The sequence below is a fragment of the Mastacembelus armatus genome, chromosome 6 (genome assembly GCF_900324485.2).
Source record: "Mastacembelus armatus chromosome 6, fMasArm1.2, whole genome shotgun sequence".
NCBI classification, from domain to species: Eukaryota; Metazoa; Chordata; class Actinopteri; order Synbranchiformes; family Mastacembelidae; genus Mastacembelus; species Mastacembelus armatus.
The window spans coordinates 18,950,079-19,072,742 of NC_046638.1; the positions used below are offsets into that span (position 1 = coordinate 18,950,079).

At 39.7% G+C, this 122,664-nt stretch overlaps 1 protein-coding gene across 2 annotated transcripts; it reads right to left on the reverse strand.

Annotated features, from left to right (window-relative positions):
* Nucleotides 1-3,053: 3,053 nt before the first annotated feature.
* On the reverse strand, nt 3,054-86,829 carry tmtc2b (transmembrane O-mannosyltransferase targeting cadherins 2b). 2 transcript variants are annotated; one of them, XM_026311576.1, is made up of 12 exons: nt 86,354-86,829; nt 50,286-50,862; nt 30,484-31,333; nt 28,574-28,688; nt 28,075-28,160; nt 26,200-26,384; nt 25,162-25,240; nt 22,514-22,635; nt 16,315-16,396; nt 14,696-14,810; nt 10,852-10,915; nt 3,054-5,398 (listed from the first exon to the last, which is right to left on the reverse strand). In XM_026311576.1, the coding sequence occupies exons 1-12, from the start codon at nt 86,434-86,436 to the stop codon at nt 5,219-5,221; spliced, it is 2,538 nt and encodes an 845-aa protein (XP_026167361.1). In that variant the 5' UTR covers nt 86,437-86,829; the 3' UTR covers nt 3,054-5,218. The 2 variants fall into 2 exon arrangements, with proteins under 2 accessions (XP_026167361.1, XP_026167362.1); XM_026311577.1 differs by lacking the exons at nt 3,054-5,398; nt 10,852-10,915; nt 14,696-14,810 and adding an exon at nt 14,865-16,123.
* Nucleotides 86,830-122,664: the final 35,835 nt, after the last annotated feature.

Below are 122,664 nucleotides of genomic sequence, written 5' to 3' on the forward strand. Positions count from 1 at the left end.
ACACACACACACACACACACACACACACACACACACACACCATGTATACACGCAACCTTTAGATAGATTAAAGAATCCATACTGCACTGGTGAGAATAACATAATGGGAACAAGCGTCACTGAAGCCTTGTGGACTTTAAAAACTCCCCCATGTCCTTCAGATTGGGACTGTTTTTCATTCCTCACTTTCATTTCTGTATCATAGCCACTACTTGCCTTACCCTAATTCTATTCTTAACCCTGGTTCTAATCTTATCCTTACCCTTGTACTAGTTGTCACCCCCTAAAATTCAACTATTTACATGATGGGGATATGGATTTGGCCCCCTCATGTAAGGCCAATGTTGCATCTGTGTAAACAGTCACTGATCACACTCATTAATACTGTGAGCAATATCAGACACATGCTCACTCAAACACATACAAATTTATTTCAGTGACAAGATCAAACATTGATTCCAGTGAGGTGCTATTACGGTGCATATTTATGGTACAGGAAGCCTATATGTAATCCTGAAAACTAAGAATTGGACATTACCATTGTGATAAATGTGTTGTGAATTTACTGGACTAAACTTGTTGTGGTGAGGATTCATCAGAAATGAGTGTTTGGACTGTATGCGTTCATTCTGACTCTTTTAATGATTAGTAATAGAACACACAGAGAGGGTACAGATTGAATTTATAAGTACAGAATGTCAGGACAGTATTTTTTAAATCAAGATGCATTTTTCTCTGTAGTTCTGAATGTGACAAAGATGGATGGAAGTTTTAGGTTATTTATACCAAACTTGAAAAATTAAATGAAACCTCTGCTAATATGGTACTCATTTGTCCTCATTGTGAGCGGATGTCCCATATTTGCCAACACCTTTTTCTCTGTAAGTTCAAAACTCTGTGAAACTGTTGTAGACCCTAAATCCCATGTTATGAACTATGTCATGTTCTAAGGAGCAGGTTGTATTTTGAAGCAGGAGCTTTTATTTTGCTAGACTGCAGAAGCACATTCTGTATACTGTAGTAACATAACTCTAAAGAGAGATCATTTCCTTTCTGGACATCAAAACACTGCAATATTATGAAGCAGCCTTAGCATCTCATGCAGGAGCTTCATCTTAATGCTTCTTCTATCAAGTAATAACAGAAGCCAAGAAGGGAGGGCTTCTCAGCACCACACACAGATGTCCACTGTCATGAAACTGGTCAGATTCTGTGAGCGCATGGCTCATCCACCTCAAGTGATTGTTCATCAGGGCAGAGCAAAACATTACTAAACTAACAACTGGCAGATTTGCTGTCATATAAAGGAATGAAATACACTAAGACATTTTTGATTTACGGGGTTCTGGACAAACAGAATCCATGAGAGAGCTGTGACTATTTTGATATAAGAACAGAAAATCAAGTTACATAAGACTTTTCTCTGGGGAAAGAAAGTATTTTTATCTCTCATTTTCTGACATCTATTTTTAAAGAAAATACTTTGCACAATGAAAAAATATTAATGATGTCACTTTTCACCAAACTGCAATTACTCAGATGATTTATTTTACAGGCTTTGTGTTGCAAATAATGATAGTGAAGAATCATTGACTAGATTTATCATTACCACTCTAATTCAAGCTGTGCAGTATTAATAACAAGTAATAAATTATATGTTTCCATAAACAGTCAAGTGTTGAGTAGTCTGAAGATAAATTAGGAGTGAAGAGCCAGTTTTCTAAAGGCCACTGACAAGCTCAACATGTGTCTGCTTAGTTAATGTTAGGGCCACCAACAAGGGTTTTGAAAATTAGAATCGTATGTAAGTAATGAAGCTTCATAGCTAAAAATTTTGGTCCATTCACTGTAATCTACAAATCCTTTAGGTAAAGGCCAAGATCATGTCTGTGAAACTGCTTCAACTTTCAGCAAAGGTCTAAAGCCATTCTAGCAGCTCTGTGAGACTTTACTGAGGCACAGCAGTGCTGAGGCTAAAAGCTCATGCCGGTATGTTAAACTCCTGAAAATGGCAATGTTAACACAGCCTAGGGAATTATGTTTACTATTTTAAGCATGTTAGTTTAGCCTGAGAGCAAACTAACATATTATAATTACACTAACCACTGAGGCTGATGTAAATGTCATTAGTTTTTGAGTTTGATCGCAAATGAAAAGACTGGACAAATTGAAAATTTGACCACATGGTTGTTAAAGATGAAAAGTTATGGCATCACCAAAGTGATTGCAATTCTTCCAAAGGGGGACATGAATGTCTGTTCCAGATTTCCTGGCAATCCATAAGCAGTAACTTCTGCTACTGCTGCAACTACTGTACCATGTGCATTGCAATATAATTTCAAAGTCAAGGTTATATTTAACATCACAAGAGAAGAACCTTGAATGCCTACTGAGGCCTAAAGCATAAAATGAAAGCACCTTTTTTTTTTTGTTGCGTGACTTTGCAGCTCAACAAACCAGCAAGCTTCACTATTTTATTATTTGTTGAGAAAATAGAGGCACACCTGTGTTATGAGAAGATTCAAACTCGACTAGACAGTGCAAGCCATGTCTGTGCATTCCAGTTCAATAAAGAAAGCTGGGTATCATGGTGAGCTCTGATCTTGGGAGTTGACCTCTCATGTAGACATGTGAGAAATATCACAAGACAGACTGCTTCGTTCTCAGGGAAGGGCCTTTTGCTTGTCAGCGGGGTTTAAATAGTGTAGGCGGTTGGAATCGAAGCACACCAGCCACATGTACACACTGTGCTACGCTTTCCATATGGGAATATTTACGTGTCTGCTTTGTTGTTCAAAGATCAAAGCGAAGGAGATCCATTTGAGTTGATTTTATGACGCCTTTTATCAAATTTGCAGGGGGGAACTTAAAATGCCCAGTAAAACCTGTTCCACAGCAGGAGAGGCCACCCCATTAAGTCTGATATCCCACATGAGTACAGAAGAAAGCTGACATAGAAATGCAGAAGGGAATGTGTGTTTCTGAATGGTGATGTTAAAATATCCATATATTAAGAAAATGTACATCAACAAATGGCGGCACAGGAGCCAAAACAAAAGCAGAACACCATAAATTTATTGTGGAAAAAAAAGCAACATTAGGGAAAAACAGGTCTATTCTGACACACTGTTCATCTTTATGTTACAAAAGGAGAAAAAGGCTACAAATCTTGATAATTTATACAAATACAACAACTTTCAAAAATAAATCTTTAATTTAGTAAATGCTCTGTGAACAAGTTTATGCAATGACCCACCTCTTGAGATCCCTGAGGACAGACACAGAGTGAAACGCATTTTTTTTTTCCATCTTCACTCAAGCAATAACAATTATCAGTGTTTGTTCAGAAACACTTTATGTACACAGGAGAAATTAGCACATGGGGTTTGTGAAATGCAGGGTTGAAATGAATGACTATAACAGTACAGTGTTGGCACTGATACTGTACAACAATGACAGATATACTGAATCTTTTAGCCTGCACTGTTGGTGTTACCTTGTATTTTCCAATAATGGGCCACTCAGCTGAATTTAGAGATTTTTCTCGGTAATGACCCCCATGTGTACATCATATCTGGTAACCTCATTCATTTTTACATGTAAAAACACAGTGCCAGCTGGTTCTGTTGCAAAGGTAACACAAAGAAATAACTTACAACGTAATAAACCAAGGACACAGATAGTCTGGGGGTTTATGGGCAATAACAAACAAATGATCAGAAATACTGTACATATTCTTAATTTTGGGAAGGTGCCGTTTCACTTATCATATGCTGACAACAACATACAAACAAACAGATGTTTAATTACACAGAATATATACAAAATGAGATCTTAAGACTGAGAACAGAGCGTCAACAATAACGGAAATCTTTCAGTGAACCAAACCTGCCCAGTTTACCGAGCAACACTTTATAAGTCTGGCTACTTTTTTGCTGCATGATTTCCTGTTTACTACAAACAGTGCAGGTATATATTAGGCTTCATTTACACAAACAAGGAAAACAGTTTTTATTCCAAGACAAATATAGGCATGAAAACATTTCCCTCAGACATGTTATGTCTGTGCATTGTTCTGTGATGAGATGGTGTGCATCAGCATAGTTTTTGTATTTGGTTAGAAGGACTCCTTCATCTGTTTCAGCTTCACACACTCCTTTATAAAAGCTTCAAGTGTGTGGAGAGAACATGTACAGGACTTGCCTCCTTTTCGTCTGTTACCTTAATGTTTCCATTTATAGCTTTTCACTGTTAACACATTGTCATGATGACTTGTCCACCAGTAAAAACAAGAAGCAATAGTGGTAAAAATTCCATGTAAATGCTACTATTCTCAGCTCAAAGGGATTCCTACCTTTTATTATAAGGCATGACAATGTGTCCCACTCACTTTGCTTTTTGAGTTAACTCTTCGTGGAGCTTTTAGAGGCTGTTGTTGTGCTGTAATGGCTGACAAACAATTCCCTTTTTCAAGTTTTCACCAAATGTTAGGACATCTGCTACAAATAGTTTACAATAATGGCACTATTTTGTGTGTAATCTCATGAGTAAAAAAAGTTACTCATGAAAAAAGTACACAGACTAGAGCTTTAAATGATATAAACGTCATTCACGTGATTCATTTAGAGATTTTGGACAGAGGCAAGCTTTTCATATCTTTTCTTCTTCATAATCAAAATTTAACATCTGCTCAAACCAAGAACTTTACTAAATGAAATGGAGCATATACTTAATGCAGAGCAGAGATAGTTCTCTTTGTGATATTTTATCTTACACTGCTTGGAGACAAATTTCACCCTTTTGAACTACTGCACAATTGCTGATACACAACAAAAAAGAAACTAATCAATCAGAAATGCTGAAGGATGTACCTATGGTCTCACTTCAAGTTTAAGTGCTCTAGTTATAAAAGGGAAGAAACATGGTTCCTGTGAGAGCACTAATTTTGAAGAACGTCCTAAAGAGTCCAAATACCACTATGTCCTGTAGCGCCGGCCAAACTGTGAGAAACGCTTCTGAGCAAAGCTGCTGCACTGAGGTTTATGCGGAGCTCAGGAATCATTAGGAGGACTTCATTGCAAAGTCATGACCCCCCTGAGCAAACAACCTCCCTGATTCTCTTCCATCTATCCTGGATGAAAAGAGCAAAGCAGGAATGTTTGGGCTGTCCTTTCCCCTGGTCTGGCGTATAGCTGGCAGATAGGCGGGCAGGGTGAGCTCAGTGGCTCGTGGTCCTGAGGCCCTGTTTCTCCATGATATTCCACAGCTTGCGCAAGTTGGACTGGGTGATGGTATCATCAGGTTTCAGTTGAAGTGCTCTGAGATAATTGGCTTCAGCCTCTTGCAGTTTCCCGTTGAGGTGGAGGATCGCCCCCAGGTTCATCAAAGCTGCAGGATACTGAAAGCAATGAAAAAAGTGTCATTTTGAAGCAAGATCAGTTTCACTTCAGGCTTATTTAAAGTTTTTTTTTCCAAAGATACACTGCCTGTTCCATTCAAGAATAGCAACACAGGAGTCATACCCTGTTATGCAGAAGTACGGTAAAGCAAGTATAAACATAGTGATTCAGCTCCCCGAGAAAGAGTGAGCTGACATTCTCAAAATAACATAGTAACAATTACTTAACCACAACTACAAGCCTGTGTACACTAAATAATTAGTTTAGTGCATCAGACAGCATCAGAAGCTAATGAATGAAATTAATAATACAGATCAATGTAGTCGGACTTTGTGACTGAACATAATTTAACAAGGATTTTAGATGCATGAATGCTCTCGCCAAGCCGGCAAACATCTCATTTAAGTTAGAGTTTAAAAACCTTTAATATAAAAACAAGGAAAATATAACACAACATAAATGAATACATAAAATAATAGAATAAAATTAGGTTGCCTTTTAAATAAAACAGGCCTGCAACTGAACTCTTGTTCTGTGTGGCTATTCAGCAGATCCTAACATGCTGGTTCCTGTTTGTCACGTCACCCAGACTGTACTGCAGTGTTTGGAGCTTGGTAACCATGCAGCTTTGTGTGCTCCTGTGTCTTGTCTGTGGCCATGCATGTCAGATGGAGCAACCACTATACTCTGAAGTGGGTTGATATTATATTCGTGCTGGTGCCAAGGGGCAAAAGCATCATCCCTGTGATGGGCTCGTTAGTCATGAGGACACAAGTACAGGAAAACTGTTTTGGATGCAGTCACAACCATGAAGTATCCATACCAAGGTAGGAGCCACATCTGATCTCTATTTTAGTTTTAAGTGTAGTAAATAAGGTGAGCCTGTCAAGAAGCTACTGTTTTTACTGCTTTGGACTAGTGTAGTTTCTCTAATTGTTATTCCTGGGAATGTTCATATAAAAAAGGTAATCACTGCTTGTTACTGCAGTGATGGTGACTTTTTCCTACAATTATCCCTCTATACTGTACATCATTGGCAAATGCAATGGCAAATTATTATGACATTGTAACATTTACTGATGCACTGTGGCACAATCCTTAACTTTTTTTCTCATGGCCTATTAACTAATCAAGAGCAATTCTCAGAGTAGCACTGTTTGCATGGGAAAAGTTTTCTATAAAGTCTTCTATAAATGTGGCCAAGAAAAGTCTGTGGAATGCTGTGAAAATGTGAACCATTCACCACGATAGAAGTGGATGCAGAAAAACGGTAAGAGCTTCCTAAAAAGTACATCAAAAAGCCTGTGTAAGCATACCCCCAAAGCAAGCAAAGTCCCCTTTAGTAACTTTAAAGCATTTAATTTATAAAATAATCAATCCTGTTAATTAAACCTAAACAACAGGTCTGAAGCTTAGACTTTGCATATCAAAAATTTAGTTATCCACACATTAAGCATACTGTCCAATGTCTGACACGTTCACAGGAATGTTCAGATTGTACGGCCATTTATCTCTCAACAGATCTCTGTTTTTCCATAGTCAAGGTTAGATGAGTGATGTGTCATGCATGAGAATTTCAATGGGAACAACATGTTGAATAGCAATGTTTTTCTCATAGGGAGAATTATTATATTGATTAATAAATCAAAGAGACTGGAATAATCCTATTGTCCCTTTGAGAGGGGCCACTTCTTCTCTCAACACATATAAAACATGCCACAGATGCCTTGGCCAAAGTAAAGGCTGGCATGATCAACATTCGCTCCATGCTCCAAACGTGCTGCATTAAATCACAACCATAGATAGGACTTGCTATTGTGCAGTTTCATTAATGCCCTCTAAAAAATAGCACTTTCCCTCAGTGTTTCAATTATCATTCACATGAGCAGCCAAAGTTCTTGACTTTAATGGCCTGGGTAATTCTGAGGCTGTTGTACTTTAAATTACCTTCCGTTTCACCCCACCATTTCAGGGTCAAACCGCAAAATAACGGTGAGGGATCAATTTGCAAGTTAGGGATTTTCACTAGTCTGAGAAATGCTAACCCAAGTATTACATATGGACACAGTTCAGGTGAGAGTGAAAGGGCCAGACATGAACAGTGCGGCCGCAGCATAGAGGTGAAAAGTAGGTGTGTATTGTAAAATTAGTATTAATGCCATTTTGTGGGGTTGGTGAGGAATCTGTGTTAAGTGTAATTGTCCTTAAGACTCTGTGATTCTAAGAGGTCAGTGAGTATATAATTTAACATGACTTACAATAAATGGAGTTTCTGCAATCAAAGTAAGAGGATAAAGCAGGTCAAAAAGCATCTTGATCTGGACAATGTCCTCAGGAATGTTTAAATGACAATTCAAGCTTCTCGTGTCATTCTCTTTAGCCGATGGCAATGAAAAGAACAGATTTTAAAGATTTTGGCAGTGCTGTAGCAAAGGTTAAATGAAAGTAAGGTTTTCATATGATCTTCCCAGTGTCCAAGTGATTGCAAAGCTAATCTAAACAAATAAAAATCAATGTACTTTTTCTGAAAGCTTTCTGAAATCCTCAACATATGACAGTGATGAGTGGCACAAAAAAAAGCTCCTGGGTAGAAAAATCAACCGACGCTGGATTTTCATCCCAACTGCAACAAAGTTTCAACAGATCTTTCTCTTCACCCATGCAGAAAAGACCAATTTCTGAGTTTAGTTTCCTTCCTCCAGTCTCCCCTGTAGGCCCACATCTTTTGTTACTCAAGCCTTTCTCATCCTGCTTCACATACAGTACAGTGGTGTGAAAAAGTGTTGGCCAGCAAAACACACCAGCAAGTCCACCTCTGAATGGCTGAAGAAAAACAAAATGAAGACTTCAGAGTGGCCTAGTCAAAGTCCTGACCTGAATCCGTTTGGGATGCTGTGGCATGACCTTAAAAAGGAGGTTCATGCTCGAAAACCCTCCAATGTGGCTGAATTACAACAATTCTGCAAAGATGAGTGGGCCAAAATTCCTCCACAGCGCTGTAACAGACTCATTGAATGTTATTGCAAACGCTTGATTGCAGTTGTTGCTGCTAAGGGTGGCCCAACCAGTTATTAGGTTTAGGGGGCAAACACTTTTTCACACAGGGCCATGTAGTTTTGGGTTTTATTTTCCCTTAATAATAAAAAAAACTGCATGATGTGTTTACTTGTGTTATCTTTGACTAATATTTAAATTTGAAACAAAGTGTGACAAACATGCAAAAAAATAAGAAACCAGGAAGGGGGCCAACACTTTTTCACACCACTGTAGCTAAGACTTGTATGATTGCAACACTCTGCAGAATGTTACCTTGACAGAAACTTTCATTTTTTTTCCTCATTTCAAGCTGCTCTGCAACCTCTTTGCATCCCTACCCTTCCCAAAACTGGCATGTAGAGCAGAGGCATGGGCAGATGTGGAGCATATTAGCCTGGATCTAAAGGCAACATATGCTAAAATGACTGTGAAAGTCCAATGTGAAGCTAGGCTGGGGAATGACCTCAGTATAATGACTTCAGATAGGCATTGAGGTTACATGAGGCTACAAGAAATGGGAAAATTTCAAAGGACAGATGTTACAGGGTGCAGAGAGGAACCGAAGTAAACCAAGCATCCCATAGGACTTAACTTAGATAGTGGGAGTTGCAGGACTAAGGGGCTAAATCCCTTGAGTAGAGGGAATTGTCCTGTCTCACTCAAAGCGAGTAGACATATGTGCTTAATATAAAACACCAGTGTCTTTGGAGAGTGAAGAGTCAAGCTGCAGTAAAGCATAAAATGACAAATGAAGATGGACAGGGAACATGGCTTAAGTCAAGTCACATTGCAAACAACAAAGGATAATGGTAAAGAAGATGGATGAAGATGCTAAATTATAATTGTGCCTCAGCTGTGAGCAATAGAAATGACACAAGGTATCCACGCAAATGTGACCAAGTACGGGCAAAAAAGCGTTTTTTGTATTTCGATGTGAACATCAAAAGCATGTTTGTACCATTACAGATGCCAAGAAACAATCATGAAAATTACACTGATTTGATCTTGAATTACAGCTATGGGGAAAACAAACATCTTCAGCATATATTTTAAGCAACTATATTTCCACCACGGGTTGGCATGACAATGGTCTCTGTAAATGAAACTCTCTCTGCACTCTAACAAAATGACTTGTTAACACCACGTGGGTTTGCATCTCTGGTGTATTGATGCCACATCATATCCAGCTCTTTTAAGACAAATGTGGTTTGAATAAGTTTATCTGGCTGTGTTAGTGAGCATTCAGACCATTAAAGAAACAGCTCTGCATTAAAGCAACACTTCATCGATGAGGCGGTGTTCCCTCAGGTATTGGTGAGAACTGAAATACAAACCCAGCAAGCTAGTTAGAGCAACAGACCATGAATTCCAAAACATTGCACAACAGTTTACAATCCTCTTGAAAGGTATCAGAGTGATGACAGACATACACTGTTATGGTCTCTGTTAGTTAGCCCAGACTTACGACTGCTGCAGAGTGTACCCTGCCTCTAGTGCATGCGAGTAAAGCTGAATGAAAAGATAACCATTACAAAAACCATCCAGTAGGTTTAGGCAACATATAAGCATCTTAAAGTTCTACAAAGAGAAAGAAATCTGCAGCACCCAGTGACACCAAGGCATGAATAAGAGAATGCACTACTAATCGCTGTCAATGCTGAAGCATTCCTACACTTATATAATGCAGAAGAACAGTAAAGCATACATTTTTTACATTAAGTATGCATTTATCCTAGAACAATGACAAACAGTTTTTATACCTTCCATCAGGGTTTAATTCGATCTTAAAAACGAATACAAAACTATGAGAACAACAACAGGGACAGTAGCTCAATTCCATGGCTTCTGTGGAAATGAAAAAATGTGCTGTACCTTTAAGATTACTTTCTCTTTTTGTTTGTTATTGTTTGTATATATCCTATCAGAATTTATGTGCTGGCAGAACCAAACTTTTGGTCTGTTTAACATAGTCCAGCTATACTTTGATGATTAATCCTTAACTGATTTCTTCTTGTCAAGACACAGGAACAGACAGGGTGACCACATGGCAAACATATTTTGCTCCCTCTGCGGCCCTCACTTAAATAACTCGACCCCTTCTGTCAAAGCTCTCAAAGACCGGAGCCCATTCATTTTTAAGATGTCAAATCCCCTGACCGAGTGTTGTTATCATTATTCTTTTCAATCTACTTGCCCTGGTTGCTCCTTTGAAGTTGGTGATGGATGCTGAACAAACAAACCTCTGAGTTTGTCAAAAAGTAGCCCTCGTTTTTTAGAAATGAAGACTGAACGAAGGCTGTAGTGAGACAGGAGACTGGGCAGCAATAATAATGTAAAGTCACACAAATTGTGATTGCACAGCATCCATCAAAGTAAATAGTCATGAAGGTGATTAACTTGTCATGGTTGTACTCACACTGGGTCTCAGGCTCGCTGCTTGCCTGTAATACTTTTCAGCTGCCTCATTTAGGCTGGCTTGTCTGCAAAGAGAAAACAGAGAGAGGCAATCATTACTCATCTTTATTGCTTCTGGCTTCGGATGAGGCCTTGAACCCAGCATGTTTACTGGCGCTCAAGGGTCACTGAGAAAATAACAGGGGTGTACAGCAAAAGGGATGACAAAAAACGATCCAATCGCCTGTAGGTTTCTCAGTCGATAGCATCTTTCACTTGATAACATCTGTGCTGTGAAACTTGATGTCAGGAAATTTGGCTTATTAGGACCTTAAAGAAAACTAATTAGCAAACCAAGGCTGATCAGACATATTCATTCAGACATGCTGAATGAATAATGAGTGAAAATGTGAAAATGTGCAAACAGTATGGAAGCACACTATGATTTAATGATACACTCATAACAAACAGGACAGCAGAATGGATGGCATACATGCATATGCAACACCAAAGGATTTGGGGGCAGATGGCATGTCGGCATGAGTCCCTGGAACCAGAAATACTTCGTTCCTGTGGATATGGAACCTGCAGTCAAGACAGGAAAGTTCTATATTATGCTTTGTACTATGTCTTCCATTATAATCCACACAAACCTGTGTCACCTAAATGACACTTCCTATTGTTCATACTCTGGTATCTCAAGAAGCACCTTTGTGATCCACAAATACATGCTTTTCACTAACGGTAACAATTCTCTCATTTCAAACAATTTAACTTTGAAAAAGCCAAGGCCAGAGTCGTTGCCAGCTGGATGTGGAGCCCCTCAGGTCGTACCGATCAAAGGAAACAAGGTTGTTGGAAACACAGCTTCATTTAGGTTGTCACAGTCTATTGAAGGGACCATCATCCAGATGGCTCCAGATAAAAGACAGCATTTTATTTTAGGATTACAAGTAAACATGTACTGTAATATTTATATTTGGTTTGAAACCTCTCACTTATGAGTACAAATGTCAACATGGTGTTGCTAAGGGGAAAACATCAGTGGCTCACCAAAGGCATTAGTATCCCTTCTCTAGGAAATTTCAGATAGTTGTGACCAAAGTTGCTGCACATTTGCCACTGCCATCTCTAAAGTCAGGCTACTGATACTCTTATATATCCAAACTTCCACCTATTTACAGAAGAACATGCCACTGTCACTGTTGCCACTTTTTTTCTGCTCAGGTCAGAAGAAATTACACTCCCAAAGCGATCCAGACACCAACTGGAGTTGCTGTATTTGTCCTGAGATTATAAATGTGGATTTCACGTCCAACCACAACCATAAAGTATGTTTGTTTGCCAGCATAATATTTAGAAAGCACAATCTTCTGAAGAAAAAAATGCACAAATCTAATTCTATAATGTCATTATCACATTTATAAACACATAATAGAAGAACTGGAGAGCTGCCACACCATAACCAAAGGAGCAGCAGGACCTCCTAGGGCTGTCTTGTGGGTTGTGAGAGCAGAGAAGACATTTTAAGGCCAAGTATGTAAACCAGGAAGAGTCAGCCTGACCGTACTAAAGCAAAGGAAGAAGGGAGAGAAAGTGATGGGAAAATGAGAAATGGGATCTCTGCAGCAAAAAAAAAAAAAAATTCATTGTATTTCAAATTAGCAATTTTAACCACTGATCTTTTTACCCTGGCATCTTGTTGTCAAGAGATATTTTAACACCAGACATGCACAGACCACAACACTGACAGTACCCTCTAGTGTGATGTTGCTGGATACTAATGACTGAATGAACAAACTGCATTTTAAACAACAGCCAGATATTTGTGCTTTAACCGTAGCCTTCCCATCTGTTTCAAGCACAGTTACATTTTTTTCCACATTACAATCCGTCCTGTAAGAATGGCACATTGAACACAGACATCCCCTCAAGGTTAATACTGTATGTACCGTACACCTAGTGGAACCAGATACCAATGTTTCTTTTTATAAGGATTAATCCTTACAGATTTAAACAAATTCATACATCATTTAGATATGGAGACAGTCAAATATGCACCAATTGGCCTACCTAATGTCATGACATGCTTGTATTACATATAATAATCTTTCTGATATGGTATATTATTTTATTATATACTACATGTGGTTTGAATGGGATTCTATAAGGTAAATTTTGATTTCCCTTGGCTTGTCTCATCTTGTCTTTGAACAGCTACATATTTTGTCATATGTGTAATTTTTCACTTTCACTAAGGTTTAACACGTCAAATGGAAAGTACAAGCACATCCCAACAAGCCCTACCATTAAGTGGCTTTTCCTATTCCACATCAACAATCTAAACTCTAAAGAGTTAGTTCAAAAAGTATCAAATCTGCTTGTAGGAGAAAGCAGGAAATTATTAGTTTGAAAGCAAAATGGTCAAAAGCCAAGAACCCAGTAGGGCAGTAAAATGCATTTGCACATAGAGCTTCTGCCCCTCCTTTCAATTTCTTCCCTTCCTTCTTGCAGATTAACTTGTGTCCCCACTAACTGAGGGCCTTTCCATGTTACCTGACCAAGACAAACACATAAAGAACATGAGCTGTGGAGGAGTTGGACCTCATGTCAAGCAGGCGAAGGAAAGTTCAGCCCGAGCCCTGCTTGCTCTCAGTACAGCAGTTGGGTAAAAATATTATATACTGTAAAAGTGTGTTACAGTGTAGATATTAACAAGATATTAAGCAAACAAATCTCAACTGATATAACAAATTATACCATTGGTAAATATGAATTGAAATTTAGGGACTAATTTTAAAAGTCTGTCAAAATCCTGACTAAAACTGAAACCAACAAAGTGGCCTGTAGCAGTCAATGTAAGTCAGTTTCCACTGCTGAGTATTTGCACAGTTGTTACGGTGAAAAGGAGAAGAAAAGTCTTCTGTCATTCCACAGTAAAAATCTGTGAGCCATGCTGACAACATAATTATGGGATAGCAGAGAGATTTGATTATCAATCTGTTCAATTAAATTCAATTTATTTTATTTGTGTAGTGCCCAATCACAATACAATCATCTCAAGGAACTTTACAAAAAACAAAACCCAACAAATCCCTTATGAGCAAGCACTTGTATATGTGGATCTACAGTAACCAGGTTATTTAGGCACACATCGACACTAAACAGGAACTACGGACATTAACTATCAAACCTAATCTATGGACTCTCTGTGCCTTCCCCATCTGTCCTCACTTATCTTCAGCAGGTCAGCCCACCTCACTGGTGGTAGTGTATTTAAACAATGATAATCTCTACAATCAGTAATTTTGTAGCTTTATTCAGTCAGTGGGGTAGTATAATGTAAGTTGGCACATGGCTGTATTTACACATTTCCACTCATGGCTTGTGCTCAGAAACATAACAGCTTGTGGGCTGCTAAAGCTTTGCTGCACAAGCTCATCAGCTGAACCTTGCACTGATTTGGAAGCAGGTTTTCAATTCGGAGCCAGTGACAGCAGAGGAAGAGTGAGACAGAGTGGGTAAGAAGCACAGAGCGAGTGAGAGAGTGCAGATGAAGACACATAGCTGCACAGCACGCTAAGACAAACCAGCAGCTCTTGGGCTGGCACTGCAGCAACAGAAGAGGATTACAAAATACAGCCAAGTAAATCACACTGGCTGACGAGAAGAGTAAACCCCTGGATAAACCATGCAGATAGTAGACCTCCCTCTCTCTTTCTCAGGCTCCACTCTAGTCAGCTTTGGAAAACTGTGCGCACCCAGCTCATTTACACAGAATAAAATTCATACAGTGTCTCTTTCCATGTTCTTAGGCTATTAAAATAATCAAATGTGAAAAAGAACCATTCCGTTCAAACACTCACCTGAGCATATGGGCTGCACTGAAGACCACATCAAACTCCCTGCTGTCCAAGCGTGCAGCTTTCTCTGCCATGTCTGCTGCTTCCAGCAGCCGCAACTCTTCCAACAAAAACTGACCTGCAGGGCAGGAGAGAACAGCACCACTGTTAAAACACCAAGGGATTCCCACAGAGGCACTGAGGGATACACAGTCTAAAATGTTGCCTTTGGCCCAGGTGGAGGGCCAGTCTGGTCTGCCCCTGAAATAATATGCTGAAACACTAGCTATGAGTGCAGCATACCATCACTCTTTGGCCATCTCTCAGACCCATTTGTTCAGATTAGCTGACCAAGATGGATCTGTTTTTTTTTTTTTTTTTTTTAAGATGATAATGTTTCTCACAGGAGGTTTGTGTCTTATTATGGGTGCGGCAACTTTTTCCATGAACCTCTGTGGACCTGCCTGATGAGCCGGAATTACAGAAGCTTGAAAAGGCCATGAACCATGTGTGAACCTCTTGGTAAGGGCCTGATTTAGAGGGGAATTAATACCTTGTTGACTTTGGTTAGTCCCACTACTGTACTAGGATGTTAAACCACCAAGTGAAAGTAAGCATATTTTCCTTAATAACTGGATGAAACTGAAGCCTTAAATACAGACTGGAGGCAAGACACACTCAAAGTCAGACTTCAGACCATGGCAAAATAGTTACGGAAGGTTTATCATATCAAAGCAAATCTGGAATAATAAGGAGTCCCTGCGTCATTAAATGCCAGAGCCCTGGAGAGCACTACCGCATTAAAAAGAAGAAAGAAATTTCACCAAGGTGATCTGTGTACAAGGAATAAGACATCATATGATGCCACTACTTTTAGAGGAACACTGGAAGTTCTACCTCTGGACACAGAACTTTAGGGTTCCTGCACAGCTCATCAAATTAAATTTAAAAAATTTAAATAAATCTTGAGCATTTAAATAACGTTTTAATATCAAACAGAATGAAATTTCATATTGGTCTCACAATTGTACTGGAAATCCAGTGGAGACAATATGGCCTCGAATTCTTGCAAAGCACTTTTCATAACAACAGTTCCTAACTGATGAATTAAATTAATGTAACCTGGATCGAGATATGTGGCAGAAAACAGGTGGATGGATCGGTACAACACACAACAGAAATTCAGTCTTTGGTGTTGTGCTTAACTGAATATATGGATCTGTAAGCAATACCACAGTCCTAATCTGAATAAGACACTGAAAAGTGCACAGATACATGTTTGAATCTGAGCCATAAGAGACTTTTCTCTGTAACACGTCATCTGGTAGTTACAAAAATAATCTGACAAGAGAGACATGACTTCAACACGTTCCATGTAAGCTTCAGATCAACCAGAACAATTGGAGGAAATCATCCCTTCTTCCACTGATCACGTACACACCAACAATATCACTGAAGAAAAGAAGAAATGGCAAAGGTCAGCCAACACTGTTGTCCGAACAGCCTGCCAAGTTATGGGAGTTCCTGCTTTTGTGCACACAGGCAACGCACACAACTGCCAAATTGAACATTTGTATGTAAGATACAGTTTGTCAGATTGAAAGTAAGGATGAATAAATAAATAAATAAAAATCTATGCTTACCATAATGCATGTAACAGTTTCCTTTTGTGGGATCCAGCTGAATGGCTTTCAGAAAGTACCTCTCTGCTTCTGTTTTCTGCCCCTGAAAGAGATGATTAAACACTGTTATTGTTACAACCGCTCCTCAAAGCTTTTATTATAAAAACATCACACTATGCTCAAAAGCCAAAATACCTTTGTGTATATCTAAAGTACCTGTCCAAACCACAGACTTCAACAGTAAATCTTAATAAATGGACATGAAAACACACGGGCCACGAGTGTTATTCTTTCATGCTCATGTATCGTCCTGTAGAAGTAGACACTGACACGCTTGGTGCAGCTGACCAGACAGGGCAAAGGCTCATTCATTACACACTTTTATCTGGGCAAATAACACTTCCAGAACTTAACCACACATTGTCAGTGTGTGTGGCCCGACCAAGGTGAAACAAGACAGAGAGAGGCGAATGGAAATGGAGCAGGAAGATGGAATGTAAAGCAGAGGAAAGAGACAGAAAGGCTCGTGTGTCTATAGGGATCTTTAGGTTCATATGAACTCACACAGGTGCATTGCACGCTCTCTCACAATTACACACACACAGATGTTGTTCCAGCCGTTACAGAGATTAAAGAATCCATAATACAAAGGTGAGTGTAGCATGATCAGGGCAAGGATCATGTGAAGCCCTGCAGATCCCAAGGGCTCCCTTAGCTCCTTCAGACTATGACATGTAACCAATCACAGCTATCTCAAACTGAACAGAGCAGCTGTCCAGTAGAAGTGCCAGCTGGGGCTTTGACACATCCCTGCACTCAGTTGGGCACCAGATGCCATCTGATCAACAATTAACAATGTGCAGTCATCTATAAAAGCTGATGTTTTTGCATTAACATTGTAACGATTAGGGACTATTTCGCTCTAAAAGACAATGCCTTTGTACAACTCTAATAATAAATATGCATTATCGTTGCAAAGTTAATAAAAACTGGAGACTAAAAGGAAAAGACTAAGTAATACATAAGAACTGCTGTGTTAAATACAACAAATTACTTCAGTTTCTTCAAATAGAAAAATGGGCTCAAAACCAAAGAGTACAGCACACCACTGATGACGGCATACTTCTTAAAATGTATACATTTCAGTGAGCTGTACCTTCAGAAACTACATAATTTTCTAATGTAAACATGAATGTGGTTTTCCTTGAAACTGAGGAAAATCAAGTGTGTGTGTGAGTATATGTTTAATAAAGCTGATGGCATCACAGTCATGAAAAGTATCATGTCTCTGGATTTGTAGACTCTTATCCAAAGGTGGGTTAATGCATATGTTCAACGACCACCTGGTTTTATTATAAAAGAGCCTGTTAAATTTCAGAATTAAGCTTTCACCCACTGGAATATGTTATATGCATGAGGGGACAGAAAATGTTGATGATGAAACTCACTCAGTCAAAACTATGGCAGTCCTTCCAGCAAAGTATGACTTTACTACTCCACTACTTTTCATCTAAGGTACTAAGATAGACTGCTTAGGACAGGGAAAGAGATGATCATGTTTGTCTTTAATAAACACTTTTTGTTCAGGGAACGTTTGTGCTAAAGTTTTGCAACCCAACCTTTGTTTTGTATTTGACATTTCATTGTCTCTCAGACTTTGCCAATCTTCTGCATCCAGATGCGCTGCCCAGTGGGAAGAAAGAAAAAAAATAGCCAATGTGTTGCGCATGACTGACAAGCAAACAGTCTTAGATTTGGCAGTAGCCACTAATTTCAGTCAGGTCAGGTCTTGAAAGCACAAGTTTGGTTCTCAGTTATTGATCTGTGCAGAACTCTAGTATGTGCAAATAAAACTAGGGGCTCTGTTTACTGGAAACATGGTGCAGTTGCAAACTGAATTCTGAACTTCTGGTGAAAGCCCATATGAGTATGCCCAACTAGTTTTTTTGGCCAGTGCAAACAGGTGCAGTGTGGAAGAAGGGCTGAATACATTGTTAGCAGGAGGAATGATAAGCTAGAGTTCATGTGGACCTCAATAATGGCCCGTCAAATCAGTCCCTCTTATCTCCTTGGAAAGCAGCAACACAGTAAACAGGCTGAGAGACAAAAACACATCTTGCTACAAATAGGCTATCAGCAGTAGAATTAAAAGGGTAGCTAATGCATACTGGTGCAGTTTGCAAACCATTAGGTTCCAATCAAATTACTTTAACCTCAGCAGCTATTCTTCCATGCATTTTTGAAATTACTCATTTAAAATACAATAAACTGTGTCTATTTAGCAGTCCTCATATTTTGAAATAAAAATACTAAATTGGGTTTGCTAATACTAACAAATTTGGATTTGTTAGTATTTAGGAATATAAACATGGTCAGTTAACATTAAGTGTCTCAACAAAAGATTTAAATCATCACCAAATGTTTCCACACTGTGCCAGCAAGGGGTAAAGGTGATTTTGTAGAGGTGTGTGTGCACGCCTATGCCATGTTTTTATCACTTATCACTTGTCATTGAGCACCTGACAGTATTCTGATCTCCACACTTTTGCTTCCACTGTCCTTCAACAGGTTTCAGCCTGTGCTTTAAATTATCGGGTTGAATCAGGTCTGGAACTGATTTAGAGATACTGTAACTGCAGGTAACAGACTCAAGTGGAGTGCCAGACTTGCATGTGAGCTTGAAATTTTTTTTTTTTTTCTAACACGTTTTATTTGTTTGCAGCATATAAAATGATAACTTTGTGGTATTACTGATCATATGGATATGCTTTTATGAGTACAAGACAATTGCTAATATTTCAAAACATGATTGGATGTGTTGTAATAATCACTTTCATGTGTGAAAAATATTTGAATTCAGAGTTTGGGTTTTTGCTTTTAATAAAAATATTATGAAAGATTTAATAGTCAGGACTCACCCTCAGCTATTTCACTGGTTCACTTTGAATCTGTCAGCAAAAGCTTTTTAGTCTGATATTCAGAAAACCAGAGCATTCAAAAAAATAAATACACAGTGTATTTTGATGCATGTAACAATCGGCAGTAGATAAAAAATGGATGGCATAGAGCAAATGAAAGGTTTGATTTAGCAGAGGTCTGTGTGTGTGTCTGCACCTCTGCCAAGTAACACCATGGATAATACAGTATGTCTGTGAGTTGGTTTTAACACAAAATGCAATTTTCGGTCCAAATGAGCACCACATAATCATCATAAAAACAGTCTGAGCTGTCTATTCTTCCACACTGGCATTTGATGCCAGACAAACTGCCAAATAGTCAAAGACAGAGACACAGAACGGAGCTGAGGAAAACTGTAAAAACACTCTATTAGCACTAATTCTTGGATCTTTCCTGAAGGGACTTAGAGCCCTAAGAGCCTACAGCTATGCTCAGCACTGGTTTGAGTTAAATGCTCAGTGTGTCAACATGCTACATTTCCAATGAAAATGCCTGTATTAACATGTAAATCTGCAGTATTTGCAATGTTTGTTACCTATCATAGTATTAGTAGTTCGCATGGTAAGTCTGGCTGATTAGCACTAATACTCCGGTGAGGCTGGAGTTTTGTCAGGCAAAAAATAAGGACAGGGCAGTGGTAGGATCTCAGGTCAGTAGATAGTGAGGAGGATTAGGTTGCCATCACACCATTTCTGCGGTTTGTGAGATGATAATGATGCCTCTTTGTTGAACTGCAGGCACATTGAGGCTGCTACGGTGGAGGAGGGGTGGAAAGCACAAAAATGATAGAGAAAATAAAAAATTCTAACTTTCTACTTTCCTTTAACTATATCTACTTCTCATTCTAGTCAGTGTGTGGATGCAGTGTCCTCCCTTTGTCACACACTGGCTGAGCTTATTGGTGCATGCCTCACACCTCAAATTGAATGATAAAAACAGATAAACTGCAGATGTAGCTGTGGCTCTGTGGGCGCTGAAGTGATTATGAATGAAGCCTGCATCCTATTAGCTGAGGAAATGATGACTGAATCCAATATTGGAAGAATCAGAGCAGCCATGTCCATCTTTGACCTGCGGTGTGTACACAGTCTGAAACACATCATGCTCCCCGGTGGTGTCAGCAGAGGTTTGTAAGGGCCTGCACAGCAGGATAGCGGTACTGATCTGTGTGATCAACCCTCCATTCATCACCTCATCCACAAATCACAGCAACTCTTTGCCCTCAGCTAACAGCTCACCTTTCCCAGCCTCCTCTTACTCCTGCTGCCAAGCCTTATCTCTCCACCTCTCCTGCAGGGATCTGCAACCCTGGAAACCCCTGACAATGTCTGAAGCGTCTTCATCACTCAAGTCATGTCACAGTGAGAGTGGGGATTAAGGGAAATGGGGGATGATGGGCAGGTCTCGTTGGTTTTATTCAAGTGTAATTGTTGTCATCAGACAGTGGCCAAAGCTACAACTGGCAAATTTTCACATTAAATTAAAACACTTTTTCTTTTTTTTCTCTCTCTTTCATTTTTTGGGTAAAGAGCCTCTAATCTTATCCAAACAAGCAAGTTCTCTTCTCTGAAGATATTTTTTGCACTAAGAGGATCATGGGGGCTTGAAATCTCTCTATCATAGTCTGAGATCTACAGAGATGAATCCCTTTTGGTTTGAACTCTACTTTTCTCCAAAATCAATAACACTTTCTTAAATAAAATGAGTTTCTCCGCACAGCCAAGTGAGTCTAGTTCAGGCCAAAACACTCTGCTCTAAGGAATTACGTCGTTCCTCTAGACACTCCTCGCTGACACTGTCTGGTTTCAAATCATTTTTGATGTCCAATGGCTTTTGTTCAGTGAAGAATTGATGTCAGCTTAACAAGTGACTTCTATCTGTTATGTCAGCTGAACTGTTCTTTAAGCTGACCATCAGTCTGAACATTGATGGGAAAATCAATCTAGTAGGGTGCTGAGCGCAATTCAGTCCAGACACACCAAAATCCACTTCACCGAGGATAGGCTACACTTGATAATTGTATCATTGAGGTACAAATATATGACACAACTGAGGAAGAAATGAGTACTGCATTTGGGCAAATGTTTTCATTTCTTGCCCAGAGTTAGGTGAGAAGATTGATCACTCTAATGCCTGTAGGGCAAAAACTGGCTAACATGCTTGAAAAATAAAGGTTTTCCTGTAGGTAAAAGATGGGCCAGTAGAATTTAACATACTATATATCAGTTTGGATACACATAAAGTTTGGAAAGACTGCAGTATACATAAAAATGAGTTGAAAAACACCCTTTTAACAGGAAATGAAAAGGAAATCCAGATACTACCACTCCAGGCTTTTGAACACATTTACATCCTTTCACCTTCCCAGACTGTAGGAGACAGGGGTACCAGCTGAGGAGAAAAGCCTCAACCCTTTTTTGACCTTCTGTGCAACTCTTCCCATAATTTGTTTATTTCTGTTCTAACACTCCTTTTCACCTCTAACTGCTCCTCTCCATCACCTCTATTCCAAATCAGCCTATCTAGCTGCAATCTGCAACAGATGATGGCATGACCTCCCTGTAAACTCTGGAAACTGCTTTTGTCCTGGAAACCACACAGACTGCCCGTTCTTTGGTTATTGAAACACAGGTCAGCTGGGTGTTCCTAAACGGATATTATCTCTAAAGATCCACAGAATGCACGGCAGATGTAGACTTGTTTCTCTGCAGTGTGAGTTCACCAGTTGTGAGTTCAGCTTTTTGAGCTACCTTTTAAGACCAACTCTAGTAAAGAGCTACATGGACCAAAAAAAACATAGCCATGACAAGATTTTTAATCAGAAACTATTATTTGCATGACAGACAGGAGAAATATAAAAAAAGCAATGTGATTACTTCATTTTTCATTCTCTCATGCTCGCTGTCTTCCCATCTCTCTTTATCATTCATCCACGTATTGATTAACTGTAGAGTCTTCTGGAGGACATAACTAGCCATAAGGAGTTGGAGAGAACCAACAAAAAGCCCAGGGAGACGAGAGAGCGTAATAACAGGAAAGTGAATAGAACAGAGAGAAGACAGATGGAGAATGAGAAGTAGTTCAGACAAGCATGAAGTCACATGAAGAAATCAGAAAAGCAGGCTTCAGACCAGTGTCAGACAGTGGCCTGGCAGACATAAGCTTTAATGGGGTGTGATTAACAATCATTAACATTCATAAGCTGCATATGCAGAGCTGCTCCTTATGGTTAAACAAGGGGGGTAAAAAAACCAAGCCTTACTGTCATAGCTAGGAGTTTGCCATAGGTGAGGTGTGCAGGGATGTGGTCGGGCTTGGCCCGCAGGGACTCTGTGTACCAGTGTTCAGCTTCAGCCAGCTTGTTCAGCCTCATGTAGGCCTCTCCTGTGACAGAAAAGTGAGGGTCGAGTCAGGGGTCAAACTGTCAGAGGTTAAGACATCACACATCGTTTTCCAGAGGGTTTGAACGAAAAAGTAGTGAAGCCAGACTTCAGTCCAAAGTTACAGTCCAGCACAATTCTCATGTTTTTATTAGTCAGTCAGATTTTTTCATATGTTTTAATATGGAAATGGGACTAAGAGGGTGAAATGATCCAGTTTTGCTAAAATACCTGTATGCGTATTTTTTCTTATTAAAGCAAACCTTAAACCACATTCAGTAATGAAAGTGTTTGATTTCTTAAACTTGTGTAAAATAATTGAACTGAGTTCTTAAAGTACAATTAAGCTTAGCTGAGTTGGTATTTCAAAGAACCAATGAAGTCTAAAACATCCACCCTCACACTCCATGGTCTGTCAGACATCATCTGATACCTCCCCCACTGACAAATCTGACCCTCTGCTTGCTAACACCTGAAATAACAATGACCTCTCTTTCATAGCCATCCAATAACACTTGTATTATTGCAAGACTTTGACAACATCGACTGGTAAGTGGACATAACACAGTTAAAATCAACATTATAACATATTTAGGGAATGAAAGTGAATGTATCACAGGTGTTAAAATTTGACTAGCTTGGTAACATGGTTGTTTAGATTAGAGTGGACTGAAACAGTAATTGTTTGGGGATTAGGGCTAATCACTCCCCTGACTGGAAACTGCGATAAACAACCCGTGACCTAATTACTAATCAGGGACCTTTTTAATGATCTGAAAACACACATTGTCTAACTTTAACTGATGACAACCAAGTATATCGATACCTCTTCTTATATTTCTACCACTGGCTTGTCACGTTTTTCAATTTAAAGTATTTGGTAAGTGTAAGATTTAGAATTTTTTTTTTAAGAATTCAGAGTATAGTTTAATAAATCATCCATTTGCTTTTAGATAGGGTTATCTGAATATTTTAAAATGCATAAACAGGTCTGTTTTGACATGACCTCTTCATTTGTTGGGTTTAAGAGCAGCCAAAAAACGTGTCTCGCCTTACTGGCAGCAGACCTCTGTATGAGATTAGCACAAACATCTACATGCAATTAGAAGTGACATCAAATCCAAGGAGCTGAAAACCAGCTTCTCCAAGTGGAACATTCCTCAACCCGCCAGAGAGTGTTGGAGCGTGACCAGAAGGGTGCAGATTACCACCCAGGTCTGCCTCTGATGAAAGCTTCTGCTTCTTGGCGTCTCACAAACAGCATGAGAGCAGCACAGTGAGTGAAACTGGAAGGACACAGATGCAGGCAGGTGTGCCAAATGTGCAAATCAGTTATGCAAGGAAACAACGCTAAGCTGCAGCAATCACAGCTCTCTGGCTCAGTGGCTCGGCTACACACGCAGTGCTGTTCCTTAACGCTGACTGGAGCTTTCATCAACATTTTGACAAAATCATAGTAGCTCCATCAAACTGCATTTTGCCAACTTAGAAGTGAAGCTGTGAAACTAAGAGGCTTGGATTATAGATATCGCAGGTTTTGACGTGTATGTGTCTGTAACAGGGAGACAGAGATAAAAATAAAGAAATGAAGAGGAAAGAGGTAGGAAGTGAACAACTACAGTATAAGGATCCTGCAACAACTGCTCCAAAGCTGCAATCCAACCAGCTGGGCACTACTTGTAACAAAAAGCAAATTAACTCTGTTTAATATGATACTACACTTACTACTGTCTGAACTCAAGTGAATACTCTCTGAACTCTTCTCAAAAAAGATTTCATTGATAGAAATTATTGTTTGCTTGATCACTAAATTTTCTATTTATTTATTTTTACAAATGTACTTTCTTCCAGTATTTCCTCAAAGCATCAACAGCTTGTCTCCGACATACCTCAATTTAAACACTAGGTTAACAGAGCTGGAGTGATGTTGTGCTAGCATTAATCTTCACATTTTTATTGCAGGGGGGTGTAGTCCACTAAGCCACAGGGTAGGATTCAAAACTGGAGGTCTGATGCAGGATTAACAACCTTTAGAAGAATGACAGCACTACAGCTGTAACAGTCCTCCTGTTTTCTACATACTGAACATACTGAATCATTAATGGAAAAAGAAATCCAAAATCACAAACAACTGTTCTGTTCTGGTTGTTGAAATCCAACTTTTAAAAGTGATTTCAATTAGCATTTCTAGGGTAAATATAAAAAATGACTGGGATATTCCTGTTCCACAGCGTGCATTAGTGAGCTCAGAAATATCTGACATTCAAAGTTGCAAATGACCCATTAGGGCTGTAAACTGTGGTCACACATAAATTAGTAATCTCTAATGTTAACTGAAGATTAACTGAAGATGCTTGACCTTGTACAGAAAAACATAAAGTAAAATATATTTGATATATAGCATACGATGACTCCAAAATACTCAAACAATAACCCTTTAACCTCAGTTCCGCTGCTTGTTTTTCTTCCACCCTAAGAACTAAAATAACAGCTTTTATTCTTATAGTCTTGAAACAAGAGCAGCTCTTACCCATCATGTTGAAGAGGCTCTGTGGTGCAAATTGTCTTGGCATTTTCTGTATTGCTTCTTTAAACACAGAGAGGGCCTCCTGTGAATGAGACAAATAAAAAGAAGAAGGTGGGGGATGTTTGTATTACAGAGCGGCGAGACACCGCCAGAGAAACTGGCGCTAGGGTAACTAGTCATTCCTCCCCTGCAGCCGGGCCCTTGACACTGTGAATGCACAGCGTGGAATTGGGGGTCGCTGGGAGGTTGGTTCAAACAGAGCTGAAGAGAAAGGGTCTATCCTCAGTGTCACGGCTGTTGAGACGACAACAGCGGTGTCACATATTTAGTCTGGTATGTATAGATTGTAGGTTCAGCAATTCACCTCTAGAGTACCACAGAGTTTTAATGGTAAAAAAAAAAATGAAACTAGTTTATTTCTGAAGCAAATATTGAGGTTAGAGATCAGAGGAAGTAGAACTGCTCTCTTTGTCCAACATGCCAAGTATTTATAAAGGCTTGTATAGAATCTGCAGCTCAACTGCTTCATTCTTGATTGAATCAATAGTATGAGTGATTCCATACAATATAAATGTGCGGCACTGAAAAACCAGGTACAATAACTAGCACTGTGGGTCTTTGCATGGAAAAAAATGAATTTGTTAGAAACAGCCTGAGGATTTTTTGACAAAAAAAAAAAAAAAATTGGAACATGTCCATATAAAACTGAGCATTTTCTTAGTGTCCCCCAAAGGCTCCTTGGGCAACTGCCTGCATTTTATCTCACTTCACAATGGTTGTACATTTTCCAGCATAGACTATGTTATGTGTAAAGGAGCACTTGAACACATGTGGGAGTAATTTCTCATAATGCATAAATATGATCTAAAATACATATGTGTATGTAAAATAACATTTTTTTATTCTGAATTGTTGCATACTATAGGTACAGTATATAAATGACACATATATTGACTTTCTTCTAATGCTTACGCCCAGCATATTAAAATATTTTGACGCATACTTGCATGCCTACTGATTTTCTGCAGTGTGGGTTGTTACCTCTTGGTGTCCCTGCTCGTGGAGCAGCTTGCCCAGGTTGTACAAGCAACTGGTGACTGAGCTCTTGTGGGCGTGGGGGTCCTTCAGATTCTCATCTGGGATATCAGCACAGGTCAGGAAGGTACGCTTTGCCTCATCTAGGCGACCCTGATTCATCAGAATGATGCCTGTGTTCAAGTAAGCCGCTGTTGGGGAAACAAAACAGAGTATGGAGAAGAGCATTAGCTGATGCAGAGCACTGGTGTTGGGCTTGCATTATAGCTGATCAGCATTGCGTGTTTCAATTATGCTTCACAATCAGACTCATTCACCGCTGAGTAATTATGTCACACTATGTTTATGCAGGTGTAGAGTGTGGCGACTACACTCTGACACTTCTCACTGATATGCTTACACTGCTGAATCCTACACCTCCACTCCAGCCTCCCCCGAGATGTGCTAAGCTTTTGGTATTTTGATTTAATGTTGATGAATGTTTTTGCAAAGGAAGGATTAGTTCTCTCTCCTGAATCCTTGTTGCTAATTGGTTCTTTGGATCCTGAAACCTTTTCCTCCAAAGCTGAGTATAACCAAATGAGAAACAAAATGGTCAGTGCCTTGACATACTGTAAATATCTCTCACTGACCCAAAGCAACAGAATTCAACGGTGCTGAGGATGTGAGTAATGACCATCACTTAATGAAATACACATTTGTGGTAGAACAATTAACCACTGTTTGTTGTTTTTCCGCTTTACTCTACTGTGTTTTGACCTTTCCATACATCCTTTGGGATACTTGAAGCTTGGAAGCTTGTTAAACATCTTCCTGAGCGATCAAAGACAACATCTAATGGTCAATATGCAGCTGGAGAGTAATTAGTCTCTGTAGACCTGCCTTTCTAAACAACTTCTGGCTGTTGGAATAAATTAACTTGATACAGCAGATCAATCTTGAAGGCTGTTCTATGGTCTGTTGACATATAATCAAGTTAAAGTGGAAGAGTTGTTGGTTGAGAATCAAACACTCTTTTGCACCTCATGCATGGATCTGCACTAGAAGGAGAACAGACAGGAAAAACCAGACAGAATGTTTTTCAAATTTCATCTTAGCCTTCTAAAGGTGTGTGTATGGAATAAATGTGACAGAGATTCCTAGCACTTTACTACAATTTAAATAAAAATTCTACAGTTTGCACTAGCGGGTTCCCAATTAGGCAGTGAGTAATGGTGTAACCTTGAAAAAAACACTTTAACTGTCACATTCCCATTCTGCCATCAACTTGTCTGCTGCTTAGGGTAATTAATTAACCTTGTTATCGGCTATAACAGATTGGATAATTGCACAGTGAATGGAAATTGTGTAGTCTAGCCGTGATCTTGATTAGGGCTATAATTAATCCATGAAAAAAAAGGAAGAGACGTTTAAGATTCTCTGTTTATCTGACATTGAGTGATGCCTGGAACAGCGGGGAGCTTACCCTCATGATCAGGTAAGATTGTAGGTGATTTTTACTAATCAGTGTGACGCTGTCACAAAAAAATTTTGTTCTGAAAAAAGTAGAAAAATTGTCCTCATTTTTCATGGGAAGGAGATGAAGCAAAGGCCAGAAACAGAGAGAAAATAAGAGGATGTGGGGATAAAAAGAGAGTGTACCACGGCCTGAATTAATAATAAATGAAACCGTGCAGTTGCCTGATCTGTTGGCATCACTTGGCTTTGAAAAACCGTCAGACAGCTGTGCTGAATGGTTAATTCAGCCGTATCCCCACTGCCCTTTGCCACCTATTCCACTCCCTCCCATAACCGCAGCAATGTGTTCACTGTTGCCTGGACACAGCACTGCTGCGACCACAAGAGCTGAAGATTGTCAATAAAAAGAAGAGCTGTACTTACAAGCTAGAGTTGGCCGACTCCCAATGGCCAGCTTATAGTAGTGGAGGGCCTCTGAGAACTTGTTGCTCTCCTGCAGCAGCAAACCGCTGGAACAGACAACAGGCAGTTTAGAGCTCAGAAAACTCAAAGGAGGAGATGTTTGAAGTTAAAAGTCTCTATTAAGATAAAACAAGAATATGAGCAGCTGATAAAACTGAAGGGATTTAGATCTTACAGTAGTAAACCACAGACATATGAGCACAATGTGAGTATTGGCTGTGGATGTTTTGTGTTTTCCCCTCAGGGTAAAACAGCATCATTAATAACCCTGTCAGACAGACAACACCCCGGAGAATACAAGACAACACGGCACTTACCTTGAGAGAACAGCTCTGATCAATAGACACACATGTAAAAGGAGAACTCCTCCATTTACACCACTAAAATTAGATATGAAGTATACAAGCACAAAATAAATTTAGTAATTAAAATAAAAAATATGAATGCATCACAAACTCACAGGTTATACAGCATGTCGGCCATGTTGCTGCGGTAATAGAGAGCGTTTCTGTATGCCTGTTCGGCTTCCTCCATCTTTCCCTGGCTCTTCAAGACATTTCCAAGGTTACCCCATGCTGACACATCATAAAAGAAAAGGTTAATCGTACAGAATAAAAAGAAAATCTGTGACAACCTTCCTGAATAGCAACTTTTTCAAAATCTAAAAAGCTTTTAATTTAAAGCAGCAGGAGAGGCCATTTCTGCAGCAAGTAATAATTTTCTTTTGTCTTTCGCAGCCTCACACTGGCATAGGATCAGTGTTTTTAACCTCTAAAGAGGATGTTGTTCAGCCACAGCTGGTATGCCAAGACAATATGAGTCCAAGGAGATGACCCACCAGGGGTGCTTTGTTCCTGAGAGAGTCCGTATGAAAAGAAGACCACCACAGAGCTATTGCACAACTAATAGCATTGGTGTTGAATGGCGCACTATTTGACAGGTGAAATAAGGTTGCTAAGAGCTTTTGTATATTTTGTGCAGTGACTATAGAGTGTAAAAATAAAATGTAAAGGCCTAAAGGACCACAAGAACAAATAACAAACCACCAAATTTTAGTTTTTGTTGGCAGTGCCCATCCCAATGTAGCACAATCAATCATTAGAATATTTTTATCATTGTCAAATTAGCATTTTTGGGAATATTTTTGGATTATAAAAACCACATTTATTAATGTCACTGGCTTTAGGAAATTGTGACAGTTGCTTTTGTCTACAGTTGTTCTTCATTTTTATGAATGACAAGAATCAATCAATTAAAACAGACATTAGTTGCAGCTCTAATTTTACCACTGATCTGTTTTTTTAGATTATTTGATAGTCTCAACAAAGATGACAATTATGAGTCAACAGAGCGAATGTCTCAAAACAAAAACTTTTTTACTAGCCATACAGAACAGGAAGATAAAATCCTGCTGCTTTTGTTGACATGTGTCTACAGTGATAAAATGTGCAGCTTGCCTATAAGCAACATATTTATTTAACTGTTCAAAAGCCTAATGTTCATAAAATCCCAGAGGAACACTGAGCATAAACAAAGGCAGGCAGAAAAATAACCCAAGCTTCCTTCATTCAGCTCTGCATCCAGTCATGCAGAGATTTTATTAAGTTTTACAGTAAAGAATTTTTTTTGTGTATCCTAAGATTTCACAGTTCAAACAATGTATTGAGTGTGTCTACGTTTGAGGTTGGGCTCTGCTCAAATCTCATATTAGCTATAATGAATGTGAGTTGGGGACACTGCTGCAGCTCTGCTCGGCTGATGGCCTGCCAAAACAAACAGCTGTCATGCCTCAGCTCCGCTGCAGAATCTGAAAGGGAAATTAGCTAACACAACGTGTCCTGCTGTTGCCTTGTGAGTCCCCGCCCTGTTTCCCTCCTGAGCAGTTCTGAGAACTTCAATTTGGATATGAATCTCTGTCTCATGACCTTATTCTGTAGAAGGTGCCATTCAGAAAAGGGTTACCCTTCCAAGTGAAGCAAGACATGTGGTGCCATTAAACAGACTACATGTTGGGTGTAAGATGTGTGATAAAAAGCACAACTTGTTTTCCTTGGATAATAAATATGACCTGTAAAATGCACACCACTTTAATTTTGCTTCTAGGGTGCAGAGTTCAACTTGAACATGTATATTTTGTGGTTAGTCTGAGTGGTGAAGAAGAGACATTCGCAGTGAAATTTGCTTTGAATTATTCAGGTAGGGGTCATTCAGTAGACAGACAAATGCACATTATCAAATACAAAACCTAAAAGCTTGCTCAGGCTACTCAGGAAATAACATTTGATGGGTGAAAGAGCCTGCATTAAGGTGTATGTGTGTGTGTTCGTGTTAAAGGAGTTCTTGTGTGTGAGCGTCTGAGCTGCGACCTACCTTTAGCAGGATTGACATAAATCCCTGACTTGTAGAGCATCTCTTCATTCTGCCAGTCCTGGTTTCTTAGAACAGTTTTGACACCAAAAACAAGAACCAGTGCTGCACTGCAGTACATCAACATCATCCTGAAGGACCTGTGTCGCAATCGAACATACAGTGACCTCATACCCACTGCTACCAGCAGGCAAAAGCCCATGCTGGGGATATACAGTACTCTCTCTGCTATAACAAACCCCACATAGAAAAACAAATTGGTGGCAGGTAGGAAAGGGATAGCCAACAGGCCTAGAGACAACACTACAACATTTTCAGTGGTGGGTAGTGGAGTCCTGCTCTCATAGTGCTTTTTGGTACCATTTTGCACACAATCACCATGAACATCTGTGTGGGAATTGTTCATATGTTCATGATCATTACATTGGTAACTGTGTCCGTTACTGTTCCCATTCTTGCCGTTGGTGTAATGATGCGCTTTGCCATTGGTGTCCTTGCCCTTAGCTGTGTTGTGGTGAGTCCACAGGCTTATCCAAGCCAACAGCAGCAACCCAATGTAGAAGACTCCCATATGAAAGTTCCTCCAATCAGCCAAGCTCCTGATCAAAGGCAGGGCATCCATTGACCAATCAAAGCTGAGTGTGTCTGGGCAGAGGAGGAGCCAGAAGTTGATTGCAGGCAGGTATAAGAAGGTTAGAGTCCTGGTGAGGAGAGAGGAGGAGTCGGCCGCTGGGTTGTCAGAGTTGGAGAAGTTGGGGGGTTTGTTGCCCATCCAATAGAAGCGACAGGCTAACAAGAAGGCTCCACAGGCTGCCAAAAGAAACACATTCAGCAGCAGGTTCAAGTTCTTCCTCTGAAAGACAAAACAAAAAAACAACATGGATCAAACCTCTGAACCTGAAGAGAACGACTGCTGGACAAAATACACTGCACATATGAAAACACTGAGCAAGAACTTATTATCTTGGTGGTTGTAAAGGACCTTTAGATTTACTTTAGCCCAGTACTGCAAAATGGTTAAAGGTATTATTAATCTGCATCACCTTACCTCCCAAAAATAAAATGGTTATTACATGACCACATCAGTACAGCTGCATAATACCATCTACAAAATTATGAGGACAATTTAGAAAGTGCTGACTGAGTAGTTTTGATTTGTGCTTCATCAAAACATTCTGTTGTGTCTGCTGTGACAAATCAGTTCAGTGGCCTCTTTTACTTCAGTTGCTGACTCTTGAATTTACTTTTCAAACCAGCCATTAAGAAAAATGAAACACTACCATCGTTTATTAAAGCCAGAGCATTTGTACAAACTTAATACATGAATCTTATAAATTAATGTTACCGTACTTCATAACTTTTGGTTCATGCAGTTTTTTCATCCATGGTCTCCATTGAAACCACACTCAAACTCTCCATCCATCATCTATACCCACTTATTCCTAACCAGGCTCACAGGGATCAGCTGGAGCCTATCCCAGCTCTCTTTGGGTGGAAGACAGGGGTACACCCTGGACAGGTCACCAGTCCATCACAGGGCCACATAGAGACAAACAACCTCACACTCTCACACTCACTCCTATGGGCAATTTAGAGTCACCAATCAACCTGACATACATGTTTTTGGACTGTGGGAGGAAACCAGAGTACCTGGAGAAAACCCTCACAAGCACAGGGAGAACATGCAGACTCCACACAGAAAGGCCCCTGTTGGGTTGCAAACCCAGGCCCTTGTTACTGTGAGCCACACTTAAACTATACATACTCCATTTATCATATTACAGACTCAGTATTAAAAACTGGAAAATGCTGTATGAAAATGCCTATGGACTAGTTATGTTATGTTTGGTTGTTTACTGCTTTGCTGGCAAAATACTAAAACATTATTGGATATATCATCCTGGAAGCATGTTCCAATGTGAGGATCAGCTGACTTTTCTCTTTCTTACACTGGAAATCAAACAGACATTTTTTTCTAAAATCAGCAGCTACAACATGCACTGCAATGTCCACTCATGTCCTGCAGTATTTGTTTATATTATACTACATAAAGACATAAAAATTGAAATATTTTAGTATCAGAGAAGATAAAAAAATCTAGCTCAAACTATGCAACCATTGTTTCTGATATTAGTCACTGCTTTATGAGTCAAATCTCCAAGGCATCATAGCTCTAGATGTTTTCTCAGATGAAATCCTCTTCATAATTTAAACTTAAACCCAAGGCAGCACTGATGACCCTCACTTTACCTTTATTCCATTGGATGTGGTCTTTCTCTTTAGCTCCACATGCCAAAGGCACAATCAAGTCTCATCTGTGATCATAAACATCATACTTTGACTGCTCTGGGGGTGTGCTATTGATTTCCTCACCTGTCCATTGTAATTTACAGATTGTATCTGTGAAGAGAGGCCTCAGAAACCTCTGACTACAGGAAAAACTCTATTGTCAGCTGATAGTAGCAGAGCTGCTGCCCAACAGGAAATGAGACAGGAAACAACCCTGGGACAACACCATGAAAACGATCTGGAAACAACTAATTATGATACTTGCTTTGGAGGACCAACAGATGTTTACATGAAGCATGTGACAATATAATACAATTCAATACAACCACTCTCTGATGTTTACTTTGAGAGGTTTTGATTCTATTGGGTATGAGTACCTCTGACAAATCATAGGGAATCAGAGGAAATGAGCATTAAGTAACTCTAACCTAACTAGAAGATGCATGATACTTAAGTGCACTTGTGCGGCTGAAGTACAACATTGGGGATCCGGAGACTTTTGTACAATATTCACAGGTATTTTTGAAAATTTTACAAGCATGAAAAACCAAAAGGTCAGCTCTGTCAAAAGCTTCAGGGGAGACAACCCATAGTGCTTCAGTATTTCATGAGGATATACCACTTGCTGAAGAAGTTATTCAGATGCTTGGCAGCAAAAAGGTCATCGCTTCAATTCACATCACTATATCTCATTAATTTGAGTAAGTGCCAAAAGTGTTACTGTCAGGTCTTCACAGAAATCCTGGGGAAATGTGCAGCAGGAGACAGGACACAATATATCCTAAAGAAAGACATTTTATGTAGAACATAAAGTGAGAATTAAGAGGAATTTTTATCAGATACTATTAAATCACGCTAAATAAATATATATAGCCACAGTGCTGTACACAGACCTAATGGATGAACCACTTTAACCAGTCAGTGATAATGAACCTGTTTTAGCTGGAAACTCACTGTGACAAGACCACAGCCCACAGCCAGGCAGATTAATACAAAACAATGGAGTTTGTGCCAAACAATCCCAATTATGTTCAATGTTGCAAAAGCTAAAAGAATAAAAGTACTAACATCTGTTGGTGTGTTATAAATACAAGTGATAACAAAACACAAACATGGACAAAAATGAGACCAAAGTGAGTTTTCATCATGTGGAAATTCAATTTGAGCGACTGAAACCGTGCCAGTTCAAGTGAAAGGCCAGAACAGAAAGCTCATGGGTCATAAAGCAAAAAAAGAAATTATGTTTTAATGGTCTAGTAAAAGCAGAAATAAACAAGCCCCACATCCTGTAGAACAGAGGTTAATACTAGGTCCATGTATCATTTTAATTAGCTCTCAGTGACACAGGAATGCAGCATCTATGTTAGTGCTGATTGTGGGATTACCATTACCCACTGAGACATGCTTAAAAAAAAAACAATTAAACACATGGATAAGAACTACATTAGATACGACACATACTCCAGGTGAAAGGACTAGTTTTATTTTATAAATATATTTCTTGCTATCAGCTCTGTAGCATTAGCTAAAGCTAATGGAATCAGGGTAAGAAATAGTTTGCCAAAAACCACCACGCGTTGTTTTATTTGTTAGATATCTATCTAACTCTATGCATAAAAGCATATTTCACAAAATGTACAACCCCTTTATTCCCTTCCTTATCTTGACTTGCCTTTTATCACATGTACTGTTCATATGAGTGTGAAATAACATACTGAACTTACAATGACTACAATGACTTACAGCACGAGTGCACATATCAAAAATATACTTATCAGGTTGAGGCAACATGGAACAGTTCAAGCTTATGTCAAAAAGGTGGTCATTTACAGTACACCTGCTCAACATGGAATATTAAATCATTAGTCCTTTAACAGCCATTTTTAAAATTGGCTGAACTCTTGAGCTAGATGGGTAGACATTTTTTTTTTTTTCAATCTCACACACCAGGTTTCAGTGCACACTTTCATTACAGCCCTAAAAATCAGTGGAGTGGACAAACTGAGGTCCTGTGGCCACTGTCATCTGAGCAGGTGAACTGGAACTCTACAAAGAGATGAAATGAACTGAAGTACTGTATGCGAGGCCCAGGGGCTGCACTTTGTGAAGACTTTGCCAGAGAAGCTTAGGCAGTATTAATACATCTCAATCACTGCTTCAGGGGGATTCAGCTTGGATTTATGAGGCTCTTCTACAAGCTCTCAAGATGACTCCATGGCCCAATCATGGGCTTATGAGACTAACTTGGAGCACTCTGCAAGACAGGCTAGAAGAAAAGCTTCCTCAATTTCTGGACAGAACATGTCATTTAAAAATTGGGTGTTATATACTGTAGATAGAGCTGGACTGTGCCAGGCTTCCAACCAGGCAGCACTCAGATCTCTGAACTAATTTATATGCTGTTTATGGCAGTTTTTTGCTGTACCTTGTTCGTGCTGCGATGAGACCACCATCCGTAGGGCAATGAATTGGCATGAGCGTGTATATACCTCTAAGGCCTTAAAGTGCTGCTGCTGACAACAACCTGGCACTGCTCCAGCATATACTCATTCATACCTGGCACAGTGACAAACAGAAATGTCATCCTGAGTCTTCACAGACACAGCACACACTCAAACACCACCACTTAACCACATCCACATGTCAGTGCTGAGGACTAAGGGGGTGTTTCATTTACATTCTTGTGCTGCACTTGCACGTTGATATTTTCCCTTTTTCTAGGTTCTATACAGAAAAGTCTGCAGTATTTAGAGTATAAAAACAATCCTTTGACTGCACAACAGCACACATTTGTAACCACAATGCTCCTCCTGTTGGCCTACTTTGCCAACTGCTCTGACTTTCTCTGGAAAATAAATGTGACGGCAAAAAATACATACACAGTGAGCAAATAGGGAGTACTCTAGAGATGTTCTGGAAGACATATTACCGGGGGACAACATGAATCCCATGTCCATAATCTTTCTTGAATAAACAAACATATGCATCCTCTATAGTATGCCTGCAGTTAAAATGTCTACCATTCAAAAGCATAAGTTCAATTACCAGACGGGCAATAGCTCTCCAGGTGCTCCAGGTGTTACAGTTTTGTGAACGGTGGGGGGGTTACGGCATCCTAGCATTTGGGTCTTTTGTCTATAATCCAGTTTAGTTTGAAATAAATGGTTTAGCACAACCCCACAGGAGGCATTAGGGCAATGTTTTTTTTGTGTGTTTCAGGCGCAATCAGTTTAGAATTGAAACAATTTAGCCTTTATAAGGCGAGCATGTGAATAAAATATCCTTGGAGATGAAATGCAGAACAGGCCAATTATAGAATCCCAATTTGTGGCTCTGCCTGCCTTTTTCCCTCTGAACTTTGATTAGGTTGAATTGACTGAGAAGAAAACTCAATCTGAAAAGTTTTTTTTTTTTTTTTAACATCCACTATGGTGTTAGAAGACTTGTGAAATTAGTCTTGTGGCAAAATAAAGTGAAAAGAGCTCAGAGAGAAATTGAATTAATTAGTTTGGAGAAAGTACTCTATTCCCTGGGTACACATGGACCTGTGTGCGTAGTTGGCTGTTGCACACATACCATCTTTCAACATAATTTTAACGACAATCTAGCCTATAACACATCTACCAGTCCCCATCAAACTGCAAGGCTGTGACTGGATCACACTCTAGTGAGCACCTCAGAGAAGATCCTGTGAAAAACGAGGTGACACATCTGACCGATCCCTTCTCTTCATCATTACTGAGATCAATTGTCTGCCGGGGGCCTTTCATCAAGACCTTGCATCACTCTGACAGACTTGTTACGGCAGTGAAAATGAGCTCAGGGTACCAATCAGGGACTATAGCATCCTCAAAGCCTTCACACACACACACACATAGAAACACACAAAGCTCATATTTGGAAAAAAACACCAAATCACCTTAAAAAGTCTTAAACGGTGAATGGACAAACTGCTTATATTCTTGACTGCTGGATCGACTAATCAAGCTTGGGGTTGATGAAGCACATAGTTGCCATCTGCCTTTTCTCCTTATTATCTTCAGCTGCTGATGTGATCTCCTCCTCTGAGATAGCAAAGAACCCTTTGCATGTAAAACCTGTTTTTTTTTTTCCAGGCGGGACTAGAGAATAGTCCCATTATTCACACCCTAACAATGTGTTATGGATAACTTACCTCATTTTTCTGTAGAAACATTTCTGGATACATTTACAGACTGGGATTTTTTTTTCCTTTTATTCATTGCTTGAAGTCTTTATGCTAAGCTAAACTAGCTAATATGAGTAATATTTACCGCACATTCATGAGACTGGTATTATTCTTATCACCCAGAAGGTTAGACAGCATATTTCCCAAATTGTCATTACTATAAGCATTACTATAAGTATTACTGTTTTTATATATATATATATATATATATATATATATAGGCTGTGCAAAGATGCTGGTATATATATATATATATATATATACCCCAAATCCAGCATCCTGAGACTGTACGCTAAGAGGAAGGAAGGAGGCCGGGGACTGGTGAGTGTCAGAGCCACCATCCAAGATGAAGCGGCCAAGATCCATGAGTACATCAGGAAGATGGCCCCAAGCGATGGAATACTTAGTGAATATCTCAGGCAACAGAAGCCCGATGCAGAGGACTAAGAGCAAGAACCATCATGGCAGGACAAACCCCTGCACGGCATGTACCACCGACAGATACAAGAAGTGGCTGATATCGAAAAAAGTCCTACCGGTGGCTGGAAAAAGCTGGACTGAAAGACAGCACAGAGGCACTGATCGTAGCAGCACAAGAACAGGCCCTGAGCACAAGATCGATAGAGGCCGGGATCTACCACACCAGGCAGGACCCCAGGTGCAGGCTGTGCAAAGATGCCCCTGAGACAATCCAGCACATAACAGCAGGTTGTAAGATGCTAGCAGGCAGAGCATACATGGAACGCCATAACCAAGTGGCCGGCATAGTGTACAGGAACATCTGTGCCGAGTATGGGCTGGAGGTCCCAAGGTCAAAATGGGACACACCTCCAAAGGTGAGGGAGAATGACCGAGCTAAGATCCTGTGGGACTTCCAGATACAGACTGACAAACAGGTGATGGCTAACCAACCGGACATAGTAGTGGTGGACAAACAACAGAAGAAAGCCGTAGTGGTAGATGTAGCGATCCCAAGTGACAGCAACATCAGAAAGAAGGAACATGAGAAGCTGGAGAAATACCAAGGGCTTAAAGAAGAGCTAGAAAAGATGTGGAAGGTGAAGGCAACAGTGGTCCCCGTGGTAATCTGCACCCTCGGGGCTGTGACCCCCAAACTGGGAGAGTGGCTCCAACAGATCCCAGGAACAACATCAGAGATCTCAGTCCAGAAGAGCGCACTGCTAGGAACAGCTAAGATACTGCGAAGAACCCTCAAACTCCCAGGCCTCTGGTAGAGGACCCGAGATTGAGGAAGACACACCACCCATAGGGGTGAGACGGGAAATTTTTTTTTTTTTTATATATAAATAATGTATTACTATAAGTATATCAAGCAAAACTGCATTTTGAAAGATGAAAAGTTTAAGAGTGACATGTTTTCAGTTGTTGAACACTCAAGAAGACTCAAATTATATCTTGGCAAATCAGACTGAATCATCTCACGTCACATGCACTAAATTCATATTTCAAAATGGATCCTGTAAGATAAGCAACGTGGATGCTGTCATCACTTGAGAATAGATAACCAAAAATGATAGTTTTATGTGTGTAGTTTACCTAAAGTCAAGTGAACCATTGCTGGACTGTGGGCCACACACACTGTACAGCAAAATGTCATGGAGTCAAACCCCACAGTGGACATGTTTCACACTGCTCATGATCAAAGGTTTTAACCCACATGAACCTATCAGAAAACCCACACAGTCAGCTGGTCTGGCTGGCGAACAGAATGAGCCATAAATATTGGTGAGGGAGAGACTGGCTAGAAGAAGCAAAGGGCTGGAAAAAGTCCAGTGATGAGCAGGAATTTGTTGGAGATAAAACCGACTTTTATTGACTGTTAAACATTAAAGATAAGAAGAATTAAAAACATGCAGTTTCCCACAGTCGGACCATGAATGAGGTAGGAGAGAGTGGGCAAAAGACAAAGACATGGCGACACACAGCATTATGTGATGCCTACCTAGATGAAAGATACCAACAGGCAAAATATCTGTACTGGATGTAACTAATAATATAATAAACCTTTCTTTTTTATTTTATTACTGCTTACTCTTGCTCTAAAGGATTAATGTGAAAAAAGAGAGTTGGAATGTATGTGGCTAAAAGAAACAAATCTCAACAAGAACATTTCTGAACTAGACATCATAAACACGCCAGCTCATGCTCCGTCGGTCAGTCCTTATTAACCACAATCAATGAGCCAACACAGGATCCATTTCTTTCGAAAACCTTTACTAAACATTCCAGCTTGTCTCACTCCGTCTCACTTTAATTGAAGCTCTTTAAACACACTTATTTTATGCGTCTCAATTGTGATTCTTTTACTACTGATGCCAGATGACCCTGGTTTATGGTTCAAAACGAAGCTGCTTCTCCTTGTGCCAAATAAGAGTGGATTTATTTTCTCATCAGGGACAATCAGACATCTATAGATATAATGGTATATCAATGACACAACTCATTCTGTCTAGCCAGATGGGTGAAATTTGAACTTCTGGTTAGGAGCAAATAATTGGAGAAGTGTGTTTTACTATAAGTAGGCAAGTGGAAGATGAAGGAGGGCCCAAAGACAGGAACAAAAACAGCTAATCAATGGAAAATGCTCCCCTTTGCTGAGGTTTCAGTGGTTGCTGAAACCTGAATAGGATGCAATTTATAGAAATGCAACAAAATCTCTTACTCTATTTTCCAAGTTATTCCAGTTTATCTTTATTAAGTTAAACTCATACCCCAACTCCCTGCATTCACTCAAATATATTCACATCTCATGCTTGATATTTAAATTGTATTTGCCAGGTCACATAGCCACATCAAAGTCATACCTACAATTCATTTACCAAAAAGCTCTAAATTCATCTTCATTAGTACTCAACACAAATTAAAGATATATTTAGAAAAAGAAAAAAAAAATGCCAGGCAGACAAAACCAAAGCCAACAAGCTTTGGTTTTCCATTGTCATTATTTCTTACTGATTTGTCTGCCTGACAATTGTTTTCAGCTAACCCTTTACATTTCAGGAGATATTCATTGAGTGAAACCACAGTAATGGTTTGAAAAACAAAATGCTTGTTCCTAATTTCTGCTCTTTCGTTTCCTATATTTATTTGTACTGTGAGGCCCAACTAGACTGTGTGGCCACTGTTGCAAATTTGCTGTGACAAGATGCTGATTCAAGTCCTACGGTACAGGATGAAATTTGGGTTGGAGGTTAAGTGCTCATGTTCACATCATCTCATGGGTTAGTCAAGGACATCAAAGATGAATGGAAAACTAAAATATGAGAAAGAAAAGAAATAAATGTACTACTGTATTTCTGCAGCTCATTGTCAGTTGTATCTAAACTAGATTAGTCATGTTCACAAATGGATTCCCAGTCATTACTATGCTTTTGGTAAATCTGAGCCACTTTGTTGCAGGCTTTCATGAATGAGATACACAAAGCCAGTGCCAGGGTCCAAAGCTAAGTGGACCTAATGTCAGAAGGATGTCTGACTGCTCCAATTGCATTTTTCATCCATGAACCACTTTTTGAAAATAACTCTCCGGTGTTTTTTCTTATTTCTTACTGTTTAGTTGTTTAGTCTGAAACTCTGGGCTGTTTTGATTCAGTTTGTTGCTGGATTACAATTCATACTGAGGTATGTCTGCACAAAAATGTAAAGAAAACCAGTGAGCAGATTCAATGCGTATCGAAGTGATGGACTGACAGACTCTATAAACACAAAGCTAACATGCCTAAAAAAAATGGCATGTTGGTTCAAAAATGGCATGTTGGTTCAAGTACACTATGGGCATCCACTCTTACCACTAAGCGAGCAAATATACACACTGTATCCCAATCAAGAAAATATAGCACTAAAACCAAAGATCTTGAAATCATACAGCAAAAAGCTGTGCATTTTTGGCATTATAGGCAGAGAAGAAATAACAGAGAACAGATACATACTCCCTGTTCATTTTCTCAACCCACTTAAAAACACAGAATATCCACCTGATAGAGTTAAGTTTGAAAAGGAAGGAAGCCATAGATCACACTCATAAAATCATTACAGAATCATAAAAGTCACTTCAGCACCAAGGAATTACTTTAATTTGGAGTTCTTGGCAAAGACAATAAATCAAATATGACCACAGAGAGGGAACTGTAAAGCATAGTCTACTAAAGAGAGAAAATGAACAGACAAAAAGAGCGAAAGAAGCAGCCTGAAGATCAAACAGAAAACTGAGAAACCTTTACTGCCGTGGGAGTATGCTGGGCATACCAGACATCGTTCTGTACGTCTATGAATGTCCACGTGTGGATGTGCAGTCTTGAACTCATATCAGGGCATGATAACTCAATTCTACAGTGGCATGTCCTGAGGTTACCACTGAATCTGGAGAGAGAAGAATTCCCAGATGTGCTGGCCCAGAAACCAGGCACCTGTTTGTCTTCTTTTTCTGTAGCGCCCAATCCTACGGTGACAGGATGTTAAGATGCATCACATGCACATTTCTACATCTAATCAAATAGATTAACTGTGGAGTTTTATATACCAACAGTAAGCAGTTAAATAGGATCAGAGTAGATGAAAGGATTTAATCAACATGAGTCTCAATCCTACTGAAATTTCTTTTTACAGATCCATTATTATGGAAAAGGATTGCTTCCACAATTTGCCTGTTTAGAACCAGTGGACTGTCCCATGAGGCTTTGCTTTAACACTGTGATAATAATTTCAGTGTGTCACGAAAGAGAAATTAGAACTGGGTGTAAGCCAGAGTCCATTTTAAGGACAAAAACTGCAACTCAGCAGCTAAAAAGAAATAATGGAAAACAATTAGAGAGTACTGTATGAGCAAACATGAGGAGGAAACAGCTGAAGAGCAACACTCAATCTTTCATAGCTGCCATAGCACACCCACACATGCAGGTTATTGAAATTCAGTACAATGCAAAAAAAACCTCCCTGGCTGCTCATTAATCATTTTGTTTAAAACGCTAGTTACGACAGATATGAAATACAATATAACTTGGAAGAAGAGCAGACCTGAAAAAGGTGATATGGAGAAAATTAGACAAATTAACAAAAAGGCCACACAAATGTGGACTAAGCAGAAAATCCTTCTGAAGAAGTGTGGGAGTCCAATCATGACCCAAACTGTTTTATTACTCACAATTCACAATGTCTTCTTTTGTGTTCTCCTCATATAAGAAGCACATATTTCATTGTGACATCATGCCCAGAGTTAGTGAAAAAAATAGCTCTTAAAAACCAAACATTAACACAAGTCTTTTTTGTTTTAAAATTATTACATTGACGTTTTTTATTGATAAGCAACTCCAAAGTATGGACTGAGATCACGATCTGTTTTTGACCACTGTGTAAATTATGACTCCACATTCTCTTCTTCCTAGTGCTCAAGTCCTTTTAAAATACTATAATGGATCAATCTAGCCAACTCTCCCTGAAGCCACTGGTTAATCTTCTATGCACTGTCACAGTGAAAAATCCTTGTCATGGTTTCTCAAAGCTCAAGGCACCTGCCCCAAGCCACTTGTCCAGTCTGACCAGCAGATCAGAAACCCAAGGTTGTTCACGTCAACATAACTAGACAGAGAAAAAGAAAAAGAAAAATCATCACATCCTCACAAGCAGGGAACATTTGGTACCTCTGCCATAAAAAAGGAAATTATCAGTCTATTTTAAAAATATTTGTCAACTTTGCTACACAATGTCCCGAAGGTAATTTTGTCTGCTTTTGAGTCCACTTCTGTGTCACTTTTTATTACAAGACAGCAAATTGTGTTTAACAAATTAACATAATCATAATTTGATTGAATTCCTAGGTGGAATTTCGGACATATTCCCTGAGTCTCCACATTGTACACTGTTGAGGAACATAGCCAACGACACCACTAACACTACTATTCATTATGAATAGTAGTGTTAGTTTTGTGCTATGGCTACAAAAATAATAGGTCCAGTTTTAGGATTTTCAATAGTTCAGATGTCAGATAGTAATATTACATACAAAATTGCATTTTAAGGATAGAAAGCCTATGACACCAAAAATGTATTACTGAAAGCAGTAATATTACTTTAAGAATCAGTATCTTATAAGGGCAGTCTGATGTACCTCAACACTTTAGCTGTGGAGAAATCACCTTTTAAAAAAAAAACACGAATGCAACATAACCATTACTGCACAGATAAACAAATAAAAACACGGCATGTGTGCCATTGTAGGATTTACAGTACATGTTGAGAGAGGAACCTCCTAACGGTTGATTGATAAACCATATTTAATAAAAAAAAAAAAGGCTGTTAACACCAGCTGTGAATACAGTTCTACTCCTAGTCTTTGTATCCTAAAATAGGACATCCAGTAGTTGACAGTTCACAGGAGTGACAGGCCATGTGATGGAAGCACTTCACACAGACATTGCCTCCTGAAAATGTCTGCAGAACACTCTCTGTGTCCCTTGGGTGGTCCATCTAGTCTCTCCCCTCTTCTTTAACACTGTTTTGCTGCATCTCTTTCACACATGCCCCCTGTTTCTCCTCAGCCCTCTGTGCTGGGAGCACCCACTGTGATGATAGGGCCTCTGCTGGAAAACGCAGTGGTTCTTTGTAGCTGCATATACAAGGGCAATTTCTACAGGGACCCTGAGCAGCAGGAGACTGCCAGCCTATTCAGGTGATGGACTGAACCACTCTGCCTTCAGCAACATTTTGGAAATATAGTACAACGTGATGAAAACAGAATTTTCAGACAGCTCTTGATTTTTTTCCCCTTTCTATTGTTTGTGTAAACTGGAATTGTGCCTGACGTGCATCAGAATGATTTCATGTTTCTTATCCATCTCACTGGTTTTGGCTGAAGTTTAGAGTTTTCTGTATATCAGGGTATGCTTGTTTGGACTAGGATTCCTGAAATCCTTATATACTGCAATCAGTGTACAAACAACTAACGAGAAAATTCCAATGAGTAGTGTAAATTATTCATAAGGCTTTGAGCCTTTGCAGTTTTCATATTCATAGTTTTGTAGAGTTTCATACTACAGTAACTCTTGTTTGTGAGAATCATGATTTTGGATTTTTGTGTAACATAAACAATCAGCACTGTTTCTTTTGAGCATTTGCCCTTTCACTTTTATAATTCAAACATGACTAAAAAAAAGAGAGATTCCTTGAGAAATTATACAAAATGTCCCTTATGCCAGTATTCCCCTGGTAAAACAGTGAGAAACTTCAAGTAATGCAGTTCTGGTTGAATCATTTAACATGCCAGAGTATTTGCTGAGAACATAAAAAGGAACCATAAATAGGAACTATGGTCACTGACTGAAACAAAGGCACAAATTATATTTCACTCATGTTGATGTTTCGACAAAACTTTAAACTTTAAAATATCAGTTGATGTTAAAAAGTGCTGGAAGAAAAGGACCTATGTGGTTTATGATCGTCCAAAGAGAGAAAAGGTTTTGAAAGCACATCTCACTTAATTCGAATGAAGGGGATTTCATTACTGTGACTCAGTTGTCTGCTGTAATACTTCAGGACCAATCAATTATTCCTTGTGAAAGCTAAATGAGTTTTTTAAAACATTCAAACCAGCAAATGTATACACATTTCCATTAAGACTGCATGAGGCATGCAATACTGGTGCTGTGGGACATTCCCTTCCAGGACTAGGGTCTTGCATAACATGCCACTATCAATTCTCAGATTCACTGGCTATGAAAAGAATGGGGTAGGCAATCATTTTCAGCAGGAAGTGTAGCAAGGGACAATGTGAAATATTTCAAGCCTTATGCAAAATTTCGTTTTTATGCCAATGTAAGGCTTTGTTTGGGAGATTTTTCAGTCTTTCTCTCTGTTTCCACCTTCTCAGCAGGCAAAGTCAGTGGTGGCTGTTTCTGGAACTATGCCTGTCAGGTTAGCTTATGCCTGATGAACAGCAGTCTGATGCAAACCAAGCTCAAGTCACTTTCTATCACTGTGGCTGTACTTGCCTCATGTTACCCCAAAGCTACAACATTCAGGGGCCAAAGACCTGTTCAGTCACATGTATGTGGAACGTCTTCTCTATAATCCTCTGACCTTAGCTGTGTAGGCAAAATGAAAAGGAGGCAAAAAAAAAACAAAACAAACAAAAAAAAAAACAGCAGCTTTATATACACAGTTACAAATAACATTATAAGGGAACAGTTCAGCACTACAAAAAAAATCACTTTATTGCCAAGAGGTATCTGATAATATTGATATAACTCTCACAACTTTACCTTATATAAAAAGTTAGAGCAAAGCAATGGTTAGCTTAGTTTAGCATAAAGACTGGAACTAGCCTTACTCTGTCCAAAAAGCCTACTAAGAACTTAAAACTGACTAATTAAGACAATGTAAGAATCAAAGACTTAAAAAATCAAAAAGTTGCTTCAGAGTAAGTTGAGTGCAGGAAAGTTTTTTTGGCTGGATGCAATAGTTTTTGCTTGTTACAGTTTGCTAACAATAGTTACAAATCTGACATTCAGACATGAGAGTGGTATTGATCCTTCAATCTAAAGCCCAGTAAGAAAGAAAATAAACCAGTTTTCTGAACTATTCTTTTGTGTTGTGCAATCACAGCATCTCCCTCTGTAATGTTTTTGTTTTATTTTGAAGACCAGACTAGAAGTGGTGGTTTGTATCCCCATGTGAGAGGCAGGTGGGTGAGGGCAGGGGGCAGTAGCTGAGCCCACCAGGCCCAATCCATCACACAGTGACAGGAGCCATTAGAGCATGGAGGAGCATCTGTGGAGCCCCAGGTAAGAACGTATCAGGTGGGCTATGTTTTCTGTTACCTCATCTGATGCACAGTAAGAGCATGTATGGATGTCATATTTATGTATGTAGGGCCTATAGTGCTTACTCACAAACATACATACACACACACACACACACACACACACACACACCTTGGTATGTGCACACGCACTACATACATACATGTACACGTCTGCCATCCCCACTGTCCTCACTGTCCTTCATCTCTGACATCCTCTGGCCTCAGCAGCTACCTGACACGAGCTCTCAGCAAAGGTGAACTCGGTCACCTTCCACAAACATAACACACATGCCTTAAGCAGTGACCTTGCACTAATAGCAGACGTGTGAACAGAAAACGGGAGGTGTGAAAAGATAGAGTGCATAACCTTTACACTCCCTGAAGGCCAGCTGGGTCTTTTCCCAAATTTAGAAATTATTTTCTAGTGGCTGCATTGTTGGATGTTGGACACAAACAAATAGAAATCACCAAACAATGTCTCTAGTTTCTCTAACAGCATATTTGAGACATTGCTTGCTCAGGAGGTAAAGATGGATGTACGGTGTTGACATGAGATCATCAAGATAGTTTCTCTTTACTAAGTTTACACTTCCAAAGCATCAGATTTCTGTATAGTGAGTTCAAAGGGTTGTTCTTCTCACAGTCATGTCAGGTGTGTCAGCCCCTCCAGGAGTTTGGCTCATACTGTACCTGTATGTTAACATCAGTATTGTCTCCACAGTAACACTTTCTCTCTCTCTTTAAAAATGTGAAGGAGCAGTGTGCTGTCAAAAAGAACAATGGGCTTTGATGAAAGAAATATGAAGCCACACATCAACAGAAAGGGAGTAAAGTTGTAGTGAAGACAATGCACCGAATTATATGACCAAATAGGTCTTGCCTTTCTATAGTTAGAGCTTGCATTTAGGCCTATCTGATTATATACAGTTATATAAATATATATTTTATTGGCCACCTATTGGCCAGAATACCTCAGTACTTACAATATATTGCATTATACTATTGAATAAATACTGTGAGAACACTTTACAAAGAATTCCTCCCTCAACTAAATTAAGAGCTCTGATTGTATTTTAGAATCTCTTATTGAAAATGAGACTATTATATAATTCTGTGCAGGAAACAGTCTTGTAAAACAGCATGTTTTTCCACATAAATTGTAGTTACACCACACACCCTCATCTCTGCCAACTATGTTACATTTCATTGCCTGTGAGTAGCTTAATAAATAATGACACATGGTCATAAATGCTTTAATCTGGCACAAAGGCAACTGGAGAATCAACGCCGTAAAGGTCAGCCTGAGTAAACAATTTAATGATATATACTGTATATGTATATATAGATTTTTTAAAACAAATTTGAACACAGCACATGCTTTGGAAAGAACTAATTAGCATACACTGTAAGCTGCAGTTACACTGGCACTGGTTACCAATGCTAGGTATTGGTGGGTTCAACACTAAACACACAGATGGATGACTGTATGGAAGAAAGGAAGGGTTGTAATGCGCGTTGAAAATTCTGTACAGTAGGAGTAACCAGGTAGAGTCACTCTCTATTCTCTATGGATATATTCATGAATCATCAAAAGTCATGATAAGTGACTTTGATGTAACAACATACCACGTTTTTTGTTAAGGTCACTTGAGTATCCTGAGGCTGCATCAGATCCCTTAATAAAAGCTTTCTTTAGAGTTCTGATGCCAGAGATCTTTGACTCCAGCATCACCATTAAGCAAACATGCATTCAGTTAACTATATTGTTTCACCCTCTCCACCTGATTTTTTGTATTCTTTCAGCTAAAGCCATTCATGTACTACCAATTTGAATATGAGCGGATCCATGTAAATTCTGCAGCTGACACTGAACAGACAAAATGTGCAAGATGAGATCTATATAGGGAACACAGAAAAAATAGTCTATTCAATGTTCTGACCTAATTTAAATAAGGCATGTTTTTATGTACAATGTCTCTTTTACCCCATTCATTTTATATATTTTTTCAACAATCCTTGAAGAACAACTGTTATTTATTTAATATTATTTTATTTTTACATACAAGTATTATGTATATATGTATGTATGTATAATTATAATGCATCTTTTTTTCCCTCTTTCACGGTTTGTTATGCAAATTTATAGTCAAAGAACCAATAAATCAAGATAATATCCATGCATTACCTCTTCCCTCTGACTTGTAAGCAGAAAGCTTGCAGTTACAGTCTTGATGAAATGAGTTACAAACCTACACGGAATTACAGTGACGCTCCCAGTCTCAACCGCCTACAACCTTCAAATTGCACACAGAAGCCATAATGCCACAATGGGAGATTTGTAGCAGATATAAAACTCTAATGTAATTGACTTTGCGCCAGGATCAGATAAGCAGGACCACTTCACCATTTTCAACATTAAATGTCAAATCACTTCAGCTGAGTGGAGAGCTTGGTAATAAAAAGTAGCACTGGCCCATTGTGGCCTGTCAGTGACACAATAAGCTGGCCTCTTGAATCTGACTGAAGAAATGGGTTTTATGTATTCAAGTAAGGAAAAAGCTGGGACACCGTGACAATTGCCTTTTCATGATTTTAGGCCTTGTTTCCCTCTTACCACACAACATTAATGTTACATTGCTGCTTTTCCCATTCCAGGTTTTCAGCACCTCATACATCTCAGGCCTGTATTTTGGAGGGTTATTTTTAGACTTGTACAGAATTTAATGTTCATGCAGGTGGTTGAATTTTCAACTTGCTTTGAGGAATACCTTCTATACCATCAGAGACAGAGACAGATGAATGTATAAGCAACATTAGTGGACTGTTTCCCATGAAGACAACAGATCAGGTCACAGTACTCATATATATGAATCTATGATCACAGAGCAGCATCACATCATGGGCAGACATAGCCTCCAAACAGACCTCCCAAGCTCCCAAGTCAACATGACTGTAGCAATGATGACAGCTCTCTGTGCTCCCTTTCATGGTGTCTGTGGTGTGACTAAATGACATGCTAGTATAATGACAATTGTCAGCTCAAAGATGTATGTCAGGAAAATCAGACCCTGTATGGCAGCTCAACTTCCAGAAAAAAATATGTTGTTTTACAGTCTTCTAACAGAAAAGAAAAACATTAACTGTTTGTCTGACAGCCCACACAGCTCCTTGCCTTCTCAATGCAAAGTAACCCACTGTGACTGAGCTGTAGCCACGCTTTCCCTCTTTGCTGAAGAAAATTGTTCTTTCACAGTCAAGCTACTGTTACAGTATAATATCTGTGTTACAGTATATTCACTGAAAACATGTTAACTTGCTTTTTTCAGCTGAAATATTTCTCTCTACCCTGCTTTATTATGACTTAAGATGGTTTACAAATTTTAATCAGTGGAAATATTTTAAGAGGACGTTTACCTGTGTCTCATATATAAAACGTACTACACAACTAAAGTTTATTATGTAATTATTATTATAATCACCACTGAAGAGCAATAGTATATTTGCAGAAAATCTACACACCATCCATCTATTATTTTTACCACTTATCCTGCAAAGGGTCATGGGGAGTGGAGCCAATTTCAGCTGAAACTGGATGAGAGGCACATTGCACCCTGGACAGATCATCAGCCTGTCACAGGGCTGACACAGAAACATTCACACCTAACCTAACCCCAATCTGCATGCGTTTGGACATGGGGGGGAAGTCGGAGTACCTGGAGAAAACCCACACAGACATGGGGAGAGCATGACTACAAGCCATCAGTGCAGAAATAATTATCAGCATCCACTGCCATGAGTACATCTGCCCTTGGAGCTGTTTGCCAAGTTAGTTAACCACGATGGCAAACCATGAAAGAAATCTATAGGGCCTGCTCCTCCTGCTGTTTTTTTGTCTTTTTTCTAAAGACAATTGGATCAGCAGGATTTGTGGAGTTTCAATCAAAAAGTTGAAAAACTGACAGCTATGAGGCATCATCTTCTTTAGCCCTTTTGGCCCCGTTTCCGCTCTAGTCTAGCCATGCCTGACAAGTCATTGGAAGGCCTGTCTGCCTGCAGCAATGAATGGGCCAGACTTCAGAGGACACGGAAACTCAGATAAAGCTTAAATCATGAAAGGACACCATGGACAAGACAGCGGCAGAGGCCCTTACTCTTCATTTCTTCACCATGTTGAGCACTAACAGGGAAACACTAGATTTACTCATCAATTAAATCATTTTTGATCTTTGAGTAAAGGTTTTGCCTTTATTTTTGCTGAGCTCTATCTCTCCTTAGAGCTTACCATATGTTAAAGCAGTGTTCTCTGCAGGCGTGTGCCAGATTGTCACCCTCTCTGGCTACTCTGGAGCCATTTTGTCACACGTCGTGTTGAATTTGATATGACAAGGTTAGAGAGTCGTGGATGTCACATTGACTAGACACAAACAGTAAATACCTCTGACAGAAATATATAAGATAATTCAGATAGATGTGAAAAGCAAACAAACTGTTTACCTTGTAGAGGAGCATGATGATGTGTCTCAGTTTTAGCCTGTGGAATACACAGACGTCGTACAGTGCTGATATAGCCAGGACAGTCACACCAAGCTCCTTCCACAGCATGCTGCAGGCAGCACAGACCAGGCTGCCCAGGAACCAGGCCATTAGCCGCCAGGGTCCAGCATGGCCCCGCAGCTTGCAGTGACGTATGTAACACAGCAGGGACAGCAAAAAGAACAGGGCAGCCCCTTCATCAGCCCGACCCACAATGCCCGCCACTGCTTCAGTGTGGATGGGATGAGAGGCGAAGAGCAGACCGGCCAGCAGGCTCCAGAGGCCTCGTCCAAGCAGCAGGCGAGCCAGAGAAGTAAACAGGAATGTCACAGCACCGTGGAAGACTACATTAACCAAGTGGTAGCCCCAGGGCTCCAGCCCACCCACAGCATGGTTGAGGCGGAAGGACAGGGTGCAGAGAGGCCGGTAAGACTTATGGCTGCCACTGTGTGTGAGCAAGGTGCCCCAGAAGTCATCATAGAAGATATTCATCCAGGGAGTCTCTGGAAGCAGGTCCTGATTGGTCTTGATTGCACGACTGTAAAGAGAATTAAAAAATAAGATTATAAAGGATTTCTGTGTAGAAAAACATGTATATGCTGCAGATTGACAGAATAAATGAATATTTGATGCAGTACTGAATGTTGATGTTTCAATTCAATAAATGTCACATTGCCTCACTGTTTGACCATTTTACTGCCCTGCCACATTCAATAAAAGTGCTACATCTGGAAACAGTGTGCATAGTATATTTCTACTGGCAATGCAGATTCTCTGAGGAGGATACATGGCTATTCTTTACCAGTGCAGGCTAAGCAGAAAATATAGACTGCTGTGAGATGAAACTGCATTTGCTTACGGCTTTACCCTGAGACTGTGGTCATGTGGCATTCCCAAACAGAAAATCAGAGGGTGAGCATCAAGCTCTGGGCAGCTCTTACAGCTGTGGACTCGGGATTAAGCAAGAGCACCACACCCTTAACCACAAAAAATACAGACACATAGCAGGGGAACGACATGTTGGCAAAATACAGCTTAAGGGAAAAGCGACCTGGGGTGACAATCGACATGGCGGGTCTGAGTTTTTCTGCCACATTCAGAGGATGAAGCAGCAGCAGAGCAAAACTGAGACTTATGCCCATGTTCAAGGACATTTCTAAACACCAAATGTGTACTTTTGGTTTCTCTTGGCAGGCATTGCCACTAAGTAAGAGGCCAATCTGACTTCCCCTCTGTCAGGGATGAACCTGCATGACCTAACATAATGCTGCTACATCAGCCACAAGCTGTGTTTGTCAGTGGCTGGAAGTGGGGTGGGGAGGGTTGCAGCCAACAGGGGTCAAGAGAAGGGAGAAGAAAAGCATGTTTCTCCCTACAGGAGTCTTTAAATGTTAAATGTTTTTCCTGTCTTTTCTCCCACATAACGAGGTGTCTGACAGAGCAACAGGCATCTGCCGATTTTGCTGGGGAATCATTGGGCTGATGATGTGAAGGCAACAAAATGAGGCTCCACAGAGACAAGGGGGTTGGCAATAGCAGAGGTGTGGTAATTAAAAGCGTGATAGATGGGACATGACACGTGATAACAAGCCAAGTGTACCAGGTTGTAATGTGTCCTCACAGCAGTCACAATTAACACCCTGAATTAGTTTAAAGGGAATTAGGTGGAGAAAAATCGTAATCTTAAAATCACACAAGTTATTCTTTTCTATCTCTGAATAAAATAAACCCCAAAAAATAAAAATAGGCTAATGGACTGCTTCTTTAGTTGTTCAGGGGCATAACAGCTAAGGAAACATAAAATTTTAACTTGGCAAAACAACCACCACCTCTCAGTACCAGAAAGCTCATGATATGGTGCAGTGGGGATTGCAGCATTCGTCAAATCGCAAAATGAACCAGCTCACTCTGAGAAGGGTAAGCAGAAATAGGCCTTCTTATGATGGATCTAAGGGAAATAAATAGCACCTGGCCTCAGGAGTTGAAAGAGGCATAGAAATAATCAGCTGGGATATAATAGAAATACCTCAGAGGTCAGGGCACAGATGATTGGGTTTCTCTACCTTCTTTAGTCAGACTGATGGAGGCTCCAGCCTTCCACCAGCAGGCTTAAGGTTCAGTAGCCCAACTCTTCATGTCATGACTCAGATATGCCAGTTTATTTTCTCTGGCTCATTTTTCAAGTGAGATCTTCATTCCACCGCTACATGCACACGTAAGAGGCATCATGGTTCAATTACATCTCCAAGCCATTTTGGAGACAAGTGCGCTCTTTTTCCATTGCAGAGTGATGGAGCCAGTGAGGACAGATACATTATATATTACCTCCAAACCACACTGGATTTTTCTGGCAGCAAAGCACAGACAAAACCCTGCGTCAGTCAGTCAAAAGCCCACTTTCTTAATAAACTTGGCTTACAGAATTGCTCAGATCCTTCTTATATGTCACAGAGGCAGGCGAGCACCTAACATACAGCAGCTGAGAATTAGGTGGAGGGAGGATTGTTGTAACCTCTTAACCAACTCTGCAACTGCTACCCCATGAAGATGAATGGGATACACACACAGCTGAATTAAGACATTTGCATTATAGTAAAACTAGTCATGGTGAGTCTTCCCAATCTATGCCAAGTCATTAATCCACTGTGGCTCTTCCTCATCATTAGACTGCACCATCTAAGAGGCCAGCATGAGAGGAAGATTAGGTTTCTGTGGCCAGTCAGGCCTTTTTCCCAGTGAAGCTGGTGGCAGGGAGGGACGTTGCTGTGGACTGTAAAACATTTTCCAGCCAGAAGCATTCCATACCCAGACCACCAGCCCGTGCATTGACTCCCAGAGGAACAACAGGATCATGTGGTCACTAAAAAGAGAAGCGTCTGGAAAACCTTTGAACTTGCGATTACACTTTTGCAATCATTGATTTGATACTGCAATTCTTAGTCCGTCCAGAGATTCTCTGATTTGTAACCATGCACCTCAGTCTGTTTGATTATCACAATATCAATTATCAATTATCATTTACTTATATAAATACACTGTGAAATATTTAGCAAGAAGAACACAGCTTTTGTGTCATTTACAGATTATAATGTAATAGCACTAATTGGAATAACTGTGCTGGATACAGAAACCCTAAAAGTGTCCCTTAGTATCTGTCACTAAAATTAAAGTGTGAATATGAAGAGCAGCAGCAGGTTGAAGAAAAATAGGTAACTCTTAGGACTATAGGCTCCCACTTAAAGAGGCTGTCTAAAACTGAGGAGTGATTGGCTTTCCAGTGCGGCACTCACGCACATGGGAGATGAGACTGGATATTAGGAAGGAGATTGAAAACCAAGGGCATATCATCAAGATTTTCCCTTTACAACCACTCAATGAATTTAAGATGGTTCTCTGAATGACATCGAGCTGTGGTATAAACCTTTTTAAAAACCTTCAACATCTGAAGGAAAAGCACATAAAAATAGGCAAACCATCCTTACCAAAGAATGCAAACGCTGGGCATCTTTCCACAAGTAAAGCACACAAGAGTAGATTCGTTTTAAAGTAACAGATGCTTTACATGGCTGAAAATACAGGAGCAATCTGACAGGCATTCAGAAACCAAAAGGCAAATGCGCAGCCACTTCAACAATATGATTAAAGTTTCAGGAAGGGTTAAATTGCTTTTAAAATTCGGCCAACTATATGTCATTGACCAGCTTTAATATCTGAAGGAAGCACAGTGGTATTTTTAGATTGCCCACAGAGACAGTGTATAGCCCACTCAGGGTTTCTGGCTAACTCTTTTGTCTAATGTTTTTTCCCATGGCCATACTAGGTCCTTTTCTGAGTACTGTATCTCCACTGCCTTTAGGGTACTTAGTACACAAAACATACTAAATTTCCATAAAGAAAATACATGTAAAATAAGGTCTTAACATAACTTTATAGATTATTTAACAAATACTTTAGTACTGTATTTATGGTCTCAAAACTTGGCATGAAATGAAAGATGAATTAACGTCTTAGTTTGGCTTTGGGCTACTAGTTAACGTATTCAGCACATTAGAAAAGCAATCCACCCCTCAAAAAGCTCCTGGATCCTGGATCCCATTCACCATCGAGAAAAATAAATTAATTTTGGCATCTATTTAGGTTCTATTTTGGTTGTTTCAGTCAAAATGTAATTAATAATTCAGTGTTAAAGTGTGAGTAAATGTTTTGATGTTTTAGCTTTAACATGAGGCTAGTACAGTGAGTGAAAGCAGAGGCTTGAGAGTACAAACAGTGAAAGTGACTGTGGGGTAGCTCACTGTAGCCAATGCACCACCACTGAGGCCCCATAAAATCCCTATTGTCAAGAATGAATGGCTGCTTTCTTCCATTTGACATATGCGATTAGTAAGCCTATAATAAAAATTCTTAAAAGAAAACAGCATCAGGGAGCAATGGATAGATAATGGATTTTTTAACGTGAAACAGAAAACATGTATGTTGAGTTTTTATTTAGGAATTTAATTAAAAGTAATCCGTGTTCTGCAAATATTCACTGGTGTAACGGGTGAGAACATTTTACATTAAAATAAGCAATTTTAAATAAATTCAGCATACTGAAAAACAATCCTAAATATTTATTGTGCAGTACCACAAAGTTATAGTAACCTCTGTTATCTTTTTTTACTTTTTAAAATGTACCATTCCTAGGAACAAATTAGGAATCCCTGGCTGTGGATACCGGATGCTTCACTCCATCACTGTAATAAATAGAAGGAAGCGGGTTCAGGATGGATGTGAGCCCAGGATGAACAATCAGGATAAAGGTCATAGGCTCTAGCTCCTCTTTACTCATACCAAACAAGTCTGAACTTCAATATTTTTACAGTTGATATCACTTTACATCATCATTTTTGCATTGTATAAAGTATGCTGACACTATCATTATTAGATATTTATTAACTTCTGCTACCTCCTTCCTCTAAATGGGTACCTCTGCTTTCCTTCAATGTGTCGGTGCAAAGTGCGCACAGACAGACACATTCACTCATGGCACTGACATTAAAACATGGCCTTTGATGTTAATATTTCAGATGGTCTGCTTCCTTACTCTGGGCTCAAATATTTCACTTTTTTCAGTTACTCTTATATTACAAAAAATAGCTCTAACTAAAGGCTCACTAAAATGTTCTTCAGAGTGCAACATGCAACACTGTCCAACACTAGCTAACTAAGTGGAATAGGTCTTCCCCTCAGGGAGAGTATTTGCATTGCTCCACTGGCACAATCACACACACTCAGTCCATTTCATGGCACAGTAGACAAGCAAACACTGGGAGACTGAGACACTGAGTCTGGAGCAGGGCAAGCTCTTCCAGCTCTGCAGAATGTTTTAGCTCAGTGAATACCTATGCCTGCTGCCTAGCATCCCTGATCAACCCATTGCGCTGTATGGGATGGTCACAGTAGGGCATGTCTTGAATGCTGATCACCAGAGCTAATAAGCTGGCCAGCAAACCAACCAACCAAAGAGCCACACTTCTGTCCAGCCAACCAGGCTGATGTAGCAGGAATCCTGTCAGCCCAGGATTGAATGTCATGGCGTGAAGTTACCACGGTCACATATGAAACTTGCTTAATCCTCCGATTTCCACAGAGGCTTTAGGGGCCACTGACTTGTTTCATAAAACTCTCAAAATCCATCTCCATTACTTTCTATATTACTTTCTGATCAACCCTACAGAAAAATGTATTTACACTTACAATATTGTGTTAAGGAAAACATCCAAAGACTAAATTCTCCAAATCAATTTCAGTTTCTATAATAGATGCTCTTCAAAAATATCCTCATTTACTGTCCAAAGCCAGAGCGTTCTAAAGAAAGGGTCTAAGTGCCGATTCCAGGTGTAACAGCCGATTGCGGGAGCTAGCCATACAGACAGCAGAACAGGGTCCTATAATACACTCTGATTATTGTATCTAATAAATCTGTCAGCATGTGCAGAGCTGAGGCAAGACAGCAAAGAGCTGCTGGGTCAGCCCTCTTACACTCACACTCGTCCCTCTTTTTCTCAGGCACTAACTCTTCTCTCTTTTCCACTGTCTAAACAGAAACTGTTGCTTTGTATCTGTCACTACCTCCATCTTCAACTGGCTGCCTCGTTGTGGGCAGTCAGAAGAACTTTCCACAGCTGGTCTTCAGATGGTTTTCATATAAGTTAGTTCGTTCTTCAAGGGCCAAAATCAAACAGAACCCCGTCACATCTGTATACTGATGCACAGGCAGTTGTCTGATAAAAAAAGGAAAAGTGGGAAACTAGACAAGTTTACAGCCATTCTAATAGCATATTATCTTGGGGATAACAGTCCTTTGAGCTACATACTAACATCACCATATAAATACATGTACATTGACAATGTGGTGATGTGTAGCAAATATAATATTTAAAAATGTTTATCATAAATTAGCAGATTAGCACACCAAATTTGTTAAACACAAAGCACAGCTTGAAGGGGGTGCATGAATATTAGTTGAGAATGTATAACATTTCATCTAACATTTGCTGAGACATTTCCTCAAAACCAGAAAATTACAAAGAAAATCAAATTCTAGACGATCATCACATAGAAAGCATGAGTGTCTCGGCAAAAATTCTGGCAATCCATACAGCAGCAGTTGACACATTACTGTGCAGACAGAGTGGACCAAAAGATCCATCAACCGACACTGCCAAAAGCTTGCTGCTAGCATAGGTAAGCGATAGATGAGAAAAAATCTTCTAAAAATATAAAAGAAGCTGATACTGCAAAAGATCAGAAAATGACTTCACAATTTGATAATTTCTTCAATTAAGAGATACAACTTTTGTTTCCATTAAATTGGGATCTGCCATTAAAACTGCTTGAAAACAAATGACTTGAGAAGTTTATATTTAAAACAATACTTTGAATGATGAACTTTGCTATGTATTGTTGGTTTTCTTACAATGACCACATAATGGTCAACAAATTAAAACAATTTCTCAGTGTCTTCTTTGGTTTGTTAAAGTGGAAAATTTAACCAAACAGGTTTTATTTAATAAACGTCACAGCACAACAAGAGTAAAGAACAAGGTCTTTGTTCAGAAACTAGTTCTATGTCCATGTTTCCCCTCAGCTTGACCCATGTCTAATGCTGTGGTAGTTCCCCAGACTCTTGGAGGAGGGGGCTACTCTGCAGCACTCTTCCTCACAACAGGAGGGCTTTTGTCATGCTCTGACCTTTTCGACCATGTGGTAATAAATGTGTTTGATTTGTTCCTCCTCTCGGGTTTAGAGTGCTTCCCTTTCACATGCAGGGAAGATCAGTGGCAACTCTTTCTGGACTTGTGGCCATGTTGCGTGCAAGACCCATCCGGCCCAGCCTGGCCCACCACTGAGCTGCTTAAGCATTCTGGTTAGGGCTTGGAGGATGGTGATCCATGGAGGGGTTCAGCCAGACCTGCACCAGATGGATGGGACAAGCAGCGTAGAATGGAAAAATCCTGTGCAAGCCAGAGTTCAGATGTCTATTCAGAAATGCAACACATGAATGAATGGATCATCTGTGCAGCATTTTGTCGTCCTTCTCCCCAATCCTTTTTGCAAGGAGGGGCTTTACGAGGCACAGCAGCCCTGAAGGATGAGCCTGAATCATGGCACATCACCACAGAGGCCTCTGCTCGCTGATGTTTATTGCATGAGGGCTTAAGTGCAGGAAGAGCCTTAAAGAATGCCAGTGAAGCAGAAAGGAGAAGACATCTTTAGTGCCCCAACCATATTATATCTTCAGCATTTGAAACAGCTGCATCTTTTCTATTTAAATATGAAGATGCTGTCTCCGTGCAAAAGGACTGTAGAGAATTTCCTCCTGCAGGCACGGTGATTAGTGGCCATTTTCTAAAGGCCCATGTGATCAATCAAAGACAAATATGAGAAGGGACCAGCTTAAGGCCCTAACAGCACAAGAGAGAGCAGTCAGATGGAGACCAGGAGAAAGAGAGCCACTTATTACTATCAAACATTTTTCATTAGCTTTATATAAACCTCAAAAGCTGACTTTTTGTCACTCCTCCCTAGTACCCACAAGGCAAGAAAAAGAACACAGCATAAAAGCTTGTTTGGTAAATTGGGACACCCACACACGTACTGTACACAAAGAATCATTACATTAATGAATGGCAGCTTTCAAGGATGCAGCTCTGAGTGATCCCATTAGATAGTATCACAACAGGCCAGTGTTCTCACATTGCTCTCGACCCAGCCTTTTTTAAACTCTCCCATTTGGGCTCTAGTTCCAGGCCCTAATTGATGGCACATGTAGTCTACTCGCACATTGATGGAGAGCCCCCATCGAAAGCCACGTGAGCATGTGGAGGCTGTTAGTGTTAACAGGGATGGGGCTTTGCTGTTCCTTCAGGCCTAAGCAGAGGTTTTTATGTAACACACTGGACTTGTGCAGGTCTGATAGCTGATGTTGTCACCTCATTAACCTTTGCTTGCTCTCAGATATTCAGGACCAGTGTGAGACAGTACACAGGGAGGAAATCAGGTTTATGCAAGACATAATCTAGCATGTATTTTATCTTAAATTGGAAAAGGAAACCTAGTTTTAAGTGGGTTGATGCTTTTGAACATTAAAGTTCAGCTACACTGTAGTATACCACTTGTCTAAATAGAATGAAACTGATGAATATAAGAGAAATAAACAATAAGCAAATTAAAATCTGCATAACCTGAATCCTATTAATGCAAAAGCAACCTAAATATCTCAAATGCCCTGCCATTGCGTGAGACTAAGCAACCTTGTAAACCCACAAACATGTCTAAGAGGAACCCAAATAGCTTATTACATGTTTTTAAATGCTTTGTCTTCCACATGGTGTCAATTTGCATTTTTGCAAAGGAGCTCATTTACGCATTTTAAATTTTATGGCCACCAAATCACCCAAACCACGCCGCCTCTGTAACCAGCCCGGCTTTTTACAGACTTTACAGACTGGATTTCCTCATTTAGTTTTCCATTTAGAAATGTCAGATCTCTCATATACATAAATCAAAACAAATATACACAAGTTGGTTCCATGTGTTAAACACTGGTTTAAAGCAATGAAGCGCCTTTAAAGTGCTTGCTGTTGTAATACATGGCTCCAATTTTTAAACAGGTAAAGTATTACTAAAGCAGTACAACTTAACTGCCCCATACGTCTGCACAAAATTCAGATTACACTGATGGGCAATGTATATGCGAGTAAGTATTTCTGGTAATTACCCTGTATCAGTCATAAAGAAAATGTTACACTGCAATACTAGGGACATTTTGTTACTACACATATCTACCAACAGGGCTTTGTGCCTTGAAAAGGCAAAAAATGGAAATAGCAATGCTTCCACCTGTGTCTTCATGTCTGCTCTATATTGTGTTGTCACTCCTGCTACTGCGCTACAAAAGACTTTCCCCGGCTAATCTCTTTCTCTGAGTCAATAACATTCAGAGGCAATTTTCCTCAGTTCCCATTGCCGGGCTAAATTGAATTCCAAACTGAGATACAGTGTATACTGCAACAGTCAGCAGTATTGATAAATTAAGACTATTCATTCAACACAGGCAGTAGCTGACTTATAAAATACCACATTCAACACAAGCAAGAAATAAAATTAATAATAAAAAAACAGAAGTCAGATGCACTTTCTATGTTGATGAGGTTGTATTATTAGCTTCAAATTACTGTGGAATGAACTGAAGAGTATCGATTGGATAAAGTGATCTGTCTCCCCCTCTGAGAGCAGGTATCATACAACAGCAATCTATAGTGTCTCAGTCCTGAAGGTCCAATGGTTAAACAGTCGGCCGCTTGTTTTATTGTTCCTAACTGGCTAGCATCCATGACTCCACAAGGAGTGTTGCTTGATGCTTGATTCCAGCATTGCCCTGAGAGACTGGGTTGAATCTGAGTAAGAGTCTTTTTATGCTCCATTGTTTACCAGAATAAAACATACATGCTGAACTTGCACATACATTTTTTGGCTCAAATTAAGTCTGTATTGGATGAATTTGTCTTACAAATCCTGCTTTGAATGTGGAAATAAGAGCAGAACATTGGCCTCAGTGGTTTTAAAACTTTTTTGATGAGGGGTTATAAAAGTTTCACATGACCAAGATCTGATGTTACAGAAAGTTAGTGGAAATAAATTTACATAAGGCAAAGCAGGCTGGGAATTTTTCACAGATCAGAAGAAAATAATCAAATTCAGCTCTGTATATGGACATTTTTTAATTCTACAATACCTCTAAAACATAACACTAAAGGCAGTATGGTGACCTAAATGAGTGAAACAAGAAAAAAACATTTTTTTCAAGGAACTTTCTACCTAAGAGGTTGCTGTTTCCTTTGATGTCTTCCCACACTGCATACATGGTTAGCAGCAAAACAAAGGAACATGTGGTGCAGAGTGGACTAGCATTGACAACGGCAGGTTATGCTTAATTCTTGCAGCTCTTTGCAGGCAGCATGGCAGCTCCACCAATGCCACTTGTATGGTATACCCAACTGTTGAATGATTTTAGGACACACATAAAGTGACATGCATTTTACAGTTTAAAATCATTACATTGTAATGTTACTCAAAGAAGGATGGAGATTTCATTAAACCGACATCATTACGACCCTACAAGCCTCATGTTAATAAAGTGTCACCATCGCTATGGGTCTTGACAGACGTTTTCTAGATTAGCGAGGCTCATGATGTAATGAAAGAAAGATGAAAAGAAACCTCACTGATGTGCGTCAAACATCAAAAGACTCCACTCTATAGGTTAAAAAAAAATAAAAAAACTTAATAAAAGCTTTGGATATAAAGATTTATGGTTGGAACATCAGACATGTTAGTGCACCCGGAGAAAGGCGACATTTAAGAGGTTTTTAGTGTCCAGACTTGGTTTTTTTTTTTGGCTTTTTAATTTAGTCCACTATGATAAAAATGTCTACAGGTTTGATGTAAAAAAAAAAAAAGCCTGTTCTGGGATTCGTGTGGTCTGCAATGGAGGTTACACATCTGCTGGGTACTTCTCTGACAGACGTCTGCTCTGTATTGTTGTGTGCAATGCAACCATACCATACATGTGGTCACATAAGGTTTTAATTCAGATTTTTAAAATAAATAAATTTTTAAAATTTAAGAAACTGCATCAGATTAACAACAATCCATTTGGGAAAAAGGTTAAACTCCTTGACACAAGAAACACATTTAATTTTCTCCAAAAGTAAGAAAAGAAATATCTTTAACCCGACTGAATGTGTCCATATCACAGCTAATCTCAATAAACTGCTCAAATCATCAGCAAAACCTCCTGAACAGCATGAAATCTAAAACCCCTTTTCTCCCTTCTTTACTTAGGGCACATTCACACAGACAGAAAGACTTGCATTCAACGCGTTTTTGTAATGCTTGTTGGTTGTATACTGTAGGTGGCGTGAACAAAAACGAGGGAGTGGAAATGGAAGTTCTGGACCCTGCAGATAGGAGGACAATGAGACCTGGCAGAACTCAGGCCAAAGTAAAGGGCCCAGACAAAAGGTTGAGAAGAAGAGCGCTTTATGGGCCTGTTGGAGAGAAAGGAGGTGGGGCAGTGGCCTGTACCCACGCACCGAGGCCCCGGGTCCTCGTGAACTGCCACAGCACGATCATGTGTGGTCCATTATCACACCCCGCAAGCGGTGAACGCCACGCCTCCCTCAATGGGAAGACGGATGCCCCCTTGCTGACTGGCCCGAAACCTGGTAAGAAAGGCTCAAGGAACAAAGGCACCCGCCTTGTTGGAAGAAGACCATTGAAAAGGTCGCAGGAGCAATCCTGTATGGATTTACTCTTCTACTGGGGAGGACAATGGAGCTGACAGGTGCAGGAGGAAGACAGACAAGAGGGAGGAGAAGGGTGGCTTTCACTGTGGAGGTAAGAAAGGGGAGATACTTCTAAGAGGCAAAGGGAGTCCTGAGGGGAGCACAGCAAGCATTTATGTCCTACATTTTGAATTGGCCTGTTTATTGATGGCACATTCACTGAAACACCACCATGACTGCTGTGAAGTTGAATTGGTAAAAAGTTATTGACAGACATGTTGTCTTTGTGCTTATCCATTTATATTAACGCCTAGAACACAACCACCCTCAAAGTCATTTAATACACATCAGTATTTCTAGCCTCACATGCTCAAGCACAAGCACTTGTCACAACATGACAATAAAGCTGTGACTCATCCTTCCATTCATTTGACTTCATTCATTCTGACTGCAAGCCCTTGGGAGCAGGAAACAGATGGAGCCATGCCCTTCAACAGATCAAAAATACAGGGAGGCAGTTCATGGCCTTCACTGCCTCTTTGCAGCTCCTCTCAGCATAAGCTGCTCTCTGTGCTGTTTCCCAGTCAGCCGCCTAAAGGAAGCAATGACACTTCTCAGGAAAGGTTCCTTAAGGAATTAGGGTCATTGGAGCGGAGCGGCTGACCTCCCAGTTCCTAGGATCTGAGAACTGAGGAAAATGAAAGGAAGAACAGGAGGACACTTACGTCATTCCCTGTCCCCTCCGGTCCTGCCTTCAATGACCCGGGCTCTTACACAAGAGGCTTTAGAGCTGTACTAACATTAGGTGAAACGGGGGTTCAGAGAGCAGTGGGCTGGTGATGCCAATCATCAGACACTACAATCCCTGTACTGATTGTCCAGCAGGCCATATCTCACAACTGTCACTGTGCATTCATCAGAGCTGAGCACGTACCACACATAGACATGCACACGTCAAACAGCACTCAGCTTGTTACAGTCTGTGATGGATGACTGGAAGTGGCAGGAACTCCATTTCTATGCAACAAGCCATGTTTGAAATCAGTTCAGCTAAGGTTAAAAAAAAAATTGCTTACAGCGAACGTGTTTTGATCCTGGTGTGTCTCCATGATGTAAAATGTGATTAATGTTACACAGCTGTAGAACCTACATTTTTTTAATCAGGCTACTCTCCTCGTAGCATTTAAATAATAACGGGAATCAGTTGGTGTAGCCATATGTTCACACAGTGAGTAACGAAAATCAGCAAATCACCAGTGGGTTGTACATTTCTTTAGACAGCTGAGAGAGCAGGGAGACTTGTGCAAGATGACAATCAGATGACAGACTGTCAGTGTCTTAACATTTCATGGACATTAGCCATTACCAGAAAATTGTGTTGGAGGTGTGTTATTATACTGTACAGTAGATGCTTGTTTATAGTGTGCCTTATAGACTTGGGTCTAAAAGTCTTCATTTAGTTCAGTTTAATCAACGGTTTAATCAATTTTAACACTTTGTATAAGGTGAACAGCCAGAAAAGAGAAAAATAAACAAGCAAAATCAAGGATCATTATAGTGAGCTCAAATGGTATGCTGACTGCTTCCAAGGGCTAGAATGTCTGAGTATGTGATGGATGAAGAATGAAGACAACCATAGGGAATTAGCGTCCTCCTTAATGGAGGTATTTCATGTTTCCCTTCTAGAGGAAAATAGAGTTAGTTCTTCTGTCAGGGAAACTTTCCCAAATAGACTAGTCAGATCAGTATCTTTTTTAATGTTTTTATTAATTTTTTTTTTTCTTTCAAAATACATGTTGAGAAAGTGGTAGATAAGACAAAAACTGTCTTATCTTCAGGTCAGTATGAAAATACATTTTGCGCCCACATTCATGCTGTTGGGCCCCACCTCGTGCAGAGGACAACCATCTAACTCACAGTGAACACACTGAAAACAGAGGCGGTGAGAGCTGATGAGAACATCATTAGAACATCTGGAAAGGAAATATCAAAGACGGTTTAGTGGCTTTTTCTGTTACATTGTGTGGTCACCCAGTTAAACACCCCTCCTGTCTAGGGTCGATTGTTTTAAAAGCAGGAAAACACAGAAACAATATTTGGTTAAAAAACAAGAGCCCGTAAATAGGAAATGTGCAATATTGCTTTGGGTGTGACCACCCAGGTCCAGCATCTGGGATCTAGACACTGGTAATGAATCTTACAATATCCAGCTCTGCAATACAAAAAACTACCCACATGTTCTTCCTGTGGTGCAGAATTAAGCCTCTTCCCTCTAAGATAAATATCACTCAACAAGAATATAACACAATCTTTCATCACCATGCCAAATGTGGAGGGGAAACAATCATTTTACAGTGCATGCAAGCAATATGTAGGATAATTTCCAAATATCTGGGGATGAGAAGGAACAATAATGTGATTACTGCCAAGAAGCTTTTACTGTATCTGTTTCCAGGCTCTCCAGAGTGCTAACCTTTTGCTGCAAAAAAAACCCCTTCGTTTATTTCTCTCTGGACCGTTTGAATTAGCCTGGGATACGCCGTATCACACCATCAGGACAGGAATATTTAAACAAGTGAAGCAAAGCCAGTTATGGTAAAACACTATATTCAACCCTGTCTGGCCAAAGACAAGGTGATCTTTATTCAGTCTCCTTCACTCACCATCACTCCACACCCACATCACTGACAGATAAAGACATGGTATCCAGATATAAACTCAGAGAAGAGATCAAAGATGTTTGAGATGAGTGAGCCAGAAATACCATTCTGAGGAGAAACTTGTGCTTGCCAAGCACTTGTCCAAGTAACAAACTGTCATTTCTGGTATGTGCTACTGAATATAATTGGCTGGGAAGCACTTTAGAAAAGTTATATTTTTTTCATATTTCAGCAACATCTCCAGCTATATATCATGCACCACTCTCCAAAGTATTAATAAATCAACAACAAAAATCATCCAGGGTGCTGCCTTTGGATGCCTCCTACACACTAAGGAGTAATTTGTTATTGCAGGTGGCCCCTCACAAGTCCACTGTTCCTTCTCAAGTATCCCCAAATAAAGAAAACAAAGGCTCACAGACTAGAACTTCTTTCTTCGCTCTGCACATAAAGTACAAAATACAGAAAGTGGAGCTTTTGATGATGAAATAAACAATATCTTAAACAGTTTTTGCACTCTAAGGCTGATTGCTTACGGGGTACACTTTGCATAAGCAAATTCACACAAGTAGATTTAGTTTATTTGTCCTGTAATCCTTTTGTTGCTTAGAGGAAAGGATTTGTGGGTCAAGCCTGAGGGGGTGGGTGAGTCAACCTAAAGCAGGATAGCGAGGGAAGCGACAAAGCTGCGACCAGACAAGCAGACGAAGCCTCCTTGTCCTGCTCCTCCTCCCCCTCCCCCACCGACATAACACCCAGACACACACTCACACACATGCATATGTCCTCCTCCCTCAGACAGACCAGGAACAAACCATTATAGCACAACGACCTACAAACCACAACCCCATGGGAATTATTCACAAGCTTTCAAATCAGATTCCATTAAAAGTCAGCTGCAGCAGCAGTAGAGGCGAGAGGGGGGCCATGTACCCCAGCCCACCACACCCCCAAGGCGCTGCATTTTTACACACCATCATTTAATGAGCTCCCTCGACAACAAAAGATAGTTGCCGATCACGCTCAGCACCCCTGCTTTGTTTCCAACATACTGTATATTGATCAAGCAATAATCTCGGCCGCAAAAATAAATTATAAAGGTACGAATGTATTGTAAAATTCTAAACTGCACAAAAATGTTGTAAGAGGGAAAGAATGAAATTAGTATTGCCAGTAGTGATGCTAAAAGTCTGCAAATAGCATGAAGGAACAAGGTACAGTGTTCAGCCTGTTTCATTTCCAAAGCTGATATAATCTTATTTTTCTGGCAGAGTAATTAGCATATATAGAGATATTACCATGATAAGAAATAAGTATGATTTAAGTAATTATCCTAACTAAACCCAATTAATTCATAATGAAATGTAATTTGAGATAAGAACATACTGCCTTAAAAGAAACCAGTTCCACATAATGCAGATAAAACAGTAGGCTGAGAGTTATACATCATGACTCAGCCATTAACCAAAGCAACAACTACACCTGGGAATATGTTTCTCGTCTCCTTTCAAGATTTCTAACTCACAATGAAACCTAAGTGAGCTCATCAAAAACGATGTGTTTTCGGCATTTAAGCCTTGGACTATTTTTAATTTTTCCTAATTTTGTCTGTGATTATATCTGCTGCGGTTTGTGCAGTACAATCATACGGTATGTTGTGATTTTAGCCTAGCCTGGCCAGTCAGACCAACTCCTTGCTTAATGAAAGAATGTGGGTCTGGAACCCCTATCATAGAGAGGCTTTTCCTCCGGCCTCAAAAGAGCCTGGCCAATCACAGCCGTTTATCTGTAATGGGGCGGGCTTTATGCTCCTGTCATCCAATCAGATTTGCCCATACGCACCGAGCAGTTTGTAACATTTCTCAATGCCAGTTCCCAGTTTCCAAATCTTTCTACAACTGGCTTTTGCTGTTTACTCCATTCAAAAATAGGTATAGAACTGGTGATAACAAGGTGCATTCTCATGATTTTACAGCAAAAACGACAAACAGCTTGCGGTATCATCTCTGCACTTGTCTGACTTTGCGTGCTCTCTGATTGGTTTACTCTGCATCCATTGTCCTTGCCTCCTGGAAATCGACTGAAGAGATTCCAGACTAATTCTTTATTATTATTGTTTATTTATTCTTTCATTCATTTCTTCTTCTTATTATTTCATTTCAAATCCTCATTTCATTTCTTAATTAATTCTTTGTATAGAATAGGAAAAGAGGTAGTCTGGCTGACTAGTCTAATTCTAGTCAGGATCCTTTTGAAAAAGAGATTTCAATGTCAACATACAGTCCTGGTTAGATACAAGAAAATAATTAACAACCCTGTAAGTCTACAGTCATGCAAACACGAGTAAAGTACTAGTGTCTTCCCAAAAACAATATGCAATATACGCTACATGTTTAGTAGGTAGAATATTTACCATGTTTCCTTTCTTCCTGTGGTGTGTGTGTATACTAACATTTACATACTTCAGTTTGAACCAAAGTGCAAGTGACTGCCACACCCATGTTGCCATGGAGCTATCTAAAACCTTACTATAATGTTTTCATCATTAATATAACTGTCAAAACTGTCATTATCAGTTAACAGTATAGTCTGGTTGCAGCACATTACATTTGTTGGAATCCTGCAGAAACAGCTTCCCGTTTGTAATTTATAAACCAAAATAAAAAAATATATAATTGTGTAAAAATAATTAATAGGAAGTGAGCCATATTAGATGGTTACTTGTACATGCTTAGCTGTTAGACAATACTTCTTAATGTTTCGCAAAAATGTCTATACAATACATAATACAAAAATGCAACTGAAAACAATTAACATTTTTACTTTTTTTTTTTTTCATTCCAAGCATATGAATTGAATTTCTGCTTTATGGGTTCTTCACAGCAAGATCATAAAACAAAGCAGCGTTTTCACTGAAGAATTCCAACTGTGGATGAAGCATAACAACCTTAGAACAGTAAATAAGATGAAAATAGGCATAAATTGTGTTTATGTTCAATTTCTTCACTGGACAGAGAACAGAAGGTAGTACTGCTGTACTGCTGTATATAACTAAAAAAAAAAGGCTCTTTCCACACTTGACAGCAAATAAGCAACGTATACATACAAACAGCCTAATTCCTCTTGTTCTCAGTGCTCTGATGGACCACCTGTTAGACATGATGCTCATTAGGCTGGAGACCATGAGGCCGCCATGGGGCTGTTCTATCAAACAGTCAGACTCATCCTGGAGGAATCCGCCTGTAAAACGTACTCTCACTGGGAAATCACTCAGACGAGCTCATAAAAAACACACGCCAACATTTGCTCACACAGCTCACACACACACACACACACACACAGTACCAATATGCCCGAATAAACACACATTTTTGAATTTGAATTGCCGTCTAATGAAAGTAGAGGCAATCACTATCACCAGTCCTAAAGGAATCAAAGGCCCATTATCCAGCGGGTTGCAAGTTGATTTTCTGTTCGGGTGGCTCCAATGTGACAAGTTGTATCTTACAAGGGAGTAAGATACAACTTCCTTCAGTGCAGTCTCATTCTTTTGATTGAGTTCATGGTGTCAACTTTTTACTAGTTTTTAGCATTTTCAACTAAGGTAAATGCACTTTTCCACAGTTTTCTGTCTACTGTCTAAGTATGACAAATTACTTTAACACACACACATTTTTAAGATTTTACCTCCATAATTTATGGCTGCATAAAAATAGCTGGAAAAGTGTCAGAATGAAAGTCACTTTTTCTGCTTCGATCACTCATAATTTCGCCTCCCTAGAGTGAACAGATATTATCAACCTCACCCTAGATATTTATAGGTGTGAAACAAGCATATGTTGTTTCTTATCCTGGGCTGTTTTCTGTTTATGTGACTCTTCTTGGGAATCAGCGTCACCCTCACCAGATTGTGGAGCATGTTAAGTCTCCTGCAAACTATTTTGAATCTCTGGGATAAAGTTACACTCTTTTACATGAACACAGGATGTTTTTTCACAGGTAATAAGAATCTGTGCCAGCCCAGAAAAGTGCAAAGCACAGTCGGAGAGCCCCAGGGGCAGACAAAACAGCATTAAGTATTAAGGCTGCTTAAATGGGAAGAAATTCACTGTGTCAACCCAATTTCCTCATGAAGGATTGAGGAAGTAATAACCTCAAAAATAACATGTTGACAGAAGGTGCCCATTCATCTTGCTACCATTGTTATAGTAGTGGCCAAAAACAGAGAAATAATGTTTGCAATCCTCTGACTCATGAGGACAGTGATGAAATATTAAAGAACACTGTGGGAATAATGAAACTTGTATCTCTAGTCACATTATGTGAGGTTATGGGAGAAAAGCATTATAATGTACAAGACAGGCTGCAGAAAATATATAGTCAACTGCTTTCATGATCAATTAATTATTTACTAAAAAAAATAAAAATCTAAATTTCCCCCCTTAACTTTCTAATGTGATTATTTTCAGCTCTTCTCAAATTAACAACATAGATGTACATTGAATAGTTTTGGGTCTCAGACTACTGGACAAAAGCAAACAAATGTAAATTGGCACAATTACTATTTTACTATTATTTTTTTACCAAAAACACTGAAACAAATAAAAATAATTAAAAAAAAAAACAAAATAAAGAAAAATAAAAACCCTGCACAGCGTTCCCTCTCATACAATAGACACAGTGCTTTGTTAGATGAATGTGACATGAATTCTTCCAGAACACCACCTGCTTGTGACGTCTCCATGGGCTATTTGTGGCACGGACTCTTTACTACACTAAGCTTCATTGGTCTGCAAATCCACTATTAGTCCAATCAGCCTCAGCAAGCTGTGTGGGTGTGTGTTTGTGTTTATCTGCAAATGAAAAAACAACAGAGACAGACGATCATCTCTAAAATATCACCAGAACAGATCAGCACCAGTGCGCCCCTAATACAATGATGTACTTAAATTCAAGCAAGCTGGATACTTAATGACGTAAGAAGGGAAGGAGAACATGTTAAAGCATTTGTAGTTTAGGGTGATATACAGTAGCTTCTCAACTTGATGGATTGCCAAGGCTGCACAATTACACTTGCTGCTTGATAAAATACTTCATTTGATTTTCAAAAGTGCCTTCAACATATTTTGTCAATTATTCAACCAGTGAACCCAATAAAGGAAAACTATACAAAGACAAATGTGCTTTTGTTTTGCAAAACCCTGTATGGCTATTGCCTTTGCATAACTACACTATTTACATTGGTGTAATTTATGACTAACCACAAAGATTTAGCGTGTACAAAGCAAAGTGGGCATTTGTCACTTTATCTAGTCATCATCCACTGAGGTTCAGCTCTAGCACAGTATGTTATCATTGCCCAAAAGTTGTGAAGTATTAGTGAACCACTACAGAATAACATAATCACCTGCAGCCAGTGCAATACAGACCATACTCTCTGTCCATTCTAGTACTAGATGCATTCCTGGATCTTAGCAGATATTAAAAATTTATGTCAAGCAGCCTGAGTTGAAAATGCCACACAATTGCCAATGGTGCAGGCCAGACCCACTTCAACTGTGGCAATGAAATACAGACTTTGGCTCTTAGGAGTGTTGGCTGGCAGCTATGTCTGTGCAGAGAAGTCAAGAGGAAAATACCACAACGAAGGGTAACAGGTATTCATCATTGCGTGATGACCTGTCATTCTTGTATGACTCTTTTGTAAGGGATGGTGGAAAGAGGCGAAAACAACCACAGCAGCAGCGAAGGTAGATATCATACACTGTGCTGCCCTCTTCGTCACTCCTATAACCCTCAGGGACTGCTTTGAGGACTGTAAGTGAGGAACCTTAAGGGAGAAGCCTTCAACAGCAGCACACGAGGTGTACTCACAGGTTTTTATGAGGTGCAAAGTGAGCTATTATTCGCTCCAACCCTTCAGCTGCCTTTCCTGAGTGTGAGGAATTCTCTCTAAACCCCAAAGAAAAATACTTGTGTATGGATTTTTACGACTTGAAAAGTGTACTTGCAATTGACCTATCCCATATTTTGGCTAAGAAAAGCTGGAGGGCGATGTTGCCAAATTCTGCACTGCATGGTTGATTGCATACTACACATGCAACTATATGAATGAAATACACTTCAGATGGTTTCACAGTCTGAACCACATGGCCAAGCAAAAACAAAAGACTCAAATTCAGCATTGTTAGTGTCCTTGGTTTACACTGTTCATATTATACCACCAAATTACTCAGGCCTTGCCCCAAGTACATCAGGAGTTGATGGAATTAATGGACCCCATTTTCACATTAGGTACTGTACACTGCAATCAAACCTACATCACAAAGATATGAGCTCATCTATTTCCAATAGAGCAAATTTGTGGTTATTAATCTTTTTAACAACTTATTACAATATGGGATTTGCCCTACGCACAGCATTGCAGAAGTGTGTCATGGCTCCATTCCTTTGTAGTAGGCCTCCCATGTCATGGCATATTAAAACCCATTGTTTGGGAGTCACATTGCATTTTATGTCCTTGATATCACTTACAATCATGGGCAGTTAAAAAGAGTTATTCCCTGCCTGTAGTATGGAAAACCACATGGCCAAACACATGGCCAGTAAAAGCAAATGGCCTGTGTCACTAAGATATGTTTTTTCTAATAACATCACAACTGCAATGTGGCAATATGTTTGGTTGACTGCAAAGCCCTGGATGAGAACAAAGAGCTGCAGCACCATTTCCACATGCTTGACATGTAGTATTGATCCCCCTGTTGGTCATGGGCCCCTTTAAATCCTCATCCCTCCCTCCACCTAACTGAGGCTTGCGACACTTCCCCGTCATCTCATTTCACAAAGTCAGTGGGAGGGCTTTAACAAATCAATTACCACTCTCCTGCTGGTTAGCTCTATTTAAGGCCACCACTGGCCCTCGGATTTTGGGAAAAAAGAGTATGTTTCTATCAATGCCTCTGCTGCCCTTTGTTTACGCAAGAAGTTTCAGCTGTGCTAATTGACAAAGCAATGTTTTGACATTACTGACACTAATGACATAGCTAAGGATAATTGGGTTTTTAAGGATAAGGCTGACAACCTCCTACATTTTTCTATTTGTCAAAAATCTCCATAAAAACCTGCAATTGACAATGAATTGGTGGCACTAACATGTTAGTGTCTTTAAGGCCTTTTAGAAAAGAAGAGAAATGTCATTTAGTCTTACTATTATTCCACAAGAGACAGCGTGAGGTATGTGACAATGTTGATCATGTTTGTGACTATGAAGAATGAAAATAAACAAAGGAACTTAGATGTTTAGAATAAAAAAATGCTTTCAGGGAAAATTAACTGGTACTTAAGATACCTCTTTAAGAAAGCATATGATTTAGCTATAGCAAAAACTCTTTGAGGTAAACACTGCTGAACACTAGCATTTTATCCTACTCATAAATCTCACAATTATCTAACCGGGCCTACTGTACACTGAAAAAGTTGGTCCCATATAAACAACCTCAAGTCCAGCTCAAATAAACACAATCCCAACAGTCATAAACACATGATCAACTCAGCTAACCAACACTGCTGAACATAATGCAACTGAGCATGCTCTGTCAAGCCTTGTAGACATATGAGGAAATAGTGTTTTGATGAGCAGATGCTGGAGATAGTATGTCAGGATATTTGTTCAAAGTAGTGGATCCAGTAGTGAATTATTTTGATGGAATTCAGATATTACTCCTGATAAAAACGAGAGAGAATATTTAATTTTCGCATTGTTAGCTTCAGTGGCCTGTGGCATTTTCAGTAAACTCGTACAAGGCATCAGGGGTTATTTCACATTTTTCTGCTTTAAAATCATAAAACACACACTGTTCTCTGCTACTGGAAATACTGTACTTGACCTCCTGAATGTTTGCTCAAGAGGGCACTAGAAACACTTCAATTTGCATTCCATTAAAAACAAAAGTGGAAAATGAGCAAAATAGCTCAACATATCAAGTGTTTATGAAGTCTAATCATAAGAAGCTGAGGCGGGTTTCCCAGTAAAACTAATGTTGGCTACTACATGAAGCTGGCAGGAAGACAGACATACGGATCAGCCAAAGGTTGCACCGCACAGAGCTAAACTTGCATCCTAGAACCTTTAATGGATTGACAAGGTGAAAGCTCTCAGCTGTTTCACATTTCTTTTCATACTGCAACCAGTGTTTTGATGGATGGTTTACTCAGTACACCGAGACTGACAACTCTGGATTCATAATGGTAAACACTGCTACATTGTGTATTTATGTAAAAAGCAGTTGCCTTTTATTTTGTTAGTGTTGCTGTTTGTCATCGACTAGGCAACAACCACAATACATTACCTGTAGGCATATGAAAATGGTTTGAGCTCAACATCAGAAAGTAAACAGCAGATTGGTTCAGTGCTGTCAGAAAGGGTAGCTGTGTTGAGGATTACGCACACAGAGGAGAAGTGGGCTGTATCTCTGTATCTACAGCTGGACTCAGTCCAAAATGTGTATGCTTTGATCAATTTTTAAAAGATCGAAATGTTTGAAGTGTTTTCATACACTTTGAACTCAATCGTCAATTCTTTGAAGAATTCTCTGATCACGATCAAATGCACCTTTTTGCTTTTGAACTTTATTAGCTTTGGGTTTAGTCTTGAATCTATAAATACTGTGTATCCATCCATCCATCCATCCATCCATCCATCCATTATCTATACCCACCTATTCCTAACCAGGGTCACAGGGATCTGCTGGAGCCTATCCCAGCTCTCTTTGGGTGAAAGGCAGGGGTACACCCTGGACAGGTCACCAGTCCATCACAGGGCTGTGTATCTATATGTGAGAAATAGTAAGGTACATTTTCACATAAAAAAAAAATCCTGTGCAAGACAGACCTACATAGACAGGGATCATCTGTCTGCTATACAAATGCATAAAGAAAATCTACATCTAAGAAGTATCTCTGCCATTATTATTATTATAGTATTACCTGTATGGTTCAGATGATGGAATCGGTAGAAATACAAAAAAACATGACAATATGAATATATGATGTATAAAAATAGGCCCTGCGATAGACTGGTGACCTGTCCAGGGTGTACCCCTTCCTTTCACCCAAAGAGAGCTGGGATAGGCTCCAGCAGATTCCCATGAGTTAGGAACAAGTGGGTATAGATAATGACGAATGAATGAATATATATGTGTGTGTATTTATTGTGACATACAAAACCATGAGACACAGATCAGTCAGTGAACCTGTTTTTCTCCTCCAGCTCTGTTCATGTTTCTACTCTGCAGAGTTTCTCACTGTCATCATCATTCATTTGCAGTCTAAGGATTCCCCTGACCACAACGATTTAAAAAATCTGAACAGAGATGAACTGGTTACACTGAACTGTAAGTGCAACACTGTGAATCAAATGGCTTCCAAGAGTAAATAATCAATATTTCAAACAATTACTTTCTCTACCAGTTTAGCTTTACTGGATGGGACACAGACAAGTCGGTTTCTTGAAGAAACCAGTAACTACAGCTCTTAACAAGTGTCGTGAGATCATTCATAATGATGTGATTATTATGGATGTGTCCTTTTCAGCAATATACTCACTCAAACAGCGTATTGTAAAACTGTTAGGCCATGGAAACATGTAGTTAGGTTGAGTGAAAAATTGAAAAATGCATTGAGGCACATTGATGTGCATCCAATCAAATTTCTAATATCTAAAATATTCTCACTCCCATGCATAGTATTGATTTTTGAATCATTGCAACATAAGTGAAGGTTGTGGAGACCAAGATCATGCTCTCAAATGGGAAATGTAATTGCACAAGATGAAAGCCAAGTACGCCATTTAGTGTGAAACAAAAAGTGCTGATAAAAACAACAGCCAATTACTCTGGAAAAATATGTTATGCCTCAGCCAAACTGAGAATGAGGGATAATTTTGTTTGGTGTATAAAGATTAATAAACTAGTCATGGATGCAAATTGCAAATTGTCCTTAAAAAACAATTTTACAGAAAAAATGCCTCAGGTCCAACAGCTTTTTACTCACTAAACATTTTTTTTTAACTTTTAAAAGTTTTTACCTCACATTCAAACAGTGGCTAAGCTCTTTCTCTGACTAGTTTCTTGAACCACTTTCTCAAAAAAGTAGTAGAAGTCCTGTCATTTGTCTGCAGCCCAGAACATCTTGGGAACAGGTAAAGCAAAGCTCTTTCATTCCACCACAGAAGTCTGAGTTTGTCATTTCCAAAGGCCTCTAATTTTCTGATGTCAACTCGTTACCGCAAATTAAAAGCTCATTGAGCAGGCAGACATGCCAGCATGGTTCCTGCCAACTCATCTGTTCATTGTGACAACCAGTATCCATCATTCTGCTACATGATTTACAGTCAAACATCTCTAACTGTATAGTGTGAGATACACCATAATCTCCTATATAAATCTGCTCTTTACTTGTTAGCCACATGCAATCTACCTCAGACACTTTGTCTGGATTTGAGATCCTCATGCTAGTATATCTTCATGGTAAATCCAATCATAAAAGATACATGTTTAAGCCATTCTGGGACCATAGCCACACCCACAGTGAATACATTTGATACACAAATGTATGCTGCTGTGACACTGCAGGCAGTGGATATGTTAGTCATTCATTTTCCATTATAGATTTACACTTCATTGAATGAATGAATGGGCTCTGCAACGGTTGCAGAAAGAAATAAATTAGATCCTTATTCACCTAATAAGGGCCAGCCATCTGTATGCTCACTGGGAAACTATGGTGGATTATTCCTCTGTTAAAAATCAATAAACTCTCAATGAGATACCAGTGTGCTTCTGCAGAAAATGAGAGAGTGGAGTTTAGAAGGTGACATAAGCATAGTATAGACAGAGGTCTACTCCTTCTTGGGGGAGCGGACGATCCCACACAGCAGGTACCCAAGACCTGCCTGCTGAACTTTAGTTGTCATGTGGGAGACTCATCAGCCATCAGTCAAGTGGAGTAAAGGGCACACTGCATTAGCAAATGTTTCAGAGTTGTACTGAACGAGCAGTGGGGGCAGGGGAGCGCTGCAAGTCATTTGATCTAGTGTTTAGTGCTGATCATGTATTTTTCTTTACACAAGTGAAGCAAATCTGCCAGAAGTTTTGGATAATTTAATTTTTTTCCCAGACAAGAACTGACAGACTCTGACAGAAGAATTTTCTTGATATGAGTCTCATTCTCCTCATAGTGTCTTTTGTCTTCTTCTTATATGATGGCGCTTGCATCTAGAAAGCAGAACATGAAGTCTGACCATGAGGCTAAAGACTTGCCAAGCTTGACATTCTTTAGGTAAAAAAAAAGAAAAGATTTGAGGTCTCTGAGTGACAGTTTGGTTGAAAAGTCATGAGCCTCATGTGTCTGAAAGTAAGGGTCTTCATCAGGGAGCCCAGCAGTCACTCATGCAAATGAAAACAAAGCTCACAAGGCAGCAGCACTGAAGATGGATTTCCCTTAAACTGCTTCCTAATTAAAACAGCCGTTGATGTTTCTACCATGTGGCAGCAAGCAATGTCTCTACTCTGCAGGCCAGACACGTTCGGAGGAAACACTTGGGGATCTATTGTGGTTTTGGGCCCTCTTAGCATCTCATCAGGTAAATGTTGTAAGACCCTTAGCAGCTGGAGTTCACAGTCAGGACAACACAGTCACCACAGGCTGGAACAGAGGGTTTCAGAGTCACATTTGAATGATCAGGGATTAGATTTTCACCTAATGCCATAATTCTCTATCAGTCATTCTCATACTCTTGCCAGCTCTGCTCTCAATATCTCTCTGCGATTAGAAATTTATTTTTCTGTGGAGCGCATTTAAGAAGTCTCATTATTCTGTCAGAGCCACTGACAGCACTTCTCCCCAGATCCTTGAACCTCAGGGGCTAGTAAAGGAAAAACAGTCGCACAAACTCTCTCCCAACCCAAACTTCCTTCTTGCATCAAAAATACACTCTGGCCAATTGTGTGTATCCATCTCCTGCTGAAAAGGAAGACCTAACTTGGCAGAAGAGCGAAAGGGATAAGTCACACTTGCGAAAGGTCACAGATGAGGAGAAACACCGTTGCCACAGATACAGAGGGTCAGTGCTTAGCCAAAATAAACCGCTGAAATCAAGCCTGTAAACCATCATGATTCCATCAATCTGTCACCAGCATGATTTTATTCATGATGACAGAGAGGGGAGAGCGAGCAAGGGAGAAAGAGAGCGAACGAGAGAGTTGGCCGTGCCTATGAAATACAATACAACACAAGCTGTTCTCCATCTGGAGAGATGTCAGACTCGTCTGCCTCACCAAGCCATGACAAGTTACATTAGAATCAGTCAATTTACACCACATTTAATGGGATTTGGTAATGCCACATCCACATATCCAAACACAAAAAATATATGTCTCCAAATCCTAAATTAATTCATAATAAAATAATTCATCTAAAAAGACTTAAAAATTCTGCAGATGTATCTGGTGAAGAAAAGCAATAGCAAGAAGCCAGTACCAACAGAAGCAACTTACCCTACATATATATCTGGTTTCATTCTTTCATCCCACACAACTATTAGTAAAAAGCCCCCTAAGGTTGAGATTACAGCTCTGGATTGTATTCAGCTCCTGCCCTCTGTAGCTTTTTGATGAAAGGTTTGGCAAAGGTCGAATCCAAGTGCATTTTTTTTTTCTTTCTTTTTTTTTTTTACTTAAATGAAGCTATGAAGGACCTGGTCCAGACTGCTTGTCTGGTTGTAAATAACCTGTGGAGTCCCAGAGGGTGGCATTCTGCAGGTCTATGTGCTTTGCCTGCATTTTGCAGAGTACTAAAACCACACACTAAGTTCCCAGGCCTTAACAGTATCAATTAGAGACAGCTTGTGAAAAGATGTGCTTCCTTCGCTGCTGTGGTCTGGTCAGAGGTAGGAAGCAAGGGAGAAGAGGGAGGAGGCAACTCCTACAGCTGGGACTGTTTGGGTCCCTCAAGAATTCAGGCTTCAATTTGTTCTGTCAGCTTGTTTGCAGGTCCTTGAATCAAGAAAACTGAACTACAGCACACACCTGACAGTGCACAGTGACATTCCCTCTCTTCTCTTTAACTTCAGAGAACACATAGCACCAGAAGAAAGACCATAAGAGGAACGTGTTTGCTTATGTCCCAGTGCTACTGCCCTAAGAGGAGCTGCAATTTACCCACATCAGCTAAACTGGCCAGACCACAGACCCTACTGTGCTGCATCTGACTCACTTACCACATTTAGGAAACACCAGATACTGTAATCATATCTGAAAACCACTTTAACCACAATAATAATAACACAAATCAGAGAAATTCCAATACTCGTGTCCTTTGAGGAACAAACATAAACCTGAGATGGAAGGAGAATAGTCCTCAACAGCAATAAGGTCAAATAATTTGAACATTTTGCTTGATCACCTGTTTTCTCACGTGACCAGCTGGACAGTAAATCCCTGTTTCTCACCTTTTCCAACAAGAAACTGACTGTTAAAACGACTGTATTTATCAATCAGTGAAGAAGCTTTTTAAACAGGTGAATGAATGAGTGCTGCCATCACAGGGATTTAATCAGTTTCATCAGTTAAATTCCTTCCTTACATTTTGCTGAAGGCTCATAAATACAGCAGTAATACACCTGGAAAACACTTCAGAGAAGAAGTTATTTATATATATAGATTTTTTTTTTTTTTTGAGAGAGAAAACATCATTTAATCCATTTTTAAAAACAACAAACCCTCCAGATGAAGAGCAGCAGCAAGCAGATTTTTGGTTATGTAAAATGCAACTTTTCTGTCAGCTGCGAAAACCAAATGTAAATGGCTGATTTCCAGCCTGGCAACCAGCTCGTAAACTGGTCGAGCCACATTTCCGCAAACATATAGACTCACACATCATCATTACAGCTTCACCTCCACATCACTCAAAACAAACAAGATGAGCTGCCATATTCATAACACAAAGATGCTTCTGTTAGCTCACTCACTGTGAATCCTCTGCTCTTCTCTCCACTTAAATGCTTACCACAGCACATATATGACCAGAGTGAATTCACCCAATTCGTTTGACAGGTTCGGTCTGAAAAGTTGCAGCAGTTTTTCTGTCCTGTTCAAATACTGAAAACTGAGGTCTTCCTTCTTTGTTCTTCACAAACAGACCAACACAACCAGGGCTAAATTCCTCATCTATCTGCAGACAAATGGCCTTCTTTATTGGGTTCAGGGAGAACACAGGGACCACACAGCATGTTCTTCTTACAATGGACAAAGGCATTGCCCCCACAGCAGCCAACTTGTGTCATAACCTCATCGAAACGAGCCACTGCTCCTGGTCAGAGAATAAGGCCACCGTGATGGAGAGGCCCAGCGAAGAGGGGTATCCTCTTCCTCACTGAAAAGGGCAAACTAAAGCATCCCTGTTGGATATGAGGGACAGAGGGGGGTTTGTTTCTATTGGCTTGGGGTTCTCTGCTTACGCACTGTGCCCCCTCTCATCCACAGTCCTGTTAATCCTATTAATATGAAGAGGGCCAAGAGCTTGAGAGTGGCCATGGCTTAAGAGCCATCAGCCAGCATTAGCTTTCCAAATCCAAGCCCTCGTCTAGACCTATTAACAACTTAGCCCTGCAGAGTCAAATCATCTGAGGCCCATGTTTAATGGTGGGAGCAAAACCTATTGCCAACCTGTAGCAGTCAGTGCACCCGGTGAACATTGTTTACAGGAATGCACACTGACATGCCACATGTATCATGTTTTTTTATTCTAAATATGGCTCATTTTATTTTCTTGTCAACATTTCAACATTTCATCCATCATTTTGACTGAGTGTATTCTTTGGGAGCTGTCACTGAGCACCTCTGTTGAATGTCTGCCACACAACACTGACCATGTGAAGGTCACGTTTGCTGGATGGTTCAGTCCAACATTACGAATTATTCAGATTCAGACTCAGATTCAACTTTATTGTCATTCAATTCATTTCATATTCATTATTGTCATTTCTTTACAAGCTTATTGTTATTATTATTATTGTGTGTCTGTCTGTCTGTCTTTCTGTAGTACACTGAATGTGTGTGTACTGCTATAACTACCTGATGAATTAGGAGTGATAATCTGTTGACCTTTAATTAAACAGCCAGGCAAAGAGCAGTGAGAATATCCATACAGAATCTGGATTAACATCTCGTGCGATACAGTGTGGACAATCTCTAATGCCTCAATCCACCATCAGGCAGTTAACCCAACATCTATGCATATGGGCCATTTCAACACCCCGCTGCATACCAGTCAGGTGATTACAAAGCATCAAAGCCTGATTAATGCAGCTTTGAAGCAGCTTGCCCAGGCCTGGCTAACGCAGAGTGAGGGATTGCAAGAAATGGTGGGCATGGTGACCGCTATTGAGCGGCTTTCAATCGCACAGCAAGAACACTGATCTATCGCTGCAGCATATCACAAATGACAATCAGCTGGACCGTGCAATCAGTGGAGTGATTTAGCACCCTGCATGTTCCATTTCACCCAATTGCAGATAGCAGTTTGCTCCAGTAATCACAAGGAAGGCTACTTTGAATGACACACTGTGATTACCTTCACATCAAGCTATCACAGGTATTTAAGACTCATGCTTCTCAAGAGCCAATACACCATCTAGTCCTGGAGGCTATCGGTGTCCTGTGGCATCGCATGAGCCTGTTCACTGCGTAAAACGTCACTCAGGATTATGGTGACTAAGTGCAAAAGTACAACAGGTACAACATGTTATTGTTCATACAAATCAGCTTTTGGCACAGTGTGGGTTTAAACCCCTTTGCAGAACATAATACACACTGTGACCCTTTTTCCAATGAATGCCACATTTGTGAATCGTTATCCTACTAACTGGTTTGATAGATGGACAAACGAAATCTTAATTTGCCATTTTTACTTGAACACACCAACAAAAATTTCACATTTCATAGTAAAAAAAAAAAAAAAGGCTGGAGGCTCTGTGAGACTGTGACAATCATATCAATATCTTACCACACTGCAGTCTGAAGAGCTAATTAAACTCTTAGCAGTCAATGAGAAACCTGGTGACCCAGAATGGAAAGGTAAGGAAAAATCCACAGTAAGAAAACAGGAATGCTGCGCTCTGCTGCATCATGTGTGTTTTCACACTTTGTGCATGTTAGGAAGTTCACCAATAAAACACTTTCTCAAATTTAATCTCTATCGTACATTCTCCAAATATACACAAGTATTTCAGATTTTTCCTTTCTGTCCTCACCACAAAGAATGTAGCATGAAGTCCAACATTTTTAAATGAACATAAGCAGATGAAATTCAATATGAAGATACAGTAAAGTGAAGTCTCATTTAGACATGACACCGAGTGGGGAGGGGGGGTGAGAGCATCATATCTAGTCAGCTGTTTCCTATTGACCTAAATATGAACTCACTCTATTCAAGAGTGATGCTTCAAGTAATTCTGTGGGGTTTTGTGGGCAAGGGGAGAGACTCACAAACATATCAAAACCACTCAACAATGGTATTTTTAGAAACAAATGAATTTATGCCAGGCTATCTTCCAGTTGTGGCAAAGGTGAAAAAAAAAAAACTATTTCTACCACGTATTTGCTATCTGATGGAAAAATAAGAGCTGAACTAAATGGAGATCCAACCCATCTGTGTTTAAAAGTGTGTGAGAATCATCCAAGGCAGGAGATTAGTTATTGTTTCCAGATTACTTACTGTAGACATCTTGTGAGAAAAACAGAATGAAAACTGCCATAACCTTTTCACATTTACAAGTCGCTCCTGTGCTTGGAATGGGAACACTCAGGTTTATGCACCGTAAAAGTCTATAATCTATGACTGGTGCTCACAAATCACTCTTTTCCTCACCTGAGAAAGTGAGGGGCCAACAAATAGGAGCTGGTTCCCTGCCAGCAGATTGTAGTTTGTTGATTTGAGGGAGGACATGTAGGAGCATCTAAGCTTTGACACTTGTCCACTTGACAACAAATCCATTGCAATGCACTTGTATATTTTAGCCAAATGGAAGTCCAACATTTATTCTTATTTTAGTCTGCTTTGTTCTCCACCAGCCCTGGAGGGGAAAATGTGTGCTTTTATTTGGTAAATGCTCTACTATCTTCACTATAGGTAGTTGCAGGCTTTATTTGTTTGACTTTTGGTGCTGGTCAGGATCTATGCAGTAGATTTTTTGATCGTTGCAGGCAAAACAGTAAAGTAGCAGGCCTAGCAGCCGAAATAACTACCTAAACGATGCCATAAAGTTCAACAAAGCTGAGTTGACAGTTCATAGTTATTTGAGACAGATGATTAGAATACAGTATTCACTGACTCTATTAAGCACTGTATATGTCATTGGGAACATTGTTGTATCCATCCTGGAAACTACAAGTAAACACAACACCCTCAATTTGAGCCCACTTCAAACTGCAGAAAGGAAGAAAATCCTAAACTGCTTACCAAACGGGGGACCATCTAAGGGCAGAGGCTGGGTGATGGGAGATGGAGGCCTAAAAGGCCTTTTGGGGGTGGGGGGTAGCTGAATGGAAAAGCATAAAGAGTAAAAAGAGAACAGAGAGACAGTGGAGGAGTTACATCTACCAAACCATGTCGTGAGTCCCCTTCCTGGTGGCAGGACAGTAATTACAGGGCACAGACAGAGAACGCCTAACTGAGGAAAAAAAAGAGGAGATGTTCAGACTGCTAGGTTGCCGCCCTTGGACCCTCAACATAACCATAATGCTAACCAGCCCATCTTAAAGCACAGGCCATGGCGGCAGGGTTCCAGATCAGTGCACTGACACACTGTGCCAAGAGTCCACATTGGGCCAGGTATGTTAACACAGACTGGTCCCTACTTCACAGGGGACCACACAGACTTCAGACCAGTAACACAAGCTCCCTGAAGGTTGGAAATAAACTTTTGGGACATGATGCAATCAGCAAAAAAATAGAAAGTGCAGATAACTTTCCTGCAGTGTTCATATGGTGTGGCAACAAAAGTCCATTAGATAAAAAAAATAAAAACTACACCAAACATCCAAAATAAACAAAAAACAGTCACTATAGTTTTTTTTTTTGTTGCCATAATCTACTTGGTATGATTATTAAACCACATGAGTCATAGCCCAAAGCACTGTGTGGCTTTTTAGCCATCATGAGCTTGAAGCTCACATCAAACCACATCAGTGTGAAGTGTTTCAGCTCTGTCCCCAGCCCAGACTTCTTCCCTAATAAAGCTTTCGGGGCACGGAGCAGAGGAGTGACTCGCCGTTACCAACTGTCTGAGCACTGTAAATCAACGCCCATGCCCAGGGAGGCTGCGTCCTTCAGCGTCACCCACAACCTTTCACACATCCTTACACAGATAAACCTTACATCATGTGAGAGCAGAGGAATGAGATGTGGGGGCTGCTCATCACATCCATCAAACTCCTGACAGGGAATGATAATCCTCAAAGCCAGTGTGTGTGTGGGTTGAACTGAAACATGTCTTAAAGACAGAAAAATGTTTTCAACTGTTAATTAAAAATTTGGCAGCGTTCTTCATTTCACTACCAGTATATTCACTCCTGTGGCATCAAAGCTTTTCTTTTTCTTTTTCAGAAAATGAAAGGAGTGTGACACAACTGCAGTCAAACTAAAACCTTCAGTGGGTGTCGTCGTTCTACTAAAAGTGTGCAAGCTTGCAGCAAGTCACAGAATATTGCACTAGTATTTCTCCTCTAAACTGCAGATTACAGCAGGACAGATATGAACCGCATGACATATGAGTCCATTTTCCAGTGCAGGTGTCAAAGTTGTGTATGTGCCAATGACGAGTGTGTCCAGGGGAGAGATCGGAAAAGCTCCCTGAGGTGATTTGGCATCTTGGAGCAGGCCACTCTTCCAGACTGTCATTTTCATTGAGGGAGGGACCGTGACTGACTGCAGAAAACTGCCTTGTATGAGATTTTTTTTTTTTTGTCTTTTACTGACTGGAGGATAAAATTTCTTATGATGCATGTAAACAGTTTTTTTTTTTGGCTCTCACCTCCTGATGACCTTGGTTACCCTAATGAATTTCAGAAAGTATACTCATATCATTGTGTAACCACTAAACACACCTTTGATAAAAAGTGTGTGACTAAGAACACGCAGTGCCCTGGACAGCTGTTCTTCTTTCTTAAACACTCCCTCACCAACGACAAGAATACATAAGAAGAAAGCAATAAAATCATAATGTATTCCACTGCAATACCAACACGACCTGCCATCGATTGCAAATCATCAGGTGTTCTGTAGGCCCAGCAATGTCACACACACCTACCCCCACACACACACACCACAGTGTTGGATCCTAACTTTTAATCACGAGCTGAGTTAAGTCAGTGCATTGGTTTCACAGCCAGAAGCAAAACAGAAGCCCAATCTGTCTTTTCTCAGACAGGAATCAATGTTGCACTTAAAATATCCATATGCAATTCTTCTACAACCCTATGGAAAACCCATAGTTTCTTTTTACTTTCATGCACATTAAATAAAACATCACCCATAGATTTTTTATAGCTACTTTCTGTAATACCGACATCGTTTTAATTTTTGAAAAACATTAGAACATCAGAATCACAGTTAAAATTAATTCAGTCTCCAGGCTACAGGGCATTGGGTATTGGGTAATGGCGTCATTCATTATTTTGGTATTATCTACTGACAACGTTGCAGTTCACATCAGCTGTTGTTTCTACACAAACGCAGTATTTGTCCAGGACTGTTTCCACTTAGCACAGTACTGTATATCTCTGTCGCACCTTCCCTTCCTCTAGAGTATCTCCCTCACTCCCCCGGAGCCAGAGGGGACAGGAGACAACTACTAATTGCAAACCTTAACCAAACACATGGTGTTAAAAACAGATAACACTGGATGACAGACTGCAATGAAAAACATAGAGACAGAACACACATAAGAGAATAACTTTTTTTTTTTTTTTTAAACCCTGCAATTCATCAGTTTCGTAAGAAGCCTGCAATTTCTTGGACCCAAACTCACATGGTAATAAATAACATTATGTTAACATCCCTTTACAGAACAATCAGGTTTTGGCTTTCTGTCTTACATTAAAGCTTTGAGGCCCGAGGCGCTCGAGCAGCCGACTCTGCAGCAGCAGGAGCAGCCGGAGCAGCAGTAGCCTCTCACCTCTCCGCGGCGCTGCCACTGACAGGTTTATGGACACAGAACACCATCTTTCTTGCACAGTTGTGCCTGAATCACCTGACCTGAGTGCAAATGTAAATGCATGGTGGCTCTAACACAAGAAAAGTATCCGACTTTCAGTAACGAGGCCTCGGGGAAGGTGTTAAGCAGGAAGTGTTTTATATACAGAGCAGTAAGCAGAGTTGTAGAGGAAATTCACCACTAGTTGACATGGAGGGTGTACTGTTTGCTCACCAAGCTGTGTCCTCTGGGTGTGTTTTAATAGTCACACAACACCTGCCATTAGACTACTGGAACAAAGCAGGCTAAGAAGATTAAAAGCTGTACAGAATTCTGTTTGGAGCAAATATATTTGATCCTAATATCTAAAAATATCAGCTCATTATTGATCACCCTGTTTAGCTTTAAACTGATAGAGAGGTGATATAGCGATGGCAGGAAAACGATGGTTCAGATGACCTACATCGAGGCATGAATGGTGCATAAATGAGCCTAAGGCACTGGCAACCATTCAGCCATCAAATATCAAGAGGCCATGCGGCTGTGAGTAATGCATTACCCTGCATTACAGCGCCTGAACCCTTGAGATGATGGTTTCTAGGGGAAGGTGGTAGCTCACGGCCTGTTTTAAAGGAAGTTAATAATAAAATACTTTCCTCAAAGTTTCTGTAGGCCACATATTTGGACGAGTATTGCAAAGGGACTTTTGCTGTGGGGTGGGGAAACCTATTTCTTCCCCAGAGATCAATTATTTTTACTCAGCTCAAGTCTGGACATAAGAACAAATCCAGGCTCTGGAGACTGCAACACTCTGCCCTGAGACATCCATGCATGGTGCCCGTTTCCTTCTGATGTGACTGTTCATCCCTAGGAAAACTGCAGAAATCCTAGACAGATATTTCAAAAAGAATGTTGAATGAAAACCTGTGGAAACGTGAAAGTACTGACTGATCCTGAGCCTTGTAAACTCACTGAAAACATACAAGTGTGTGCAGGAGATACAGAGAGTTGGGCTGCACTCCTAACAGCAGGATTTCCACTGGGGATCAGCTCCCCAAAGCACCACACTATTGATCAACTGGTGCACGCGATTATGCAGACCGCTTGTTGTGCTAGTTAAATACCAGTGTGGCTACAGTGCAATGAAATACTGTCCACTCAAGAGTTATGGCAACACAATGAATGAATCCTATTATCACCGCTTTGCTGCGGTTCCGGATTAACAGAGCACAGGTGCGGAGACATAGTCAGTGACGTTACTGTGTCATTCATTTGCCAAAGTACCTGTCATCGTAGCAGAAATCGGCGCCCAGAGTGTTGACATACAGGACCAGAGCCACGGCGCCGCACAGCAATTCTGCAAACATTTCTCTGTCTTACACACGCGCGAGGGAAAAATAAGAAAACTCAACAAAACAGGAAGAACAGTCTGATAAAAGGAGAAAGACGGAAGGCGAGACAGAGAGAAAGAGGCAGCGATTCCTGATCTCTGTTCCCCCTCAGTCCCCGTCTTTGTCAGGATGTCTCTGCGAAAACAAGTCCATCTCCCCCTCCATCATCCTCGCTGAACTGCACAAAGTGGATAATCCATAGGTCGCCTTGTTTCTAACCCATGTTGGGCCGCAGCTGGGGAGCTTTGTGTCCTGCTGGGAGCTGGGCTCCCAAAATAACACACGAGCAGCGTTTGGTGGAGCTGTGACAGCGTAGCCGACCACACGCCTTCCGACCCGGAGCAGGATCAGCGCTCTGATCTGATGCTCAGCGGCCGCTGCTGGAGAGACGTCGTGATTCAGAGCGACGTCAAGTCAGGAGCAATCACACGGGCAGCTTCCGCTTACACTTTCACAATAATAGTCATTCTAATTAACATTCAGAAACAAACATTTTACATGTGAGAGATGTTAGTGCCAAAGTGGATATGAATAGGTTCTTCTCATCTGAGCCCACATCTTGTAGCAAACTTATTAGGGGTGATACAAAATAAATAAATACGTTTCTATCTCAACATGTATGTAAGTTTCATTATGGTTGAACATAAATCTTCTATTTGCGTCCAGATAGATCAGACTGCCACCAATGTTACAAGCTCATCACCAAAATCTGCATTTTTGACATCAATATTTCAGCTATAAAATATATATATTTTCCGGCCTATATCAGTGGCACCCTATAGCCCACATACCGGGATTTTCCCAGTACAGGACACTTCATCGGTGAAAGTTGTTAGGCTTTTATCTGGAGGACACCTGATAGACTTCCTCTCCTACTCTTGGTGTCTTTGGATAATTGACGCAGTTGTGATCCAAACGCATGTGGCCAGGAGATCTCTTGCGCATGCGCGCTACCCCTCCTCCAGAGATTGGATTAAATCACTACACAACGCCGAGGCCGGTTACTGGTGGTGAGGATGACTTAATAGCAGTCCATAACGTGAGTGACGTTCAGGTTGGAATATTATTGTAATCACTGGTGACAATATCCTCATTTAGTGGGCCTACAGAATATATTATGGTAAGGGCTGAATGTGCATCTCTCATTCCTTAATTAGGAAAACTAATAATTCAATAATCCTAAAGCTAGGCCAACATTGCTGCATTGTTATAAATGAATGTGTTGTGATTTATTTTGCTAAAACATTTATTATTATACCACTCTGGCTTCAACATTAAAATTCAGCAATAAACACAAATGATCACAGCTGCAGAAAACAGCAGCCAAACACTGGGTGCTTTGACTCTGACATACAAATTGCACATAAATTCACAGAGACTTATAAATAGCCACCTAGATGTTCTAGTTTTGCGAAGTGTGTGCAGGTGTCTATCCTAATACAAAGACTGGTTTAAACAATAAGAGGGAAAATATTTTCTGTTAGTCCATGTAAAGAAAAGGTGACAGGTTCATCTCACTGGTCCTGAGAGTCTTTACAGCGTTGTCCAAGCAAATGCTTTCTATTGATTTAGTTTTCACCACAACAAAAAGAAGCAGCTGGATCCACAGTGACCAGTAGAGGGCTCACAGTGCATGATGTCTGTGGGGAGATCATAGTCAGGTCCCATTTGTTTTTGCCCTACATTTAAATACATTGTCCATAAATAATACTGAATTTTTCTGATAACTATCCAGTGATTATGTCATTCTCTAACAAAGGCTCCTTTGAACGCCAAAAGAAAAACATGAAAAAAATTAGTGTTCTTTTGATGACAAGTAACTAAAATCTGGTTTTTATTAGATTTTCATAGAATGGATCTTGTATCATCAATTTCTGGATGAAAAACATATTTTAATTTCAAAAAACAATCTACAGCATTTTGAAATTAAATCTTTCCACTGAGGATACTGCACAAAATGTAAAAGACCATCAGTAAGAGGAAAAAAAAATATTTGTAAAAGTGCTCTGGAAGCAAAGCAAACGGTCAGACATACTGTATGTCAATTCACAGTTGTTTCAATAGACAGACCCCATCTGTCAGGGCAGACCTCACCATAACCTCTCACAGGATAGCAGCCATTCCACAAAATTAGACCGATTAGAGACTGTTCAATTAGTCGATTGATAATCATCAATACATGCCAATGTGCCAGTTGCACTAGCAGTCACACATACCCGAGCCACCAGCAAGTAGGACAAATGAGGTGATGTGATTTGGGTCAAGAGCTGTCCCATATTTTTTCTCCACACTTTCCTCTTTCCATCAGTTTGATAGAAGTTGATTTTTGGTTCATTTGTCCTCAGAACTTTGGTTCACAACTCCACCAGTTTTTGTATGTTTTAACAAACTGCAACTTGGCTTTTCTATTCCTGAGCCGAACCAGAGGTTTGCATCTTGTGGTAAATTTTCTGAGGTTGTGGTCATGAAATGTTTTCTTGATCGCTGACAAGGAAACAAGTATGCCTACATCCTGGAGAGCACTCTTGACTTGATGTTCAGTCATAAAGAGGTTTTTCTTCACAGAGCACATGATTTTCCCTCATACACAAAACTGGTGCTTCCTTATCCACCTGGTCATTTGCCATATATTTTAGTTTAGTTTTATTTCAAATTGAATGTGGTGATGCACAGAGCCCAGAGAACAAAAACATATGCAACTGTCTAAATGCTTATGGGCTGGCCTGTAAGAAAGTTTTCCATCTGAAACCATGAACATTTTGCTGATAATATATCTTTTACTTAAGTAGGGGTTTGTATGTAAAGCTGTTACCTGTAATGTTGTACATCTACATTAAAAATCTAAATGCCCATTTAATCACTTACCAACATGACTTTTGTTGTGTCTCACAGAAATGGCCTATTTGAAAATAAAAAATGAAGAGATGAATTTGGTTAAAGAAATTTCATGGTATCATAGTATCATAGTCATATTTATAAAGTTAAATGGAATTTGTTGTTAAATGTTTGGAGCTTACTTCTGAGGGTAACTATAATGGTATAAAGTTTATCAACTTCCCACATGTCAAAGAGTCCACCAAAGTGAATACATGTGTATGTGTACTTGAGTGAAAAAGAAGAAGATGGGGTGCCTCACCCTGACAGAGGAAGGCCCCCCTGAACATCTTTGGATCCTGGATGGTTTAAAGGAATTACAGGGACACTGCTCTGACTGTTAGATAATTATAGGTTCAGACCTGTGTCTGAGGGCCAAATCACTTCTACATGGAAAAATAAGATGCAGTAATATGAGTGTGGTAAAACAGAAAGCAATGCTTAACTCAAGCTCTTTTAAGTGTGGCTTTGCTCAAAGCCATGTTGCTTAATCTACTTTGTGGGTGATTTGGGTGGACTGATAGTGAGAGGAATGTCAAACAAGAAAACATGTTATAATTTTAAATTACACGGAGAAATGCAAAAAGGTTGTGTATTTTTACAGACCAATGAATGAAAACACATACTATTACCATTGTTTTATTTAAATACTGTCCTTTATTCCTTTATAATTTGCACTTTATCCTTGTCATCTGAGCACTTCACACTCCTGCTTCTGTAAATCAGGGAATCACATGAGAATATTAATGTGAGACATCAACTCTGAATATTCATTTCAGCACAGCTTACTCTGCAATAAACTATCATCAGTGAATTATTTTTCACTTCAGAGCTGATGGTGCAGGGGAGGTAATGCTGACAGAGTTAGAGGAGGTGGACTACAAGTGTCTGTCAAACAAGGTGCAGTGGCTTTTCTATTAATATAGTTTGTCATTTTAATCAGGGATCTAGCTACATGGCAGGTTCATTTACTGTGACAGAAATGGAGGATGGTGTTGTGTGGAGCAATGATATAATCTCAAAAAAGTAAGTTCTTTGGAGATTCTACCTGCCATATTTTCTAATGTTCAGAAGATTACAATGAACCTGGTTTGTTTAAATATATAGGAGAAAACTGCTTGCAGGCACTCATATGTTTACACAGTGTGCAACAGTGCATAGAGAACAACTTTTCCAATTTAAAAACGCAATTAAATTCTGATTAGAGTAGTGTGTAGAGAACCCAGCGTATTGTCAAAGCTTGCTCTTATCTTTAGGATGAACTCACTGAAATCAGGGGTACACAACCCAAGTTTCTTTGGCTGTTTTAGAAATGCTGAACTTTTTGTTTCTCTTCAAGTAACCACTAGCAGGAATTCATCAGCTTTGAGCCCTGATGCCCCCTGCAGCCGCAGCCATGCTGCTGTCTCTTCCATGAGTGTAAGCAGAGAGCTAAAGTCTTGATCTTTGGCAAGGAATGGAACGCTATCTTTTCTCCTGAGGCAGGAGGCAGATTCTTGCTCTTTTCCAAGTGAAGTTAAAGAAAGATGGTGTTTCTCAAGCCAGGGATAAAAAACTTTGATTATTACCTTCTTTAAACCACACACCCGTCAACCACCTCGACTGAAGGGAGGGAGTTCAACATATGTTTGTGCTGTCAACTTATCATGTGCACTATGAAGAGAGAATCACAGAAGGGTTAGTGTGATTATTAATGGCTCTAAGAAAGAAAGGAAGGAAAACAATAAAACTGTCTATAAGAACAGAAAGCCAACAAATGATCTGCAAAATAAACAGTTTCTATGGTGCATTTCAACACTTTAGATGAAACCTGTTTTATTAAATGTCCACTTTAATTTTTGTTATCATTAGCAGAAGAAGGTTTCTTTACTTCCAATTTTATTTGATTAGGTACCAAATTCTCCACATGATGAAAATGCAAACACAGCGGCACCCTGCTATAAATAAATACAACAGATCCCAAAGTAAAGTTAAGCAAGAACTCGGAATAGCCAAGAACTCCCATCTGTTTATGATATACAGACATAGGCATTGTCAGAGGAATGTTGTGGCTTTTTTCTGAATGCCATTTTCCCCTGTAACTGAGCCCAAGGAAAGGGGACAACTGCAGCTGATCAGGAGATCACAGTGGGGGTGGTGCTCTCTACCAGCCCATACATGTCCTGCCAGCTGCACACCGTCCATGCCCTTTTCAGCACGATCACAGGGACAGGAGCGCTCACATCATCTGCATAATGAAATTACCCTGAGCAAAGTCCTTCCATGGATGAATCGTCTCCACTCCAGAGACTGCTGCAACCTCGGGTATACCTAACCTCTGCCTCCATAACCCACACAACTGGCAAGTCTCAAACTCCAGTACACGCTGGAGCTGCATGGATTCAAACTGGGTCTTAGCATATAAACCACTTTTTGGACGAATGACATTTATCTGACTTTCTTTCAAAAAATGAAAAAAAAGACCCTTTGACCTGGATGATATCACACAAAACGATTTTCGTATGGAGATTTAAACACAGTTACAGTATTTAACCAAACCGTGTCCTATTTTATTATCTGAAAAAATTCATAGAGAAACTGTTAAAACAATCAAAGAGTAATATTTAAAGTATCTGATTTTCAAAACTGCAAACTCCAGTCTGTTTGATCTGCAGCAACAACCTGTACCACAAACACTGTAAATGATCATTTTAATGAGACCCAATGGACTGCTTCAGCTTAGCTAGCGCATCTCTCATCTACACCCCATAAATGTCTTCAATGAGAGGATGTTTACAGCCATTTTAATGAGCACACACCTTCCTGAATCTGTTCCAGCAACCCGAGTTATGATTCCCAGGGCCGCAACTGTTAGCATATGTGTTAAAGTAGGATAGTGTACAGTGTGTGTGTGCCAGAAAGACAGATTGTGTGTTTGGATGCTTTGCATATGCACATAAATTAGCATGTCTGTTTCTAAGAGTGTACGTTTATACATCAATCCCGGTTGTTTTTTGATGTGTAACAATTGGTCCTCAGAGTGAGTGCCTGTGATGAGAACTGCAGCTGATCTGGACTAATGTGTTCAGCAGAGGATTGGAGAGGGGAGTCCACTTGAGGGTTCCTTCAAACGTCAGCTCAGGCCTTTTCTGTCTGCTCCTCCTGCCTCGACCTCTCTCGTAAGTGCACACAAGAGGGGGTCTAACTATGAATAAAGCCTTTGTTGATGAGAAGGAACTGTGTATTTTTTGATGTCATGTCTTGAGACAGAGTTAGACAGGATTACAAGGTCGTTCGTCATGAGTGTCTTGGCTCTGTTGCAGCAGAGCATGACCAGCATTTTCTGCAGATGACATAGACAAACAGAAAGGAAATAAAGAAACTTTACTGTTGGCCTGTTACTAAAAATACTGTCAAAGAAAAAGTATTTACAGTTCTTAACTTTTGTAAGGGACCTTTGTCACAGCAGGCATCTTGATCTGTCAGGTTATTGAAAGCAGAGGTGTTTGAAAGCCATGACCGCATGACAGCAAACAAGCAGTATATCAACTTAACTGAATTTACTCATCCATCCATCCATCCATCCATCCATCCATCCATCCATCCATCCATCCATCCATCCATCCATCCATCCATCCATCCATCCATCCATCCAACCACTTATTCCTAACCAGGGTCAGAGGGATCTTCTGGAGCCTATCCCAGTTCTCTTTGGGTGAAAGGCAGGTACACCCTGGACAGGTCACCAGTCCATCACAGGGCCACATAGAGACACACAACCTCACACACTCACACTCACTCCTATGGGCAATTTAGAGTCACCAATCAACCTGACATACATGTTTTTGGACTGTGGGAGGAAACCAGAGTACCTGGAGAAAACCCACACAAGCACAGGGAGAACATGCAAACTCCACACAGAAAGGCTCCTGATTATTTGAAGCAGGAAGCTATGTTAGGAATTACATAAGTCACCATATTCGTCAATAACAATTACAAAGGCATGAGCTGTCATGCTTTCACAGGTTCAATGGGGGATTGAGAGAACTGTCTATTAAAAGGAGCAAAAACACCTGTGTGGGTGTATTATAAGTGTGATAGGCCTGATTCTGCAGTTCCCCTCAGCTTTATACAGTAGCATCTTTTAGTTTCTCTGTTTTTGTTCATTGCCACTGCTTCCACAGTCATTTTTGGCCTGCAGCAGACAACTGTTGTCAATGAAAAAGCTCTAAAGCTCGGCACCAGACACAGTTTGCTACTGGATAGCAAACACAGTGGAGCATTTAGCAGCTGAAAAGTCAGATATTATTTCCCTCAGGATTTAGTGGAGACCAGAAACAGAAGTAAAATGGGAGCGACTATTAGAATTGATAACCTAAAACAATCTGGAGTTGCTAAATGGATGGCTTATAGTAAACAAACCAATGTTACCTGTCCGTTACCAATGTCACCTTTAAGATGTCAGTGTGTTATTGTTATGTTTATTGTTTCAGGCTCTTCTGTCTCTTACAGTTAAGGCATCACTTTTGCTTAATGGTGCCTTTGTTAACATATTTGAACAACCTGCACAGATCATCTAGCCATAGCCATCACTAGTGCATCTTAGTTCTTGTGACAGTAATCTGTCTATAGCCAATAATGTTTCCACTACAAGGTTTGTAGCTTGTTTGTGTTTAATTAGACTTTGGTTAACCTATAAGAAAGACCACTGAGTAGAGCATCACTTAGGCCTCCTAATGTTACTTTAAAAACCAATGACCATTAACTATAATGATATTTTTTAGTAGCTTGGAGGAACTGTGGGACAGACTGGGACTGATGTACAGACCCATCCTAATCTTTGTGTAAAGAACAAAATGAGTTTATATTAGCTGAATAGCCTTAGATGCTATCAGGGACTGTCTCCCAAAAGTGTTAGTGCCTAAGAACTCTCAGAAGGAAAATCAGTTAATTAAATTCAACGAATTCCTGGCACACATTCCTGGAAAAAAAAGAAAACAAAAACAAAAACTTTTTTGTCTGTTAGATGCCATTTATCAGCCGGATCAGTTTTTATCAAGATGTTCTTCTGAATGTCATTAGCCTACAGAGCCAGCTTAAACTGCAGGCTTGGCACATAAAAGCTAAATCAAATGTGAAGCTCACAGAGTGGTCTCCTGGTGTGCCTTGCATCAGCATAAACCCCACAGTCGGTGCACTCCTACGCCGTAAACATGCTTGTTTGATTTATGGTGGAGTGAGCGCATAGTGAAGAGTGACTCGTCACTGAATGCTAATGAGCCAAAGTTAAGCCTTGCATACAAATGTTTCCCCAGCTCGCCTTTGCCAACGCACTTCTTGCACTATTTCCTTTTCCATCCTCCTCTCTATTCCCTTTGTGCCCACTCTCCAGTGCTTGCTGTCAGTCCAGCTTCCTTTTCTGTGCTCTCTCTCTGGAGACAGCACACAGTTGACAAATTGTGGGGCAGCACTCATGCTTAGTGGTAGAATTGTTTCAGGGGTGAAGACAACACGTAAGCTAGAACAGGCAAGCTGCTCCAAGGTTTTCCTTTGTTCTTCCTACTGCTTTCTTTTCCTCTCAGCTCCAAATGCATTCAAAGCCAGAAACTCACATGGTGCTTTAGTGTTTAAGTGAATCCACACACCAGGATTTCAGACTGGATTAATATGAAGGGGATATGCAGTAACCATTTTCTCAGCCTAACAGACTTGCACTTATGCTGTAGTTTGTTCATATAATGTGGGTTGGGGGATTATGTTCTGTTACACAGAAATGAAAACTGACATTGGTAACATTGTCATTATATGTGTGAAAGAACAGAGGCAAACAAGTCAAATAAAGCACACCAAGCAAACTTCTTCCAAAATCAGCCCATTCTGAGATACAGTGACATACTGCAATAATTTTGTGCTTTCCATGTTGGCATGAAGGTAGAATAGCTATGTAATAATACACACCACTCTGGGCTTAGACATACTACAATACCATTTTTATTGCAAAGACCAAAAAATAAAGGGGCGCTGAATCCAAATGGATGGAAGTGATATCAAATACATGACAGTGTGCTCCTCTCACCCTAACTACTTTCAGCTATTGTGGACCAAAGTCACTGAAAAGTTGTGCTGGGCTGCTACTCTGCGGAATTCACCACAACCAAATAGTCATTACCGGGAACTTTGCATTAATTTGAGATGATGCCTTGATTATAAAACGATTACATCTCATCTGATGATTCTTAGTCCCTGGAACATTTTCTGAAACACGCTGAGGGCAATAGTACATGGGCTCTTGTTGCAGTCCTGTTTGCCAACTCACACAATGCAAGGCAAAGGGATGACAGATTCTAAACAAAGGCTGAATGCTCAAAATACCACAATACCACAAGCAGGCTCTACATTTTTTCCGTCAAATGTAATGAAATGTTGCATATAGGCTCCACAAGGACGTCTGCCCAGGCTTGACGTACGTGGCCTCAGAGTCTGAGATAATTTGATGTGATGGACAAGTTAAAAATGAATGAATGAATGTATTTTCCCTTTTTACCCTTAGAAAACTGTGGCTCTGTTTTTTTTTCTTTTCATTATTGTGGCAACCAAATGTTAAAACAGGGTATTTTCCACCATTCTATTTTCAAGTTTTCTGTGAAAAAGAACAGGGCATCACATGCATTGTTTGCCATTGACTGCCATTCTTCTCACTCACCAAAGCTCGATCTGAAACCAGGTTGTTCAGAAATGAAAATCAGATTCATGAGTGGCCCTGTAGCAGATCATAAACTACTGTGGTGTGGTTTACATCTGGCATGTTGATGTGATAAGTGCAAAAGCTCACTATTGTTAATTAACACTAAATTAGTGAAACCTTGTCTCCTAGAAAATATGTTTATAGGCAACTAAACTGCAACAGCAAATATGTGTTGTATGGAACTTAATTACTGGTTGGATTACATCCAGACACAAAGTTTTTGTTGAATGAATAAAGATGTTGAATGAATAAAGATGTACATGATGATGATTAATGGCAGAAAAAGCATTTGGTGTGGATGGGAGCCGTCTAACATGTATGGCTGTAACGTGAAACCAGTGTTCACAGCCAGTGTCCCATCTGTGGCCAGCAGATTCAAAATGTTACCACAGTCAAATGGCTGTTATCATCCCTGTAAGCTTTAGCACGGGCAATCTCCACCTACAAGTAGATCAGAATGTGAACATCATTGATCTGAAACAGGAAACAGCTTGTTTCCTGTTTCAGATCTGTAGTCACTTTTGTTATGGTCCACATTATTATTGTATCTATGGCAATGATGTTCCAGTGCACGATAAGGGCCTATTACGCCATCATTTAAATCACTCAGTGTTTAGATGCTGATAGCAGCCCTGATAATAGCAGCATTTGAATGATGTGATTATATTCAAAAAGGGTGGAGTTGATATGTTTATTTCACTTAAGTGCCTCTGTTGTTTTAGCCGCCATTGTGGGCAGTGGTCAGAACTGTCCCCGGACAGCATGAAGGCTCTAGGTTCAAATCCTGTTCAACCCTGGGGCCTTTCTGTGTGACATTTGCATGTTCTCCCTGTGTCTGTGTGGGTTTCTTTGGGTGCTCTGGCTTCTCCCCACATGCATGTTGGAGTTCAGCCAATTAGTGACTCTAAATTGCCTGTAGGTGTAAATGTGAGTGTAAGGACTGTCGGAGTATCTTTCTCTATGTGGCCTGTGATAGACTGGCAGGCTGTTGAGAAGGTACACCACCTGTTGCCCAGTGTCAGCTGGGATTGCCTCCAGCCCACTGCAACCCTGAAAGGGTAAGAGGCAGGTAATTGATGGAGGGCTTTTGTGTTTTTAGGTTAATACTATTTAAATGAATATATTGTGTTTGAGGTCACTGCGATTTAATTAAGCCACACTATGATCTTTCTCTAAAAATAACTGCTGTTAGTGCCTGAACAAAAACATAAAAGTTTGAAAGTGTTTAAGCCCCTTAAAGTGAATATTGCAATGCAAAAGCTAGTAGTTTCGGGAAACAGATACACTGACTCTGAACATGTTACTAATACATTAGTATTTGTGACCTGCCATACACAGTATGTAAAATAACAGCACATTCTCATTAGGTATAAAACATAATCTGGCTTTCTATTTGCTATTGCTATATAACAAATTGCTAGGAGACACTGCTGATAAGTGATATGCAGTAATAGCCATGTTGCAAATGAGAGAGTGTATTTAAAAGTGTACAATCCATACACAGACTCCTTTATTGCCAAAGTCTAGGAGACAGGATAAGAAAAGAAAAATGATTTCAACTCTCATATGAAATTACAGGGACTGCTGTAATACTGCACCTTAGCAGCCTCACAAATAATAACCAAGAGTAAAATTCCTCCATACGCATAATGATGTCTTTTGTCCTTTGCAATGTTTCAGGAGCCATGATATTTCAAACTGTTTACACTGTCTACTAGGATTACTGCTATTCCTCCACAGTACCCTGTGATATAGGATACTGTGTCACAGAGGCTCTAATGGGTCCTTTAATCTGCACATCCTTTCAACAGTGCAGCCAGACGCAGCAGGGTGGGGACAGATGGGGAGGATGTCGAGGAAAATATTTTGACTGGTGATAAACAGTGGCTTGATAATGTTTGGACATTTTTCTGCAACATTTCAATTTTGATGGAGGTTGTTTTGTGTAGGTCTATGTTTTTGAGCTTATTTCTATCCTGCACATCTGGAAGTGATTCAATGAAGAATTTCTACACTTTTGTGTAAGATGGTCAATTAAACTGGTGGTTTTCAATTTGATGTTTTAATTATTAACCTTGTTGTAAATGTTGCATTATATTGCAACAATATCACTTTGCTTTTGGCATTTAATGGCCCACTGAGGTTAGAGTGGGGGGCTTTCCCACAGGGAATTTCCTGCTCCTCAGGAGGACCCATCTTGACATTCTGCAGCTTATTGATACAAAGTTACAGTTGCAGTATATTTCAAAGAGGAATGTAATAGATCTCAAGAAAAATTGGACAGTTGACTTTAATTGGTTTCGTGTCACGTGATTCATTTTTATTACACAGCCCTGATCCTCTGGTGCTGTGAAAATGTTCACTAAACACACACAGATGCATGTTGCTGTTGACACATTGCATCACATTTCAACACATCCATCCGAATACATTTTGTGTTTATTTGAAGAGGCCATTTCATACACAAGATCAGTTGATTCTGCATTATTGCCTGGCTAGTCTGTTGCCCGTTAAAATCATTTGTATAATGACTTTTGTTATTCTAAGAGAACGTTTTTAAAAGTTTAAAAAATAACTCTTAAATGAAATTAAAGAAAATGACACCACTGAGTTGCATTATGGGAAATCACAAAGTGACACAAATTTTTGGAGCTTGGTCCATCTACATCTCTGCCACTATGATTTTGAACAATTTTGAAATTTGTCACATGTGAGTTCCCCAACTTAATTTTGTGAAATATTTGAAATTTCCACATTATAAATATGATGCTGCATTTAAAAAGTATGGCAACCAACCATGTTCTTTTGAGCTCAGAGTTTAGTTACATGGAACCTACACTAATTTACCAGTGTCAATGAGGTAGCTGCTTATGCTGAATAAATATCAGACACATTTATTGTTCTCCTTTAGTATAAGCTGTTTTCATGTGAAATTGGCAAGCTTCATTTTGCAGCAAAGGTGTGTGTCATTAATTCATCACTGGGTTTGTTGTTGTAGATATTAATGGAAGGCTATGAATTCCTGACTTTGCATGAAAGTCATTATCAGGTAAATGATGATGATTATCATTAATGGATCAGACATACATTTTTCATTGAAAATTATACAACAAATCATCTAAGCAAATTTTCTGGCCTTGTTGTAATTTAGTACAGGGTACACAAAGTTCAAATTAGCTAACTGATTTTATAAAAAGAGGAAGAATAATAGCTGTAATGTGATGCATGCTCTGTCTCTTCCAAAGCCAAACTGACTTCAAATGTGCGTACCTTTAATGACATATGTAGACTAGGAGTAAGTTAATATCCCTGTATGTGGCTATTTCTCTAATTTGGGTTAGGCCCTGCACCTCCAGTTAAAATAAAATAGGCTAACAGATGTTTGAATGAAACAGATAAAATAATTGCAAAAAATAAAGAATTTACATATGTGAAACTGAAAAACTTTACACACAACACACACATGACCATATATATATTAATTATCTAGATGCTTGTGTGAAAGAAATCCAGTGATACAGGTCTGGCAAGTAACATCTGATAATAATAGAGTATTGTGATATAATGCAATAATCAAAGCCTGCTATCACAGTAATAAGGTTGGATGATGGAAGAGTCGGAAACATGTTTAAGTTCATGTATGCCCGTACCTTTGGTCATGTAATGTAACCCTGCCATTTAGAGGGCTGCGTACAAGTAGATACGTTTCCCATAATTCCATGCTTCTCCTTGGCCTCGTCAGACCTCTGATCATTGCTCCTTCTTCTCTGTGGTTGTTTTCCCAGGCTTGCCGCTCACGGCCTGAGTCTTGTGAGCGTGTGGGGCCAAGCCTCATGCTCGACACAAAGATCATTTTCACTCTCACCAGCAAAAAGAAGTCATTCTAGCTGTTTTCTCCTTTTTACTGAACAAAGGGGCTGAACTTTTGTACAGTTAAGCAAAACATTCTATTTTAGAAATCAGGACAGTGGGCCCTGCCTTAAGCTGGGTCAGTATGTATATAGTGCTTTGCATGCCTAAAATTAACTATAACTCACTGCTTTGTAACCATGAATGAAGGTGGAAATCTTGCCATCTAATAGCAGAACACAGAAAGTTTTTATGCCTTTAGAGCAGGTAACTAATGTGTTGAAGATGTTGAAGAAGACCTTTGGCCGCAAATGGGACAAATTTTCCACTCTATTTGTGCAACCAGTTCTCCACTTTCCACTTCTCATAAAAGCTCCTTTTTTGTGCCAGTAAATGTTGTCAAGTGCACCTATTCCAATACTCTGGATTTTGCTTTTACTCATGTATCTGGAAGCAGTGAGGAAATTTGTTTACTGCTGCCAGATGCATAGATCCATATTTGCCATTTTATATCTGCATGTTTTGTGGGAGTATCAGAGAGTAGGAGAGCACACACCATTACAAACAACAGGATGTGACAATGCAATGCTCCATGTGGCCCTCACTCTCTCACTGCTTTAAACTGCAATGTGAACATCTTGAAGCACTTAATGTCATCAAAGCTGTTTTTTTCCCCTCTTTTTGCAGCCTTTAGAAGTGGCGGGCCTGCTGGACTGAACACACTCCACCCATATGCACATCCCAGAAAGTGTGTACTGAGCCTGTGAGAAACCAATTAGATCCTGGCTAAATTTTCTGATTATACAGACCTGTGGATTGTCTACAGGGAAAAAACAAAGATAAAGTTGAAGCTAGAAAAACAGCACCTCCTGCAGGAGGAAAAGGCAAACGAGACTAAATGCAGGTGCTCTGTTTTGGAGAATAAAAAAATTGCTCCACAGTGACACAGTAAAATTCACACCCAAAAACTAAACTGAGGCTATAGAATATGGAGGATTTATTTCTCACAGGAATCATAATTATTTCCAGAAGTGTTTCTTTTCCTGCTCCCAAGCAGAACCAACCTGTTATAAGGATACAGAGTCACTGCAGTGTGGAAGCAGCAGCGCAGAGGTCACAGATCTTTCTCCCATTCCACACATTCACATTACAAAGCCACTGTTCATCCATAAATCTCCACCAACCCACCATCTGGAGCCCATCTTCACACTCTGACACACAAACCCCTCTCACAGGCATTGATCTCACTTGCACAAGTCCCATGTATAAGGCCCCAAGCATATCACTCTGGTTTATCTAATTTTACAAACATAGGCTTATCTGTACACTATAAAACACAATGCACACATGAATGCACACACTACAGAGGGTGCACTGGAGAGGAGGGGTCATCCAGCAAACAGTGAGACAACCTAAGAGTGGAAAGTTCTGCCAAGCCTACTGTAGCTTAACATTTTCATGCTTAAAGAAGAGACTCAGTAAGCTCAGTTCAGCATTGGTTTTTAGGTCTGAATAACACATAACTTTGTGTTTGTCACGCGGTTGCTTCAGTTTCCTGCAAGGGAACTACATGCCACACAGACAATTTACAGCACAGTGTTTCATATTTTCAAAAAGCAAACAGGTGCATATCGTGGCAATGTATCAAAACAGAACACACACAGGAATGCTGCTTAAAATAAAGCATATGAACTATCTTATAAACCTTCCAACAATGGGGGTTTTTTGTGAAAGCAGAGCTGAGTAAGCAAATGAACATCAGAAGGCACAGATAAATGCAGGGATGGGGATGGTGGAACTGGGATTAAAATGCTGCTTCATGAAGCTATAGTAGTGCCCACTGATGGATAAAACCTTCAGAATTGAGATATCTAGTATTACAATAAATAGCACTGGCACCCATAGTGAAGCTAGGTACTGTAGCCTTTCTGAACATAACAATGACAAGTTGAAATACAAACAAAGTCAAACTAAGTTAATTTAGTTTAAGAGTAATTCTGACACAAATGTTTAATAGGTATTTAGGTATACAATTAAATTGAGGAAAATATATAGAAAAGACTATTTGTTAGACCTACATGTATCAGATCATGTGGATGCTGATGTGTTTGGGACAATTTTGCACAGCACTGGGTTTTGATCAAAGAAAAGAATAACAGAAAATCTTTTTTCTTGAAATTTGGTAAGGCTGACATCAAAAATGCAAATAGATGCACATGAGTTCAAGGTGCTGTATGCAATGACAGCATGTTGATATTTAGACTAAAAAGCAAGCAATGGCTCGTGGCAAATGTGACAGGTTTTCCTCTCTTTCCTCTCATACACAGTAGTTAAGCACTAAAGACTAATGCAAACAGATGTAAATGAAATGCTAATAGCATACACTGACAGCTCAGTGACACCTCTTGAAGTGAACTGACCTGTCTGATCTACCTTTGGAACAATCCCATCAGGATTCGGCAGTTTAGGCATGCGGTTATACCTCACAGACACAACAGACTCAGTGACATTTAAAGGACATGCAAAGATGAATGTCTTCTCAGCTGTAATTAAGCCTTTACCAAGGGTTTTGTAATTACTGCAAATGTTACACTGACAGATGTGTTACTGCTACATTATGTTTCTGTGTGTTTTATGTGTTTGGGTGGTTGTGCACCTCAAATAGCGCCAGACAATTTTGGAAAAATCCAGGCTGCCAAGCCTATTTGAAAATCACTGCTATTTGGGTCTTGTGATAAGTGACAAACAAAAGAATAGATAAATTGGTACACAAAACCAAAAGTCCTTTATTGTCATTTGCATTTGCAGAGGAAAAATGCAGCTCTAAATGGCAGTTAATGCCATTAATGTTTCACTCCTTCCTATATAGGCTACCCCTGGTAACTAATTTAGAGCTTTAGTGAAATACTGAGGTAGCCAAATGCAGAGAAGATATGGTATCCTACAGTAATGTAAAGTCACGAATATAATGAACTGTATAGTCGCATGAATCCCCCATTGAGGATTCAAGTCAGTAATTGTCTGTTTATGTTACATTACATTAAGCTTTGTATTGCAAAAAACTACACTGCCATTCTTTGATTCACACACTTTTTACTGTGCTGTAAGGGTACAATTCATTTTCGATAACAGCATTTCACCAGAACAATACAGACCTGGCATGTATTTGCATCAACAAACACAGTGTGTCATTACTGTCATGCTCACAGGTCACAGCTAATTCATGGAAACATAGGAAATACAGGGGTTGGACAATGAAACTGAAACGCCTGGTGACCAAAGGTTTGGCTATAGCAGCCCGGCCATGGATATTGACCCTGTGGAGCTCCCGATGAACAGTTTTGGTGGAAACAGGAGAGTTGAGGTGCACATTTAATTCTGCAGTGAGTTGGGCAGCTGCGGTTTTATGTTTTTTGGATACAATCCGGGTTAGCACCCGGACATCCCTTTCAGACAGCTTCCTCTTGCGTCCACAGTTACTCCTGTTGGATGTGGTTCGTCCTTCTTGGTGGTATGCTGACATTACCCTGGATACCGTGGCTCTTGATACATCACAGAGACTTGCTGTCTTGGTCACAGATGCGCCAGCGAGATGCGCACCAACAATTTGTCCTCTTTTGAACTCTGATATGTCACCCATAATGCAATATTTTAAGCAAAACTGTGCTTTTACTCTGCTAATTAAACCTTCACACTCTGCTCTTACTGGTGGAATGTGCAGTCAATGGAGATTGGCCACCAGGCTGGTCAGATTTAGCCATGAAACCTCCAACACTAAATTGGCCAGTGTTTCAGTTTCATTGTCCAACCCCTGTAAGTCAGCTCTGTTTAAAAAGTTTACTGCTCTCTATAGAAGAAGCTTCTATGAGTCAGACTTTCTTGCTGCTATGGAAAGATACATACATAGCAGTGACCCATTGTGCTATTGGAACATCTCCAGGGAGAAACTGTGGAGAATGAAAATCAATAACAGCTCTGTTGTCATTATTTGTGATGAACCCATTTACACAAGATTGAAGCCTTAAAGCGATAGAGTCAAAAAACTCGAAGCAAAGTATCGTTCAGCTACAATGCAGAGTAAGGGGAGTATATGACACATAAACAATGCAGGATGGGATCTTAAATCAGAGACAATGTGGAAGCCATAACCTCTCTATGGCATTGCATCATGTCCATAACTCACCACTCATACTCCCACAAAGCAAGATACTGTGTTTCTTAGACCACATGAGAAACTATATGAAGTCTAATGGGGAGGTTCAGTTTTCTTCCCAGCAGGTTTGGAAACACCAAGGCCCCAGGTATGAGTGTTTATGAAGCAGTTATGTAACAAAAACAATTCCCTTTGTTTCAGAGTCACTGTCGTATCTTTGCACCAGAGCGCTTTGACCCATTAACGGTCACTAGTGATGTCTGCTGTGCCTCTGTGATTTTGGTTGCAGTCAAGAAAAGTGATCGAGTATATTATGTATGAATAAAACAGGCAGATGATGCTATATGACTAGGTGTCACAGCCAAGAGCCATCAGTATTTCTCTTCAATATAAAGGCTTAGCTTTATTGGGATATAAAAGGCTGAATGTGATTTCTCACAAGTCAACCTACAGTAAATGTCATATGTAACATGAATAAACAATTACCACGGTTCAAGGTTTATTTGGTGATTTGATTTGATGCAGCTGGCAGCACTGTGCCTTAGTGGTTAGCACTGTTGCCTCACAGTGAAAAGTTTGTGGTTCGAACCTGGTTTTCTCCAGGTACTCCAGTTTCCTCCCACAGTCCAGAAACATGTATGTCAGGTTGATTGGTGACTCTAAATTGCCCATAGGAGTGAGTGTGAGTGTGTGAGGTTGTTTGTCTCTATGTGGCCCTGTGATGGACTGGTGACCTGTCCAGGGTGGACCCCTGCCTTTCACCCAGAGAGAGCTGGGATAGGCTCCAGCTGATCCCTGTGACCCTAATAGGAATAAGCGGGTATAGATAATGGATGGATGGATTTGATGCAACTTAGTCATCTTTACTGCATTACTGGAAATTCCCAACAATTAAATCCATGAGAACATCAGATGTAAAAATGAAGGACAGATACATGCTGAGAAATATCAGGCCTTGAGATCTTAGAGCCTACAAAAATGTAGTCTGGTCTTAATGTACTGTAAATGAGAAACAATAAAGGCTGTGATAGTTATGTTGATCCACATGAAGCTGGTTTAAAGGATAATAGGGCTGACCAACTTGTACTTAGTGGAGAATTTCCTACCTTGTGGGTCTTTTGCTGAGCTATGGATCTTGGTATTCTTCATCTGATAAATGACCAGAGATGAAGTCTACAGCTACAGCTTCTCTGTGAGGCTGTAGTTTTACCACATTCATGTAATTTTGGTTAAACCATAATTACAGAAATTTCTGGCACTGATTATATCTCCCAAATGGTGAAAAGACGTGTCAGCAAACAGTTGGCAAAATGGCTCCACATGCGCCACTGGCAGCTACATCAAAACAGAACCAAAACTAATACACCTGACCTATTGCTGATTTCACTCAACTGCTACAGATATGTAACACAACAAAAACAGTTAGTCGCCAGCTGATGGTAACTGCTTGATGTTAATTGGGTAAAATATATATATATATATATATATAACGGTAAAAATTGAGTGGCTGTCTCTTTTTCTGGGCTCCAGTAACTCAGACCTTTTGGTGCAGATAATCATGTATGCTGCGTGGGGAATATAAACCTCATGCCATACATAATAACACAACCTAGGTCCCTGCTTTATTAGACACATTTTTGACAGCATCCACCAAACCCTGGTGGAAAAGTGTGTTTTCATAATCACTTCATGGAGTCAAAGAACACCATCTGGTAGAGTGCTGCTGGAGACATACAGCATCCTCTGCTAAACTACCTACATTTCATGAAATGATCTACAACAAGAATCTTGGATATTTCTTATTTGCTTAAACATACAGACAGTTTGTCTCAAGCTTTCTCAAAAGAATTTTATCTTTCACAACATATAGAATGATTACTACTTTTGCAGTTGTGTCTGTTTATGTCATACAAAAGATGTCAGTACAGAACAGTTTTAAAGACCTGTTCTCTTTCTTCCACTCTTCATCCCTCAGCCCTCAACTGGATTATTGTGTGTTCTTGCAGCCTGGCACCCACAGCCCAGGATACACTGGGTGTGGAGTTACATGAACAACCAGAAGCCATGGTGACTTTTCCAGCATTGGCAACCCTGTTAGTAAGATCTGCAAGGACTCATACCACAACAGGGTGCTGTAAATCCATCGCTTCTTCCCTCAGACATAAAAGCGCTTGAAGAGACATATGACTGTTAGAAGACAGAAATTGTGATTTAATTGAATATAAATTAAAATAATTCTCCACGTCAGCTGGGTGGACATCAACGTATGATAATGACAGTCCCAGACACATTTGTCTCCTTGTTTTCATTGTCATCACTTTTGACTTGGAAATGTTTAATTTTATAGTGCATATGAAAAAGGTTAAGCCAAGCTATTAAAACAGAAAATAAATTGCCCTAAAGTGCCATGACTCTGGCTGTGATAAACTAATCCTGCAAGCATTTGCAATGGAGAAGATGCATTTCAGGCCAAAGAGGATAAAGATTACTAAAATGAACATGTAATTAACAACTTTGCCTTTTTCAAGTGTACGTGCATTTAGCTGAATAGGCGGAAAAGTAGAGTCACATAATTCTAGGCTTTGTGATACAGGTTCCCCAAGAGAGCCAGACTAAGCTGAACCAACTTCAAAATATGGGACACTGTTGTCCAACATAAACTTTTGTTTTACAGTAAAGACGGGTAAAAGTTTATTGTATTTTGAGAAGCATTAATGAGCCAGATATGGTTAAAGTACTTGGCCTGACATTTCTTGTTTAATTAGTTTACCTAAAATCAACAAATATCATGCTTAAATTGTCACCTAGGTTAGTATAATTGGATACCTTTGAAATAATTTTACAAATCTTCAAAACAACTGCAAATCCAGATTTCAGTCCTCAGACTATGCAGAAAGAATTAGAAGCTCCTTCACTCAGTGTATGTGCAGTACATCATAAATAGATCAGTGTGTATATTTAACCTAGCTCAAATGGTGCAATTTCCTGTGTTTAGGAGAAGTTAGTTTCACACTAAACCTTGTGTAATGGCCTTAAGGGTTTAGATTGTTTCTCTTTGTGTTTCTTCTAGTTTGCATTTTCCTATACGTCTCCTCTGTGGGAGTGGATATGTAAACAGTGGTTAGCCTTTGCTTTAAGTCCCAGTTGTAATCTGTAAAAGCTTCCAAGCGCACATGCTCTACAGTGTTGAGAATCCAGGAAACCATCAGCCTGATGAGACAGAAATAATAAAAAAAGACCCCAAAACAAGGTTGGGACAATTTAGCTATAATAACTGACATGAATACTAGAACACTGTACTCATGTAAATAGTTCGAAAAGCAAAGCAGACACCCAGATATGATTTACTTTCTCACCATTTGTATCAATTCGTCAGTTCAGAGAAGCAAATTCATTTCCAAGCCAAGTTTTATCTTACTACACACCCAGATGTAGCACGTATCAGCCTCTCTCATCATTTATTATCTTGGTGTTTACACAATATGTCCCTTTAATCATAAGCTTTGGCCATAAAACATAAAGAAACTGCTCTATTATTACTTTGGAGTTTGGCTTTTCAGTTTTGAACAGATGACAGGTAACAGAAACTTGAGAAAAAAGATATTTCCCCCTTTTTTTTGACTCTCAACACTGTTTAACAGGACATTTAAAGAAATAAACTAAAAAGGTGCACTCACTCACATCGTTATATATTGCAGTTAGGGTATATTACATCTACTGTAAAACTTCTTCCCTTCATATAAACATTTGAAGAGATTACTCATTTTTAATTTATGCTTTGAATAAGAGGAAATATGTTTCTTTTCACATCTTCTAACTTCTAATGTTTAACTTCAAGTAAAAGCACTGGTTGAACAAAGCATTCAGTTCATGTGAGGGAATGCTGCAACCACAGCAGTTAAATACACCCTAAGGTCTATGGCTTATCATACAGTATATTGTTTATTCCTGTCAATGTGATGTCACAGTGAAAATGACAAAAAAATCATGAAGCAAAATTAGCCAATTCAATAAATTCTGAATAATACAAAATGTATCCCGACTGGAACATATTGAAATGAAATTGATGTTTACATGTGTGAAGGGGACGGCACGGCAGAGTGGTGGTTAGCATGCATAAGGGGTCTTTCTGTGTGGAGTTCTCATGTTCTCCCGTGTCTGTGTGGGTTTTCTCTGGGTACTCCAGTTTCCTCCCACAGTCCAAACACATGCAGACTGTGGGTTGGGCTAATTGCTATAGGTGTGAATGTGTTCATCTGATTCTGTCTGTCAGCCCTGCTATTCACTGTTGAATATGTTCTAGGACATGCAATACCGAAAATGGATAGATGGTGATCAGATATTGTCACTGCTTTGCATAGACCTTCTCTGTTAATGGATTTATGCAACAATAGTTACATTTCTAATAAACAAGCTCTTTCTAATCTCCATGTCTGACACGTTTACAATCTGTCATAGCAGAATAAATTCAGGTTTAAAATGATCCCCTCCGAAGGTAATGACAGCTTCGAGTGAGACAACAACTGCTTGTCATATGTATGGTGAGGCCACATGAGCTTCCCAGCAAGCCAAAACATTCCCTTCTCCAGGGACTCATGAAAAGCCACATTGTCTTAGTTTTACCATCTGAAACTCATTGGCTTCAAACTGACAAGAGGTTTTGCTTTCAGTGACTGACATCTTAAAAGCCTCCAAACTTTTTTTTTGAATCTATTCATGCATGATAGCTGCAACACTATATCCCACTTTGGTAAGAAATGATTTACAAAAGAGAATGTTCCTGAAGCATAAGTTAATGCATCTCTTCTCTATGATTCTTTTCAATCTTTGACTTTTTTTTAAGCTTCTACTAACAAAATTTAGGCCTTTAATTATGTCTGTAAAGATGGTTGGCATGGAACAAAATCAATTTTGTAATGTCGCGCCACTGCTGCTCGTAGCATCTCTGCTAACAGAACACACGTGTGTTCTTCCAATCATATAAAAACTAAGAAATCCTGATCATTTATAGGTCAGTTAAAGTTTGGCCATACTTTCCCCTGTACTGTGATATCCACAATGATGGATGTTTTGAATCTGGCATCGCTTCAGTACCTGCTTATGTAATAAACAGGCTGCTATAGCAGATATTTGTACTTCCATTTACTGTAATGCCAAATCAAACTGAATACTGTCTGTCTTAATGCACCTTCCTCATGGGGACAATTAGCCCACATGCTGTACTGTATATGTTATTGTTCTTTCAGAACTGCGACCCATGTGCACAACTCATCACGTCTTAGACAAAAAGCTATCCAGAGGACATTTCTAGCCTCTAAAACAGCAGGGAGCCTGGAGCAAGCCACCAACCACTAATTTGCATAGTGCAAAAAGGAGAATTTCAACTATTATGTGAGCATTACAAAAAAATTTTTTTCTTGTTGGTGATATTAGTGAAATAAACCTTATTACTTGTTAAACTGACACTTGTTTTGAAGAGAAACGTTTGCATGCAGAATACAGCCTTTTAATCCAGGTACAGTCCAGAAATATTTATGGACCATGTGGTGTGCAGATTCAAACAATACTTCATCATAAGCTGGAAAAGAAGAGGTTTGATTCATGGTTTCTTGCTCAGCTTGATGGCCCTTATCGTTTTTCTGACAGCAGTCTTTGCTTTGCAAAACCAAAACAACAAAAACTGAAAACATATGGTAAGATGGCGCAAAACCAGAATGACCTGCTGTGGCCTTCAGCCACAGACAAGCATTTGCTTTTTCATGTATTTATTTAATCAGTGTGTTCAGTGTATGAGTGAGGTGAGGAGAATGAGGTGGGCCTCAGATACAGACAGATGGCATTAGGTCCAACAACCCAATAATAACACCTAGCTGTCATAAGTGACTGATGGATAGTGATTTATTTTGGTCCACTGGGGAATTATTTTGCAAGTGCCAAAAGTTCTCAAGTCATTGTTGACAGGTGTCTGTATGCAGTACACTAACTTTGCTCCCACTTTCACATTGATCTTATTCAAGAAACATATATCACAAGGTAAACCAGCTTTCAAAAGTCAGCAAAACAGCATGTACAGTATCTATCCTTTAATGTAGGGTAAAAAAATTAAAAAAAATAAATAAATATGACAAAGAATTATGACAATAAATGGTGACTTAAATGCAGGTTAGTCAATTTCATGTCTCCTTTTTGTTATGTCTTGGGAAATTTGCATCATGACAAAAAAGAGCAGATGAAAAACACATCAGCCCATAAATTAACACTCACAAAATGTTGAATTATTACATCCCAGAAAAAAAAAGCTCAAAAATATATTTTCAGTAATAAGCAAGTACGATTTCTTGGATATCATTTGCCAAGATGTACTTTAAAAAGAAGAATGGCTGATAATAATCAGTGCAGTTTTTGGAAAATGTGTGACTTTCCATAACAAACTTTTTCAGAAAGCAGTAATGAGAAAAAACCACATTCAAACTCCAAATTTAGTCATTTTCCATTGCCTGTAGGTGGTGAATAAAAAAGGAAAAGCAAGAAGCCCATCAAACAACACCAATGTGATGTTGTATGATACAATGAAATTATCCAGAGCAGAATAGCCTATGATAATGTACAAGTTCACCAGATTCCATTTAACTTGAGACATCTGCAAATCTGGACTTTCGTGGGCAGGAATCAAGATGGATTCTCAGAGTTTTCTCCAGCACTGCCAGATTCTAATGAAACAGAAAATTTCTTCTGATTGAAGCCAAAACAGACTCCTCCACCATCATCACATTATCATTCCTAGCAGTTTATTTCCTCACAGAGTTTGCACTTCCTCTGCCAGAACTAAACTTGTTTAAAGTCAGATCCAGTCTTCCCCGTACTAGCAACACTAGCAGAAATGATTAATATGCTGAAAGGGGCCAGCACGACTCTGTCATTAACAAAACGTAAGGAGCAGAAAGTGCGAGTCAAGAACATGTCATCCATCATGGATTAAAATGACTTCATTTTAAATGATTAGTTGGAAGGGTGCTTTGTGATTGTGTGTGCGCGCTCTGTATAGTTGTTCATACTGTATTTCTCCCCCACAGACATCCATTGCACCCATTTGAGTTGTTTGATTTCAAGGTCAGATGTACAGTATGTTTTGAATATGTCATTTGATATTTTGACCTGGTGTGAATGTATGACTAAAGGAATGTAGCAGGTTTCTGAGGGTGAAAACTTAGCATGGACATCAAATTAGCAACAGAAGATTTCTCATACATCAGTTTAATGAATATAAAGTAGTCCTGCAGTTTCTGGACATCAGAGTAAAAAGGATTGGCACACACACAAACAAAATAATAATTTGTACTGCAAACTGAACTGACATCACTCAAATATATCAAGGTTTTAAGCTGTCTCATTAGTAATAACTGATGGTGGGCAACCCATTGCTGTGAGTCCAGAAATTACTATTTGTTGACATTAGGCCGCCCTTCTGTGAACCCACACTCGCAGGAGGATCCATAAGTGGGCGGTGCATTGTGGATTGGACAGTGGTCGAAGGCAGGGACTTTGAAGATCACTGGATACTAAAACTAGCTCTAGGGACATGGAATGTCACCCTGATGGGGGGGAAGGAACCTCTGCTGTGACTTTGCATGACAAAGTAACCAAGAACTTTGCAGGAGGTTGAGCGGTACCGACCAGAAGGCTCACCTCCATGCACACCTTGGGCTCTGGAACGCAACTCCTCGAGAGCGGCTGGACTCTCTTCTACTCTGGAGTTGCCTGTGGTGCGAGGCAGTGGGCTGGTGTGGGCTTGTTTATAGCTCCCCTTTCTGACAGCAACCCTCAAACTTGGTGGTGGACGGACACCAGAGGTAAGGGATGCCGTCAAGTCATCCCTTACTCCAGACAGAAGGAGTCCTGTCTGGAGTCTGGCTGTCTTGTACGACTCCTGAGGCAGCTGACAGGTACCGGCAGGTGAAGCATGCTGTAGCCCGAGCGGTGGCAAAGGCAAAAACTTGGGTCTCGGAGGAGTATGGTGAGGTCGTGGAGGAGGACTATTGGTCGGCCTCAAGGAAATTCTGGCAAACTGTTTGGCACTTCAGGAGAGGGAAGCAGTGTTCTGTCAACACTGTTTACAGTGAAGGTGGGAGGCTGTTGACCTCACCTGGGGACATTATCAGATGGTGGAAGGAATACTTTGAGAAACTCATCAATCCCACTGACACGTCTTCCAGAGAGGAAGCAGAGGCTGAGGACTCGGAGGTTGATCTGTCCATCACCTGGGCTGAAGTCACTGAAGTGATTCAGAAGCTCCTCAATGGCCATGCACCGGAGGTGGATGAGATCCGCCCTGAGTATCTCATGTCTTTGAATGTTGTTGGGCTTTCATGGCTGACACCCCTTTGCAACATCGCGTGGTGGTCGGGGACAGTACCTCTGGACTGGCAGACTGGGATGGTGGTCCCTCTTTTTAAGAAGGGGGACTGAAGGTTGTGTTCCAACTATAGGGAGATCACAATTCTCAGCCTGCCTGAGAAGGTCTATGCCAGGGTACTGGAGAGGAGAATCTGGCCTATAGTAGAACCTCAGATAAAGGAAGAACAATGCAGTTTTTGTCCTGGTCATGGAATGCTGGACCAGATCTATACCCTCTTCAGGGTGCTTAAAGGTTCATGGGAGTTTGCCCAACCAGTTCACATGTGCTTTGTGAAGGCATTTGACCTCATCCCTCGTGGCATCCTGTGAGAGGTGCTTCAGGAGTATGGGGTCTGGGGCCCTCTGCTAAGGGTTATCCAGTCTCTATACAATCGGAGCTTGGTTCACATTGCTGGCAGTAAGTCAGACCTGTTCCCAATGCATGGTGGACTCTGGCAAGGTTGCCTTTTGCCACCGGTTCTGTTCATTGTTTTTATGCACAGAATTTCTAGGTGCAGCCAAGGGCTGAAGGGAGTCCAATTTCGGGACCCCAGAATTCCATCTCTGCTTTTTGCAGATGATGTTGACCTGTTGCCGTCATTGAGCCAGGACCTTCAGTGTGCCATGGGGCAGTTTGCAACCAAGTGTAAAGTGGCTTGGATGAGACTCAGCACCTCCAAGTCTGAGGCCATGGTTCTCAACAGGAAAAAGGTGGCTTGCCCTCTTCAGGAGTTTAAGTATCTTGGGATCTTATTCACAAGTGAGGGAAGGATGGATTGTGAGACTGACAGACAGAACGTTGCATTGGCAGCAGCAATGCAGTCAATGTACCAGCTCCTCACCCTACATCTTTGAATTCTATCTATTTTAAAAAAAAAAACTGCAGTACCAAACAACTAATACTCTTTTTGGGATTCATGCATAAATTAATGATTCTCATCAATATGTAATGCAGGGAAAACAACTTCCACACTTCTTTAAATGAAAAGTCTTTGAAAGGCTCATTAATTGGAAAGCCAGTTCATCTGACTTGATATTACATCATGTTATACCTGTTTTGTTATTGTTTGAAGACCATCTCAGTTATTGTCCACAGAACACATCTTTGTCTAGTCTTTCATTCAATGAGTTCACATTCATGACTCACAACACACTGTTTTAAATTGGGAGCAAACTGTAAGAACTGAGCACAATGTCTACATGGCAATCTATTCAAATAATCCATAACAAGTACCAGAATACTGTCACGCAGTATATTCATAGGAACATCTGCAACAGCGCCAGGCTGTGGGCTAGAGAAAGGCACTATACTTAGATTTATTCCAGGGCAGACTGGAAATGTATCTAAGTGGCTTGGGTTTGAGAAACAGAGTTGTGACAGCTCCCATTTCAGTTCACACTTTGACGCATCAAATACAGCTTTTGTTCTGAATTTACTGTATAGGCAAAGATCATATCAATCACAATATGTTCCTTTCTGTTTCTGGATGTAATACAGACAAGCAGAGACAGTCAAGACCCCCTGAGGCTGAAAGGTCAAACCATGTAAGTGTCATGTTTTGAAAATTGCTTCAACTGTAGTAAACAAGCCACTTGTGGAGCACACAAATCGTTCTCTGCAACAATATGTGGATAAGTCTCTTTCATGGCATAAACATAGACATTTTCATTCCCAAAATACTTTGTCTTTTCAACCTCAATCATCCAAAATCTCCCTAACATTGTGACAGCCAATTTAGCAGGCCAGCAGTAAAGGACAAGGGTTTAAAAGGTATAGGCAATAAAGGATATAAACCATCCATGACTGTAATGGATGCTTGTTGCCAACAGCCACCCTTACTTAACTAATTATTTGAGAAATGACTTGAGAAATTCATAAAGTAATGCAATTACTTTCTGAATTAATATAACTTGAAAACATAGTAACATGATTACATTAGTAACCTTAGCAATAATGAAGATGACAAGTAAGATATTTGCAATTAGACTCCCATAACCAGCTTGTCAAACCCATCCATCCTCTGAACCAATTGAAGCCAAATCAGTGAGCCACTTTAATCTGATGATTAAAACACTTTAGGCTGGTGAATAAAGCACTCTAGCCTGATGAATTAAAGTATACCACCTTCTTCCAACCCCCAAGGTCCTGGATAAGATCTTCCAGGACCTTGTCTCACCAAAAATTAGACAAGGCAAAAAAAAAGACTTCTTGAGGACTTCCGGTAGGAAAAAAGTGGGATTAATAGCAACGCTCTCACATGTATAAAATGCTGTGCATACCAATACTGTTAAGATCATCCAAACCCATATTTGAATTATGGCACATAGTTGACATTTACAGTTATCATCCCAAGCCAAAAGTTAATATAGCCAATTGTTTTAAATTATCCTTTAGGTTTTCAGCTGGACCAAAGGAAACTATCCTAAATCATGATTTGCAGAATAACAGTATGTTTCTTCTATAAAAAGAGCCTTCTGGAAAACAGACTGACTTCATAAGGCGCCTTGCTGCAATGCTAGATAGATTTATGGAATGAATGGCACATAATAGATAACACCAATGAAATTTAGATTTAGTTAGAATCATATCCATGAATTAACATTTGGAAATCACGTCTTCATACTTTATAATATAGTGTGGTACTTGTGTTAATTCACATCTGACGGATGAATGAAAGGCATTCAGCACCCAGAAATTCAAGTATTCCACCCTCCCACAGGATGATTATCATAACAACCTGCTGTACATCAGCTGATCTGCTTGGCCTTGGGTGAGGTTGTGAAACCTACTTTCTCTGGTGCCTGCTCTTTAGTCTGACTGATGACATGGCCTTATGAAGGCCTGACCAAACACATGGCTGATACCGCTGTGGTATTTGGCTTCTGGTCAGAGAAGACGTTTACGAAATGTGCCACCCAGTGAGAAGGCAATGCCCATTTAACGTAGTTATTTCAGTGGGAGTCTCTGTCTATCTCATTTCAAGGCTTATCTAATTCCATGTTGATAAATTACTTATTATATGTAAAACTGTATAAGATATAACAATAGTATGGCATCTACCAGCCTTTGGATCAGATGAAACTATAACCCACAACCTATACATTCACAGCAATAATTTATCCTAAAACCAAAGCCCCACCTTCATAAGTCTGAGCTGTTCTCCCCTCTGTGGGCAGCTCAAAGTCTCAGAGGCTGTGCTTTGCTGCTTTACAGACTCACTCTGTGAAAAAGGTTGCGTTTTGGCAAGCGCATTGGGGCCTGGCGGTGGATAAGGAGCTGTAGCTCTAAACTGAAGCCTGCTGATCCCTTGAGGAAGATAGAGTTCTCACCACACTCTTATTCTGCAGAGCTTCAGGGTGATATTAAACATAGTGAGAGAGCTTTAAAACCAGTTACATTCTGGCATTTCTAACTGGAGATAACAAATGTGATGTTTTTGTGCAACTATTACACAGGAAAAAAATGGTAGGCTAAACAGATTAAATGAAATTCACTCCAGAAACATATAATATGATATGACATGATATTTGTAAGGGAGCAATCCAAATGGGAAAAAGAGGTTTCTCTAGTATTTAGTTTGTAGCACTATCCTGACTGTCTGTCCAGTTTTACTACTGCATGAATTCCACCAGTCAGTTCATCTTCACGTGGTGTTTGACAAACTACACCTAGGTGAACAAATTGACGTTCTCATACAGTATTTGGAAGCCAAAGGTGACTTCAGCCTCTGGAGGAAGTATTTAATGTTCCAAAAAGATTTTCAATCAATCATTTATTAATCCAGATTATGTTGTATGTCTGTATCAGATGCAGGATAAATGTCTTCTCTTAGCTATGAAATTCTATGTAACCGTCATTTGATGCTAGAGGCATATTGCATAGTGTTTTTTCAGAGCTTTTGTCGCAGGTTGTGAAATTAAAAAGCTCAAAAGAGCTAAATTAAATTCAAATTCTACAGAATTCCACTTACACATATGTTTCATTATTAATAAAAAAATAATCTAGCCTATATTCATTAGTATAACAATACTGGCTCTAGTAATTGTAATTCTACTTTTTATTTTCAACAATACAGCACCAAATGGTAGCCAATTAAATCCACCATTTTACAGATGTGATATGTGCAATATGATTTATCTGATGTTCTGTTACATAACATAGCTCATAGCCTTACGAGCGTGCAGAAAAAATGAGGTGAGTCCCACCAGTTAAGTTTGTTCTTTCATTCGCAGAGCTGGAGAAGCTTAAAAACGCTTTCTTTTGGCTAAAGTAAACATATCCACAAAAATGTTGGGACATATGCTGAGTTCAGAACAGCCAGTGGCTTTCATTTTTCTTTCTCAAACACAGAAAAATGACTTAAAAAAATCTTTAGCACTACTTCCATAAACACCCTATTTTAAAAAGAGGACCAAATAGCACACTATTGCACACAGACACATCTGACATACTGCTGACTATAGGAGAATTTTACAACCGTTTCAAGATGTATATTGCGGTCTACATGCTCTACTGACATGTATTTTACTTCATGTTATTTGACTCTTTAACACATAATTTATCTTTATCAGAATCAACCTCATGTCTTGATCACATTCTGTAACTATTTGTCCTTGATTAGATCCTAAGAAAATTAATATTATATTGAGTTAAAAAAATATCTACTGTATCCATCCATCCAACCATTATCTACTGTACCATTTATCCTTAAGGGTTGAGAGTGTGTATGTGGTTGAGTGTTGGGGTGGGGTACACCCTAGGGAAATAATGGCAGTTAATTAAAGGAATATGGCAATTTTAGCATGTACTCCAGTAAATACAGTTTTAAACAGAAAGCAGCACATACATACATTAACATCTATTCTACACGAAGTAAGACACAGAAGTGGATTATTTTATCTGGCTGCTGATCAGCTTCATAAATCTATCTTGTGTTTATTGTCAGGCCTGTAAAGAATATGGCAGAGAAACAATATCATTTTTACATATGTACCACCTTTCATGCTGCTTTGTATATCACTAATATAACCTCTTTGAAACGTTTAGGAGACACAGGGGAGACCTGCTATTCTAGGAGATCAAAGGTTGCAGTTTATAAAACTGTGTAAGACACACAAGTAAGCTTTAATACTTAATATACATTATTCAGATGTCAGCATGCCACGTTAATATATAAAGATGTTTAATTGCTTTATGACTGAACTGTATTAAGATCAATTTATTAAAAGTAGTATGTTTCTGGCCAAATCTGCCAGAGCATGTTTAATTTCATTTGTCCACCCACTGCCTGTTTTAATTTGTCCAGTGTCACCAAAACTCACAGACGACCGCAGAGGGACCTGTCAGATTTCCGTTTTGCAAAGGAAAAGCACTGATGTCATCTTGATTGCCAGCCAAAATCCAACACTTTTCCTTGCAAAACTTGGCAACAGGTCAAAGATGGGGACATTTTAGTGGAAAACATGTTGGACATCAGAAGTGACTGTACCAGATGAGTTAGTGAATAGTCGATAAATGATGTCATGAAGTGGCATTAAGTAGACAAGAGACTTAAAAAACAGTACCACCAACTGTTTTCACTCAAAAACATTTTTCATTCTGTCAAACTGAAGAAAATGAGAAGCTATGTGAAATGAGCATTTAAAACGTATACAGTACATGTTCAGCAAAGTCATAACTAACTATAGAAATAGCAAATCCAACTTTTTCTTTGCAAAAAGGTCCAATTTATTATTGCGCAGGAAGGGTGTATTCTCAGAACTATAGCCTTTTACTACACAATGAATAAAGATGCAGCTATCTTCTGTTCTTTGAACAGAGAGCAAAATCATTATAGTTTAGCTCACCTTGACACAAAACTCAGACATTTGGTGCAAAAAACAGGGCTATGGCATGATTGAAAGAACACCTGCAATTCATTTCTGCAAGCAGCATTTATCTTGAGGTTGTGTAGGCCTAAAATTGGCCTTTTTCTTCCTTTTGTACATAATCTGACTCCTGTGAGTTGTAAAATGGGACTTGTGAAAGCCTGAGCCAAATAAAAGATAATGTTTTCACTTGCCCAGGTTATGGAAGTGGCTGAAAATAAAGCATCTGGGACATGTTTCTAACACCACATTTGGTAAGTAACAGGGAAAATGATTCTGCAAGGCTTAAGTGTCCTTTCATAAAAATAAAATGTGTTTTATTATAGAACTAAAAGTCAGTTTACTCCTTCAGAATCTACTTTCATATCTGTAATCTTCATATTACTCTAGCCCTAGTAGGCAATTAGGTTAGTGTAAAGAATCGGTGTTTCCCCTGTGCTTACTGTCTTAAAACTACATAAATTTGACTCTGAAATCTAAGAAAGCAAACAACTGTATTTGCCACAAACTAATATTTCATATCTTTTAGGGTTATATAAGGCATACCACTCCGGCTACAAGGTTACTTTGCCTCTTATTTACCGCTTCGCTTTACCAGTATAGCTCCTTCAGGTGATATAATCTGAAGGCAAACTGCAAAAACGATAAGAGAGTCTGCTGAGATACACAAGCATGGGAGTTTAATCTCAGAATTCAAAATTAGAGTGAGTGTGGTTAGTGTGAATATACTGTATGAAGAAACCTATGAAACAATGCAAAACACATGTTCCCATATTCCCTTGTGGTGGGGGGGGGGGTTAGCTGTGGCAAATGGTACTTATATACAATCATGTGCAAAGCATGAATCCAGTCTTAAGAAGGAATGCAAGTCCCTGATGCAAATGTAAAGTAAGGCTGACTGCAGATATTCAACACTTATCACAATAAGTTAATATGGTAATATGTTCATCATAATGTAATCTAAATGAGATGGATTGGCAAAACAACTATCACATCTGTGGAAACTTTCCACACAAATCAGGCTCAATTCTGGTCCTCACTGTATCAGCATGGACCATGTAAATGGAGCATGTAATAGCTTGTCTTGCACAGTAAGACTTTATGCGATAAGAAGCAATAGCACCACTATACTTGCTTTGCGTGCACACTACTGAGTTTCCAACTTGGCAACAGCCAGTGGCCAGGTTGCCACATGACTGCGCGCCAACCAACACCACATCCCTGGAAAATAAGTCAGACTGGTCAGATCTTTCATCACTGTAAAATAAAAATATTTAAAATACAGAGGGAAAAACACCAAAGTTGATTGTGAGGTAAGTATGCCACTTGTGGCGTTTTGTTGTAATAGCAAATTAATAATAACCATTCAAGACAACTTCATATTAAAAATTCCACTTAAGATTTACTCTCACACCAAATATACAGTATGAAGTGCACTCTAAATAAAGTGGCATTTTGCACCATGAATACCATGAATGAACAGTGCATTGTTTTTTTTCTCTTGCAGAAAAGAAGAACTAGATTATCCATTCATAAAATGTGTTCTACAACTCAGCAACAATAAATAAGTCAATCATAAATCATAACATACTCTATCTTCAATAGCCATGCCATGCCGTGTCCATGCCATTTGGGTGACTGTTTTGGTTGCAAATGAGGTCCTCAGATGTATTTGTGCATATAGATATATTTGCACTGAACTTGAAAACAGCTAGGTCTAAAGGCATTTGGAGGCTGTGACATAACAACTGACAGGGAACCTTAAGAAAAGGGGCACTGAAATAAATGAAGCCTGGCCAAGAACTTCTAGGTGAAAATAAGAGCAAACACACTGTATCACTTCTGTCAGACATTGTCTATATTTGGTTTTGTAGGTGACAACAACCCTTCAACGTGGTTTTCCCTAGATTAGAGTTTTCAGTTGTTTACTCAGACAGCAGACAAATGACAAAACATCAAGAGTTTTACATTTTGTCCTCTGCAGCACAATAATTTGAATTTCTTCAGTTTTCTCTGGCACAAAATCATATAATTGTTATGAGACTAAAAACACAGAAGAACATGTCTATAGACTTGAAAACTCAAAACCATAACCGCTAAGATACATGATGATACAGAAAGACAGTGACTTTGAATGGAAGAACTATGCATAGCCACATCCCCAGGCATTGGCATATCTATGAACACAGCCACCATAGTGTGATCTGAGAGGCACTGAAAGACCACTAACATGATGGCACAGATGATTCTGAGCCCCCAACCACACACCCCCACATACGCTGAGATGCAGAGCAGAATGAAACTCTCCAAGTGTGATGTCAGTCCTTCCAGGGCCTCAAACCAGAGCAGTGTGGTGACACCTAATGCTTACCCTCTTCTTCCTATTTTACCACTCTTCTCTGATTTCTCTCTCCACTGGTAAAAATGGCTCCCTGAGGTCCAGTGGTAGTCGATCTCTGCTCAGTTTCACAACCTGATTGTTGAGCAATAAGGACAGTGGAAGACCTGTAGCCCTAAAAAAGACACAGTGAATAAAGGTATTTGAAGCACATAATAGGCTACCCAGTTATTGCTGGCACTTTGTTATAAAAAATGAAAATGCAGAATTTATTTAAAAAAAAAAAAAAAAACCTCTATTCATGCACGAAATGAGTGTTATTGCCATGATCATCACGCAGTGTCTTCCAGTGTGAAGACATCTGCCTTGCATGCATGTGCTTACTGCAAATTAACCTTTCAAAAACAACTTGAAGAGACAGTTAAGCCTCAAGGGCCCCAACTAATGTGGAACATCAGTGACATTTCAGTCCGTGCAGTCAGAAAGTGTGACAGTTACGGCCTAGAAAATGTTCGTACACCTGCCTGGCTGCTGTGTGATGGAATAGACACTTTTCATGGTATAATATAAGACTGTTTCTCCTGTAGACCCACTTCTTAAATTAAGTCCAAGCTCATCTGTCCTGTTTTTGGTAGCCTGTATCTAGCCAGATGGATAGTTTAAAACGTGCTATAGTATGTTGAAAGAAAAGTAATAATGTCTATGAAAGCAGCTGATTAAACACCATTTCTGGTGTATGGTCGAAACACTGGTGTTGAAACTCTATTCTTCTTAATCTGAGTAAATGAAATCCTATGCTGCCCTCATCTGACATTAGCTGGTACTACAACCTCAACAGCTTTACGTGTAATGATCAACACATAATCACTTACTGTTTGAGAAAGTTTTTATGAACATATTTTTTATTCCAATTACAGTCATTTTATTGTCAAATAATTCTGTATAATTAAGTCCTCATCAATTTTTGTAAATATCAGTTCTTTAAACAGTTTTCTAATGCATAGGGTTGAAAATGAACAGGTTGGACACACTGGGGCATCAAAATTTCTAAGCTGCTGGTGACTGAAGTTTCTTCAAATGTCACATGGGACTAGCTATAAGCTATGAGAGCATCATCTGTGTCTATGTCGTCTAGTTTTATCTAGAATGAGAACCCAGTGGTGAGATGTAACTAACACTGCCCAGAACTAAATGGAACTAAATGGAACTTAATGTATACTTTTTATTACAGACAACTACAGCAGCTGATTTCTAGTATAGTTATTACATGTAAAAGTCCTACTTCGATAATGTTACTTAACAGTGAATATTATACAAACTTCTAAATATTTCAAATTAACTTCATCTCAACCAATAGCAACACTGAAATGCTATTTAGTTGCTATGAAATACAGTATAATGATATTGCTCTTAATATATACTATCAAGAAGAGTAGTGTTTCAATTTCTATAATGCTGAACATAATAACAAGGCCATTCTCCTTGCATAATAGATGTTCTCTTATAGCATATATTCTGAGGTGTCAAGCTTGTAAAAGCACAGACCTTACCAATAACGTTAACATTTTCTCTGTACTGTTCAAGTGTACCAGTAAACCACACTTGTGTGACAGTGAACCAGCATGAACAATAATTCTTCCATTTTGTTATTTTACACCTGTACTTTTCCTACTGACACATCATTTTTAGCTACATGTTGGAACACAATAGCACATTGTCAATCATGATTGTATTGCATTTATTATCATTACTAGTCATTCTCACTCACTGGAATGGTTTACTGGGGCATTTGATGTGACTTATCTTTGCCTTTCCTGTCTTTATAAATCAAAATGTCTCTTGTGAAAAAGGCCTAAAAGCAGCATTTCTTGTTTTTGTTTCAAATGTCAGATTCTTTTCCTCCTGCTCTGCTGTTTAGAAGTCACAATTCACTTCAAAATCCCCAGATTGCAGGGGGTTATTTTTCACATGCATCTGATTGTATTGCAGGTAAAACATGTTTCC

What these genes read in the sequence shown, in the direction of transcription:
- tmtc2b (XM_026311576.1), bottom strand. Translation starts at nt 86,436, where the DNA reads ATGTTTGCAGAATTGCTGTGCGGCGCCGTGGCTCTGGTCCTGTATGTC. An exon ending in GCCGACATGCTGTATAACCT is followed by an intron (nt 28,161 to 28,573) that starts GTGAGTTTGTGA and finishes TGTCTGTTCCAG; the next exon opens with CGGTTTGCTGCTGCAGGAGA. An exon ending in AGTGCAGCCCATATGCTCAG is followed by an intron (nt 10,916 to 14,695) that starts GTGAGTGTTTGA and finishes TTCTCTTTGCAG; the next exon opens with ACAAGCCAGCCTAAATGAGG.